We start from the raw sequence: 144,179 nt of genomic DNA on the forward strand, positions 1-144,179 counted from the left end.
AACTTGACGATATACGGAATCTCCAAAGCGAACATTAAATATTTTGGCACCGAATGGGATAAATGAAAAAAGGTAGTTCGAATTCGTGCAGTGATTTAAAATTGGGGTATATTTTTTAAAGCGTTGGATACATTGTAAAAACCGCAATTTTTATACGTGTGCATATTTAACATAGAAGGGTCTAAATACAACACATACAAACAATTTACAAAAGACCAAAACAGTAAAAAAGTATATTTTAACAAAACGCTTTTGACTAAGGGGACGACATTTGATATAATGGGGGGGGGGAGGAGGATTTTGAAAATTAAACCAGCCTTGATAATCACAAAAATAAATGGTTTGTTTTGTGTCAGTTGAAAATAAATTACCTGACTTGCAATGTATTGAAAATAAATAACTCAGCAGGTCTAATCGAAGTATGAGATGGCACCAGATTCTTCATAAATTCATCTTTTGCCCCCAAAAAAATCGGGAAACACTTCCCAAATATTCTAATAATAAAAGCAAAATTATTATTTAAATATACTTGAAATGTCTGAAAATTGGTTTCATTTAACTTGAGGAATATCGTCTCAGGAACACTTACCTCACTTTTATTTCAATTGAACTTGATATCAAAGAATACAAAACTGGCTCTTTTTTGTAGATAAAACTAGATAGCTGACATGGTTTGAATTAAAGTATAAGACCACCAATTTCCCGGTATCAAATCATTTGAAAAAAACCATCAATGTATCGCCCGATATGACCTTTTACATTGAAGGGTTAAACTTGCATTAAGGTGGTATGGGTGTCTTTCGCCATCTTGGATTGTAAAAAACAGAGAATCTAAGGTCCATATTTTCTATCAAATTAGCAAAATTTGATGCAAGAATGCAGATATTTCATGTGTTTTTACATTTAAAAGATCCAATTTATAAGAATATAACTTATAAATATAAATATATGTACAAGTGTAGATTATTTTTGGTTGTTTTTAAATATTTTGAAATTGTCATTTTAAGGGGAGGTAACTCTAAAACAGTGCATTTTCTGTTGGATTGTTAATGGAATTTTCCTACTTTGTATTTTAGCCGGAAAAAACGCACGGTGACCCTATCTTTTCTTTTGATATTATCAAAGCATTGTTTGAAAGCTATATTTTCCTAATTTATTTTACAATTCTATCATTTCGTTTAGTTTCTATTCACAAAATGGTGTTTTTTCCTGTATAATCCATACGAAATGTGTCATTTTGTCACGACCCGTAGCTTGAAAAAATGCACGGTGACCTATCATTTTTATAATATTTTTTAACATGTATCAATAGATACTACATTTTGGCAAAGTATGAACAAATTCTATCATTTTTATTTTAGACTCCCATACCACCTTAAGTGGTGTTCAGACACTATTTAAAACAGAAAATAAAGGAATATGGAGTAAACATGCACAGAACCTAATCGCACACAAAGTCAATGCATAGAAATATACAAATGTACGGAAGCGTATAAGCGCCACACATTTTTTTTTTCCTATGTTTGCGTTATAACGCAAACCTTTGCGTTATAACGCAAACATTTGCGTTACAACGCAAACCTTTGCGTTGTAACGCAAACCTTTGCGTTATAACGCAAACATTTTGCGTTATAACGCAAAGGTAATGTTTGCGTTATAACGCAAAGGTAATGTTTGCGTTATAACGCAAAGATTTGCGTTATAACGCAAATGTTTGCGTTGTAACGCAAATGTTTGCGTTATAACGCAAAATGTTTGCGTTATAACGCAAATGTTTGCGTTATTACGCAAAGGTTTGCGTTATAACGCAAACATAGGGGGAAAAAAAATGTGTGGCGCTAATACGCTTCCGTACAAATGATCAATGGTCAAAGTTTTTATTCATGTTCATCATCTTGATAGTTGCTGGAGGGTTTTCAACAATAAAAGAATCATTAATACCGTAAAACAAGGTCAACTCCTTAGTGTCGACTTAAGCAATACTGGTACTTAAAGTATAATACTGCACTGTCACTATTTTTAAATCTAGTCATAAATAAAACCACCAAAGTCTAAGCACAATACAAGACAAGAACAGACAGACAGATCCGGTTTTAATGATTATGAGAATTATGATTTTGCTTTATCCTACATATCGGTCTATTAATGTTGTCCCTAATATCTAAAAGTCTTAAATTACAACGAATCTATGTTTTTGCTTTGAGACCAGAATATTGTAAAAAAAATAATTAGCTAAATGAATTGAGTTTCAACATAAGAAAGAGTCCGGAAAACGCGCATAATGCACGATTTTGCGTTATTTTTCTTAGAGCTTCTGGAGGCATTGAGCGGCCCCAGACCCCTCGCCAAAAACATTTCGCCTCACTATTAAAAGAGGCTAGATACGACCCTAGAATCCAATCCAATATGATTTTATAATTGACATAGGATATTTAATTTTACTGCTAGTAATTATGTGTTTTTGGAGGATTATTGCTGCATAATATTATATATATTCAACCCGAGTATGATTTTATCCAAGCAGTGACATACTTATAGATTATTACATGTCATTTTCCATGTGGCCCTGGTATCAGCCCTAGACTCCCATATCAAGCCATTGTGTTCAACTTGTTTACAAATAGCCTTTGATTGTCAGGTTACCGGAAGTTAAACTCGGGGGCTTGGTATGGATTTCGAGGGCTGATATCGATATCGGCCCCGAGGGCTGATAACCAACATTGACTTCCGGCTATTATTGGCCATGCAAAAACGTACATATCAGTACAAAATATGTGATAAATATAAAATAATAGGAAGTTGAGTTTTTGATACTGACTATATCATGTGGAATATCTAGATGAGCCCGATAGGGCGAGTTAAGATATTCAACATGATATAGTCACGACAGTTTTAAAAACTCAACTACCTATTATTCTGTTTATCGGTAATTATGACGTCACGCAATGTTTTGCCTAATAATTTCAATGATACACAGTAGGACAACCGGAAGCGCCTGAGTAAGGATTTCGCCGCTCAGTGATACGGTTCACTAGACGACGTTGTCAACACGTAATGGCGGCCATTATTTGACGTTGGATTTGGCATTCCATGCTGAAAAGTTGCTTTAATGACATTCTTGGATGTTTAATCTTTATGCTAAACAACACAAAAGGTAAAGGTTTATTCCAGATATTTCAGTTAATTACTATCAAATAAGTCGGCTCCAAAGAAATGATTTAAACGGCAAAAATAAAATGTAAAATTATATCAAACATGAAAATTGAAATCCAATATATCATCATTTCCTTATAATGATACTGGTATTGAATCAACTATTTACTGGTGAATTACATTCGGATTTCGGTCTAAGGTATCCGCACTTGTCTCCGGAAATATTATACCCACACAAGTTGTCAACATCCGTTTTCAAACTGGTCAAGGTGTTCTTCACGATCTCCGATCATCTCCATGGAAAATATTCACGCAATCACTTCTTGCTCAGATAATAGAACATTATAAACCTCTAACTGCAAATACGGACCAAAATGAATAAAATTCGAAAGCACGTATGATCACGTTTCATGCCGATTGTTAGTTCTCTAAAAAGGGGGTGGGGGTAATTTCAAGGCCCCAAATTATAGTCTACTGAGGCTACACGAATTCTGCTGAACGTATCGGGTTCAACTCAAAAGTCCATGAACTAAATCAATGGAATGTATTTAAAGACACCTACTTTCACTGTTGGCTATTTTATACCTGGTATGAAATTTCATTTGGAAAAACATTTTTGTGTCCCTGATTTCATATACACCAAAATGTTATATTCATAAAAATTAAATCTTTCATAAACAAAAATTACAAACGGAAAGCGATCACAGTCACAGATTTCTCTTTCACATATACAAAAAAAATTAAAAAATTAGATAGCCATTCTCTAAATTTATATCTCATATTTAAAAGAAATTTACTCATTGAAATTAACCACTGAATCACCCACCCATTTGAGAGCTTACACATGCATAAAACATGTATCCCCCATGACCAGGAATGGCAGGATATGTTACAAATTTAATATGCCTGTACAATTTCTTGATATCCATCAAGGTATATAGTAATCCTATAGGCTATAGTCATATATATATATATATATACAAACTAATTAGAAATGATAATCCATTGACAATACATTGTAGTAATTACTTTAAAAAAATGTACCCCAATTTCATTAATATCATAATATTATCCAATTAATGGTGTTATGACAGTGGTGGTTCATGAATTTAAATTAAAACTAGGTTGTGAGTGCCCCCAAAATGTATAAAATTTCAGCTTGCATTGTACAATGGACATGTTAGATATTCATGTTCACTATTATAATACATTGTATGTTTTAAATTTGCCTGTAACTTTTATGTTTTGATCAGAATTGCTAGAGGCATAACAATTTCTAATACATAATAAATATATAAAATTGAGAATGGAAATGGATAATATGTCAAAGAACCAGCAACCCAAACAATGAGCAGACAACAGTCAATGGCCACCAATGGATCTTCATTGGAGCAAGAAAATATGTTTTTTTTCTTGGTAATTTATTTGGCAAATTTGTATTCATGTGTTGATTATAACAATGCAAAGTTTAGTTTTGCTTTGAATAATTTAGTATATATTCATCTTATTTAGTAATTGTATGTACATTTGCTTTATATACAGGATGGAGAAAGATGTTCACTATGAATCAAAAATTCAAAACAGAGGACTTTTATAATATATATATCAACAAAACCACTTGCAGTACATGCACATGTATGATTGATATACATACAGCAGGAAAACAGTAATCAAATAGAGAGTCAACAACGAGTAATGTCGAAAGCAAAATTATTTTGTTAATACAAAACAATATGACTAGAATATATTAAGGGTAAGTAACCAAATGTGTCTGTTCAGGGTAACAACAGTGGGTTATTTACAATGCACTATGACTTCAATCCCTCAAATATGAAACAAAAACATGATAGACATTATCATGATTATGTATTAACTATTTTGATAAGGAAATAGACTGAATATATCTTACATTTAACAGTCAGACAAGAAAATTGCCAATGGAATAAATTGGGAATGGAAGTTAAAATTTATAGTTTATATTTATTTATGAAATGCACATTTATACACAGACTTTTAGACCAAATGGTATACTTTTAACATGTTTAATAGTTTAAAGATTTTATACTATTATCTATGCTGTATAATTTCAATAATAGTTTCATTTGGATGTAAAATCAAATTTCAAGAATGAAGGGTACTGTAATTTAAAATTAATTTATAAAGATAAAAAAAACAATATAAGGGAATTAACTCTTACTTTATGTGCATCATATCCATGAGAATGAAGTGGTTTAATAAAATTGACCATTTTCTTCAGATAAGAGAATGACTTACAATGTAAGCAGACCATACTTTGGTCAAAGATGCAAATAACAATAAAATATAATATATTATAATTATCATTCATCATTACTTTTCAATTGAATCAACAAACTTAATTTAATAACATTTTTTTTTTTATTTTCAGTACACAACACATACTGGAGGATGAAAATTTTGATACGTGGAATCAGCAAAATTTATATGAAATTTGTTATGAGAGATATGTTCATGTACAGAATGGTAACCGAGGTGGTTCAAGTGTTTATTAGCAGACATTTTTGTTGAACTTGTGCAGGATTTGAATAAATGAAACTTAACTCAGTCTTCAGCTGACTATGGGCTCAATGTGTAGTAAAAAGAGGATTTTGTAATATGCAAAGACTCATCAACATTCAAATGTGCATAAGTGACAGTAAAATGTCACTATATTTAGTAAAAAAATCAGATTATTGTCTCAGTTGTTTTCATGAAAAAAAAATTTCGAAGGAATATCACTGTTGTATAATTTATAAGATTCCTCATTTTTGTCGAGCCTGCGATTTTGTTGCAGAAAGCTAGACAAAGGGACAGTGAGCTGGCTGATTAGGCGGCGATGTTAGATAATTACTTAAAAGCTCTATATTTTAGAAGGTTGAAAGACCTGGATGCTTCATTCTTGGTATATAGATGCCTCATGTTAAGAAGTTTCCGTCAGTCACATGTGCAATGTCATAGACCTTATTTTCATGGTTCAGTGACTTCTTGAAAAAAAGGTTAAGATTTTTTGTAATATTAAATTCTCTCTCATTATAAGTAATAGGATAACTATATTTGGTATGTCATTTCTTGCAAGGTCCTCATGCCCGTCGGGCAGTTTTCAATTGACCTCGACCTCATTTCATGGATCAGTGAACAAGGTTAAGTTTTGGTGGTCAAGTCCATATCTCAAATACTATAAGCAATAGGTCTAGGATATTTAGTGTATGGATGAACTGTAAGGTGTACATGTCCAACTGGCAGGTGTCATCTGACCTGACCTCATTTTCTTGGTTCAGTGGTTATAGTAAGTTTTTGTGTTTTGGTCTGTTTTTCTCTTATTCTGTATGCAACAGGTCTACTGTATATGGTGTATGGAATGATTGTAAGATGAACATGTCTAGCTGGCAGGTGTCATCTAACCTTGACCTCATTTTTATGGTTCAGTGGTCAAAGTTAAGTTTTTGAGTTTTGGTCTTTTTTCTAATACTATATGCAATTGGTCAACTATATTTGGTGTATGGAATTATTTTATGATCAGCCTTCAACATTTATTTTAGCAGAACCAATAACGTATAGAAAGCTACATATACAAAAGACCCCTAAATAACATGACACAAGACGACCTGAAAAGGAATATATTCTGTGTCTTTATGCAAAAGTGAAATATATTAAAAAATTAAATCATATGATGCAAATTAATAAACAGTCAATCTAGAAAAAAAACCCTATACATGTAGATCCCCAATGTTATGGTTTATGCGGTTTATTAAAAAAAGTTGGCAACAAACTTTTACATACTTCATTCAAATAATTTACAGAAAAAAAAATAACAAAAAAAAAATGAACAGGTACCTTTGATTGGATATAAAGGTAAAGTACCTAGAACAGACAAGCAATTGTTTGAAAGACTCATTGTTGAAGGCTGTACGGTGACTTATAGTTGTTAATGTTTGTGTCATTTTGGTCTTTTGTGGATAGTTGTCTCATTGGCAATCATACCACATCTTCTTTTTTTTTTATATAAAGCACAATACAAACACACCAGGATTCTCTTCGAATTCCCCCAAAAAAAGCAAATGGCCACCCCCTCCCCCTATGCAAAATATATTACTATATATATTTGTAGTACTAATATAGTAATTGTAAATAATCATTGATCTAAGAAACTGCAGATTTGAAATAAGTAAAGTCAAGTAGATATTGAACCTTAACAGCAAACCAGAAATTGAGAACCATAAGCCCCTAAAAATCACGCATGCCTTTGATAAAATTAAAAGAGCACCCCAACCCAACCCCCTTTTTGACAAAAAAAGGAAACACTGAAAACAAAACACATAACGATAATTGTATATACGAACGAAAGGAAAATTATGAAAGAAATCGATATGACCAAACAGATAAGTTGTTCATTTTAAAAAATCAGCGACCGGTAACCTGGTAAAATAATGCACGAAATGAATCTTGATCAACTACAAGTACGATGTCAACAAGTCAATCTCATGATGATGATGTAGGCCTCAAACTGTTAGTTTACCAAGTAAGGTCTGTTTTGGTATAACGTTGATATGGATTCAACATATTGCATGACTTTCTTGACATTAAGATAAACAAAATTGATACAAAGAAGAAAAGATTCCGACTTTTAATGACATTTTACGTTGACATTTTCGGCGCCGGAAATTGACAACGTTGATCTATGTATTGACACAACATCGGATGGGGTCGATTCCGGCATATTCTGTTAAAAAAATCAGTAGCACTTAAAATTTGTTGATGTCTTAAAATATATTCATTTTGTTTCAATGATATTTATTTGATAATTAATTTCGAGAGATGAATAGCTATCGTGTACTTCAGAATCAAGGTGAAAGGATGACCACGCCCCCATAGTGGGGACATACAAAATAAAGATGACCGTTCTCCATTTCTACTCGATAGAAGTGCCTAATTTTTTCATAACATCTGCATTATGTACCAAAGATTATAAAATGAAAGTATAAAAAAAATCGAGGCGGAGATTTTTTTAGAATCATCTAATAATTATAGCAGACCAATAGACGTAATAGAGAAATAGGCGAAAATGGCGTCTTCTTCAATTTCGAAAAAAATCGATAATTTTACAATTTATTGACACATATTGATATTTTTATAGGGGTTACATATATAAGGATTCAGCTATTCTTGATAGTTGAATGAATATTTACTTTAAAAACAGAATCTTTTCCAATTTCTAATTCTACCGGCCATGCAAGGGAAAACCTTCAAAAAAATTAGACCCCTACTTTAAAATGGGTACAATTTTTTGCCCTACTGTGGACACCCCTTTTCTTTACGGATTTCGATTTGAAAAACTAGCGAAATTACGATGTAAAAAATTTAAGGTAATTGAAGGATAGGCTTTTTTTTGTACCCCTTTTTAATATCGCTATTAAATTCTACAGTGCAGAAAATCGAAATCCGAAATTCGATGTTCAGATGTGAAAAAATAAGATTTTCTTTTATTTTTTTGTTCAAACATGTAAATAATAAGTAAACTCATATATTTTTCTCTTATAAATGAGCTTACAATCAACAGCATTTACCGCCGGTACTTTGCTGTAAACGAATAAAATGTTTTTACAAAAGCGCGCCATTTTTCAGCTGACGTCGGCCGACGCAAAATAGTCCAATTTTCGGCGTAGGACTACTGAGCGCCGCCGAATCACATTTTGGCCAAAAAGGCACATCCGGTTGTCCTACTGACAGCCAGTACGTTGATACTCGAAAATATTAGGCAGTAAGATCAAAGGGGAAATATTCGAATTACCGATAAATAGCTTACATAGTTATGATACTGTAGTTTTCTTACTTTTTGATCGTCTTATAAATGTGTATGTTTGCAATGTGTGCATCATTTCGTTTTGTTGAAAGCAAGACATTTATATTTAGTGGAGGAAGGAACACGCGAATACAGTTCTTGTCGTCCCTAGCATATTACGCTTGTGGCTACGTCAAATTATGATAACGGACAAACTTGCAAGACATTTTCATTTATCCGTATTTCTTTAAGATAACCCTGTAATCTTAATGATATTTGGTGTACCAACTTCAACTTTAAAAGTACTTTTTATTGGTATAGTAATCAAAGCCAAAATATAACATTCACGAAATCAAATCTCTGGGTTTTTTTTTTGCCGTAAAAGTTTTGTGAAGGCATGAAAGTTTAACTCGGACATTTCCGTAAGACATTGTAAATCTATTGTTTTGAATTGAATATGTAGCTCAATTTATTTTTCAATTCGAATTTTGGGAGCTTACACTTAGTAAAAAACGATCGTGCTTACAGTTTAATGAATTATCTGCCAAAATTTATTTTTGAACTGATATGTTTCAAGTTTCCAAATACAATTTCCGATGGGACATTTCCGTACATCATATTCTTTTGAAAATATGTATGCACATTTTACATGGAGACAGCCATGTTAACCAATACTGAAATATATCACGTCATAGAATGTTCATGCAAAACCTTTAAGAGTTGCTTGAATATTTCGCGAATTGTTCGTGTTTATGTTTCGTGTTTGTTACATGGGACAACGCTAAGTTAAACGTTTTTCGGATAATCTGTGTCTTCCTTAGCCTAAGTATATTATATTTTTATTCTTTCTCTATCATAATATGAAAATTTCTATAAAATATTTCCCGTCAAACATTAGCAATATCTCACGTTGCGTCATAACATGTACACTCTCAGAAAAATTACAGATCCGTATATCTAACATTCCGTCATCGTGTCTTTTCTTTATTATTTTATTATGACGTCAGGTGGTTCAAGAGGTCTGTGAGTGTGACGCCGAATATTTGTAATTTAACCGTTTCAGCGTAAACAGATCAACACCTTACTATGTAAAGTGTAATACAACAACTATACAAGGTAAAGGTAAGAAGGGGAAATGCTTCTTCTTACACTGCTGTAACACGGAAGTGTTTTTGTTTGCGAAAGTGCTGAAAGGTCATTGATAAAACACCTTGCAATGTGCATGAATATTTTTTGGAAGGTCAAGACTAAAATACATTATGACGTCTTGGAAGGCTGTTTTAAATTTTTGCTTTGATGCCTTTCTTCGATGTCAAAACTAGCTAACAGTAAGTTACTGAACATTACTTCTTATGTATTTATGATATTTTTTGGAAAAGCATTAAAGATCACCAAAGAACCAAACATTGTCTGAAATAACCCAAATTTAAAGCCCTGGGCCTTACGGCCGATGAGAAAATCGTTATCAGAACCAAACGGAACTCAACAACAGCACGATCGAAATATTGACAAATTCATTTCTTTTCCCCACACAAGAGTAAAGCGGCCCTGTGCCTTACATGTTGTTATTCAGGATTGTTTGATTGTTGTTTGTGTATTAAACTCCCAATGGAAAATGGTTCACACCTGTTCATGACCGGTTTTGACAAAACATAAGATGGTTGGTATGTTATTTCACTCACAGGTATTTGGGGGAATGGACCCCCTCATTTGGACCTCACTAAACTTGGGGCTCGTATGGATAGTAAAAAAGTTATTGTAATCGACTAGCAATCATTATGGATTGTTGAGACTTGATATATGTTTATACATTGCAGAAAATTGTAAATAAATAAAAAAAAACACCAAACAATTTTTTTTAGTGAGGTCCAAAAAAGGGGGTCCATGCCCCAAATACTTGTGATTTTACTGTATTATAGTCAATGTGGCTTTCGTTAAGATATTATTATGTCTATACCCACATTGCACCGAGTAACCAAATTGCACCTATTGAGCAAAAATAGCAGCAGACACACGACATCTTAGCCATCTTGTAAGATTTTCTAGAGACTAAACAATTTGTATTTTTATGATTTGATACTATGCACATCTTTCAACATAGGTAAACATATAGACGGACGGACCTACGGATGGACAAAATTTGAATGGGAAATTATTTTTGTGCTTTAATTCACTGAACATTTTTATGGCCGCGTAATCATAGGAATGTCTACAAACGCACATTCTACATTGTCATTGAATACTTCAATTCTGAAATTAAAAATTTATTGCTATTGCTGAGACAAAATTTATTAGGTGTGTCGTCAGCAATTGTCCATTTACATTTTACTGTATTATATATAAGTAATTAAGATATCCTCTTTTCGAATTTTAAACATTTTGTGCTCAATTTTCTTCTTTTTTTTTTTAAATAAATTTAAAATAAATAATGTTAAATACAAATTTTTTAATTTTATTTTTATTTTTCAGGCATAGTGTGTTAATATGAACGTCATCAGTTGAATAAATAAATTCAACATTGATTTTTAAATAAAAAAGTCTAGTTTCAGAACGTTTTTTTTGTATAATGAGGACAAAAAGACCACACACTTTGTTTTTCTTCTTTTCATGTGATTCTTCTCCTTGATATATTGATTGTTGGTTACTTAACGTCCAGTGACGAATATGTCATCCATGTTCAGGACGAGGTGGTCCATAAAGAAAATCTGCTTTTATTGCAAATTATCACAATGTTGTCGGTCCATTGCATAATTTTGGTTGTCAAAACCTTCGGACTACATTTTTTCGAGGACTCTGAAATAATGACTGATCTTACTTAGCAAACATCATTCTAAATGTGTCATTAATGATAAGTCTGACACCTTTCAAAATTCTTTCTTAGTTATTTCTGAAATGTGATCTGAAAATCCTACTAGAATGCTTCATTGCAAGATTCATTTTGAAAGATCAGGTGTTTTTTTTTATTATTATATAAAAATGTAAATCGTAATTTGTTCTAAAAATAAAACTACATTGTATATATGTGCATCTTGAAGGCAGAAGCGAACTTGGTTTTTTTTTACCAGTAAGGAAGGGTTTGTACTCATGTTTTACTCTATTTTGTAGACACGCAAAATGAAACAAGGCCTTTTAAAAACTTGTAAGTATACTTTTTCTTTCTTATTTTTGTTTATTTGTTTTGTGTTCTATAGATATTCATAATATTAGAGATTTTCATAGGTTTTTTTTGGTAAACATCTGATTTTCCCATATTATCAATGCATCTCTTTATGTGATTGAAAACATTTTTCAGTGTTGGCATACGCTGAAAAAATCAATTATGACTGACCAGTGAGACATTCATTGTTGCAGTACTATGATATCATGTTTACAATCAGTTTTGTTTATTTGTTAGCCTTAGTTCTCTTGAATCGTTGCTATGACGTCAGCATATTCCTAGTTTAAACAGATATGATTTGCAAAAAGATGCCATAACCCTACCCCAACCATATAATTATATCGAGATAACGAAATAATTATATCGAGATAACGATAAAGTTTAAGATATCGAGATAACGATAAAGATATCGAGATAACGAGGGTGGAGTTTGGCGCCTATAAAAATGTTTATTCCCGCCACATTCTGTATGTGCGTGGGCGTATCATATGACATTTGCGCCGATTTTGAAAATTTTCATTCTTTCATTTGCGCCGATTTATATTTTCTCCTAATTGGATTTACAGGTAAGTTACAGGTTATACTTTTACGTGTAAATTCCAGGTAATACAAAGAAAGCCACAACAAAAGATAAAATACGAACGTAAACCTACTTTTTACAAGCAACTAAACTTATATATATCCATGCTCTATCATTATAAAAATTCATCATTCATCACATGGAATTGAACTTTTTTCGATACTTTTCAGGGTTCAAAACAGTTATATCCATGTTATGATTGATAATTCATAATATTTGTACAACTGGCTAACTAACAAAGGTCTTTAATGATAATTAAAAGTTGTCTCATTGGCACTCATACCACATCTTCTTATAACTATTTACCTGTTATTTACCTGTGAAAAAATCGGCGCAAATGAAAAAAATAATCGGCGCAAATGAAAAAAATAATCGGCGCAAATGAAAGAAAAATTCGGCGCAAATGAAATGCAGATCGGCGCAAATGCAAAACGCCGATGTGCGTATCGTTCCTCAGGAGCCTGTAATTCAGTGGTTGTCGTTTATGTTCACGGTGTATATTCATAACGCTTCCTTTCCGATAAAATCGGCGTTTTTGCTTCCTTTCCGATACTTTAACGCTTCCTTTCGGAGTTTCGATGACGACATCGCACAGGATCACGATATTAAAATGAATAATGCTACCGTCAAGAGTTAAGTTAAATAAAAATATGTAGCTCACGGAATATTTGAATGTTTTGTCTTAATTTATACCAAGTTGATTTTATTAAGCAAATAATATAAACCAGTTCAAACAGTTCCACAATATCAGCGTCGTTGACGATGACAGATAAAAAATACATTTGTTTTCTCAGAAACTATTTAAAAAAACAAACAGCATATTGATTCGCAAGCTTTTCATTATATTTTAACTTATCAAATGGGTTTACCTTGTTCCGCTAACCTGAAACATTCGTATATATATCTCTTTTTCTTTAAAATCAAGGAAACACTTCCTTTCCGATAAATCAGTCCCAGCGTCAATTTTGGAAACGCTTACTTTCGGAGTCTAAGGAAAGGACTCCTTTCAGATTCACGTAAAAGTAATGCTATTTTCAAATAAAAATGTAGCCGTGCGCACAGGCTAAGAAATAATCACGACTTTAGCTTATTGTTTTACGATATAAAAAGTATAAGAAATAGAATTTATAACATTGAGACAACATTTTATTAATATTTAACATGATAAAATGTCACCGTAAATGATCATATTTTCAGTGAGGGCTGCACCTCCCATATCCTTTCTCATACATAAGCAACATTGTTAGGCACAACTTTGTATGTTGGCATTATTTAAAGAACAAGGGCAGATTATCAATGAAACCTATCACGTGGCATTTAATAGTTAGAGTCCGTGGCGGAGAGTAAAAGACTAGTCGACCCCCGGGGTCTGAATAATGTGTTCGACGTAAGTTGACATGTCTATTATTCGAACTGTTACCTTGTGAGATAGCACGTTGAAATTACGGTCAGTACAAAGCGGGGTTCATATTCATTTTTCATTATCATGTTTTCTTCCTGAATATGCATCTGACTTACTTTAGTTTTAACATATTTATTTATAGTGCATTGGGAAACAAGCTATTGCAACGTATATATAAAATCCCTCTACACTTTGCATTATACTTGCCACTGGACGTTAAATATCCCTCCATCTATCGTCATCTGGAGACTCGTCATTGAAGTTCTAATCGAAAAGTTAAAAAACGTTTTTAACAAATGACATGGGTAAACTTGCTTTGTTCTTACTGTGCTATAATCTGGATAATGCACAGCAAAGGTGTGCATTATAGCTACCTCAGATATACTGCACAGTTCAAATCTTATTTTACCTTTAGGAGCGGTTCCTGGATTTTGAAAGGGGCGTTATTCTATAGAATTAAAATAATATCGCCGAGTGTAGCGAGACTTAAAACAATATTGACGATTTTATGCTAAACACGATGTTTTGTCCAATCCAAGGGTGAACTACCTATTCGCCTCTACCCCCGAATTCGCCATCGGCCTTGAAATTACGACAAAGTTGAACTTTGTACAAAGTAGTTTCAAAATAGGAAAACAGAAAAATTTCTTATTGCGTTTATTTTTTACCTAAGCTGGGACAATTACAATAGGTAATTACAACAACTTTTGGTATGCCCTGTTTTTAAACTGAATAAAACAATATAATTTTTTTTACAGGAACCATATTTTCGACAGTTTTTTGTGGAAACGAAAGACACAAAGACAGGCTAAAAAATCGGATATTTCAAAGCCTCAAGAAGTGACTCGTGTATCATAAATGTGATAAGAGAAAAATTCTTCCCACAACTAGACTTGTGTGGTTCTCTTTGAAAATTATTTTCGGTACCCAAGCATATTATAAACAAGAATTAGATGGATGCTATTATTTAAAAATAGAAAAGAACGAAAAGGGGAATTTAGACAAAAACAAACCCTCTCCTATTAAATAATTTGTTCAGTTAGAACACAAATTTTAGAAATGGTGATTGTGGTATAAAGAGAAGACAGCTTTCTTATGGACACTTTGTATACAGAATAACAATTAATTTCTATAATTTCTAAATTTCTGCAGATCATATAACAATGTGAAAGTATTAAAATATTGAAAAACCGTGTATTTAAGTGCCAGTCTTTTTCAGAATCAGGCAATGTAGGTAAAAATCAAAACATGATTAGAAAAAAAACACCGAGCTAATCATACTATTTAATACTAACCATCGTCCTGAGTTAAAAATAATTGGTCTTTCGTTTGTGTGTGTCTGGTAATATCAAATAACTTGGTTGGAAAATTGGTTAGAATGATAGCAAATTATAGCAAATTACAGAGTTATCTCCCCTTATTTGTTAATTTCTAGTGCATTTCAACCAAATTGTATCTTCTATTACCAGAACAGAAAACGGAAATAAATGTTATTTTTGTCCACTACATTTTATCAACTGAAAACAATGTCAAATTGGGTGTTTTTTTTTGTCATGTTTTCACCACTGCCTGATTCTTAGGCAGACTGGCACTTAATACGCAAACACTAGAACCTATAGTATCTTCCCTTGGTGACTTCTGCATAAAGGATAGTAGAATAATCGTTTAGCTCTTTGTATATTTTTTTCTCCTGAACAACAGGTATATATAAAAAAAGAAGATGTGGTATGATCGCCAATGAGACAACTCTCCACAAGAGACCAAATTGACAGTCACACAGACATTAACAACTATAGGTCACCGTACGGCCTTCAACAATGATAAAAGCCAATACCGCATAGTCAGATATAAAAGTCCTCGATAAAAAATTCAAACGAGAAAACAAACGGCATTATTTGAATAAAAAAAGGAACGAAAAATTACAGGCTCCTGACTTGGGACAGGCACATACATAAATAATTTGGCGGGGTTAAACATGTTAGCGGGATTTATAAAGTAATTTATAAACTTATCAGTGTCATTTGAGAGATCAACTGTACAATGTATCAGACATTTTAAAAGAAAACATATCTGAATTTATATACAATTATCAAATGTATTCTCACACTGTAGTCTTTCGGAATTTCCATGCTTTTTTTATGAGGACAATAAATGGTTACTACAACTTGTAGATTGTATTCATCATTCTTGTATACAATATACGAAATGGCTGTTCTTTTGGCTAGCCGGGAAGACAACAAAAATGCAACAACAACGCTTAAATTGTTGTTTTTCATCTTGAAAAGTTTGATGCCTTTATATCAAGATTAATTTAATAGTTTCATTTGGTCCAGGCGCTTCAGAGAAGTGTAGAAAGTTAATGGACAACGGACACCACTACGTATTATTTCCCGACAAGCACTATTTTAAATCGGTATTTTAAACTTAATATGAGAACTTTCCGACTACACGAAGAGAGAAAGAAACAGAAGAGAAAAATAAACTTGTTTTTGTTTTTTATAGAAATTCTCATAGATTTAATACACGAATTTCAGTCAGACTAGAGGCAAGTAGAATTTCTGAGACGTATTTCAGAATAATGTTACTTTATATTTTTAGTTCCCTACCAACGAAGGGGGCTTAAGGTTTGCACTCTGCCTGTCCGTCCGGCAAATCAGCTTTCCACACAATTTAGTCATGCTTGAAGATATTGGTTTAATATTCGGATTATTTGTAGGTGTAGGACTACAAATTAATGCACCAATTCAATTAAGAACGCGTGTGAAAGTAGTACTACCCTGTAAAATATAGCACTTTTGATGACTTTTTTATCAATCTATCATACACAGATGCAGAAACTGGGTCGGCCTATTCCAGGGCTTCTAGAGAAAACTAATAAGGGGTGTCACGGGCTTTCACTAAAGGTCATGTAGAGAAGAAACAGGCGCTTCTTTTGCGCAAGGTATCGATGGCCATAGCTATGTTCAAAAATCTGAAACTATAGATCTCAAAATTTGAAAAAAAAATGTCAAAAAAACAGGGGGTTGGCCTATTTCAGGGCTTCTACAGAAAAATAATGAGGGGTGTCACGGGGTATGACTATATACTAGGTCTTCAAGAGGAGAAACAGGCGCTTCTTTTGCGCAAGGTAACGCAGGACGCTTTGTTCAAAAATCTGAAAGTAGAGCTCAAATTTGAAAAAAAAATATATATACTTCACGTATTTTCGTGTTTTGACGTTTTATTTATCGTTTTCTCGTGTTTGCCTCAATATGCGTGCTTCGTGTTTCCCCTCATTTATTTTCCGTGTTTCGTGTCGGTGCTCTTTATTTATTCTCGTGCATGTACCGCATTTGATAAAAAGACTGTGTGTTATAATACCTTCTGAAACTGGTGTAATCTAATAGAAGGTGATGTATATTGTTACCATTCTACTTTTGCAATATGTATGGTATAAATGAAGTCCATCAAATCACTATGAATAATATTTGTTTTTAAATAAGATGCAAGTATAGCCGGCGCTAAGAGCTAGAAGACCGCAAGGTCTTCATGTCCATTTATAATGGCTGCATAATCTCCAATTACGGTTCTGGTACTTTTTCCCTGATATTTACGATTTTATTTCTCGTGCTTCGTTTTACCCGATTTTTACTTTTCGTGCAACGTTTTTGCGATTTTTATTTCACGTGTTTCTGTGTTCAGTACCGCCAATCTTAAAATGTTTATTTTAAAATATTTTTACAACATAATGCTGAAAAATCAATGCTGATCAATGCTAGTGTGAGATCTATCGTTTTGACTTTTAATAATACGCCCCGGGACATCAAAATGTTTAGACATATTTGCATTTATCCACAGTCTGACCGTTGGTATAAACATTTTTAATTTATCTGAAAGGATGCGTTTCGTAGTAACTTTAATCTTAAAGGAAGCGTTTCCAATCTCTGAAAGGAGGCGTTTTGGTCGATGTTCAGAAAAAACTCAGTTATTGCATGCATTGAAAGGTTAGGAATCTTACAATATATACAAAATGAAAACTCCGAATTTATTTTATAATATAATCAATTGTATATTGTGTTAAACGGTCAATTGTTCTTGCATTCATGACTTTTATTCTTGATAAACTTGTTGTACTCGTCGACGCTGTTGTTGTGTAAACCCGTATGCTTTCTGTAATCGATTGTAGACATTAGCAAATCTTATTTTGGATACTTGTTTATGTACTTTGTTCCGTCACCTATCAATTCTTTCAAGAATATTAGTATTTCATTGATAAATTAGAGTAAAAGGACACTACTATTCAATCGATGTAATCATTTCCTGTGTACAGTATCGGAAAGGGTGCGTTTTCTGACTCGGAAAGGAAGCAAAAACGCCGATTTTATCGGAAAGGAAGCGTTATGTATATACACCGTGTATGTTACAGTCAACTTTCTGTATACCATATTTTTGTTGTTCACTGTATTGTACATACATCAGGCCGTAAGTTTTCTAATTTGAATTTTTTACATTTTTCATTTCGTAGCCTTTGTTGGCGTTGATAGCTGACTATATGGTAGGGGTTTTGCTCATTATTGAAGGAAGTTTACTTCTATTTCATTTGTGTCTGTTGGAAAATCACTAGTTGTCTCATTGGCAATCATACTGCCATATCTTCTTATCCAATTCAATGTTTTGATTTAATAAAAAATAAAATCATATTATTACACATGCTTCTTATATGATATAGAATCAGATATTTTTTTTATATTTGAGAGTACCAGATATTTCTTACCAAAGATAAATTACACCACAATGTAATGTGCCATTATGCAGGGTTCACACATTGCCGATTATTGCTCCCGTTTAAGATCAGACAGCGATACGACACGAAAAGTGAAAAAGTCGAATTACTATCCTCAATTATCTGGAATGTCTTATTATTGTCTGAACGCAGTCGTTTAATCTTAGTTCACACTGCCGATCAGATCAACTCGATCAATCCAGATCAAGACAAATCACGTGATCGGGAGACTGGTCTGACTCAATCGACAAGAATGTTCGGGATAGTCTACCTTTCTCGTCATCAAAAATTCGTCGAGAAGCGGTTGAATTGATCGGGAAAGGATCGTGTAGAGATCGTGTTTGGTCGGAATACAAAAAAATTACCAATCAGTACTCGATCATTACGACCTTTGCTCGACTTAGATGTCCGATCATTTCCAGATTAGCTCGACCAATACCCGATCGCTTCCAGATCACTTCGACTTGTATATTTATATTATCCCAGACCAACTCGACCAATACCCGATACCTTAGCGACCACATTCGACCACTCTTCGATCTCTACTCGACCATACACGAGAACACATGACTGCTACACGATTCTCTAAAAGTGTGTGCAGATCTGATTAACTCTCATAACTCTGCTTCCGCAAAAATATTCTGGCAACATTATTCTTTACTACAAAAATTCCTGAATGTTCCTTTGTGTCTTTACTTTTGCAAGGATAGGTACGTTTTAAAAGAGAGACTAAAGACACCAAAGGAACAATCAAACTCAGAGATCGAAAACAAACCGACACAGACATAGCGAAAACGGTAACCGACGAGAAGACAAATAGCAGTCTACATAACATAGAAAAATAAAAACTTAAGCAACACGTAACCCAACAATACCTGGGATGATCTCAGGTATTCCGGAAGGGAAGAAAATCCTGCAATTTTGGCACTGGCGGATTTTTCAAATATTAAAGTAATTGTGCAATAATATTCAATGTTAGACTACTGATAACAAAGTTATCATGTTTCAACGTTGCCTTGGTTTATAAGCACATCAAGATTATACTTTACCTGTTTTATGAACTATTTTCTGTTTTGTCTGTCCGTATTTTCTGTTTGTTCAGAAATGTGTGTAGCAAAAATATGGTAAAATTGCCAATGAACATATCTTCACAGAACACCAATGACACATAGATTATCAATAACAACTGTAGGTCACCTTACAGTCAATTTTTGTTCTTTTCGAAATTTTTAACGTCATTTCAAAGAGAAAAGAGACAAAAGACAAATAATTTTTTATTTGGAGCGAATTTCTTTCTAACAGTAACGATACAAACTGTTCAGCAAGCACAAGTTTTGATCATTTGTTTCTAACATACTTTTGCAAGTTTGCATAAACTTTGTTAAACTCTACACTCGTTGTAAATGCGTCTACAGTTTGTCGTTCGTCGTTTGTTAGTTCAAACGATGCATTTCTTTCTAACTTTTAAATCAATTATCTAAACGTTTTCTTGCTTGTCATAACTCAAAACATCTTCTAAAATTACTCAAAATTTCAATCCCCTCTAACCAAACAGTGCATCTGTTTCTACTTCTGTTGCGTTTAACAAACTATAACAAACGGCACACAACGTTTACCAAACTTTGGTTGGAAAGAAATGCTTGTAAACTGTAAAAGTGTTTTAGAATAGGTATCAGTCCAGGGAATGACATTCTACTTTGGGTCAAATTTTTGGGAAATATGTGACATCTTTGACCTCTTTTTGCAATATTTTTTGGCAAATTCATACAGGTTTTTGCCATACAGCAAAAAGAAAATAAATACCTTTAACCATTCAACTACTGGATATCAAATCTATGAAAAATACTGATTACATACTTATGCACATATATATGACAATCAGTACGCTTTTATATGTAAGCAAGCAAGGAAATGGGGATGGTAAAAGTTTATGTATATTGCTATATCAGATGATTACTAATCCAGTGACAAGTCTCATTTTGTGGTGCCATTTCCAACACGAATGTGTCCCCAGTACACAGGTGCCCCATCCGCACTCTCATTTTCTATGATCAAAGGACCTTGAACATGGGGGTAAATCTCTAATTTGGCATTAAAATTAGAAAGATCATATCATAGGGAACATGTGCACTAAGTTTCAAGTTGATTTGACTTCAACTTCATCAAAAACTAACTCGACCAAAAACTTTAACCTGAAGCGGGACGGACGAACGAACAGACAGACCAGAAAACGTAATGCCAATAGATGGGGCATAAAAATGAGCAATAACACTTCCATTACTTATCAGTTTCCACTATGAGGAAGTTTTTATAACCATTGGGTTCCTTTTTATTGAGTTAGTGCAAGTATCTCAAACTGCACACACAGTGGTCGTCGTGTCAGTCATGCACTGCCTCACCTAGATTTCTCGGCGCCTTTTGAAGTCTACACCTTCTTTTTCGTCTTCTATGCAGTCTACAAGCTCCGTCACAGCTATTAACCTGTCTCTCTGAGCTCTTACCACATTGACCACAAATCCAACTGCTTTATTTCTATGTAGATATTTTAAATGTATGATTTTACTCGGACCTTCTACTGAATATATCACCAAATAAACGGAAAATATGTCCATGGGACACCAATAGTGCCACTGCTAGCATATGTAACAGTATAAAGGGTCATGTTAGGATGTTCGTGTGTACGGACGGACAAGGGTAACACTCCAAAGCGGCAGGGAATAAAAAATTCGGACGTTTTAATACTAAAAATGCGCATATCCGACCAATTCTCGATTATCCCTACGACCCATATACGATCAGGACAATCAGGTTTGGTCGAGATAAGGCTGAGATCGTGAATACTAGTAGTTGATTTGGTCTAGCTAGTCGAGTAAAGATCGTGAATTGATCGGAATTATCGAAAACATATTCATTTTGTTGTCTGGATTGAGTCGTGAATGTCCATGGTCGAGTTAAAGTCGTGTACAGTCAGATGGCGGTCGGGTAGAAGTCGTAATCAGGACCGATCAAAAGGTTGGTTGAGATCGGTCGTGAAAATTTGGACAATCGGGATCATCGAGTTGATCTGATCGGCAATGTGAACCTATAGCTTTAAGTTCGTAATGCGGGGTTCACACATTGCCGATTATTGCTCCCGTTTGAGATCAGACAGCAATACGACACGAAAAGTGAAAAAGTCGGATTAGTATCCTCAGTTATCTGGAATGTCCTATCATTGTCTGAACGCATTCGTTTTAGTTCGTAACAGATTCCTACGGATCGGGAAGGGTCCGAATAGTTCAGCAAAGCATCCCGACAGTTAGGTGCGTCCCGTAACATTCGGGGCAACTCAGCCGATTTTGTCTAGTCGGATTACAATCGTGGCTATGTCGTGACAGATTCTGCTGTATCGGATCGAATTCCGAACAATGTCTTGTGTATTCTGGACAGTGTCCTGTGGAACGGGAATGATCCGGAGTAATTTTTCATAGCTGTTTTTCTGCCGATTGAGCCCAGATTGCATCCTGATCTTGTCGATTGCGAACCGTTTTTTGCCGAAACCGAAAACAAGTCCCGTTATTAATACGAAATTAGTCAATGATACCCACGTTAGAGTCCCCAGTGTATATAAAGTGCGAATCCAGCTACTTCATTTTTACTGTTATATGCGGGTATGTCTATTGTAGAATAAAGGATCATGGGAAAACTGTATTTGTTTACGTTTTGAAAATATCAAGTTAAAGGATTTTAAGTTAAGTTTTAACATATTTTCATTGTGATATGTCTTTATAATATACAAACATAGCATTAAAGTTCAAATAAGTGTTATAAAAGCATCATAATATAGCATATCGATTATTGAAAGCGATCCATTTTAACTATAGATGCGATGAATTATCACTGTTAGTGCAGTCATTATTAATGTAGAATTTTCAAAGATGCGAGGAATTTTTATTGTAGAATTATGTGATAAATGCACTTACAACAAATGAAAAAAAACTTAGTTGATGACTTTAGGATTTATGATACATGTATTTACAAATTGAAATACAAACTCCTCATTCATTCCTCATCAAATATATACGTTTTCAAACTTGTAACAAAAGCGATTCTCAAAATGTCATATTGTATTCTTCAGATTACGTTTCTCCTTGATTTTAACTTATATAGGGAATCACTGGAGCGTGACAGCAGCGGGCCCTTTTAGGCAGTCAGTGGGCCCCTACTTAAGAAAAGTTCTAGATCCGCGAATGGACACTACCGCAGAGGTAAAACCATGCACATTTGGGTTATTGTACACGAAATGCATGCTTCAATTCATGTTTGTTGATTTTAGACCGACCCTTTGGAACTCTATGTGGGCTATTTCAGCAACTAGGCAAAAAATCCCCGAATTAGATACACGGTTAGATTCAGCATGTCAACGAATTCCAAATATCTATATTAAAGGACTTTTGTCTATAAATTTGGACCCCACAAAATTGAAAAAGGGACCAAAAATATAAAAAAAAAAATGCATGCATTGAAGGCATGACTGTAACAATAGGATGAATATACAAAAATATCTTATTCTGGGGTCTCATGGGGGTGGGGGTGGGGTGGGGGTGGGGGGGGGGGGGGGGGTGGGGGGTTCTGATCCCGGATCCCGCTTACTGTTTTGGCAGATTCCCGTATTCCGCTTTTTGTTTTGTCAGATTCCCGTATCCCGCTTATACTATACAGTTCTAATTTTTTGTTATTATCCGTGTCCCGCTAGACTTCATTTCCCGTTTTTCACTACACAATCATTTGACTATCACCTGTCACGATTGCAAAAAATCGGCAACCCGGCGTGACGCTTATACCCAAATGTGACCCACTATTTTACTCTATTTTGACTCATATTAAGCAAATTATAAATATATTAAAAAAGTAGCGTAGATTTTTTTTATCCCGTCTCGTTTCGTTTTTGAACCATCTATAGATGTCTTATGTGACAATATGACAACTCTCCATCAGAGTCACAATTTATAAAAGTAGACCATTATAATACGTCAAAATACGGTCTTCAACATGGAGTCTTGGCTCACACAGACAGCAAGTTATAAAGGGTTCCAGTGTAAAACCTTTTAAACGGGAAAACAAAGGTGCAATCTATATCAAGATGTACGAAATAAGTGGTGAAGTGTCATGGAAATGGATAAAAAAAAATAAGGATAAAGATCCCTATACGCTTTATAAGAAACTAAATGGAATACATTTGAAATAAATGTTATTTCTATTGAATTTATTAGAGTGTTTTAAAACCAGACTTTCCTCCGCAAGTTAAATTTTATCAAATCTTTCTCTTACTTTATCTATTGTTTGAGCAAGTCGGCTAAATTAAGGCTTTACAGCTAATTTCCTAATGCATGTAAAGCAAAACTGTGGATGGCTTGCTTGCTTTGTTTGTATAATTGTTTATACAAACTTTGTAAATAAGATTGACATTTTTAAACAATATGAATAGGCATAGTTTAACCTATATTTTTAATATTTGAATTAAATTGGGTGTTATCATAATGATTATCCAATAAAAAAAAGCAAGCAAATCAACTAAAGTCTTGCTCCACATGCTTAAAGAAATGAGCAGTAATAGATAAAAAAAATAATTATACAGTTAAAATGCACCGCATATACAATACTAATGATTCGCTCCACAGTGAAAATGAAAGAATAATATCATTATTCGACAGTAAACATGACTAGCATTACGAAATCATCATAGTGGAATTTAGTTAAATATGAAGAAACTGAATGACAAAACATATTCTACGTTATACAACTTTAATAATTGTATTAAAATGAATATTTTTTACTGCAACAACATCTCACCTGTTTGTTATAAAGCACCTGCACGATCTGTTCGTGAAATGCCATAAATATTCACATATATTGGTATATATTTCACAGCTGGATGGCTTTAGGCGCGATAAAACCCCGCTCGCATCTCTAACTTTGTTTTTATTAGTATTATGTATTTCTGAACATATACATTTTTTCTAATTTTCTTCATTTTCTTCAAAAATTAAAAAAAGTTCGTCTGTTTATTTATCATTCTACATTAGACATTTATGGCATATACAGTAAAAATGATATTTTAGGGCAAATTAGGATCCGCACTTTACATACACTGGTCCCGACAATTACAGAATACAATACGACTGAGACCAGACAAAGCCGTTTGCAATGCGATAGAGCGGACCATGATAGGATTACGTCCGACATTACCTGATCATCTCGAGTATGTCGACAGTTTTCGAATGGATAACATGCGTCAGCGTCGGTTCACTGTCTGGTCACTGTCTGATCTCTGTCGGATCACATTCGGTAGAATCGGGACTCAGTCGTGACAGACTTGGTATAATTTTACCAGGCGAAAGATACAAATTGGACTAGAAACGGATTGAGAACGGGATTATCGGGATAAATTCGCTTGGAAACGGTTTAATATCGACGGTTTCTGAACAATATCTGGTTGTTGTCGTGATAAACTTATTTGTTTGACAAATTTTAATTAAAGTTTGAATTTCCGTCCACGATTCACAGGATCTTGATCTGACTTTTGACAAATTTTAAATCGGGAATGGTCCTGTCAAAGACGGCAGTAAAATCGTGAATGTGTGACCCCAGCTTAACAAAATTTAACTTTTCTTGCATTTTCAAATACGACTTGACAGAGTCCTTCTATTTTGTCAGAAAATATATATTTGTTGTTATTAATAAATTATATGTCACTCTTTTGTATTATTCTGGATGGCGATAAACATTTAATATTACTATTCTGATTTTAGTTGTGTTTGGTGTGCTGATGTGTGTTATCTGTCATGCTCAGGAAAATAACAGTTCTACATCAAACTTTCCATCTGAACATAACAACAACACATCCGACGGAGGAAATACTACAACACACGGAGGAACTGATCCACCACACGCAGGAAATACCACATCACACGGAGGAAATAATACATCACACGGAGGAAATAATACATCACACGGAGGAAATAATACATCAGACGGCCAACCTCCGTCACAAGGTCCTCCAGGAAAGTGTCCACCAAATAACCCAAAATGTCAAGCGAATCCTTCAGAAAGATGCGCAGGTCAAGATCCAAGATGTAACAATCTCCCATCCGAGTATCCGTCAGATTATTATGAAAGTCTGAAAAGATCGTTTCCTCGCAGAGATTTTACTTGTCCAGAACCATGCAGGAAAACTTGTTTGAAGCGTGCCCATTGTTTGACCAAAGATTATCGGTATAAGTTTGCCTTTCCATTTATAAACAAATTGCAGTCCAATTTCGAGCAAACTGGAATGCTGATTTATAATAACGGGGGTATGTTGACTAGATATATCGATACCAAATTCATTAGCTCATATTTAGATAACATTTTAGCGATTTTGTTTATTTTAAGAATAGCACTACTTTCAGAAAAGTATATCATCGCGATCTACATTTTCCACTCTAAGTAGAGCGGTGGTAGGCCATGAAACCCTTTTCTATTATCCTCGGAGTTAAGTTTTTTTATGATTTTAATTTTTTTTCACTGTGGCGTCAGACATTCTCTCTTCATATGTTTTACAGAAAAATCTAAAATAGAAGACCTATATCGACGAGAAGTTAGCGATATTTAAAACAGTTGTGTAAAATATCGAAGCGACTTTTATTAACATCCCTACAATTTTCAAAAATACCTAGATACAAAAATAGATGAGGCATGATTGCCAATGTCAGAGACAATTATTCCAAATGAAACGAATTTAAGCCAATAGAAGTCACTGTACGGCCGTCACCAATGAACCAAATAGTAGTGTCATCTTACCGAAGCTCAACACCTTTTAAATTTGGACAATAGTTAATAGTCACGTGTAAAAGCACAGCATAAAAACTAGCCATGAAAATCAGTTGGAAATGGCTGTACCCAATAGACCGACACGAAGCGCAAAACAAAAAATCACGAAGTGCCGATCTTACTAAGAATGAATGAATGAATCTTTATTACAGAAGCAGAGTCTCTGCGTTTCTGAAAGCTTGTTCAAAGCTTTGCTTATGTTTGGACATGTTTTTCAAACTTCAAAGCATATTTAGCTTATTTTTAAACATGTAACTACTAGTGATTTTGAAAAAGCTTGTCCAACGCTTAGCTTGTTTGGACATGTTGCTCAAAACCCAGAAAGCTTATACTTATTCATGTTATTAATATTAATTTTGGAAGTTTTGTCAATATAAAGCTAAAGACATGTGGTATATTTGCCATTGCGACAACTATTCAACGGAGTTCAACTCATGTAGAATTAAGTAATTAATGATAAACAAAACTCATACTGTACAGCAAACTATAAAAAAACGAAATTAGACATGTAGGGCAATTCAAACGAGAAAACTAAAGGCCTGATTGATGCATAAAACGATAAACCGTAACAAAATATTTATACAGCAACAAACGATAACCACTGTATTATAGGATCTTTGGACATCGTATAAATATACATAATTTGGCATAGCACCACCTTCCCATAAACCTGGGACAGAGTTAAAACAGTACAATACAAGAACAAAAATTAAACAATCAACGGAAAAACAAATATGACAAACGATAACCACTCCAGAGTTCTAGAAAAGTGATGGTCCTAAGGTTTTGACATAAAAAAAACAACCCAAAGGACTGACTGGTAGTTTGCAATAGGATTATACTAATAGTGAGAATCAGTAGATTTTTTTAGGACCACCAATGGAAAATTCAAGAACTCTTGCACGCATGACACTAAATTCGTCTAAACATCTGAAATACATACAATTTGAAACAGAAAACCACGCTTATAAATCTATAATTGTGTTAATAAGAAACATAGATTCTAAAGTTACTTATTTTCTTTAGAAGATACCTTATTTTATCATTCATATAAAAAAAACAGTCATGGAAAAGAAACCAGTATTTATTTTCTCATTTTGCTTTTCTTTTTATTAGAATTTCGAAGTGACGGCAGAACAGAAACAAAAGCTAACAGATAAAATAAAAACACTGTAATTTCAAGGCGATTCATAGCCAAGTTTGCGAAACCCTTTCTGATAACAAAAAAGACTATCTGTAATAATAGATAAGAATGGATCTATTAAAAAAAATGGAAAGACGAATTTATTTCACTTCTAAAAGACAAAACAATTAATGAATCATCAAACCCTATATCAACAGAACATGTGAAACTAATTGGCCTTTAGAGATGAGCACAGAAACAGATTATTTTTTAATTTTTTTTTTACGTCATTGATGGTTAATAAATCATGTTCAATCTGTTGCATTCATATTTTGTCACAAACATATTTAATTTGTTTACATGTCAAAAAGGAAATCACAAAAATACTGAACTCCGAGGTACTTTCAATCAGAAAGTTCCTGATTACATGGCAAAATCAAATGATAAAACACATAAAAAACGAATGGACAACAACTGTCATATTCCTGAGTGATTTTGTACAGGCATTTTCAAATTTAGAAAATGGTGGATTGAACCTGGTTTTATTGCGCAGATTGTAATATAAGTTTGTTACAGTACTATAAAGGCTATTTCTCTTAATTACAGTACTGAACAAACTAGACGATCATTTAACATGTGAAGATGCCACGAAGTTCATTCGTTACTTCTTAAATATACCAAATAAAGAACAAGATCGTTTGTTTGGTATAACGAATGCTACAAGTGACTCACCAGCAATAGAGGATATCAAACCATTTATTCCATTTTTGCGTTTATTTAAGGTAAGTATAAAACTTGTATCCCCAACATGGCATTGTGCGACATCGCATGACGCGATAATTCATCGCCTACTGTACTCCCAATGAGTCCTCCAGGCATATATATTTCAACTTTCTATGTAGAAGAACCATATTTTCTTTTGTTATACAGTTACCTTATGTGACTTTCACATAGTGCCGATTATGTCTCCCGTTTGAAAGTCGAAAAGTCGGTTACTATCCTTTATGGTCTTGAATTACCATCATTGCCCAAATGCTGAATTATACGTTCGTAATCAAACGGATCATAGAGGTCTGCCGAGCACATTCGACTGTTAGGTGCGTCCTGTAACAATCTGGAAACTCAGTCGATTTTGTCTAGTCTGATAACAATCGTGTATGGCGTGACAGATTCTGCTGTATCTGATCAAAATCGTATCGATGATCTGTGTTTTCTGGAAGGTGCCATGGGGCACGTGCATATATTTGAAAAAAATGCCGTTTTTTTTACGATTGAGTTTAGATTGCATTCCGAATGCGTCTTTGTCGAAACCGTTCCAGAAAAGTTCCATTACTACTAATATGAAATTCGGCAATAATACTCACGTCTGCAGAGTCCCGACAAAATCATATTACGGTACGACTGAGTTCAGACAAAGACATTTTCAGTGCGATACAATAGAATATGATAGGACTGCGCTCGATCATAATTTGTTCATTCAGAATATGGCGACATTTTTCTAACGGCTATCTCCCATTAGCGTCGGATCTCTGTCTGGTCACTATCTGATGTCTGTCGGATCGCATTCGGCAGAATTCCGACGTTGTCGGAACAGATTCGGTCGTTTTCCAATGAAAAGATACAACTCGGATTAAAATCGGATTGAGAATGGGATAATTGGTACCAGTTTTCGACAGATTTTTATCATCATTGACTTGTTTAAAAATTGATTAATATAAAGCAAAACATGACGTTATTTTTCTGCATTTATTAACATTTGGGAAATTTGAGTTATTTGTAAAAATTAAATGTTCAAATTTATATAATATTTACATAACACATGAATTACAAATATTTTAACAAATAAATTGCTCGTGTTTATCTTTTAAAACGAAAAAGTTATGTACTTTATCGAAAGGAAAAATACGTCCACAAATTCGTATTTTGAGGATATTTATATATCTAGAACTTGAACCTCAATTTTCTCAAAAAGTAGCACAGGACGGTATATTTTTTATTCCAATTTTGATTAAATCAGGTAAAATAAAGCCTAATTGCAAATTTTTATCAAAATTTCAATATGGGATCAACATTGTATCGTATGCCTTTAATCGGTTCACTTAATACTTATTGTATTTTCGCACTAAATTGATAACTGGCCACACACCATCGCCTGTGTAAACGTTTGAATCCCACGGTGGGTATGGTTGTCCTGCGAGAGAACGTACTGTGCTGGTGATTCGGTCCTGACGGGTGCTGGTGATCAATGAAAAAATGTAAACAAAGACGAAAATGATGATTTTTGAGGTTTTCACTCATAAAAAATGGAAGAAAACAGTTGAGATTTTCAATTTTGTTTCTTATGGGTTCATATATAAACCATTGAAAAGTTGACGCTCTAAACTGTTTCAGTAAGCGTAACACAAAAATGCTCATTTTCAGAAAATCTCGAACTGAAAAAATAAAACAAAAATGCTCATAGAGTCCGCTTTCTATACCGCAATCCACACGACAAAAGTATTTAGTAAAAAAACATTGCAATTTATTAAAATTTAGCATTTTCTCAATTTACTCATGTCCTGATACTGTGCTGGTGGGTCCTGTCATTGTTCTGGTGGGTCCTGATACGGTGCTGGTGATTTTGGATAAGAGGTTGGTCATATTTGAAACAAATGTTACAAAATCAATAAAATTGGGCAGATAAGTGTTGTCAATAGGATCTATGACTCCTATTTTAGCTCTTGTGCATCCATTTGGCTGTTTAATATGTGTTTTCAAATGATCGTAACTTGTATAACATAATTACATAAAAGGGCAACATCTTTCGTCCAATATCAGAGAACAATATATAGTATCTAAAATAAGAATAGTTTTATTAAGATATTAAATGCCCCTTACATTGATGCTTCAACAATGATCAAAGCCCATGCCGCATAGACATGTTTGTCAGCGCTCCGCATACCCCGTCCCACTTCCACCTAACCAAGCCTCCTCATTTCCTCCTTCATTGCCGGTTACAGTGGTGTACCAACACAAAAATGTATCACATTAAATAATAACACAAAGACACACATTATTGAACGACGAATGCTCGCAGGTACTGAAAGCTAGTTCAAAGCCGCATTTTCAACTAATAGATAAACCATGTTCTCATATACAAAAATCTCAATCGTGTCGATTAAAAAAGTCTCAAAACTTAAGTTCACATTTTAATGTTTGATGAACCAGAACTTTAAAAGTGTGCAGTGAATCTTGTGCTCACAACAGTTATTGCCATAATTATGTTTACATAAGACTTATAAAGGAATTAAGAAGGTACCAAGAAATGTTTTACAGTTCAATTTAATGATCATGAATGGAAAGTGAATGGTCACTGTGAGGGTCAAAATCTTAAATTGCTTATAAATGTTGCTGGACCCAGTTTCGTTATCTGATCTGAATGTTCTGAAATGTGCAAGGTAGATAGACATTTTGATTTTTTTTACTCGGAAAGTTTTGCCCTAATTGCTTGAACTTTTGGTATTAAAGCCGATTTCAAAGGGAATATCTTTGGTTATATTGCTTGATAAACAGAAAAGTCTTTGTTAGGTATTGTAAACTACCCTACTTTAAGAGTATACACTAGTCCGACAAATGACACATCTTTCTGTCTGTACGACCAGGCTACTTCGAAAGGAGGGTACGGTTTAGCTAACAAGCAAGCTAACCAAAGATATTATGTTTGCCTACATACTTAATGGAATCGACTGTAACTAAAAACTCGAATACATTTTAACAGACAGTGGTCATGTTTGTTGATGAATATTGTTTTTCCTAGATTCACTCTTGAAAAATCATTTGGTAACATTTGGTCAAGTAATTTCAGAAAAGATCTTTTTGTAATTGCGGACGCCAAGACAATACATGAACATCACACGACCCCTCGACAAAGGTGAGCTTATATATGATCTGATAACGTTTCAGGTTGATAACCATTTGAAATTAAGCTAGTTTGTGTGTGTGTGTAGATTTGTATTGTTTTAAACTGTTATGACCTTTTAAAGTTAAATGTAGGTGTTAAATCTGAGAATTTCTTTTTTAAACTTATATACTTGTTTTAAACTCAATTGGTAGTATGAAGCTATTGATTGATTGATTGTTGGTTGCTTAACGTCCAGTGGCAAATATTTCATGCATATTCAGGACAAGAACAAGTTCACAATAAATACAATAGGTAGGTCTTGTCATACAAGAGGCCAATGGTCGTGGAATTTTGGACTGCCACTGGAAAATGAGGATGTTTTCAGTCAGTGTAATTGAAGTCTGGAGCTGGCATGTCATTTAACTGCTAGTAGTCTGTTGTTATTTATGTATTATTGTCATTTTGTTTATTTTCTTTGGTTACATCTTCTGGCATCAGACTCGTACTTCTCTTGAACTGAATTTTAATGTACGTATTGTTATGCGTTTACTTTTCTACATTGGTTAGATGTATGGGGGGAGGGTTGAGATCTCACAAACATGTTTAACCCCGCCGCATTTTTGCGCCTGTCCCAAGTCAGGAGCCTCTGGCCTTTGTTAGTCTTGTATTATTTTAATTTTAGTTTCTTGTGTACAATTTGGAAATTAGTATGGCGTTCATTATCACTGGACTAGTATATATTTGTTTAGGGGCCAGCTGAAGGACGTCTCCGGGTGCGGGAATTTCTCGCTACATTGAAGACTTGTTGGTGACCTTCTGCTGTTGTTTTTTATTTGGTCGGGTTGTTGTCTCTTTGACACATTCCCTATTTCCATTCTCAATTTTATGTATTGGATAGGAACAGAAAGTTTGCCTTGCAGCAGGCCACCTACGGACCCCTCAAAGAGTTTTATTTTAGTTTAAACATATTTATTTATAGTGGATTGGGAAACAAGTTTTGCAACTTATATTAATCCCTTTCCACTTTGAGAGTGCGAGTACTGCCTTGTAGCGGCATTAGCCTACTCTTTTTTCGAAATCTACAAGGGTGTCTTTAACGTGCAAGAGATATGGCCCTCTCTCTTAACACAGGTCAGCCATTTATCGTCCACTTCCGACGGACTATCATCGTTTCTTTAAGACCATACTCGCAAATGGTGTCAAGGGAGAGCCGAAAATCGAGTTCCTGAAATTTTCATCCCGCACGGGAATCGAACCAGGAACCTTTGTGTTAGTAGTCCGATGCACTACCACTACACCACGGCTCTCTCAAAGAGTTGGTGCAAGGGTTCTTAACGTGCAAAGAGTGTGGCTGAGACATCGGATTTAACGTCCCCATTCTGACCGGACGCGACTGCGAACTTGATAGATCCCGCACAGCCAAACGGACGCCCCACTTCGGCAAGAGTTTTACTGCCGGTCGGGAGAAGACTAAGTGACTATATTTCTATTTCCCAGTAACCCTTGGGGAATTTTGAAATGCACAATTAACAAAGCAAACGTTAGTTTCAAATACTTTTAAATAGACTTTTAAGGATAATGTACCCTTGCGTTGATCCCATGCTGAACATAACAAAAATGTCTGTACAAAGGTCTGTGAATTTTCTACAAAAATAGTGATTTTATTTTCACCAAATTTTCTTTTTCTACTAGTTACACTAGTAATTTTTGGGGCCCTTTATAGCTTGTTGTTCGGTGTGAGCCAAGGCTCCATGTTGAAGGCCGTACTTTAACCTATAATGGTTTACTTTTTAAATTGTTATTTGGATGGAGAGTTGTCTCATTGGCACTCACACCACATCTTCCTATATCTATATAAATAATATTGCTTTGCAAGAAGTTTCCCCTTGACATATACAAAATTATGTCTCTATTATTCATTGTCTGCAGCTGTTTTTGATACTTTTGCAGTTTGCACATTTCGTAATTGACATGCCACAGAAGGGGTCATAAACCATACCCGAAAAGATAAAATATTGATCTAAGTACTTTATTTGCATCTCTGAACCCCCACCCCGGTTTGTTTTTAGGAGGGTGTCTAAAAATGGTCGATTACAGACAGCCGAGTACGCATTTTACTTTCCAGGCGTGTTTACGTTGATTGTTACTGTCCTGAAAACTGCCCTTTCATAAAATAGTGATTTTTTTAGTGTTCTATCGAACTTTTGAAGAAAAAAACTGATAGCCATTCAGACAAAAAAGTTATGTTGAAAATATCTTACAGATACAGCAACTTGATTCTTAACAGCTATAAGATACATTTTTCTTTTAAAATACAAACTTTTTCATCTTATGGGAAACTATTCCAAGCTTAAAACTTTCACTGTAACCTCGCTCTTACTTATCCCCATCCCCCAAATAAAACCCAAACAAACAAACCCGCAATACTATTTTCATTCTTATAGTCAGCACTCAATTGTTCACAAAAAATGTGTGTTAAGCTGCTAAAGACATATGATTCAAACGATCAGAAAGTCCTTTTTTCTATATTTTTGCTCTCCATTTTTATGCAAAACCTTTTACATTTTTATTTAATGGGTTATTGTTGACGGTATTACGATGACGTATGGTTATTAACACATACTTCCTTTGGTGTCTTATGGAAATTTGTTCATTGACAACAAACATACCACATCATCTACTTTATATAAGTATTGTATAAATTACAACGTATTTTGGTGATCTTGCAAAATGATCGTAATCCCGAAAATCGTCAACACATTTTCTTATCTTAAAAGGGGGCAAGAAGGGTTCCATTAACAGGCCAATAAATAAGATTAGAGTTAATTTAAAAAAAAAATAAAAAAGATAGGGGTATTTTTTCTTGCATAATAACAGTACACGGATTCACAACAATGTCAATTTCAAGAAACCAGGCAACAGTTAATTAGTAAATAACAGTACATCATCAATGATCTTGAATATATGCCACTTTTAACTAAAACATAAAGGCACAGAACCAGGACATAGGAGCACAGAACCAGGACCGTTTTTCTTATCACCAGCACCGCGTCAGGACAATTCCGTTTAACGAATTTGCACGACTTTTGCAATATAATATTGTTGTAATATACTTTGCATGGTACTTATGACGCATCAGAGAAAAATTAAGCAACAAAACAGTCGTTTTATTGCCGTTCTGATACAATGTAAACAAACCCACCAGCACAGAATCAGGACCCACCAGCACCCGTCAGGACCAAATCACCAGCACAGTACGTTCTCTCGCAGAACAACCATACCCACCGTGAATCCGCTGCATTTGTTTGCGCATGTCGTAAGTCAGTCTGAGGAACATGATCAGTGGATGTCGTCTGCTGTTAGTGTTCACAAGTGATTCTCGTTTCTCGTATTTTGTTCTTAGAATAAACAGTCTTGACCAAACGGCTTTTTATTATTATTGACAGGATGATGATATACTTCAGATACGCCGGATACTAAGGATGAAGGAAGATTAAAACATTTAATACAAAAATTTAGGAAAAAATAATGAAACAAAATGTAGACTAGCCGTTTCTCAACGGTGAGGACATTAGACTTTTCAAGGATTTGTAGTATAACTATACAAACCCTTGGTCTTTTCAAAGTGGAAGTTGGTCAAGTCAAGTTTTCTTACTTTTAAAATACCTTTTATCTTTTTTCTTTTCTTTTTTAAATAACTGTTGTCATCTTGTTTGGCTCAAAATTTAAAACGAATCCTTAAAATAAAAAAAAAGTACTAAGCATTTTCATATCTGTTTGGACATTGTCAGGACATTGTCAGGACATTGTCAAGACATTTCTCATTTCATATCGAAGTTGATCAGGTCAAGTTTTCAGAAAACTCTCAAAAATATTTCTTAATTATTTTTTCATATGTATTAGATTATTGTTGTCATCTTGCTTATTTCCAAATATTAAGTAAATCCTTTCAAGAATGAACAAAATTAGCATTTGAATATCCGTCAGGACATTAATGTAACCCTATGAGAAGTAAAATTTCAAAAATACCAATATGCAAGGAAAATTCAAAACAGAACGATCTTTATAAAATGGCAAAAAAAAATCACAAGCTTAAAGCCATCTGATGAAAGTAAACTATAAACTGACATATTCCTGACTTTGTACAAGCATTTCTTTATGTAGAAAATGATGGATATAACCTTGTTTTATAGCTAACTTAACCTCTCACTTATACTGGCGTACTACATTATAATCCTGGTACCTTTGATAACTAATTATATGACAGTTGTATTGAATGTCATATTATTGATAACAATGTGTGAAAAAAAACCCAGACATAATACTAGGTAAAATCGTTAAAATTGTTGGTTTAATTATGAGTCAATATTGTAAATGTGAGATAATCTTAATTCCATAAAAAAGCAAAACAAAATTTCAAGAAGGAAGAAATACTTGACTACCGATAGTACACACGTTTGCATCTAATATATATATATATATCTTTTAAACCTTGTGTTTACAGAATACAACATTACAGAATATGATGAAAACCTTATCCGAATCGTCGAAGATACAAATGTGTAGCCAACTGATGTATTTAGACTGTCGTGTACAGCTAGCTTTCTTACAGGAAAATGAAATGTCATTCTGCCAACAAAATTCAAAGGTATAATTCATTATAACTTTTTTAGATGATTGGAAAATCAAGCTTAGTGGACCTATTAAAACTTCATATAATACATGTAATAACAAAACCAAATATTTTTAAACTACATTATATCAAAGTTTTTAGAAATTTTCTTTTCAATCTATGGACATGTAAATTTCTTGTAATTAAAATTATAGGATTAGTAATAAGGACTGTTAAATATGGTCATTTTATTGTCGGTTTGTCAAATTGAAAAGACATACAATTTTGATCCTGGTAGCTATGATGAGTTTATTTGAAACCACTGGTTCGATGACACTATTGGTGGAGATTTATTTCCCCGAGGGTATCACCAGCCCATTAGTCAGCACTTCTGTGTTGACTTGAGTTATCATTGATATGTTCATAATTGTAAATTAACCGTTAACAAGTCAAAACTTTAAATTTTTGAAAAACTAAGGCTTTTCTACCTCAGGACTAGATTACCATAGCTATATTTGGCAAATTTTTTAGGAAGTTTTGGTCCTCAATGGTCTTCAACTTTGTGATCTGTTTGGCCTTTTAAACATTTAAGACGCATGTCTGACGTAAATATAAAATTTTGATCCTGGTAACTATGATGAGTTTATTTAAGTAAAGATTAGTGTGCAAGAGCAGTTTATCCAAGCTTTGGATCGAGAACCTTTTAAGTCAAACAGAAGGTCCATTACATTTGCCTTATTATACTGCTGTTCGAATGTTTAGTCAAATTTGGGTCAAATATTGTTTCATTAAAATAATACATGGAGGAAAGAAAGATAGTTCACCAGACTGATCAAAGGCGTTGCTTATCAGCATGTTCGAATAATAATTCAGATCAGTATTATTAAGGTTTATGTACCCTTCTGTAGCCATATTTGTACGAATTTTTTAAACCTCAATTGTATCAAAACTACAGATAGAATGAATAATAAAGATAGGCCATTTAGTACATATTCCAAGGGAAAACTTGATGCAAAGCATTAATTTTAACTGTTTCATTGTATTGGATAGAAAAAGAGAACTTTGTTGCAAATAAATCAAGATTTTTATAGAAAATCCACAGCCTTTAATACAGAGATTTTTGTTATAAAATTTGAAACATAAGTTACTCACTTGATTTTCTATGATGGGCTAGTGTTTATTTTTTACAAAAAGTTCTAAACAACCTGTAAATTCCATAACGCCTCGTGTTGATTCACTAAAGTCGAGCGCATCCTAAAAGGTGTACTTGATTTTGGCCATATTTTTATTTGTTTTAACCAATAATTACATTTATAAAGTTGTTTTAAGGAAATCAATGCTAGCACTGCATGCAATAATCCTATTTCTACTAGTCATCAAATTGCCAAATATGAGTGTACAAGGATAAAGGCTGTGGATTTTCTATAAAAATCTTGATTTATTTGCCACAAAGTCATCTTTTTCTATTATATGCAATGAAACAGTTAAAAATAATGCTTTGCATCAAGTTTCCCCTTGTTATATGTACAAAATGGCCTATCTCAATTATACATTATATCTGTAGTTTTGATACAATTGAAGTTTGAAAAGTTCGTACACAAATGGGTACAGAAGGGTACATAAACCTTAAACAGATCCAATACTGAAATAATCTCACCAAAGATACATGTATCAAGCTTGTCAATACGCTTTGCCAGACGCACATTTCGTCTTTTATATCAGTGGGACTCGAAACAGTTACAAGGTCAAATCAAAATACAAAGATGAAGAATATTTGAAACCAAAATTTACAGAAAAATTGCACCCAATCTACGCTCATCTTTGGTGGGGGAAGAAAAACTTATGTGCTTAGAATAATCCATCTTTTAATATAGTAAATTTACGAAGCTATATAGAGAATATAAAATTATCTGGACATTACACTTTTAATTCTAAAAATATAGCTAACAATAATATACCTCGTTGATATTTCAAGTTGCAGTTTTACTTATCTAATACTGAATGGATATTCAAAGATTGATATGAGTGACAACTCTCCATTCTAGTCACAATGCACTTTTTACTTTAATATGAACAGCGGAATTAATTTTCTCGCTAATTTTTCAGAATTTTCAACCTTCGTTAGATTTAGTACGAAACTTTTTGATTGATCGTGATGGCGACTTTAATACCTGGAGTAATGTTGTTTGGGAGAACAATGTAATGAACTACATGTATGTCATGCAGGCAGACACGGAATTCCTGAAGCTTTTCCCTGAAGACCTTATGTTTCAAATGTAAGTTTAAAACGGGTTGTTCGCATGTTATGTTTTGGAATTTTTGTCAGATTTTCGGAATCCTCTGGTTTTATCAATTTTAATACCTTTTATAAATTTTGTCCAATGACTCACATTTTTCTTTTATAAATCTTTTACATGTATTAATTATAAGCCATCTGTAAATGTCTTACAAAAATTTGGTATTTTTTAATGGTTTTGAGAACTTAAACTTGTCAATGTTAAAGCTATGAAAAGTCGAGAGAGAACATTTTCCCGCCAAAATTTCAAAGGCAAAAAATCTCGACAAGAAGCACATTGACCTATATTTATAATAAACTTACAACGCAATTGCAAAAAAAGAATAACAGACGGTTTAAAACAGAGTACAAAACAACAGACGGACTAACAAGAACGGTCACCTCTTAAAAAACCTAGGGTGATCTCATCTGATTCGAATTGGGAAGCAGATCCTGTTCCACATGTGCCAAACACTGTGTTTATCTTCCTTGTTTGGTTGTGTGTTTGATTCCCCATCCGAATTACATGAGACCACCTCAGGTTTTTTGGAGAGGTTGTGTAAGTCAGTCTGTACAGTAGTTTTGTATTGTGTTTTTAACTGTCTGTTTGTCTTTTTTTTTAAATTGCGTTGTCAGTTTATTTTCGATTTTTGTCAATGAAGATGCAACATTTAAATTAATCGAGAATGCCCTTCTTTTAAAGTATATCTATGATAGCATGTGTTTCGGATGGGGAATCTTACAAACAACCAAACAAGGGAAAAAAAATAAGAAAACTGTGGTTTGCACATGTGGAGCAGGATCTGTTTCCCCATTCGAATCACATGAGAACACTCAAGGTTTTTGGAGAAGTTCGTGTTAGTCAGTCTGTACAGTAATTTTTTTATTCTGTTAGCCTAGTCAATCTAGCTCTAAAATCACTCAACCTCTAACTAATTGCAACACAAGCTTTTTTTAGTGAAAATTATAATATAGACTTGTACTAACAACATACTAAAACTATACATTGATATGATTTGCGGAAAAGGTTATTTTGTGTGAAATATGTGTTTTTTAGAGAAAAAAATGCTGAAAACTGGAAAAGAAGAAAATTTATTATTTGTTGTTGCAATTTTAGACCTAAAGCATGTAGAAGACAGGAAACTTTATCTTAATATACTCTAAAGTAGTCCATTAGCTATTATTATTCATATTGAAGTAAATTTGAGGTGAAATGAGTGATTTGTTAGTGAAAAAAGGTCGAAAACTGGAAACTCAGAAAATCGCCGTTATTTATGGTTAATATTTTGGAAATTGATCTATATAGAAAAAGAACATACTATTTTATGATTATTTTTTGAAATCCTTTAGCTGTTTAGTTATAAGTATTAATATTTGGGTAATTTAGTTGAATATATGTTTTGAGACAGAAAACCCAATAACTGGAATTGAAAAAAAATCTTGGTTATTGGTGGTTAAAACTTTTGAATTGGGATATAAATAGTAAATACTTTCTGATGTTTATTTTAAGAAGTCCTATAGAAATAAGTATTAAAAAATGTAATTCTTGTGTAAAATATGATGTGTACAGAAAAATTGTGAAAATGGAAATAAAAAGCTCGGTTATTCATGGTTATTCATGGTCAAAACTTTTAACATAGGATCTTTACAGGCAGACTTTATTATCTTATGATTATATGTATATGTATTCCTCTTGTTATCGATATCAATAATGACCAATTTGTTGTGTGAAATGTTTTGTTTTACAAACTAATTACAAAATAAGAATGAGTCCATAGTACATGGATGCCCCGGCGCACTATCATTTTTTATGTCCAGTGGACCGTGAAATTGGGGTCAAAACTGTAATTTGGCAAAATTAAAAGGATCATATCACTGGGAGTATGTGCACTAAGTTTCAGGTTGATTGGACTTCAACTTCATCAAAAACTACCTTGACCAAAAACTTTAATAGAAGCAGGGCAGACAAATGAATGAATGAACGGACGCTCAGACTGAAAGACATAGTACCCCTAAGTGAGGAAAATTTTTTAAATCTTGGTCACTTCTAGCTTGATTTTTAAAAACGTAAAGTTGAGAATGGAAACAGGAAATGTTGTTAGAGAATACAAGAGCTTAAATTTAAATAGCAATTGTACCAAAGTTTTTAAATTCTAGATGTTGAAAATGAGATAAGCCGACTGTTGATTGAATTGATGGGATCACTTCCTGGAGTGTTAATAGTAACAGCGCATTGGCGGATCCATTCCTTTTTTTGGCCGATCAATGCATTTAAATGGGGACATATAGTTGGAACCCCCCTTTTTGACCTGGGTTGGAAACCCCCTTTTTTTAAATTGCTGGATCCGCCCCTGCAGCGCCTTTTGTGTGTACCCTGTAAACCTGTATGGTGTGGTCTGAAACATTAATCAAAGGATAATGACATAGAACTCACATGGATTGTCTGCTGTATGAAATATTATGGCCAAAGATGTATATGTACATAAAAAAAAAAGCATTACCAAGTTCCTTCTTTAAGATATCTCATTGAATTAATTTAATAAAAGGAAATCAGCTTTAGCATAAGAACTGTAAAAATATGGGCGACTTATGGCCAAAGATATTCCTGTCTAATCTGAATTTTTTGTTAGTTGTTTAAGGTTGCTTTCTAATTGACTTTAAAAACCTCAAATCTCTCCTTATTCATAGTTATACTATATTATTCATTCGAACGAAACTAAAAAAATATTTAAATAACATACACCTTATGCCTAAAGAATATAAATGTTTAGGTTCTAAGGTCCACTAAACTTTATCAGTGATCTCTTGGTAGTATGTTTGAAACCATGATTTATTGTGAAACCTCCCCATTCTAAAAACATAAGATGTTGTATGATTGGCAATGACAAAAATTTCACAAGTGATAACAATGATGAGGGTGTGAATGTTAACGACTAAAATAGCTCATCGCTAAAATATAAAGACAATTAATGGAAAAATAAATATGAAAGACAGCAAACAATATATACCACCATGGTTTCAAGGGCCACTTACTTGTAATAATCATATTCATAGTGTGCAGGGTTAAGCATGTTCGAGCATGAACTCAGCCCTCCCATAATAAGGAACAGAAATGAAATAGCAAACAACCTAAGTGCAAATTGTAATACTCAGTTTGAAAGGGCTCAACTCAAAAAGGTCAGCACAGAGTATATACTAAACCAATTAACAAAATGACACTGACTTTCAATAGCTAGTTCAAAGCTAGTTGATGAATCAATACTCTTGGCACCGACTAAAGTATAAATCTGAACACATCCTGGCGATGAGAAACCAGTGAAAAGTGGGTTCAGTGTTATTATTATATATTATATTAATGTTTTGGGAGGCGACTTTCCTCGTATGGAACGTGCATCCTTGTGGGTTTAGTGTTACAGTCAAAGCTTTATATATATGGTGTGTAAGTATTGAGATCGTTGCTAATTACATGAGTAGTTTATTATTTGCTTCAAGAGCCTGGTATTTTCATTCTAACAAACCAGTGGCGGATCCAGAACTTTTCATAAGGGGGGGGGGGGGGGCTCTGACTGACCTAAGGGGGCCCTGCTCCAGTCATGCTTCAGTGATTCTCTATATAATCAACCAAATTTTTCCAACGTAAGGAGGGGTGCCTGGGTCCGCCTATGCGATACAATCATTTAACACTCATCATTCTTTTTTTTTCTTCTGAAAAACATTGTTCGACTATAAATCTTAACATGTTTGTTCAAGAAGAAAAAAAAATGTTTTCTTAACATGTTAAAGTTGTGGTAAAAAAACAATTAAAAATATTTGAATTTCAAAAAATTAGTCTTGCAAAAAAAATCAATTTTTAATGGCCAAACACATGTGTTTGAGAACACCTCCCCCAACTAAAATTAACTTAAACAAAGTGATAGATTTCTTTCAAAAACCTAGTAAGATTATGACTATGTTGGTTAATCTAACTCAGAATAGTCTTCTGTTATAGGTTACATACCATCACTATTGTGGAGAATTAGATCTTCGAATTGTAAAATATCAGAACACAATCTCGGTCTATATCTTTATTTAATTATACAAACTTTGAGACAGGAAAGTGATTCACTTGTAATATTATTCTATTGAATTGACATAATTATGCATTGTATTGTATTACTTAAACCGTTTTAAAAAATAAAGATCATTTTTTTGATAATTTTTTTTTTTTCAATTTTGGCAAATAAGGGGAAGTAACTCATATTACCATACTTTTACTACAAAATGTTTTCGTGAATTAAACCACTTTCCGCAAAATATATTTTTGTATAGTTTTAGTATGTTGTTCATAGATAGTAACAGACTTGTTTTTCAGAGAAAAACCTTGTGTTGCAATTAGTTGCAGGTTGTTCACTAAATTGACTAGACTATGTTGTTAACTGTCTATTTGTCTTTTTTTTTAAATTGCGTTGTCAGTTAATTTTTGACTGTCCCTTTCAATCTTTCTGCTCTCCTTTTCCATAGTCTACTGCTAAACAGAAGGGCATTCTTGATTAATTTAAATGTTTATCGATATTGTATTCCATATTCTCTCCTTTAAAATTCGTGCACACTAGAGAGGTTCGAGTTAAATAAATTTTTCAACCAAACATGGACAGAAAATTAGGTTTCTCATAAGTCTACCGAACTAAACAAGAAATAACACGAAGGGGGCATGAAATGATTACCCTTCCGGAGCACCTGATTTCACTCCCGGTTTTTAGTGGAGTTCGTGTTGTTTCTTATTCATTATTTGTAACTATTGATGTAAATGTCTATTGGTTTTGTGAGTCTTTGTTTACTCTTTGGTTGTGATTGTTATTGTCTTGGTTTTGTGAGTCTTTGTTTACTCTTTAGTTTTGTGAGTCTTTGTTTACTCCTTGGTTTTGTGAGTCTTGTTTACTCCTTGGTTTTGTTAGTCTTTGTTTACTCCTTGGTTTTGTGAGTCTTTGTTTACTCCTTGGATTTGTGAGTCTTTGTTTACTCTTTGGTTTTTATTGTTATTGTCTATAGAACAAACTTGCTCAAATTATTATGGCATATTGTTATTCTAAATTATTTCCCAAAATTGATCGCCCTGAAGATCATAAAAAACATTTTATTAAAATTAAGTATGTCAATAAAGGCTTTGATTTTGTAAATATTGCCGGTATATTTAACGACCATTCTGTTAAAGAACAAATTCCTGGATATTTTGACAATACTGAGCTACCTCTTATTTGTTATATTTATAAGAAATATACCCGGAAATTTGTGTTTAATTATAGTCAATTGTGTAAAGATGTTAATATCAGTGAAAATACACCTACTTCATGTAATTGCAGTAATTCCGAATATATTTATGGACCCATTTCCCATGTTATAACAGGAGATCTTAACATCGTTCAAGACCGAGAGTTAAAATCATTTCTCAGTAAAGGACCTAAATATCGTCCCCCGTCAATTATTAATTGGAATGAGTGTCGTAATATCATCCACGACTCACTTCATACTTACTGTATGAAATGGATAAAACGGGAAAAAGCTGACAAACAATCTTTGGACTCTTTTTTTAATTCAGTAATGAAGATAGTTGATATACGTATTCAACATTTTAAAGAACATTTTACTATTAACAATAACCACAATAAACCTATTTCTCGTATCAAACATAAACTAAAAGAACTAGCCAAGGAATTTGTTTTTGTCCCGGCCGATAAAGCTGCTAATAATATTATTATTGTTTGACGTAAATTTTACATCGAGGTTCTGAAAAAGGAAATCACCAATTCACCAACATTCCAACTGACTCCATTTTCAGAAAACGAAATCTGTAACAAACATAAACTTTTAGCCACCGCTTTACAAGCAGAGCCAAATACAATGAAAGTTCCAACTATGTATTGGCTTCCGAAGCTACACAAAACCCCTTACAAATATAGATTTATTTCGTCTTCAAGCCATTGTTCAACTACTAAATTGTCTATTATTCTTACCAGCACACTTGGTACAATTAAAAACCTTATAATAAATTGTTCAAACAAGGCCTTCGAAAATAGTGGAATAAATTACTTTTGGAGTGTCAAGAACTCGTTGGAAGTACTTGATAAATTGCATGCTTATATTGGTGATTTTGAATCTGTTCAAAGTTTTGATTTTTCTACCCTGTATACCACATTGCCTGACATTCTCATTAAGAAAAAATTCACACACCTAATTAAATGGGCATTCAAAAAATCAGAATGTGAATATATATGTTCAAACTCTTTTAGGTCATTTTTTAGTAGCAATAAACAAAAAAACTATGTTAATTGGACATGCTTTGATACTATATATGCCCTTGAATTTTTACTAGATAACATTTTTGTTCGCTTTGGGGATTCCGTATATCGTCAGATTATCGGAATTCCAATGGGGACTAACTGTGCACCACTTATTGCGGACCTCTTTTTGTATTGTTACGAGTTACAATTTATGACAAAAATAAGCAAAGACCCATCAAAACAACATCTGATAAACAAATTTAATAATACTTTTAGATATTTGGATGATATTTTGGCTCTCAATAATGACGACTTCAGTATGTATATTAATGAAATTTATCCTGGTGAACTCACTTTAAATAAAGCTAATACTAACAATGACCACTGCCCTTTCCTCGATCTTGATATCTATATCACTAACGGAAAGCTGAATACTAAAATTTATGATAAAAGGGATGATTTTTCATTTCCTATCGTTAATTATCCGTTTTTAGATGGTGACGTTCCCTTGTCACCGTCTTACGGTGTTTTTATATCTCAACTTGTACGATTCGCTCGTGTATGTAACAATGTTTTAGATTTTAACGAGAGAAATTTATGTATTACTGAAAAATTATTACACCAGGGTTTTCGATATCACAAACTAGTCAAAACATTTACTAAATTTTATCATCGGTATAAAGACATCATTCGAAAATATAGCTCAACATGCAGACTTTTTATACGTTCAGGTATTTCACATCCAATTTTTTATGGAAATATTCTTTATAAAGCACAAAGGTGTCAGTATTCACCTCATAAACTTACAAAACCTTTGAATAGACTTATTAAGAAGGGATATAATTACGATACTGTTGTCAAGTCATTAAAGATTGCATATTTTGGAGTTAATATTGAGTCACTGATAAGGTCTTTGCGTCGGAACTAAACACATTTATTCTAAAAACAGTTGTTGGCATGACACGGGTTATGTTCTTCTCATATATGTTATGATGGTATGATACTAAACCCCTTACGGGAAGGATTGTGCCTGATGTTCATATGATGAAATCATAATCTTTCAGTCAGTTTAATTGAAGTCTGGAGCTGGCATGTCAGTTAACTGCTAGTAGTCTGTTGTTATTTATGTATTATTGTCATTTTGTTTATTTTCTTTGGTTACATCTTCTGACATCAGACTCGGACTTCTCTTGAACTGAATTTTAATGTGCGTATTGTTATGCTTTTACTTTTCTACACTGGTTAGAGGTATAGGGGGAGGGTTGAGATCTCACAAACATGTTTAACCCCGCCGCATTTTTGCGCCTGTCCCAAGTCAGGAGCCTCTGGCCTTTGTTAGTCTTGTATTATTTAAATTTTAGTTTCTTGTGTACAATTTGGAAATTAGTATGGCGTTCATTATCACTGAACTAGTATATATTTGTTTAGGGGCCAGCTGAAGGACGCCTCCGGGTGCGGGAATTTCTCGCTACATTGAAGACCTGTTGGTGACCTTCTGCTGTTGTGTTTTTTTATTTTGGTCGGGTTGTTGTTTCTTTGACACATTCCCCATTTCCATTCTCAATTTTATTGCTGAAAGTATAGGCATTAATACAATTTTATTGTACAAAGAAAATGAAACGAAAAATTTCACTCTATTTTTTTTTATTATATTATAACACACAGTTTAAACCTACCAAATTAGTGTTCGATTTGCTAGTAGTTAGTTAGGTTTGTACTTGATGATTTTTATAAAATGATTTCAACGTTTCAGCTGATTGCATTTGCTTTCTTTACAAATGTGCATGCGTTTTAAAATAATGCATTTAGCTATATTTCTGACAATAAAAGAGAACATGATTTTTATGGTTTTTTCATTTGCAAAATTTAATCAGCATCTGCGAAATAGCCCCTTACTGTACCTTGACCTTATCAATGTACAATTAAACAATAGATACTTAAACCTATCAAGGGTTTGAGGTCCTCTTAATATTAAAATTGTCTTTTGTGTTGAATGATCATTTCAGCTAGCGTGTGGAACAAACCAGTATACTATTATGGCGTTTTTGAGTTAAAGAAATGGATATGCAGTAGTCTTGTGATAAAAAAAAAAATCCGTCACTTGAACTGTTCTGAAAAAGACACATAGACTCTAGGCTCTATCATTTGAATTCCTCTTTGTAGGTTGAAAAACTCATCAGATGGCTGTAAAGAAATTGAAAGTAAACACTTACGACAGGTAGTTCGTGAAAAACTTAGCAACGTATTAAAAAAAAGTCAGGACCCTCAAGAGAAATCTGCAGCCATTCGATTATTACAGTCTTGTGGGGGAAAGCTTAAAAATTTGGAAAAATATGCTACTGATGCTCAGGTAAATAAAATAAAGTAAAATATGTTGCATAATGATATTACCAAAGATTGTTCAGATATTTTTATTTCTATTAAAATTCAGTTGTGTTTATTTTGTTTAAAACAGATATGGTAATACGTTTTTATTGCGGTAACGTGACTAAGTGATTCAGATTCTTTTCTAATATCAATTAAGCAGTGTTTCAATATTTCCTTCGTGGTAAATTGAAAAGGGATTAGTCCATATATTGTAAATATTACGGTGAAATTTGGAGATATAACTGTGTTGTAATTTAAGGTTTGACGTACATAGTAGATTTAACTGACGCAATTTAAGTTTACATAAAGCCTCATATGAAATAAAGGGTTTGCATTTAAGTGAATATTTTAGCTTTCAAATGCCATGAATTAAACGGATGCTAAACTGCCTCAAAATATTTGGCATCTTAACTATACAACGTCATATGTATACTTCCGATGTCAAAATACTGGACAAATTTATACTATTCGTGCGCTTCTGTTGATTTAAGTATTGATAAATGTAAGATTTTGGGACATAAATGAAAAATCTAGAAATTCAAAATGATAGTTTTTCTTGAATAACATACTGCTAGAAAGATGAATCTAATGCATCATCATATTTGCCAATAGCCACTCTTATAGTTATCGTTTCAAATGATGATCGTTAGAACTTATCATTTGTGTGTATTTTTAAGTTCAGTAGTGTTCAACTATCTATTTATTCCAGTAATTTTAGTAGTGTTCATCTCTAATTTTCGTTGTAGTTAATTCAATAGGGTTCAGCTATGACTTTTTTGGCAGTAAATTTAGTTGTGTTCAGCTCTAATTTTTAATGCAATAAGTTTAGAAGTGTTCAGTTCTTTTTTTCTTGCAGTAAGTTCAGAAATGTTCAGCTATGACTTTTATTGCAGTAAATCTAGTATTGTTCAGCTCTTTTTTTATTGCAGTAAATTCAGTAGTTTTCAGCTCTATTTTTATTGCAGTAAGTTCAGAAATGTTCAGCTATAACTTTTATTGCAGTAAAATTTAGTATTGTTCAGCTGTAATTTTTATTGCAGTAAATTCAGTAGTGATCAGCTCTCATTTTTATTGCAATAATTTTAGAAGTGTTCAGCTCTATTTTTCTTGCTGTAAGTTTAGAAGTGTTCAGCTCTATATTTATTGCAATAAGTTCAGAAGTGTTCAGCTCTATGTTTATTGCAGTAAGTTTAAAAGTGTTCAGCTCTATTTTTATTGCAGTAAGTTGAGAAGTGTTCAGCTCTATCTTTATTGCAATAAGTTCAGAAATGTTCACCTGTATCTTTACCGTGGAAAATGAACAATGCTGAGATATATTTCCATCCTGAAAAATCAGTCGTGTTTATATATGTATAGTCCGATAATTCATGGGGTTTTATATATTTTCATTGTTGTGAAAGATAGTAGTGTTCAACTATTTGCATTGCGATTAAGTGTCTTATTCTGAGAACAAATCGCAATTTTGACAAGTGTTTTAGTAGAAGTGTTACTATATTTGTATCATGTGAATGTAAGTGAAAATGATCCCTCTAACTGCTTATACCAGATAAAGGACCTATTTGAAGTATCTTACTTTAAGTGTTTGAAAATAGTCCGAAATAAAATCATGTTTCTAGTTAAATTTAAGATAGTTTTGATTTAAATAATTCTTTTTATCTAGTTCTAACGTTAAATGTCGTTATCAGTAGTCCAGGACTAGACAATAACTCGTGACACAATCCAATATAGATTTTTCACAATGTAGCTGTTCGACACATTATGTATGTATGTGCCTGTCCAAAATCAGGAGCCTGTATTTCAGTGATTGTCGTTTGTTTATTTGTTACAATTTTTTTATTTCGTTCATTTTTTTAATGTAATTAAGGCCGATTGTTGTCTTGTTGGAATAGTTACACATTGTCATTTCGGGGACTTTTATAGCTGACTATGCGGTATGGACTTTCCTCATTGTTGAAGGCCATACGGTGGCATCTAGTTCTTAATTTCTGTGTAATTTTGGTCTCATGTGGACAATTGTCTCAATGGCATTCATACCACATATTCTTTTTTAGATTCAGTTTATTGGTATAGCCTCACAGACATATTGTTTTGTTGGCTATATATGAATACACCCTCTATGTCTGTGTGCGCTGTCTTTGCAATATCTCTCAACCAGCTGCACGGATAATGATGAAATTGACACAGTTATCTTAAAAAATCATAGCACGTACCTAAAAGAAATGGAATCGTGGTCCAACATTTTTAAAGGGTGATGATCAAATTAAGAAAAGTGAAATTATTTTTTAATGTTCAATGTTCAGATTCAGAAGTATGTTTAATGGTACTCTTTTTTTTGTAATCTTTGTATGATACATTTATTACTAGTTCAAATATGTTCAATAATGCGATTCTGTTAACTTTCTAATGTATTATATACTTTTTTAGAAACTTGTATTTATAGATATATCTGTGTTTAAAAAAACAGTAGTATACCGGTGTTTAACTGCCCTACATCAATTAAGCAAGAACAAATCCGGGTAACAAGTAAAAATGAAGAAAACATATTTTTTAGTGGAAAACGAGCAACAGAAGTTTTCACTAACCTGCAACAAATACAAACTCAAACATAAATAGAAACGGACTATTTGAAAACTACTGCCATTAACCTGGCTTAGAACGATACATTTACGAAAAAAATTGGTTCATTGGGGGGGGGGGGGGGGGTTTCCCTTTGGCTTATTGAAATACCCTCGTTATTCGGTACTTTTATTTATTTTTGAATTACTTCTTTTGAACCTAGTTTTAATGCTATCAAAACATCCCTCTTATATTGCAATGTTAAAGTGCCTCTAAAATGACACCATTACTTTACATAACTAGATAACATAATAACACATTGTAAAATGTAAACCACAGAATAATAGCGGACACCTGAGTGACCTCCCATTAATTTACGACGGTATACTCAGACACCTCAAACGAAGTTTTATTTGCGCAAAACGCCCAACTTATCAACGCTACAAACGTTACTTATACGTTTTGGGACGTTTACATTGTAAACAATAAAATAAATTTAAACACATAATATTTAATAGAACTGTGGTTGATCCTAGATTTTAGATAGTTTCGACAGCACCACTGCTAAAGTGTCCCCTAGAGATAAAGCAAAGATGAGAAGAATCTTGAAGACCGAGAAAGCTGATCCATCCTTGATGACAAAAGACGAAATTGTAAGGTAAGCTATCTGATCCATCTTGATGTATAAAAAAAAATGCTTTACAAACGAGTTATTTGGTACTTTTTAAAAAAAATCTTTCTGAGATATTTTTCTTTAAAGCTACACAATTCTGTCAAATGATTTTTTGAAGGACTGTAAATTGATACTGTATTTCTTCTCTCTCGCAAACAGATAAAGAAATATTGACATATTTGCAGTGTCAAAAGAAGTGTTATGAAGGACACACATTTTTTCTCTCTCATTAAAGTAGAAAATCAACATGATTAAATATAGGTAATGATATTTTGTTTTAAGCCAATGTTCCCGTTACCTTTCAGCTTTGCAAACGTTTGCCCCTTTCATTACGTTGCCTGAGGATAATCAACACACGTTTGATTAATAAAAAATCTCTATAACAGGTATTCTTCGCTAATCATGAACGACAAACAGATGATGAATGGTCTTAATACAACTGCATTAGAAGAAGCCATTTGTGTTCTTGGTGATAAGATCAATGATATCAATCAGGTAAAATATATATGTCTTCAATTATAATGCTATTGAATTCAAAAGATAATTGCATATCATTCCAAAAAGGACAAGGTACGATAATGCCGATTTTCGGCCCCCCTATTTTCTCATTTATCATATTTCGTTTTGGAAAGCTATTTATCAAGTTGAAATATTCCCTTATGTTTGAAGTTTGTTTGGCTGAATTTAAAAACCATTGATTTCAGAAAATGGGCGAGGTTATTGTTGTTGAAGGGCACCAAAAACGCCCAAAAAGAGAAAATCACGATTTTTGGTCATTTTTTTTTTAAATTGAATAGGGTGCGCCTATGTGACCCGCAGAAAATTACATCGATTTAGACAGCAAAAAAAATCGAATTAAAAAAATCCTGGGTCACGTTGGCACAGGCACTTAAAAACTAAAAAGTTGTATAAAACACATGAAAAGTGGATAATAGATTGTTTTATAATATTTGAAAGTTTTCCCCCCTCACCTCAACCAGTACCTAAAATTAGTGGTTTTGCCGTTTATCCTAGCAGACTTCAAGCATTAGAGAATATTTTAACATAAGAAACTTTCAAAAACAAAATTTGAAAAATGAGAAAATATAGGGATTAAAAAACGGCTTTATCGTACGGTACCTTGTCCTTTTTACCGTCCCTCTCATCAAGTCCCACCAAAACTAACAGTAGAAAACAGGACAGTGATTATAAATAATTATAACATTTTATGGCATTTGTAATAATTTGAGATGAACAGACACTCTTAGAAATACCTATAGTCTGAGATTAAGATAGATAATAAATTTAATGGTGAAATATTCATAATGAACAGAGCACTTATATCTTTACTGGTGAAACAATCACAATGAACAGAGTGTTCTTTCTTTTTTCAATCAATCTACTAGACCTGCTTTCCCATACATGACCCAAACACTTGAAAGGTAGCAGTAATGTTCTTTCTTATATAAGCATTGATAAGAAACGCCAACACTGTACATGTACACAGAATAATCCACGACAGTCGTCTAAATTATCAGCACATTGTAAAACAAAATATAATTATCGAATTTTCACCTGATTTTCTTTCTTTTTCTCATTTGCATAAATGAAAATATACAGTTATTTGATATCATGTTAGGAAGTAATAATTTTGTTGTTTTTTTGTCTTAATAATTGAATAATTTTCTGACATTTGACTGAAAAAAAATTATGCTTTTTCATTTACTTAGGCAAGAAAACTAAAGTCAGTTTTAACAAGACTGAACAAGTATAACGATCTGACAGTTTACACAAAAGATAAAATCATATGCTTGAAAAATCTTCTTGGTACTTTGTCTCCGAGACAAATTGCAAGTTTACCGAATGGACCCCTTGGTGAGGCTATAAATGATGGAGCTCTGATTGATGTCACGTTTTCCTGCCAAGTGGTAAGTAACTTAATATGGTGACTTTCATAACGATATATTAATTTTAACCGGATTTTCGACAAAAATTTCAGTTATTCATTTTGGGATTTACGGCGGGCGGGCCGCAGACAAATTGTCTTGTTCTCGAGTTATGATTTTTGAGAGATTGAAAAATTATGTTTTCAGTCATATTCGTGTATTTACTCATGAACCGTTAAAACCAAGCTTTTCAAATTTAAATATGTTTGTAACTGATGACAAAATTTAGTTCAAGTTCAATAATGTTGATTTTCACTTTTCCTATTAAGGAGTTGTGAGTGTTGAAAGATTGAAAAAATGTTTCCAGTCATGTCGTTCTATTTAGTAACTCATTCAACTATTCAAATCTTAATATGTTGCCAACTATAAAGTTGTAGCGAGTGAGCAATTTTTAAATGCAGCAACGTAGGTTAGTCCCGACATTGATCTTTTGGTTCCTACTTTAGTTCTGGTGCAAAGACCCCAAAAATAAACCATATAAAATCTGTGTCATGTTTACATGTAAATGTAATGACATATGAAACTGGTTATGCATAAAATTATAGAGCCAACTAATATTACACAAAATCTGTTTATTTCTTGTAATAAAATGTATTAACTCGTTTTGATTAAAATGATAAACATTGTATATAAGATCTGATTTTTTTTTAATACGTATCAATTGAATTACAACAGGCAAGATCAGTGCTGAAACAATACTTAACCTATGTTACCAAACCAAACGTGAGTATTATTGTTATGATGTTCATATTCAATAGGACCTTTACTCATCTTGGAATTTATAAAAATAAATCTGTAAATATTTAAATAATATTGCTTACCAAATAGCACTAAGTTCATCAAGAGGATTGGTTCGATATTTTGTATACTTTATTTGAATGTTTCATTACATTATGAAGAAAAATGAGATAAAGTCGAATATCTTAATAGCAATATGCATTTGAAATGAAAAAAAAAATCAACGTTTTATCATTTTATCATGTTGTCAACTACGGACGAACCAGTTTAAATGCATAGGGATGTGGATATTCCTATATTATAATAATTTGCGGGTGGCTACATTTTCTTAAAATGATTACTAAAATGACCATAATCATACGTTTTTTTGATTGAGTTATCTATTATGTATATCATATTATAATTATATAGGTAGTTGGGGTCCATTTTGCTCATGTGTTTAAATCTGGAACCCTGATATTAAGATACACATTCATGGAATACTTATTGGCTATCAAATTTATTATTTAATCTCAATGACTAATATATTAAAAAAAAGAAATATATCCTTTGATAGGAATACCTTTTCCTTGTTTATGTGTTCATATTAATAATATTTCATGATTTATTCCATACACTGTTAAACTTTATTTCTATTTCAATCCAAGGGTGATATGAGTTCTGCGGAATTGCTAGCATTACCACCAAGCATCAAAGTATGCCTCCGTGCACGTGATATAGCAAAAATTCCAGCTATTCAGCTGACACTGGATGTTATTAATAAATTTACGTCGGAGTTTCAATCAAGAAACTTACAGGCCCCAGAATCTATGATAAGAAGGCTCATAGGAAAGGTATCTAATATTTAAAATTGTTTTATCAACTTTTCTTTGGTAAAGTGAAATTATTTGAAAATTCAAGAAATAAGAGACCTATAAATAACAATTTAACATATTTTCAAAACATTTTCGTTAGTATCAAAGTCAGTGCTGTACACGTTTGTTTGAAGACGTATGAATCTTTGTAAAATGTGTTTTGAAAAAAGCAAAAACTGTATTTCTCACAATGATTTTAGATAATTGACATTTTTTATTTTAAAAAATCAAGTATTCGCGGGAATATTGATAAGTTATAATCAACATCAAAACCAAATGAAGTATTTCTGCAGATAATTTCTTTTTGCCGTTCTCATGTTAGGTGTAACATTGGATAAATATTATCAGACCGTTAATTTGTACTGCTAAGGAAATATATAATTACGTGTATTTGGGTCCACAGAACATTTGATATTTTTCTTGAGTATGACCTAGAACAGTTTAACTGTTCATTGTCAACAATATTGTCAAATCTTAACCTTTTTTGGTTTAATTTTAGGTGAAAGGAGACAGTAATATCATAGCTGCACTTGCAAAAACACCACTTGGTAAATTTATACCATCAGCTGTGTTGCGTAAAAGTGTAGACATGGGACAGGAAATAGCTGATCAGTTAAATTCTGGAGAACCATTGACATTTCATGTAGGCTGTAAAAAAGTGAGTTTGGATTTTTAGAAAACACTAATTTGAAAAATAATTACCAGAGAGTCGACACTCTTCCAGTGAACTGTTTTTCAGTATCAACAGCCAGGAAATTTAGGTACTGGGATGAAAAAGTTTTATTGAAATTGCTAAAAGATATGAAAATCATATCTAATTATAACATTGATTTAAAATAGGTATGTAATCGTACATTTCTTGCCTCAAATACTGAATAGGAGTTTTTCAGTTACTAAACGCTTTTCAACTTCTTCTTTAGTTAGCCCTTTTTGTTTTTTTAATCAAATGGCATTTATAAGTTTTTTGTGATAAAACGTGTGTCTTGTATGAATTGTAATCCTGATTTCTATGATAACTTAATTTCAAAAGTTTGAAAATCTGTTTTTGCACCGCTTTAAAAAGATTCCATATTAATCAATTAACACTCCATGCTAAAGAAATTAAAAATTAGTGTACCAGCATTTAATAACAGACATGCCATTAGAATATAAGCTTGTTGTTAAATTGTTTAAAATGAATATTCATATATAGTATGAATCATTTTAGATTTGAAAATAATTCAATGTTTTTTAAAATTAAAACTACTATAAACATTGTCGTATTTCATATTTAATTCAAAGTCAAAGATATATAATTGTTTGATCTTATAGTTTATGTCAGTTGTTTCCCAATAGTGTGGTGTGGATGAACTTTTGAATTTGCCATATAATTAGAATTTTCGGTTTCAATTTCCATTTGAGTTGGTATATTATTATTTATTTTTTTTATTACCACTTTTAACTGTATTACATCTAATTAGGATTGAATGGTCGTCTGTTTTTTTAACTTAATTTCAATGTACATGTAAGTATGCTCAACGTTGTAGGCAAATTATCTGTATGGGGAGTTAACAAATACAATAGGACCACCGACTGCAGACAATCTAAACTGGACAACTGGGGTATACAGAGCATTACAGGAATCTAATATCCTCAGTGGAATGCCTTTACGTCATCTGAAAAACATATCTGATTCACAGATTTTTGAAGTAGCAGATGCCTTTCTTGCATCCAAATGCATTACTGGAAACCAGGTAAAATATTGTTAATATTTATTAACAAAGTTATGTTTGTCTTTTAACTTGATTGCTTTTATTACTGTATTCCATTCTATGTCTAGCTTAAAACGAAGAAAAATGTTTATTATGCCAGATCATGATGACATTTTTGAAATAATGTGTATTTTTGTAAAAAAAATCTCAAAAATATGTAAATCATATGCAACAGATGCTGGGTGGCTTCTATATATGCTGTCCCAAGGTTGGTGATCTAATCATTTAACTTATTACTGGTATGAAATTTCAATAAATAAATTTCAAGGTCAAGGAGTTTCATAAAATGTAGCACATGCACTTTACCTAACATGATGTTTTCTTTATTTCAGAAAAAAATCATTCTGCAGAAGTTTTTGTCTGTTCAACAAGTGAATGCGACTACAGTGACATCAGAAGATATACAAAATATGGACCCACAAATATTGTTTAATCAAAAGTATAATCATAAACAAATAATCTTTTTGATGGATCAAATTCTCTAAACATAGTTTTTATATAAAAAGCCCAAGAAATATATAAGTAATACATAATTACTTTTGGAAGGATGACCAATGTTAGAAAATAAAATCGTAAAAAGCAGACAGTTAGTGAACCAAACCTCACCATGAATAATGACATGTATTTTGTTACGTTTTCAGTCGATATTCTTGAAGTTGTTACAGAAATTGAAGATGAACATTGTGGACAGTCACACATCAAATCACAAACTTAAGGCTTTTCTATGAAGCTCTCTTTTTATTATACATCGCCATGTATTCTGTATCTTATCTACACAATGTTACCTTCAAAGCTTTCTAAATAATAGGATTTGAAAAATCAAATACTTCTATAGCCTTAAAAATTAGCCCTCTTGTATCAAAGACCACTTTTTTTTTGAGAGTGCTAGAATTTATGACTTGTAAATTTTTTGTAAACCATTTATTTGCTTTCAGGCTACAAATATGCAAATTTTGGTGACCTTCTTCTGCTGTCTATTCTATGGTCGGGTTGTTGTATCTTTGACACATTCCCCATTTCCATTCTCAATTAAACATGCCATTTCAAATTTTCTTTACAATATGCTGCTACTATGCATTTTAACAATAATGGATATTTCTTTTGAAAACATGTGCAAAAACGCACAATGTTGTATGCCAATAAATGTTGTCGACTTTTCGATGTACATAAAATTTGATCATATTTAGTTGAAATAAAAATGAAATGCAATGTTGGATTTCTGGTCTGTCAATAGACCACTTTCGAGTTCATCCGTCACCGGAAAAAACTCGTCAATTATACGCGCCTTTATCATCGTCATTTGTGCGTTTAGGGGCGTCGTCACTTCCTTCCAATGTTGAGCGAGTGGTTGGAAAACTATAATTCTATATTGTACGAATTATTCGGCAAATTGAATTCTCAAAATTGACAATCAACACTGCTGTCATTAGGGAAATGTCAGTAAGTACCTACAAAGCAACCATTATTTCTAGTTTATCCTGCACAAAGACGATCACTAAGACGCTTGATGAACGTAAAAAGTGCAGGGATACAGGCGAGCCCCTCTATCTGGTAAATGACGTCATAAAGGCGTGTCTAATTGACGAGTTTTTGCCGGTGACGGATGAACTCGAAAGTGGTCTATTGATACATGAATTCCTGTTATATCAATTGACACAACATGTTCATGAAAAACAAACTTCTGCTTATTATCTGCTCGTGTTCTATTATTGAGTTTTAAGCAGCTAGTACACCACAAAAATTAAAATGTTCTAATTTGAATCTTAGTGATGTTAGAGAAAAATAGAAAAACATAAGATATTGATAAGAGTCTTGAATTATTCATTTACAATTATATATACAAATGCTCTACATTCTGATTTTATGATTTTTGATGTTCTAAAATTTAAGTATAATCTTTGCTTCTTGTTTAAAGGTGTTTTTTTAGCTTGTAAATATTTCAAAATTGCAGAAAAATATATATTTCTTATTAACAAAACAACCTCAGCTTTTACGGATTTGGCTATACTTTTTGGACCTTTTGGATTATAGCTCTTCATCTTTTATATAAGCTTTGGATTTCAAATATTTTGGCCACGAGCATCACCGAAGAGACATGTATTGTCGAAATGCGCATCTGGTGCAAGAAAATTGGTACTGTTAATTTTATTATAAAGCATTACGGCAAGGATTCGCAGGCAAGTGCCTCTATTACATGTTTTTTTTTTTATTTCTTCTTCTTGAAATTAGATTACAAGACTTAGTGTTTTACGCTTTCAATATTTATATAAATTTTACAACAATAAGATCAATTTATGAAAAAATTTTGTGCAGAGAGAGTGTATGTTTACAAATTGATACCCTGAAAGAAACCCTCCTTTGTCAAATTTTAGTCGAAGTATTTCAACTGTTTCAGTACTGCTTTGTAAGGGCGCCCTTTAGAGGAAGCATTCAACATCTTAACCCATCTAATAAGCTATCTTCTTGGTGATTATCGAGTGCATCACCTTTAAATTGATAGCCAGTTACGATAAAGTTACTTTTTTTGTTTTTACAGAGAAGAAGAATTGGCAAAGTACGGAGTAAATCATATTGATGACATTTGCAGCGTAATTGCTCGAATAGACGTTTCACAAGTTCCAATGGGAAAGATTTTGCAGAAAGCTCATTTCTGTACTACATGCATGGTATGCAATTGTAAAAGGCTTAATTCTAAATACTTTCCGAATCTGACATTGTATTAAAGATTTGATCTTAGTTCTTTTTCTGGGTTTAAAATTGAGTACCTTTAACCAAGGCAATTTTTCCGCACTATCATTTTCAATGTTCAGTGGACCATGAAAATGGGGGAAATTTTCTAATTTGGCATTGAAATTAGAAAGATCACATCATAGGAAACATATATTCTTAGTTTCAAGTTGATTGAACTTCAACTTCATCTAAAACTACCTCGACCAAAAACTTTAACCTGAAGCGGGACGAACAGACCAACTGACCAGAAAATATAATGCACATAAATGGGACATAAAAAGCATATCTATAAAAAAAAAACCAGAAATATAACCGGTGTACCCAGAAAGATACGCATATTATAAACTGAACGGATGTTCTGTTTATTTATAATGGATACAACTTTACAATTCATTTACAATATCAATTTATGAATTGGTTTGTGAAGTAATGCATATGAATGTGTATATTTATTACGGGTGTTTCCTCTCTAAAAAAAAAATTATGAACAAAGTGTTCATTATGGTTAGATTACGTTTCTCCTTGAAGGTTATTTAGACGCCATTATGTTTTAGGAGATAGTTGTTCAAATACCTCTAACAGATGGCCTTGAATATGTCCCATTTAACATTACCACAGTAATACTAGATTTATAAAAAAATACAAAAAACAAACTTTAATCCTGGTATCTTGGATTCGTTTATTGGTCGATGCAACTGCTAAGTCTTAATTCCCCGAGGGTATCACCAGCTCAGTAGTGAGCACTTATCTGTGTTGACTTGAATTATCATTGATATGGTCATATTTATAAATTAACTGTTTGTAGTACTACGGCTTTTCTTCCTCGAAATAGATTACCTTAACTGTATTTTGCAAAGCGTTTGGGAATTTTGGTCCTCAATGTTCTTGGATTCAAGCTAATGAGTCTTTTGTAGACGAAACTCGCGTCTGGTTAAATACAAAATTTAATCCTGGTATCTATGATGTCAGAGTTTTTTTAATATATTTAATATGACATCAACGTATGAATTCTGTTGCCAATTTTATTATGCAATGAGCAACATGTCGGCTGTACCTGCTAAGTCAGGATCTACACTATTATGTTAACCTGATATCGCTGACCTGATCGTTGTAGTTTTCGATGTGCTCTCTTTAGTGTTCTGACGATTGTTGTTAGTCTTTCCCTTCTGCGTCTCAATCTTCACAAAAAAATGTAATAAACAAAAACACAAAAAGACCAGATAAATTCAAAAAGGGGAAGGACCTAAAAACATAATCAAATGGTTGATTGTGGAAATCAACGACTCTTAACTTGATACAGACATTTCTTTAGAGTAAATGGCAAAACACATGAATACATCGGACAATAAGCATCTACTGTGAGTTAGAATTAAAGATAAGCTGTTAGTTTGTTAAAATATAAAGTTGAAAACTTCAGAAATTGTTTTGAAAAAAATTAAAGAGGCCAAATGAAATACAAAGTATAAGAGCATTGAGGACCTAAATTTTCGAAAAGTTTTGCAAAATACTGCTAGGTAATATATTCATTAGTTTAAAATATGCATTACATAAAATATATATCTAACAATAGTACATGACACCAAGTTTGAAACACAAAATTGAACGGGTATATATGGTGGGTTATTATTTTTCGATAGCTGGATTTTTTATGGTACATTAAGGGCATACGATACAGTTACAGGGGAGGTAATGACGTTGCTAACGTAAAATGATATTTTTGCGACGTCAAACAGTGACATATCGGGAAAAGATGCATTTTTTCGACTGCTTTTTATCATTCAAACTGATTTAATTTGAAAACTAGTTCATGGACCCCTTTTTTTCAAAACAGCAATTTGTTTCATTTTGCAGGGAGATCATGTGATCCATATTTTATAAAACTGTAAATAGAGGATTTTTTCTAATTTTGATAAACATACAGCAAAAAATAACGTTTTTTCCTCTATCCGTGAACATTTGATAATTATGAGTTATTTCTGAATAAAAAAGGCATAATATTTTATGATACTTTTAAAATAGAGAAATTACCGATCATTTAACAAAAAATAATTTGTGTTTATCTTTTATAACAAAAAAGGTATGTCTTTCTTTCGAAAAAGAAATTACGTCCACGAATCTGAGTTTTGAGCAAATATACAAAATTTCGACCTCATTTTACTCAAAAAGTAGCACATGAAGGTATATTTTTTTATTACATATTTGATTTAATCAGGTAAAAATAGCCTATATGCAAATTTTCACGAACTTGTAAATACAGGATCAAAACTGTATCGTATGCCCTTAACTGATAAGCCTGTTAGTAAGTGTAATGTAAAGAGTTGATGTTATTCATAATGTTAATGAAGTGATTTTGTCATTTTAGGATGCTCCATCTTTATCTATGGACAACGTCACGGATTGTGGGGCTCTTATTTGTGCTCTACCTTTAACCAAATTTGATCGACTTGACGATGATTCGTTGACCCAGAATGGTGAGGCACTTGCCGTTAAGTGCCAATGGGGACTACAGAAAAGGAAAAAGATTATTAACTTAGCTTTACAAAGGGGACTTATGTAAGTTGATAGTGTTCGAAGGTTTTTACACAATATTGTGAATAAAACAGATTAATGATTTAGATGTTAAACGATAAATACAAATAAACAGGTGTTCAAATTCTGAACCAAGTACAATTTATTCACCTGTCCAATCATAAAAACAAAAACAAATAACTTCCTGGATATTTGATAAATATCATTGAACCATTTTCAAAATGCTAATATGGTCAAAACCTATGGTTGAAACGTTATTTAATTTATAAGAACAAGCAAGCAAATACATTGTCTTCTTTTAAACATTAATGATACAAACTGTTTTTCTTGTGTTGTTAAGGCACTACATATAGTACTTAAGATAATATTGAAATTTACTTTTTTTCCAGAAATTCTCCAAATGCCATGACAGATGTTGACATTATGACCCTTAAAACGCTGATAGCTGATTTTACTCCTGACGATTTGGATGAGATACCAGTGGTATAGTTTAAACATTGAAACGTTTATAAACAATAGATAATACGTATTCTGATACAATGGTTACACACAACACAAACACGTTTTGATCAATCTACATTTGGTAGACAATTTGATTGTATTTACTGTACTGGATTGGAATCAAAGACACGTCAGAATACAATCAGTTGAAGAGCTGTAAGGTCAAAAATGACATAATATCTAATAGGATAGACACGTAATAAGTTATAGACAGAATTGCAAAAGTTTTCTGTTAAAAGTAAAATAACAAAATGCCTAACTCAAAGGAAATTCCAAAACGGAAAGTCCTTTATCCAACACACTGAACAAATAGAAAACAAAGATTTTTTTTGACTTGTCATGCATTATCTTAAATTAGAAAAATTGTTAATTAAACCAACATTTTACATGTGATATATAAGCTTTCTATAAATTATGTAATTTAGCATTATTCTTTGATGAAATTGATTTGGCAACAGTTGTTTAGTTCTATTTAAATCTCTGATTAATTAAGAAGAGTCCAGGCAATAAGCAGAAAACTGAGAGACTTCACACTCCGAAAAAAAGAGACCGAGGACTTCACCTGCTTTACATGAATTGCCAGCTGTTTCTATCCACGCTCAGGCAAAATATCACAATCGTTTTGAATAATAGTTCACATGACTATTATGTCATCGTCGGGTCTGAGACTGAGGAAATCTGTCGCTAGTGATGGATAGGCTGATGACAGTGGATCGTTCAATGGCGCCTCTGATATATGTTTTTAAAAAGTTCAATTAATACTTGGCCTTCAGATATTCAGCTTTTGGCGTTCGTGAAGACCATCAATCAAGAAAAGTGCTTCAAACACAAAACAATTAACAGAGTTATTTTGATGTTTCTGTGCAATGGGATACAAACCTGATTTGTTTTAGACTGTCCCTCAGAGCTAAATATTTGATTTTTTTTTTTAAACTGCCCAAGACATACCTGTCAACTTTTCAAAATGCCCATTGGGGTTTTACGTGCAAGATAGCTCTTATAGTCATACAAAACCTTTAAGGGGGCCTTCAAATATATTTTTTGGCTTTTTTTTTTTTATACTTTTACAAGCCTATAGCATTGTAAAATTAATAGTTTTGTTTAAAGTTGTGGATATAAATAACTGCTCTTTCAAAATTTCCATTTGAGAGCCTCTATGGTAGAAATCCCCTGCAAAAAGTGACAGTTGGCAGGTAAGCCAAGGAAAACATGTCACCCTATCTGTTCACAGTATATACTGGCTCTGTGCCATCGAGGCTGTCATTTAGTTAGTAAGTCAAGTATAATACTGACACAACGTGTTTGTCAATAATGTATGATTGTGACCTTAAAACTATGCAGTGTCTATTTCAGCCGTTTTTCTTTATAATTTTGATGTTAACTGTTGGACATTAGACCAGCAGAAAATTGATTCCCTGATTATATTGGGTTTTACAAGATTAGATTTTTAAGTTTCCAGCTGATTTTTTTTCTAAATTTATTTAAATACTTAAAAAAACGTCTACACAGACGATATGCAAACTAATACTTTTTATTATAGCAAGCTTTTGCATTAGCCGAAAGTGCTGTTGTCCAAGCCTTTAAAGATAGAGACAGTGTACAAGAGGCTAGACGATTGAAAGGGTTTAAAAGTGACTTTTCAGATAAAGAAAGAATCACTCAACAAGAAGGAACTCTCCATGTATTCAAAAAGATTATTCAAATCAAATTATCTGGTGTAAGCAGTCGTAAGAAAAGAGACACATCAGCTTGTAAGTATATATAAAAGATATATTGGATAGCAATTTGGTTTTGATATTTTGATTTTTTAATCTTAACACAATAATTACAGATTGTATCACTATTAAGTCGTTAACATTTGGAAACAAATTCTATTCTAAGGAATACAATTTACAATGCGTTTTAAATGTTTATATTTCAAATGTTTCATAGTTTGTTTCCAGAACATCTTTGCTGAACTTGACTCAGATCGAAATTTAAAAAAAAATAATAAACGTGTCATTTGAAGAAAGGTTTTTCTAGAATGTTTTATGACATAAAATATGATATTTTGAGTAGATCAAATTATTTTTTCTCGGCTGAAATGTTGGATAATATAGTTTTGGCAAATATTTACTATAAGACTTCTCAAAATGACCGTAATGGTTGTCAAGAAACATATCTTGTTAAGAATTAAAATATTGAAACTATTCAAAATAAGTAAACAATCAAAGTGATGTATAATGATATATTTTCAAAACTTCTTCAGTCCAGGTACAGAATAAGAAATGTTTCAAACTTTGTAAAAGATAACTGAAACTCTAACGCGGGGTGTTACAACACAATTTAAGATGTTGATGTTCTATTTATCATTGGTACTAGATCAAAGTAATCTCAAACCTGTATAATTTATTTCACATAGTAAAAAAAAATAATTTTACTACAAGAGAGAAATGGAAGAAACCAATCCGATATCCAAATCCACAGTTCGGTGAAAGTGATTAAAAATAATATTGATTTTCTAGTTAAAAAAAACATACGTTTCAAAATTATGTGTTTGTGTTGAAGATGATATTCATGAACAATTGACAAAAAAAATTGTTTATGAAGCAAATATAACCTTTTGTAACAGTGACTATCAAAATGAAACTTGACAATATGTGTTCATCTTGAATTTTCCAGATACTTTGACCTGTGATGATTTAAAGTCGCTTGGTTCAGTAGGATTGCCTGCAGTATCAGAGGCTAATCTAATGGCTGTCAATGACAGTGAATTTCAGGACTGTTTGTTAACTTTAGGACAGGTCACACACTGGTTACCTGATCAGAAAGAAACATTAGCTCAAAAAATGATATCTGTAAGTTTTATTTATTGAACAATTTGTATGCCCCATTTATGGGTATTATGTTTTCTGGTCCGTGCGTCCGTCCGTTCGTTCGTTCGTTTGTACGCTCGTCCGTCCGTCTGTCCCGCTTCAGGTTAAAGTTTTTGGTCGAGGTAGTTTTTGATGAAGTTGGAAGTCCGATCAACTTGAAACTTAGTACACATGTTCCCTATGATATGATCTTTTTAATTTTAATGCCAAATAAGAGATTTTCCTCCATTTTTACGGTCTACTGAAAATAGAAAATGCTAGTGAGGAGGGGGCATCTGTGTACTTGGGACACATTCTTGTTATATATATATATCAAATACTAAAAGTACAAAAGGAGTGATGTGGAGATTTCCTTTCAATATTTTTTTTTTCTACATGTTCTTTCTTGAGTATCAAAAACGATCTTTTAAGATGAACATAGGAAGCTGTATAAATGATGTCTTTCTTTTTCTTTTTACCAGCCTGAAAATAATGAACATTTTCCGATTTATTTATGGATGAAAATCAAGAGTTTGAAATTGAAAGTTTTATTCGGATGATCATTAGTTAACAAACAGAATAAGCTAAAAAATGTTGATATGTCATGGAGCTCATTTTCGGGGTATTTGATTTTTAAAATAGGGCGGGAAAAGTCTGACTCATATTAAATTAATATTGGTATTATTTGGGTCTCAAATCAAATGAAAAAAAAATCAAGAATCTGCTTAAATTTTGTGAGCTATTTTAAAAGTATTATATAAAAAGATAAATGGGTGTTATGGGGCAAAACATTTTACCTTCTATCTTATGGTAAAAAACCTAGGATTACGAATACCTAACACAAAAAACTAACCTAAGTTCATCCTTAACTTATTTTATAGATATATGGCACACCAGGCAACTGGACTTCTGAGACAATTGGAACAGCAGGAAGTATGATACAGGGATTAAGTGTGTCAGATATAAATACACTTAATATGGATATTAACAGTGTTAGCTCTCTAGGTCAGCTGGAAGGATGGACAGATGAACAAGTAAATATAGATTTTACATTAATGATCAATTAAAAGATGTTTGTTCCTATATTTTGTTTAATATGGTCAAGTTAAGGCTGATATAAAATTGTTCAATTAGTTAAGAAAAACGAAAAGAGTTGGGTTGGGGTTAGGGATTTACATATTGTATTCGAAAGACATTTAAAAGAAGAAACTTTCAAATACAAAACCTTTCGACTCTTCTTTAACTGTAGAACTAGTATTTTGTATTTTATTTGTTTTATCTAGGACTAAGTAATTCTATGTGACGTTTTATTCAGAGATGTCTTAGTACTTAGTTGTTGCAGATGCTTGGAGAATATAAATTCCCACAGTAGAATCTGACCATTAGTCTTCGCTAGATATGTTTACTAAATTCTCGGTTTATAGATAAAACATACTGTTAAGGAGGCTTGAGGGTATAAAAATTTCAGAAAAAAATTAAACATTTGTTTTCCATTACGAATTTTATTTATTACCTTTTGTAGTTGTTACTTTATCATATGGTACAAAAACATTAAAAACAATTAATTCGTGTTGGCCCCAGATGACTTTTAAAATGTAAACATCATTGAAAAAGTTCCAAATTATCCCCCTTTGATGGAAAAATGCCATTTTTTGGCTTTAAAATTGAAATATCTCTTTTAACTCATCGGTGACCTATATTTTTTAATATAATTTCGATATATGCTGTACTTAAACTAAATTATTGTAAAATTTGAGCGATTTCTGTAATAAATTTCTTTTTTTATTTCGCGATATTACCTTTATTTCTCCTTTAAGTTCAACAGAAAAAAAACACTTTTATGCTTCTTTCGAAGACAGATTGTGAACGCAAATGAACGGTGACCCCATTTTTTTATTTTATTTTTCTATTAACTATAAGATAAAGTTTATTTATAGAAAAATATAGAGAAATCCTATATAAATGATTTAGGCCTGCGAACCCCCTTAAGAAACTTTATATGGTTAAAACATCCTCGGGCAAGGTTGAACTTAGATCGTTTGAAAATTATTTGTAGATCTTTTTTTTTAATATAACTCTGCACGTGATTTTGATTTTTAAAAATTCTTGGCGTTCCTGATGATGGTAAATCAAGAATTTAAAGCGTTTAGGACACACAAGGTATACACCATTACTTGAAGGTTACAATAAACCATTAGATTTTAAGGTGCAGCCATCATGTTTATGAAGATAATATGGTATTTGGAAGGAAGGAAAAAAGAAGTAAAGCAGTCAACATTGTTTTATAATCTTAAACACATTAACAAAAAAACAGACAACTCGACTTGAAAAAAACAAAAAAGACATAAAGACACGGAATTTTGAGCAAAAACGAAAGACAAAAATTAACCACATCGCCATAACTGATTTTCTATAGGAATTTCTCTCGGAGTTCTTTTTTTTTATGCCCCACCTACAATAGTAGATGAGCATTATGTTTTCTGGTCTGTGCGTCCATTCATCCGGATTCAGGTTAAAGTTTTTGGTCAAGTTAGTTTTCGATGAAGTTGAAGTGAAATCAACTTCAAACTAAGTGCACATAAACTTCACGGTCCACTGAACATGGAATATGATAGTGCAAGTGAGGCATCCGTGTAATATGGACACATGTTTGTTGTTAATTTACTTTTAACATTGATATCAAAAATAATTTTAGAAAAGATCTGCTTATACAGTGTTTATGACAAACGTAAAGAACGGATTGCCAGCAAGTAATTTATCCAGTACAGAATTGACAGCATTAGGAAACTTTATTTGTGGAATGCTTTCAACTGAAATAGACACAATATCACCAGTTGTATATATGTAAGACTGTTTTATTATTGTTGAATACATTAAGCCTATAACAAAATGTTGAAGAATAAGATCATTTCATAAGAAAAAAAATACAACTTCGTAGTTTTAACAGTTTGAATTTGATTGGATGGTTTATTTGAATAGAGTATGACATAAAGTTGGTATGGTATATGCAAACAGCATAATTTGGAGTCTCTAACTATTAAAAGATATCAGATTGCATATCAATTAAAAATGGAAAATCTACATTATTCTCACATTGTTTCGTTTCCACTTTATACTGAATATTCAATAACATAAACAGTACCAATGTTTCTACACCAGATGCGCCTTTCGACAATAAATGCCGCTTCAGTGATGTTCGAGGCCGAAATATTTGAAAAATCAAAGCTTATTAAAAAGACAGAGCTGTAACCCAAAAGCCTTAATAAGTATGCCAAAGCCGGGCAAGGCATTAATTTTTTTTTTATCAAAAATCATTATAAAGGACAATATATTATTTTCAACTTAACATCTTTACCGTTGTACACTCATTCCTTCTACAGTAAAGCATCTTCAATTACGTTTATTTCAATTTTGTAGTAATAACAAAACCAGTTTTATTCCCCTTCTGAAGGTCGAGAACACAATTAAACGGAGCTTTGTCTACAAAATTGAGAATTGTAGATACAAACTTCATATTTAAAGTCATAATCAAACTTACTTTCGGAAGAGCCAAACAGATTTTCATGGCCTACTGTATGCTCAAACAACGAATATATCTAAAGACTTATATTTTGGCAGGGATTCTGCAGAGGCTGTGGGTGGTTTGACACATTGCAGTGCTACTCAACTGCAATCTTTTGCTGGATTAGCTAAGCATGCAGATGCATTTGGGGATGACATTTCACAGTGGGACGAGTCGACAGTTTCAACAGTCGGCATTTTGATAGGTTAGTTACTCTTTTAGTTATGATGAGGAACTCAATACAAAAAAAAATCAATTTTAGAATCTATGGTAATTGGCATATCATGCAGAACTTTTTTCTATAAATTCATTTTTTTTTTAATTATAACAATTTTTCTTTGCATCATTTATTTGCTTTTCAAATGAATGATTCATACGTAGCATGAATGATCTTTTTCCACTATAGTAATGCTATTCTACATATGTTTGCTAATAAAAAAAAGTTGAAACCAATGCATGAAATAAAGAATAAAAATGGGGAATGTGTCAAAGAGACAACAACCCCACCATAGAAAAGACAACAGCAGAAGATCACCAACAGGTCTTCAATGTAGTGAGAAATTCCCGCACCCGGAGGCGTCCTTCAGCATGCATATTTACTTAACTGAGGTGCTTTTAAATGTTTTGGCCCATATTAACAATGTTATAAATATGCTTAATTATAAGCATCGTATCTTTGATGACTTTTTACATCTGCCGGGTCGATGCCACTGTTATCACCATCTCAGTTGTTAGTACTTTTGTCTTGACAAGATATGCCATTGATAGGTTCATTTTATGTTAAATTCATTTTATTAGAGACAATTAGGTTGTTCTACCTCCTAGTATATATTGCATTTAATCTTATTTGACACATTTTGGAGGGATTGTTTTGCTTTAAATGCTCTCCAACTTCGTATTTGCGTTTGTTTTACACCTGTTTTGATTCGATGTGTGGCTGGTGAATTTAATGTAAATGAAACATGCTGTCTGTTTACAAATTATTATCCTTTGATAAGTTTGTAATTTAATGAACATAATAGAGAGTGAACGATAAGAATTAAACATTAGCCAGCGTAATGTCCACACACAAAACATGACAATTTAAAATTTATTAAATAAAAGGGAAACATTAAGAAAGTTTTGTAATCTACAAATGTTTTTTCTTATTATAGGTGCACTTAGTGTGAGCGAAGTATCTGCCTTAAGCCCTGGACAGATTGACAGCATTGATCCGAATATGATCAGTTATTTCCCAGTTGAAGCCATGAAGGTAATATGATCAGTTATTTCCCAGTTGAAGCCATGAAGGTAATATGATCAGTTATTTACCAGTTGAAGCCATGAAGGTAATATGATCAGTTATTTCCCAGTTGAAGCCATGAAGGTAATATGATCAGTTATTTCCCAGTTGAAGCCATGAAGGTAATATGATCAGTTACTTCCCAGTTGAAGCCATAAAGGTAATATGATCAGTTATTTCCCAGTTGAAGCCATGAAGGTAATATGATCAGTTATTTCCCAGTTGAAGCCATGAAGGTAATATGATCAGTTGAAGCCATGAAGGTAATCATATTCTATGGATTGTTTGGAATGAGAAGAATGTAGATAATAATATTTCTGTCTTGAAAAGAAAAGGTAGAAATCAAAGTGAATATTTTTTGGCTTTGTATCGATATGATGCGCCCAGGAATTATATTTCACATTTTATTCTTATTCTGCGATGTTTACACCTCTATGGTAGGGGGCACTTGCATACATTAGTATAGCAAATTTTTCAATCCCAATTGATCTATTTCTGAGTCAATGTCCACAACAAAGTTTTTTAATGCATGTACAACAGAATAAACATGAATTGACTTGTGACACCAAAAATGGTCTTCATTTACAAGTAGAGCTGTAGGTGTACACACATCTAATGCCGTTCCGTAAATGGAAACTTTAATAAAAACATAATAAAAAAAGTATTATCTTTTCTTTCAAAATATAGGATAATGAGTTAAAATCTGCAATTGTCTATATGATAATTTTGAGACAAAAGTAATGAACATCATTTTTTTTTAGTCTTTTACAAGTGAACAGCTACATAATTTCAGTCCTGCTCAAGCGGAAGCAACAACTTCAGATCAACGTTCCCAGCTGTCACATGATCAATTTATTAGTTTGCAAACAGCAGCAGGAACCAGTTTCTCTGATGGACCTAGTAAGTTTGGTTAAATATTCTTTGTTGTTTAATGCTAAATTTGTTAAGATCGAATTGTCAAAAAAAATTAACATACACACTACAATAAACCGGTTTTCAAAATAACTCGGATCAATGCAACACAAGGATTTTTTTTTTTATCGAAAACATATAAATACATATATACTAGCCTTTTGAATAGTCGTCTGGCGCGAAAAGGACGAGAACTCAATTTTAGAATTTAATATTTTTGGAGACAGTCAATTTCCGGAATTCCATGCTTCATCATCACGATTTTTTCTTTGGCCGTTGACGACATAAGTATTGCTGTATTCTTTGACAATAAGGTATATTTAACAAGGCAAAATTATCAATGTATTATCGTGGTATCAATATATGTTAGAAATGTTAGAAATTTTGGCAAAAATAATTTGTAATTTTGGCAAGGACAGTTCATCCCGTCCTCTGAAAACATGATTTTGTAAAATATCACTTATCGGCATCTCCGGGCGGCAAACCAGATTAATTTCCTGATGATCTTTACTACAGTATTCTGATTGTTATCAATTGCTACAAATTATCATTTTTTTTTAAATAAATGTTTGTTTACATTATCACCAAATGTGAGTAACATTCTAGGTCGAGTTGTCGTTCGTAGTGATATAGTTTGTTCCAAACCATTGTTTGTTTCTGGTACATGACACTATTCAGTACATATTTGTTAAATTGAATAGATATTACTGTTTTGAATTCATTTTTTTAAAGAGACTAATTTATGTTCTATAATTCAATTTTTGCATCGTTGCTTATCATTTATAACCCTTGTTGAAAGACTTAATCAGTTAATATAAGTTGTTTGGAAATATATTGTTGAATTGAACCGACCGTGCAAGGACTGTATAGCCAGTCAAGGTCGTTAAAAACTTCCATTTGTTGTTGAATTGAAAGCAGTCAGTGGCGCTATTATGCATAAGGGCTAACATGAAAAGATGGATATAGGTTAAAAAAATTAAATCAAATAGATTGGGGGTGGGGTGTCAACATTGCTGCAAGTTTTATAAATCCAAAATCGATTTACATATATTCATATAGGTAAATCAATTTTTCCAAAATTAAGTTAAAAAGGGGGTATGGGGATCTGGGAAAAAACTTTATGAAATAAGTTTTTTATCCTACATTGAACTTTTTATGTCGTCCCTAAGCTAAAACTGTATATGGTTATTGACAACATCCAATTATTGAGATGAGTTTGGCCTGACGTTCAGTCCGACCATGGGATGCTCTGCCGGCTGCGTTCTTCTTGGAGTCATTCAATGCTATATTTCTCTACCTTTGGTCTACATAATAAAAATTGTACTAATTGAAAAAAAAAATATATTGTTTTCATTTATTTTATTTAGATTTCGCTATTACATTTGGCATTCTTCGTATTTTTATTTTATCAGTTGTCAAATTAGACTTATCGTTGATCTGTATCCCCTGCATAATGGATCCTTTTCTACCTCAGACATAGATCACCTTAGCTGGATTTGGCAAAACTTTAAGGACTTTTGGTCCTCAATGCTCTTCAACTTTGTTCTTTACTTGGCCTTTTTAACTTTTTTGGATTCGAGCGTCACTGATGAGTATTATTGTAGACGAAAAGCGTCTGGCGTATATACAAAATTAAGTCCTGGTATTTATGATGAATTTATTTACATACATGGCAGACCACACTCCTTTATTTCTTTAATGGCTTTAAGTTTGGTGGACACAGGGAATTGATTCCCAGTTCCCTCCCCAAACTCCTAATTCCCTCCATATTCTGTTCCCCCACACTCCCATTTTTCATCAACAAGAATTATCTCTGTTTTAACAACACTTTTCTGGCGATTAAAATCACCCTGCACAATGGCTCGCACCCATTAGCAACCCATCATTCGACATCATTATACTATACTACCTGATTTGTCTCCTATATGCAAAAATTACGAGTCAGGTTTTTTTGCTTTAATGTGAATGGCCATTTATTTCACACATCTCGTTTTTTAACTCCCATGCGTATTTGTTATTATCAACTATATGGCATCAACGCACAGAATACAAACTATCTTTTCACAAAACCACAAAGATTGCATAACAAATACATACCGTCAGGGTTTCTATAAAAGTTTACTTTGCGAGCACAAAGTGATGAATTAATTATAAAATAATTTGGTTAAGCAAAATAAATATCAAAAAGATGTTTTGAAAATAGACTATAGTTGACGATCTACTCCTTGTGTAACAAGATTTATCTCTCCTGAGATTTAAACACATTGAGATTAAGTTTGAATTGTTTCCCTTTGATAACAGCCAGTTCCAAATCAAGATTATTTGTTTGATGATTTTTAATTGATTAACAATACTTTAATAAAGGAAAAGGATAATACTTTCAATTTCGGGGTCTCACAAAGACTTTTTCACCTTCTTTTCTAATTTTACGTCCCCGAGGGTATCACCAGCCCAGTAGTCAGCACTTCGGTGTTGACATGAATATCAATTATATGGTCATTTTTATAAATTTTCTGTTTACAAAACTTTGAATTATTCGAAAAACTAAGGATTTTCTTACCCCAGGAGTAGATTACCTTAGCCGTATTTGGCACAACGTTTTGGAATTTTGGGTCCTAAATGCTCTTCAACTTTGTATTTGTTAGGCTTTTTAACTATTTTGATCTGAGCGTCACTGATGAGTCTTATTTAGACGAAACGCGCGTCTGGCGTATAAAATTATAATCCTGGTACTTTTGATAACTAATTACATTAAAAACCCAAATTTAGATGAAAAGGCTATACATGTATATATTAACGGGAGTAAACTAGAGTTTAGAATTAAGAACGTAGTTTCAGGGATAGAACTTAAGACTTTGGCAATGGTAGCCCACATCTTAAATTTTGTAGCCCACATTTATAGTCCTATAAAAAAAATCAGAGATTTAAGTAGCCAACACCAAATTGTAGGGGCCATTGGCCTGTGGGCCCCTGCTAATTTCATACCCTGAGTTTTTTGCATCGCCTGCAATTAAGAAAACATGCACATGAAAATTATTTATTTTCTTTAACCCTTAGCATTACGACCAAAAAAGTTTCTCTGTTGTAGGTGAATTTATATTATGCTATTGGAGCTCTCGGTACATTTCCCAAATTCAAAAACAAATCGTATGATTATTTATTGTTTGCAACTTTTCAATGCAAGATAACGAAACTTTCAACTATTATGGAAGTTCTCCTGATTAAATCTGTATTCTGCTTTTTACATTTGTAGGTGGAGGTTGTAGTCTAAACTCAGTGGTATGGATGCTAACATTGACGCTTGCATTTGGTGTAATTTTGGAAACCATTTAAATTTAATTTGAAGAGTTAACCACAATTAACAACGTTAAAGGAATGTGGTGTCGAATATTGTTATGACAATTAAGAAGTACGAAAGTGCTTCATATTATATAAATGGAAATAAACACTACAGAAATCCAATGTTTTATAAGAATAAAGTACGAAACTGCAACATGTATTTGTGATGAAATTTCTCATTAATATACACAAGAAAGGCAAATATGAAGAGGCATGAGAAGGGTCGAAAAAAAAATTCCACAAGCCGACGACAGACTTACAACATCATATCTAAATATAAGAAGATTTAGTATGATTGCCAATAAGACAACTTTCTACAAAAGTCCAAATGACACAGAAATAAACAACTATAGGTCACCGTACACCAATGAGTAAAACCAATACATCATATTCATCTATAAAAGGCCCAGAATTGACAAATGTAAAACAATTTAAAGAGAAAAACTAATCGCCTGGTTTATGTACAAAAACAAATTGAAAGATTGTTTGGATTACAGTTTGGGACTGACGGGCTGAGAAACATGGGTACCTTTCTTGTTTAACCAATTAGTGTTTTCAATCAAGATTGCAGAAACTTCATACATAGTTTGCATCATATGGATGTTTTTCATATGCTATTTTCTGGAATTCTATCAGTAATTTCAGGTTCTTTCCAATAACGTCTGAAATTTTGCATCAATATTTGCTGTAGTCTAATTTTTGAGAAATTTAGATAGAGAAATAATTATCTGTCATGCATAGCTCTGAATCGTTGCAGGCTTTGTCAATACTTACTAATCTTTTGGTTTATAAGCTCTAATTCCTAAGTAAGTTTTGAATTTTCAAGTTAGATATTAAATATATTGCAATTTTTTATGTCAAAATGCTGACATGCTACAGTAAAATTGGTACTGTTCATGTTATTACAACACAATGTTAACTGCTGTACCCCTATTTTTGACATTTTCGGCTATTATGTCTGTTTTTGTTTTGTTCACACAAAGAGGTGAGGTTTATCTAGCAAAATTAGCCAATTTTTATCTACCATTTCCAACATAAGAAAATGACTAAACCAAGTCAAGAATATGACAGTTGTTATTCATTGTTTTGATGTGTTTGGCTTTTACCATTTTACTACAGACTTTGCGTTTTGAATTTTCCTCAGAGTTGGGTATTTTTGATATTTTATTATTTATTAAAGAAGACAGTACCAGTTTTGTGTAATCCATACTTTCTACAGTTTTTACCCTAAATCTCAGATATTTCAACAATAGATTGCAAGCGATTAAAATCATTCACATGCAGTCATTGAGTTGATTAAAGTAATATTGCCCGTCAAGTTGAAAAAAATACAAACTCAAGTCAATTTCATTTACACTTTACAGATATAAATTGATTTATGAATCTTCAGATTTTCAGATTTAAGAATTTTCATCATATTCTTTAGAAATTTGTGTATCTATTTTCACCCCAGAAAACGTGCAAACATATTGAGACTTTGCACTTTTAATCAAGGAGTTGTTTAAAGATCGTTTCCCATTTAAGATTTACATATAGACAGTCCTCCATTTTATAAGAAATATTCTGTGCAATCTCGAAGTCTGATGTATTTTTGCTAACAAATATACTGAATTCGAAAGAAACTAATTAAATTAAATTTCTATAAGATTTTTACACAGCGTGTCTAAGTACACATTATGTAATATGCATGTTTATGATTAGTATATCTATTTCCGGACACAATTGATTTTCACAAATGAGTAATCCAATGATGAAAACCTGACCATAAATGTAAATTGTAAATAATAATTGGTTACATGATTCATGGTTTGATACATGTACAGTTGTAAGCGTAAAAAATTTAAGAAACCTGCTTTTGTATCGTTCCGGTTCATTTGGGCTGGGTTAAATAAAGGTTTTTACATCCTCGTTTAGTTTATTAAAGATAAGCGAAAAAAACATATAAAAAAGAAATTAAAAATAATCACGACGGTACCGGTATATAACAGAATATAGAATGAAGTATTTTTATTTGCCAATTAAGGACCCCATGAGGGCATATACGAGTAGACGATATCATTATTAACAGTAAAATGCACAATGCAATCAAGTATATATGTATTTCAATGGTAAACATTACTTACTACATAGACATTCCAGTCCCAGAATTTCTGAAATCTTGACTTATGGTTGAAAAATTAGATTTTAGATGACATTCTGACCTCAGATGCAACGCATGAAATATGGTTTTATCATACGATCTTGAACAAATTGAAATGGTTAAAAAAAAAACTGGGATTTTTATTTCATATATACTTATTGTTGTGGTTGGAGTATATAAAGGTTTAAGAATTGCTATTACAAATTAAATCTATATTGACGAAAGATATAACTAGTTTGAAGATTAAAGAAATGCTATAATTTTTTAACTTTGAATAAGTTTAGAATAAAAAGTGTCTTCTTGATTTAATTAATTCTCTTTATATATGAAAATCTGCTTTTTCTATCTTTTGAAAAAATACCTGAATCTAGGATCACTATGTGTATCTGTTATTCCATATATACTTTGGGAAATTAATTCATCAACCCTCCTCCACAAACAAAATACGATATTTTCATCTTTGAATAAATTTTAATCTTCAAAATTGGCAAAAAGTTTAACATCGAGATTGTCATTGGGATTAGAACATGAACAGTATTAAATGTAAATGGTGGCCATGGGCTTTCCGTAAAAATATAATCTATGGCTATATGAAAAAACTTTGGCACTCCCTTTCAAAAGAAAATTAAAGTTTTCTCAGACTCTTTCATTATCCACATAATATACTTATATGTAGAAAATTAATTGTGTGTGTTTTGCTTACAAATTGTCAATATATGGGAATAATTTTATACGACTATCATACAAATGATTGTTTAATCTATCATTAAAACCACATTTAATCAACCATTTTGCACATAAGGAAATGCCTGAATTAAGTCATAGTCCAGTCAAACTAAGATTTAACCTCAAACTAATTGCAACAGAAAATGTTTTAGTTCTAATCTATAGCAGTATGCCCTTTATATAAACAGAAAAAAGTCCCAAAAAATCTAACTTGAGGAAAACTCAAAATCAGCACTTTTGATTTCCTATGGAAATTAACATTGGAAGGGGAGATAACTTACAAAAATGAGTCTTAGTTGGTCAGTTATTGGTTGTATTTCTTGAAATTTATGTAAAGTATGATACTTTGATGGGATTATATGTTTGTATTTGACTGAAATATGTAATCTTCTGCTCATGAAATGTACAAAACCAAAGTGGTATGGGTAGTTTTATTTTTTTCGTGCATTTTTCATTAAAGAATTTGCAAATTTGAAGCTTTGTAACCATTTTGAAAAAATAATGTGAAAATTTGGTAATGTTTATATCTGTATATTATATCATTTCAGCAACTTACTTATCTAAAGAAACATTTAACCACAAAAAAAAGAATACATGCTTAATTATTTTTATTAAATTTGAGATTCTTTACCTTGAAATGTTGAAAAATTCAATAAATGGTCAACTAATGAATTACAAAATCTAGATTATAGCTTGATAAAATATATGAAAACACCTTAAGGATGTATTTTTCTGACGTTTCAGTCTCGTTCAGTCTCGTTGAAGTCTCGTTCTGCAATTATGTCTAAAACATGTGATACAAGTGGAAAATATGTATGAATTTAAAAAATGTTATAATCAAACTCAACTCTGTGAAAAAATTGGGTATTTCCAGTGAGTAATTTTTGAGTAATCAATTTTTCAAATTTTATTACCAATCAAGTCAGTCTTTTTAGACAAAATTTCGAGAAAATGGGTGAGGGATACAAAAAATTATTTTACCAGAAACATGTACATCCCACATCCCTTTTTTCTTTTTAAATTTCTTAGATATGTATGTTTTCAATCATTTATAACAAAGAAGTTGAAAAAATATGCAATTTGTACTTAAAACGGAGAAAAATCAGAAATTTACAAAATTGACAACATGGTAAATTTGGCACAAAAAAGCATCAAAATATGATAAAACTTTCTTATATTAACACCTACCTATAGTTTTTATAATTGAAATTTATTCAGATTGATCCCCTTTATCTTTATTGAAAGTATGACAAAAAGTTTAATTGTGGAAATGTGATTTTTTTCATGATTTTAGCCCAAAAATAGGTAAAAACTGATGAAAAATGGGAAAATGATCAAAAATTGGGTACTTTCAAAGGGCCGTAGCAAAAAAAGAAGTGCACCACCATATGATTTTTTCTTCACCAATTATTTTTTTACAGTCATATGAACCCAAAAAACAGGTTTAGAAAAAAAGTTTAATTCTAGAATTTTTTGGCTCCTCAGAGGTGTACATCCTTAAGAGTTGTTTATTATACTGTAAAGACCGCTAAAATATCAAGAATCGATACATTCTCATGAATAGAAGCGGTAAAGTTATAATTTTGTATCAATTTTAATTGACTTTTCTGCCTTTTTTTGCAAGAGTTATCTCCCTTTTCAATACAAATTTCCATAGGAATTTTAAATGGTGATTTTTTTAGTCTTCCTCAAGTAAGATATTATGGGACTTTTTTTTGTGTAGATTTGGGGTATAATGCTAAAGATTAAAACTTATAAATCTTCTGTTGCAATTACTTTGAGGTTAGGGTCAAATTTATGCTAAATTGACTGGACTATCAGTAATATGACAGAAGTCTTCAATTCATTTGATGTGCTTGAGCTTTTGATTTTGTCAATTGTTAAGAGTCTCCGTTTAGATTTTACTTTGAGTTCGATTTAATTGTTAATTTACTTTTTATGTTATATTTCCAAAATTCTAATAATTGAATCAGACCGAATACGTCGTTTTTAATTCTTGAATGTTGTCCAATTTGTTGCTATTTTTTTTCTTTTAATTTTTCCATTTCTAAAAATAAGACTACGTTGAAATCATTAGGACAAATGTGTAGAAGAATGAAATTGAATGCTTTAAATAAGTTTCCATTCCTGAGACATATAAATGAAAAAAAATATTTATGAAAAAGTTTTGTATTTTATTTATATCATTCAATTCTCTTTTCAATTTATTCTTTCTCCAGATATATGTGTCTCTCGTTCCGAATTTTCATTCTTTTTATTTCCATTTTTGCTACTGGTAGTTTTTCTTTTTTTTTCATTTTTCTTGTGTAGTTTGTATTTTTGTAACTAGGGAATATTTTTATTTTCAAATGTGATGTACTTAAAATAATCCGCCAGTTGTCTTTCTTTCGATGGATGTACACATTATTGTTTGATTCGGATTAGAATAGGAATTTAAAAATAAAGAAAAAAAAACGATGTACCATAACAAAATCGTGATAATTTAAAATAAAAGTACTGTCTTTCGACAATTGGCTGATAATATCACAACGAGAATAATCTACTTGTTGACAATTGTTAAACAGAGAAGAAAATTCTGAAAATCTATTTAAATCAACCAGACTCATAATTGTTATCTAAGGTACCAGGATTATGATTTAGTACGCCAGACGCGCGTTTAAATCGTCTACATAAGACTCATCAGTGATGCTCATATCAAAATATTTATAAAGCCAAACAAGTACCATTTTTTTTTAATAGAATATAGACTAATAGAATAAATAATGGTATGAATTAAGTGGAAACGAAATAACAAATATATATGATCCGATCCATTTCAAATCATGAGAACGACTTAGGTAATTTTTTTTAAATTATGGAGGGTATATTAATTCAAGCAAATAAACTTATCCTAAAAGTTTTACCAAATACAGCTAAGGTTATGCTTTTCCTGACGTAGAAAAACCTCCGTATTTCAAAAATTCGTAAAAAAAGTAACAGTTATTTCATAATTATGAATAAGAATAAGAATATTTTATTTCCAATTAAAGGGCCCTATAAAGAGCTTTCATGACATTACATACAAGTACATATGATTAGACATAAATTAGAGACATATAATATATCAATGATAACCCATGTCAACACAAAAAGGGGCGACTACTGGGCTGGCGATACCATCGGGGAATTAATACTCCACCAGCGGTGCCATCCAACCAGTGTTAATAAATAAACTCATCATAGATACCAGGATTGAAATTTTATATGTAGGCCAGACGCGCGTTTCGTCTTCAAAAGACTCATCAGTGAGAAAACGGTACAAACCTTATCAGGTTAACGTTAATGCATTTTGTTCTTAATAAAAAAGAAGTAAATTAAAAGCAGCAAATCAAAAGTAGTGTCATTAAGTGTCCAGTTGGGAATCTGATTAGCGAGTGACTTGATCAGGTTTTCTCCGACTGTGGCAACATTTTTCGTCTATATATGAGATAAATTCAAACAAAGAGATATTTTCTCATATAAGACATGTACACTTAGATAATTAAAGCAACAGTAGTGTATATATGTTCAAACCTCGTCATTTGACGAGGAAGAAAATAATCAAGGCAGCAAAAACAAACTGAAGGAATAACATGAAGTCTAAATGGAAAGAGACCGAATGCGTCTCCTTCCATATGGTAGTCATTTGGGTCTAATCGTGATGCAGGAATTTACCGATTTTTTGTAAGTCTGAAACGCGTACGTGAAAAAAAGGAAAATCACAAAAATACCGAACTCCGAGTAAAACTCAAGACGGAAAGACCCAAATCCAATGGCAAAATCACAAGCTCAAACAAAATCTTATATTTAAACGCTTAAAGTAAGATTATTAATAGGGAAAACGGAAAACGAGGGCGAGTATGAAATTACAAGATCATTATCATTACAATGATAAGCAGAAAACGGGAATCTGACAAAAGAATAAGCGGAATCCTAAATCATAACTCCACCACCCCTAAAGAAGACTCCCTTCTACGTATGCATCAACCATCATGCCATGAAGTCGATGCTAGGTTGTTATATTGACGTATCCGGAACACCTGAGATCACCCCTATTTTTTTGGTGGGGTTTGTGTTTTTTTGTAGTTTTCTATCTATGTTGTGTCATGTGTTCTATTGTTTTTCTGTTAGTCTTTTTCATTTTTTGCCATTGAGTCAGTTTATTTTGGATTTATGAGTTTGAATCTTTCGTCTCTCTTTTAGGTAGTTTCATATATGTGAAAGAAAGTTATAATTATCAAATGTTCATTTGTTTTTTTTTATATTAAAAGTCGTCAATGTTTAATAGAGTAAATAAACAATATTCATTGAAGTACAGTACTTTTTTAAACGCCAATATAAAGCGCCTACGCAAATATTGCATTATAAATAGTTTTTAAGATGCTGCATTTATACATTTCATCACGAGAGGAACGTACACATTAATATTGTGAAGTAGAATTAAATATATCTTATTTAATACTTCATCAAGAGTAGCAATGCACAATAGCAGCTTGTTTTAGTTTTTCTTTTTTATAAATAAAATCGTACTGTGAAACCCTGTTTTAAGAGACCACTTCAAATGAGAGCAAAAAGGTGATATATATATATAGAAAATATGGGTGTGGAATAGATTTTATTTATTCCATTGTGCATATTTTCAATTTAAGGTAGTTGCCAGTTTACTTTTAGTGACGTCAATTCATATATCAAATTCAAAACATTTCATACTAAAACCAAAACCGTTTTGACAGTTGTTTTCCATTCATTTGATTTTTGATGTGTTGGAGCTTTTGAATTTGTCACTTCACACGGGACTTTCCGTTTTTAAATTTTCTTGGTTTTTTTTTTTGTTATTTTTCTTTTCTCAACTGATTTTTATATTTTGTTTCTTATGTTTTATAATTACACCTCTGTTTAAGCTAAGGGAGGGTTGGCGCGCACACATAACAAACCCCGCCACACTCCTAAATTAGGAGATCGTTATGTTTTTTTCTAGGTGTGATAGATTTGTCATTTCGGTACATTTATAGCTTGCTTTGCAATATTGGTTGTCCTTTTTGTTGAAGACTTCTTATTTAAGTGGTCTCTGTAGAAGAGTTGTCTCGTTGTCAAATAAATCACATCTTCTATGTCATCATGTGAAATTTGAACAAATTAGTTAGATAAGTTTATTTTGGGTAGTGAACATGTATTATTACAGTTATTAAATAAAAAATGCAACATTTACTGATCCCGAATTCAAACTTTCGTCCTCATTTTACTGTTCATCTGAGTAGATAATATTTTTCTTAAAAAAAATATGTAAAAATCGAATTAGAACTTAATTGGCTTTAATTAAGGAGACAATTTTTCCATAAGCTGACACCTATTTAACATTGAGGTTATGTCCATGTTTGATGTTAATTTTGACATTGCGGTTATATGCATATTTGTTATTATTTCTATTCTAAATTGGGCTTCTATTTCCGGTAACAGTGGGTTTTTAGCAATGAGTAATTCGACTATAATTTTTTTTACCATACATATATATCTGTCACATGACTCACGACCTATTTCCGTTGTAAAACGTACTTATTTTATAAACATGTACTATTTCAATCGTATTCTATTTATGTTTAGCTTTCAAATTCACTACTGTTTCGTGTACTTTGTTCAAAACAATCGCTTATTTAAAAATTTGAATTAAAACACAATCTCTCAGTAAGACACCGTTAACACGTACAAATTAATTACTATATGCATTACGCATTCGTGAAAATTTAAATATATACATTTTTTTGTAAGTAAAGAAATACATTTAATAAAAAAATCAAAGATTGACATTTTTTTTAAATAAATTTTGATTAGAGAGTTGTATCATTGGCACTCATATCACATCTTCTTATTTATATCAACTAAAATGGTTTGCCTTAAATTTGTTTTAAAGACATTAAATTGCTGTTTATGTAAAAATAAATCTCGTGTTTAAATTGAAATGGTTGAAAAGAAATTCGAGATATGTTTTTTATTACTTTTTTCTGTTATACGAGTACATGTTGTATTTGAACCTGTGAAGTTAGAGAATTTTTATTGCGCAGAAAATTCACACTAACGAAAAAAATCTTTTGTTGTTTAATGCATTCTGATTCGCTTAATAATAATAATCTGATGGTAAAGAAATGCAATATATCTGGACTTTTGATAAGCTTTTTATTAAATAATTTCTTCTTTATTTTTATTATCCTTGTTATAAAATGGAAACCTTTGATCTTTTTCCATCTTTTGAAGAAGTACTTTTAGTATCACTATGTTTCTCTTTAATTACATATATACCATGGGAAAGAAATCTCCGTTCTTATACAGCAGATGATATTTTCATCTTTTAAATTAACAAATGTTTGATAAAAAAAACTTCGTTGAAATTTAGACATCAACCAATATATATGTTAAAGCTGAACTCAACTTTTTTTTCCAAATATGAGAGGGAAAAGATGTGTCCTTTAATGCAATAAATTTGTCTCTTCTTATATAGATTTACTTTTATAAAAATGTAGATAAATATATGCAGAAAAAAACCAACATTTCATTATTTATTTTCATAATCGTATGTGAATTAACTAATCATAGATATCAGGATTAAATTTTGTATTTACGCCAGACGCGCGTTTCTTCTACAAAAACCTCATGAGTGACGCTCGAATCCAAAAAAGCTCAAAAGGCAAAATTAAGTAAAAATTTGAAAATCATTAAGGACCAAAATTCCTAAAAGTTTTGTCAAATACAGCTAAGGTAATCTATTCCGGAGGTAGAGAAGCCTAGGTATTTGAAATATTCAAAAGTTTTGTAAACAGTTAATTTTTAAATATGACCATATAAATGATAATTCATGTCAGCACAGAAGAAGTGATAACAACTAGGCTGGTCATACCCTCAGGGAATTAAAACCCTACAGGCAGTGGCATTGTTCCAGTGGTTGTAAATAAACTCATCAGTGAACAATCTCTCTGGGGAAAAAACCGCTGACTGAACAAATAACAAGTTGTTCAATTACATTCTATAAAGTTGTTAATTTTAATACAAGGTCGAATTTTAGCCTAATTCAAAATAGTTCGTTCATCAAATGTATAATGCTATTTCTGTTTAAAATGTGCTAAAGACATTTCTATGATGATTTAATGTTTTACATTTTGTTTTAGTATCAGCATTGCTTTCTTTTTATTTTCTTATTAACGTTTTCTAGAAAATTGAGAAAGGAAATAGGGAATGCGTCAAGGAGTCAACATCCCGACCAAAGACGTAAAAAACAAGCAGCATATTTGATAGGCGCTTGTGCACGCTTTAGAATTTTCTGTAAATTTGATTAGGACTATAGTGACCGCTCTACAATTCTCTATAGATCTGATAGAGACATATTATCGCTCTAGAATTCTATGTAAATTTGATAGGGACTATAGTGACCGCTCTTAAATTCTCTAAAGATTTGATAAGCACTAGTGACTGCTCTAGAATTTTCTATAGATCTGATAGAGACACGTTACCGCTCTAGAATTCTCTTTAAATTTGAAAGGGACTTGTGACCTCTCTTGAATTCTCGGCAATTTTTATATTGACTTATGAACGATATAGAATTCTCTGTAGATTTGATAGGGACATGTTACCGCTCTAGAATTCTCTGTAGATTTCATAGGGACTTGTGAGTGCTGTTATTATTCGTGTAGATTTGACAGGGACTTGGGAAAACAAAAATCATTTTAGATCAACTATTATACTGACAAAACAGAAATCAAAATGATATATTAACCGTTAAAATCTTTTATTTTCATTTTGTATGGCTGGAATTCGGTATATTCATAAGTGTATAACTATGCTACAGTAACATTTATCAAAATTGTTCAATGCTACATTAAGACATATCAGAATGTACACATTTGACATGAGATATAGATCAACAAATATGATTGGTGGATATGCGTATAGAAATTGTCATAAACGATATTTTCAAACAAATAATATATTTCGGGTATATGAGACAATGTTTTTTTCAAACGACAATGGTCCGTCTGGCGTACTAAATTATAATCCTGGTACCTTTGATAACTATTTATACTTGGAGTTAAATTATCACAATAAATGTTCGGGAAAATATTTCTATGTTACAACTATCTATCTTTAATGATGGAAAATAAATCAAAATTAATAACGTTTAGTAAATAATTTTCGCTTTTTCCTTGATGTGCTCTTCTCTTTTGACTTTTTATTCAAAAAAAAATACTAGCTGACCATTAGCTGTAATTTAGACCTTTTCTACGAATTGATATGCATGATTGAAGATCTGATACTTAGAGAGATGGGTAATAAAATCCTGTCAAATCTACACAGAATTCTAGTGCCGTCGTAAGTTCCTTTCAAATCAGCAGAGAATTCTAGAGCTGTCACAGGTCTCTATCCGATCTAAAAAGAATTCTAGTGCGGTAAAAAGTCCGTATCAAACCTACAGAGAATTCTAGAGCGGTAACAAGTCCCTAACAAATCTATAGAGAATTTTAGAGCGGTCACAAGTCTGTATCAAATATATAGAGAATTTTAGAGCGGTAACAAGTCTCTATCAAATCTATAGAGAATTTTAGAGCGGTCTCTTTCAAATCTAAAAGTGTGATCTTCAATAAGTGAAGAAAGCGAAGAAAAAGGGTGACAACAATTATTGTGAATGGGGAAATATTACACTGAAACATTTGTTGGTCTACATTGTCTGTTGTAACACGTTTTAACAATGATGTTAAATATAATACAGTGTTAAAAATTGATACATGAGAGACTGTGGATTATTGTATACTTTTTCAACACAACGCTTACTTGACCAAAGATTTACTTTCTTATAATTAAGGGTTCGTACTTCAAGAAACAGACACTTCAATTAAAATAATGATTGTGAAATTCAATACTATAAACCAAATTCAGCTCTCAGTTTAGTTAGAAAATATATCTTTTAGACTGTCTTCTTTTGTTAAAAATTTAATAATCTGTAGATTGTAACGCTTGTCACGCTTATATTTCTGTTTGACACAATTACATATATTTATTTTATTGTAAAACGTAGCTTATTATTAAAATTATAAAACGTGTTGTTTTCAATTTTTTACTCCACTGGGTCGATACCTCTGCTGGTGGACTATCAGTCCCCGAGGGTATCTTCAGCTCAGTAGTCAGTACTTCGGTACTGACATGATTTAACAAACCATTCTAAAATTGTCCGTTTATAAATTTTGAAGTTATTAGGAAACTAAGGTTTCAGCTCCCTCAGGCAGAGCTGACATATAGCTCTTCAACGGTTTCGGCACTTATACATCCTCGGATTTTAAATAGTTGGCTTTGGGCGTTCCTGATGAAGGTAAATCCAGAAAAGCACTTCGGACGCATGATATTATTAAACGTGTTGTTTTCAATTTTGTATTGTCTGTTTAAATCTATATGTATACAATATACTTGGATGGAGAGTTGTCTCATTGGCACTCACACCACATCTTCCTATATCTAATAACACGGCACAATAGCATATTATTTGTCCACTACACTAGTAAGAAAACAATATGATATATTCTAGTTTGTGCAATTTACCTCTTAATCAAAGTATATCTAACAATAATTGAGCCGATAAATGTGTCTCAAGTGACATATAAATTGAAATTTTCCTCTTTTATTCTATATATGATTTACTTTATTATTTATGGTTGTATTTAACTTCGTTTATTGGCAAATTCTGTCAATTTTGTCTGAATATATTATCTTTATAAAATAAAAGAAAAATGACACATATGGTAAAAGAATTGAATATTGAGAAAATTAACATAAAAGTTAAAGGGAGGGTTGATCGCTCAATAATATGTTGAACCCCGCCACATTCTTTATGTCCCTGTCCATAGTCAGGAGCCTGTAGTTCAGTAGTTGTCGTGTTTGATTTTTTTGTAAATTGTTTTGTTATTAATTGGACCCTAAGTTTTCTAAATTGGATTTTCCTCTATTAGTCTTTGTTAAATTTGCACTTTTCAAAAAAAATTGCAGAATTTATCTTTGTTTCAAATAAAATATAAAATCATGACTTTCTAAGACTGTTCTTGACGTTTTTACAATAAATCAGTTGGGTGTGGACTGGTTGATACATTAGTCTACTAGGAGAATATGATTTCTTCGTTAGTTGTATTTGTCTTTAATCGAGTTTTCGATAACTGCGAGTATTTTCGTTTAGTTTTTTGTGTCTATTGCGTTTATGGAGTCTTTTTCTGTGCTTCGTACCAATAAATTGAGCTAACAATTTGCGACTGATTTTTGTGGTTTGTTCTTGAGTTGTTCCGACCACTGTTTCTTGGTGGTATAGGGCTGGTTGTACGCCACATATATGTTTAAACCAGTCACATTCTTTATGTGATCGTGCCAAGTCAGGAGCCTGTTTTTCAATGAATGGCTGTCGTCGGTTTTCGTCTTTCATAAATGTGGCATTTGTTTTTATCAAATGTTCTTATCAAGGTCATTGACAAATGGATAGTTGTTACATTGGCAATCACATCATATCTCCTTATTATATCTATAAAATAATAATAATAAAAAAAAAAGTAACAACAACAATAAAATAACTGAGTTGAACACACACATATCTATTTATACAATAAAAAGATGAAAATAAGTCAGAATTTGAACGACTTAAATGATAATGTGTCTCATGAGATCACACCAGTGTTTGTTTAGGATCGTGATGCTCAATCTAATCAAAATATAGATCTCTGAATTCGTTATGTAGTATAACGAAATCAGAGATCTACACAGCTACTTTTGCATAGGTACTATTTCTGTACTAAAAATCTGTAGTACTGGAAATTTACTTTTAATATTCAGTACTATTTTGTTACTTTAAAATTATTGTAATATGTAGGTACCTGTATTTTACATTACTTGAATTGTACTTGAAATTTAGGTACTACAGAGTTTTGGTTATTACCGTTATATTTTCAGTATTTTGGAAGTTAGTCTATTTCAAATCTCTTAATATTATGATTTTTAAACATGGAATATTGTATTATTTCTGTACCAAAATATTTAGTACAAATCAAGTACTGTAAAATACAAGTACTAAATATTACAATAATTATAAATTAAAGAAATAGTACTAAATATTAAAAGTAAATTTCCAGTACTACAGATTTTTAGTACAGAAATATAGTACCTTTGCAAAAGTAGCTGTGTATATTCTAATTAGATTGCGTGGTGCTCAGTCTATATTTTTTATGTTGTGTTTCGAAGACTGTTTGCACTATTTAGGTGTTTTTTTAATTTTACCATGGCGTCGTCAGTTTGATATCAACTTATGAGATTTGATATTCCTTTGGTATATTCGGCGTCCCTTTTTCTGTAAATATAGAGGTACATGTAAGATAAATCATAAGTTCCTAATATTTTTATATGATGGATGGTGAGTACAGCGGGGAAGGGGCTATCCGATTTTTAAGTTATGAGAGGAAGAATATTTCTATTTCGCCATTTTACTTTGAGCTGTGATGTTGGTTGTCTATTAGTTTTGCCGTGGCCGATTACTTCATGAATAGCTTTGTTTTAAGTTCTCACAATGCTATACTTTTTATAACTACAATATTCTTGGCCAAAGATCTAGCAGTTTTACATAGATACGTATGCTGCACAGAGTGATTGAATTCGGAGGTTTTCTCAAGTTTTGATATCTAACATATCTTTTAATGAATATTCAGTATCATTTCATGTTACATATATTTCAAATATAGGCAGATGGCCTTAAATTATGTGTTTCATTTAACCACTGTTTTACTGTTATACACTATTAATAATATAAAACAGTTTGCAGACAATGTTTTACTTTTGACAAGCATTTGATAATTTTGTGTCTGCAAAAAATAATTAAATAATTTATGGGTTAATACTTATTTTATTGTGTTGTATGAAAATTGAAAATTGAATTATAATGACATGTTTTACCTGTCTAATGGAAAATCAATAATGAAATTTATGCGGATATGACTCATGTTCATTCCGGTTGGATATTTTCTCTTTATTTTATTTGTTTAATTGCATTGAACATTCATAAAAAGATGTCATACATGTATTATGTTGCACTTATCATTTATATTAGAAACACATTGTAGAGATGCATTAGTTGTTTTGTCCGCAAGTGATCAGCTTATACTTTATCTTTTCTGTTTTTTTTTTAATATACCTTAAAGTTTAACAATGTTATGAGATTAAGAAAATTTCGCCGTATCAGCCCTTATTCCTGTTAAGTACCCAACAATGTTTTGGGGTGTTTTAATAGGTGGTAAGAATTATACTATATACATGGGTTAATCGAATTTATCGTTACCAACACCCCATCCTTCTTTTTTACGTCAGAATGTGTACTTCCGAAATAACTTATCGTACTTAAAGTAGCAACACTACATTTGCCATGCACATGTGGAGCAGGATCTGTTTACCTTCAGAAGCACCTGATTTCAACCCCGGTTTCAATCTTATTAAAAACTGATCTCTCATTGCTCCCGTTTTCTGATATGTCGCGTGCTCCCACGAGACATATCAGAAAACGAGAGCGATGAGAGTTCGGTTTTTAATTAGATTGCCTCGGTTTTAGTTTGAGTTCGAGTTGCTCAGTATTTAGCTTGGTATTTTATACTGTTGTTTGTCTTTTGCTTGTTTTTTTATTATTTTTATTATGACGTTATCAGTTTAGTTTCGGTGGGGTTTTTTTTGTGGTTTTTCGTGGTTTTTTTAATTTCCAATTTCCCGATATAAGTTCTGAAACTCACATTACATGTAACGATTTACATGTACGATGGAAATAGGAAGTTAATATAGAAATTATTCAATCATGACCTTACGATCTGAAAACTAAACGACGTGACCTTATATTAACTTTTACTATAATAATATAGTAAAAGTATGCAAATTTCTTATTAACAAAGACTTCTTTACAAAATTATACATCAATCATTTCACCGTTATAAAACAGCATAAATCATATATTCATATATTACACAAAATTAAGATAAAAAAGAATATGTTGTAAATGCATTACACGAAAAATCAATAAAAACCAATCATTTATATGACAAATAAATACCGTGCACCAATATTTGCATATTTATTCTTTTCATAAATCAAATTATATTTTTTGACTTGTGTATCAATTGTACAGCAATAATTTGTATATTACAAGTAGCTACTATTATGACAGTCAATTCTAAATATTTCCAAATTTAATTTAAAACTTCCAAAAACATGTACTAAAAAGAATTTTACATATATATTTATCCATATTTATGGATTAATAGAGGGACACTTGAATAGATTTTTCATTTTTACAGATCAAATTAATGTCACAGCGTTAAAATATCACTGACTAAATACATCATGTAATAAAATCAAAATACCACAATTTCATATCCATAAAATCTTTTTATAACAAAATCGTTGTCAATATACGTTTTGAATTTTCATTAACTACGCGTTTGTTCATTAAAAAGTAAAAAGTTTTATTGAAGTTAAAGAAACCATATATTACTACGCCCTGATAAATCATAAATGAATACAAATTGAAATTTTAAGATGTTTCTGTCAAATTAAAATGTATAAAGAGTTACAATTTGTCATTTGAATGAGCAATCTCATTATCGTTTACGTTTACAATAGAAAATGTTCCCATTGGTGATATGTCGACCCGACTTGACCCTGCTCTATCTGTCACTACTTTAGTGTGGCATTGTATTCCAATAAAGGGAAGTAAATTAAATTTCCGTAGACAAAGAGATGATGGTTTTGATAATTCACTTTCCAGTTCATTGTAGTTGCAAAGTTCATGTCAGGGGAATTTGAGGACAAGATTACTCTCAGGCTTGTTCTTCTTAGATGTTTTATATGTATATTGGAAAGTATAATGTTATACAAGTGGTAGGGCTTAATGATGAGTTCACACGTAATTCGAATTCGATTCGCATTAACTAATTCGAATAAGTTTAATTCGCATTCGAAAAGTTTTACGTTTTAACGTCAATTCTAATTCGAATTGCAATGCGCGTCAAATTCGTTTTACTGTCCGAACGGCGTTAACTTTTAATTCGTATTAATGCTTCGTTCACATGTACCTTTAATTCGATTTGAATTCGAATCGAATGCGAATCGAATTCACTAATCGCGTACACACACGTGCACTCTTCTTTTTTTTTAATTCGAATTGGCTAATTCGAATTATCCAATTCGTATAAGAAATACGCTTTTGTTTATACGAATCGTCGTTCGGACAGTAAAGCGAATTTGACGCGCATTGCATTCCGAATAAGAACTGACGCTAGGACGTAAAACGTTTCAATGCGAATTAAACTAATTCGAATTAGTGAATGAGTATCGAATTCGAATGACGTGTAAACTCAGCATTACAAAATTGTATTTCTAATTCAAATTAAAAAAGAAGAGTGTGTGAATGCGATTAGCGAATTCAATTCACATTCTATTCGAATTTAATTCGAATCAAATGTACGTGTGAACGAGGCATTTAATTGTTTAATAAAATATTGAATCTCAATCTTTAAAAAATGTACCAATTTTTAATGGTCTACTTCTGATTCATATTTTATCTGACATATTATTTTTTCGTTTTTTCTTTATGTTACATTAGATACATTTTTTTTAAGTTGTTTAAAAAAATAACCGTTATAATTATCATACTAATTACTAAGAAAAGGATCATTTAATTTCAAAAAGGGGTTATTATGATTTATTCTGATTCCAAATTTGATGAGGGAAAAAACATAACTTGTGGTTAAGCAGAAGACAAAAAAATATTCTAAATTAAAATTTTCCCATTATCTCATGATGTCAAATTGCGAGAAATAAAACAGAATTTGATAGCGTCGAAAAAATACCAAAAAAATGTTTGCGCTTTCCGCGAACATTTTGAACTCAGACAAAAAAAATCATAACACCCATGAAGTTAAATTGATTCTTCCTACATTAGATTTTTTGAAACACGTGTATTTGCCATTGTAGTACTTGAAAACTCGGCTGTAGCAGTGAGTTTATAATAGAATGATGAATATTAAAAAAAAAAATGAAGTGGTGCACATCTGATTGACAAACGACATCCAGTCAGTTTGACAATTAAAATACTTTTTACAGACTCTTTGATACGGTCCACACAATGTCTGACCTGGTTTGACCAGGTAAAGTAATTATAAACCATTGTCCATCTATAAATGTCGTATTCTATTCATCAATTACCCCTTAGTGACATGCAAAGAAAAAATAACCTCTGTCATTGATAATAAGAGGGTTAATTTGTTCTATTCAATTGTCAGTTAGTTTTTTGTGGGAAAAATAAACAATTTGACGAAAATCGGATTCTGAAATAAAAAGATCAAATGCGCTAAGAAACTGGTTTAAAAAAAAGTCAAAATCACAAAAATATTGAAATTAGAGGAAAATCAATTCGGAAAGTCCATAATCACATGGCAAAATCAAATAACAAAAGCATCAAAAGCGAATGGACAAGAACTGGCATATTCCTGACTTGGTACAGGCATTTTCAAATGTAGAAAATGGTGGAATAAACCTGGTTTTATAGCGCTAACCCTCTCACTTTGATGACAATCTCATCAAATTCCGTTATATTTACATTGGTGCGTTAACTAAACAGACACAATAAATAAAATAGTCAAACTATGGATACATCAGTCATCTTCGTATAACTATTAACCCCTTCTATATTCTGTATGTGCACATTTCAAACCAGGGCCTGTACATCAAACGAAGCCATTGTTTTTTGTAATCATAGCTTATTATATTGTATTGTAACGGTTTTGCTCAAGGCTGAAGGTCATATGGTGATCTATAAATGTTTGCATCCTCTATCTTTGATCACCTGGTGGGTATTTGTTCCATTGTCAATCATACATGCATCTCTTTTTATTGCAACAAAAATGCAAGGAACTATTTCATTACCCGAAATTAAGGGTGCAGGTTCTGGAAAACAAACACAGAAAAGAATAAAACCAGGTTCTGATTAAAAATCGATTTATAAGAACTGAGGACTTATTGTTATTTTACCGTTATATATTTAACGTTTGAAATTAACTATGAAAAGTCGAACTTCATAACTCCAAAAAAGAAATGAATACAAAAACTTCAAAAATGGATACATTTCTCTCCAGGTGTATTCTGCATTCTATGTATTATTATTTAATTCTTTGAACCAATGTGTTTTCAGTGGGTTCATAGAATAATTGTTGTCCTGTTTGTCTTGTATTGGTGAAAATCATACACCAATTAAATCGTTCTGTTCCCTAATGTTTCTAAGCAGGACCTGTATACTCCTAAGGATCATCTATTTTTTTTTTGTATTAATTGCTTGGCGTGGGGTTTTGTGAACTGTTGTTTGTTCGGTTACATTGTGTGGGTTTTTTTTGTGAGTGTGTTCTTCCTATTTTTTTGGAGGGGTGATGGGGGTCGATTTTTTTTTTGGATTGTCCAGTGGCATCGACGTTCCTTTTGTCCGAAAGTTGTATAATACTGACAGTATACCTATAATCTTGTATAAAAATTCAAACAGAAAAAAAAAACTGTTTACTGCGTGATGGTGAAAATGATTATGATGATGATAATGATGAAGATAATGATAGTCTTATTAACTATATCATATAGTCCTGGGAATATCCAAAGCAGATTTATCCCGTATTTTCATCGTAACATGTCCATACAAAGAGTATGTTCTTGTACCGAGTGTGTCTGTACACTGCAATGAATAGGACCTTACAAAAGTGCATTGTCCAGACTGGGAAAGTGATTTAAACAGATACAGTTGCCATACGGAATATCAATCATCGGATAAACAAGACAAAACTAATGGAAAAGAAATAACGTTACACGTGTGAAGATTGGACAGTTACTTGGTCATTTCTCACCTTAAACCTCTGGGTCAAGTGTCTCAATGACCACATTTAAATCTGTTTACCTTCAACATCTGTGAGATGTTTTAATTCTATATAAATAAGCACCCATACCGTTAACCTTTTAAGATAAAAGCAACTCAATTGTGGAAGATAAAATTGCTTTGAAGAATTGAATGCTCCTTTTTGTTTTGTAAAAGCGTTGACCGAAGTACACTTTGTATGAAAAGCGCTTTTACTAGGATCATAAAAACAGAATTTTTATCAAAATGTTTTAACACGAGATTGCAACTTTGGGAGCAAGAACTGCTCACCCTTCTGGTTATCCTTAGTTTATTCATAACACGATGGTGCCACTCGGGGAGCAAGAACTGTTTACCATTTTGATTAACCAAAGTTCATCCAAATCACGATGTTTCCACTTGTGGAGCAAGAACTTCTTACCCTCCGGTAGTACTTGAGTATATCCAAGGTCTTGGGGTTGGGTTGTGCTGATCTATTTTAATCTTCTGTGTATTATTTTGAGTAATATTTCTTGTCTTTCTTACGTTCTTCTTTTATGCCATGCTGCTAAATATTAATCTTTTGATGTATGACCGTCTTTTTGGTATATTAGACCATGTAAGATTAACAGTCCAATTGTGACTGCCTTAGTATCAAACAAGAAGCCTGTTATCTTTGGCGATTGTTTTTTTTTTTGCATGGTAAACAATTTATCACTGTGAAATTTCATCAAGGGCTTTATTGAAATTATTCATATAATGGATTCATTATTAATATAACAAATATGCGAGTACTTTCTTCAACAATTAGAAAAGACTTTAGACAACTACTCGGTCTTAATCACAGGCTTGTTCATAAAGAATGTGGCGGGGTTCAATATAACTGTAAGGCGATCTTGGAATACTAGCTGTTATTTAAAGCTAGATCAAAGACTAATTATAACTAACAAAATAAACCAACAATCAGTTTTGATTATCTCACTATTTCATATTCGAAACCAAAATAACGTTACAACATCAGAAAGCTGTCTTACAAATACTTTTTAAATAATCTTGCTTGTGTTATAACTGATCTTAGAAGAAGACACTTTATAAAATTGCTGTTTCCACGTAAAATGAAAAGGTGGTAACTTTTTTAATCTGTTTGTATTATAATCATTAGCGTGTAGAGTGGTTAAAACACAATTCACATTGGTATTTGTCGTTCAAAAAATTTGAAAAGCAAATCTACATGAAAGAATGTTAACTTCTTCTTTGATTTTGGTACTTGTTATTATTGTCTGACAGGTAACAAAATGGTCTTTTGTGATAATTGACAAATAAAATGGCTTTTATCGACTCGTTGATTTGAGTTTATACAAAGGATGACCCGCTCTAACCTACATCACCCGTTATTTACTACCCGACACCCATTAAACACAGCGTTTAATTTGGTAGTAAGTATCTGGTGGACATACGGTCTTTGCTAAATACCAATGTGAAAATAAAAATAAATTACTATGTGTCCAATTCGTGGGAAAATATGGTCAAGTTGTATTAGAAAACTGTCCTTTATTTTCCTTTTCTTTTTCGATATTTTTTTGAAAAACTTGAAAATATTCAGAAGGTACTAGTGACCTAAGATAAACTTACTCTAAAAGTTTACCATTTAAATACTGTAATTATATCATTGAATATTCTTTTTATTGGTATTAATGTTGATTTTTTTTTACAGTAAATTAAATGCAAACTACGTATTATTGCTATATATACATATGCACTTTCATAGATCAACAATCTGTCGATTCCTGTGTCTTGGCATTGTACAAGGTTATGTTTTCTCTTACTATTTATGATGTTTTTACAATAAATCCATTGTATGTTGAATGTGTACTGATGGACAATCTAATTAAAATATTGATCTCTGATTACGTTCATGTGTAGTATATACGTAATCAGAGATCAATATTTTAAAAGCTCAATGTTGAAAGACGAACAGTGACCTAGAGATATTAATTTCAGTGTCATTTGGTCCTGTGTGGAAAGTTGTCTCATTGACAATCATACCACGTCTTCTTTTTTTTTTAAATCAACCACCAAGGAACAATCATTCTAGTAGCTACTGATGTAATATCAGCCAACGAGGTTCAATCATTCTAGTAGCTGCTGCAATACTACCATCAACCAAGGTACAATCATTGTAGCAGCTACTGGTTTACTATCAGCCAACGAGGAACAATCGTTCTGGTAGATACTGCTCTACTTTCAGCCAACGAGGTACAATAATTCTAGTAGCTACAGGTGTACTATCAGCCAACGAAGTACAATCATTCTAGTAGCCACTGGTGTTATTTCAGCCAACGAGGTACACTCATTCTGGTAGCTACTGGTGTACTTTCCGACAACGAGGTACAAGCATTCTAGTAGCCAACGAGGTGCAATCATTCTATAAGCTACTACTTTCAGACAACGAGGTACAAGCATTTTAGTAGCTACTAGTGTACTATCAGCAAACGAGATACAATCATTCTAGTAGCTACTGGTGTGCTATCAGTCAACGAGGTACAATCATTCTAATAGCTACTGCTCTACTATCAGCCAACGAGGTACAATAATTTTAGTAGCTACTTGTGTACTTTCAGCCAAGGAAGTAGAATCATTCTAGAAGCTACTGGTGTACTATCAACCAACGAGGTACACTCATTCTAGTAGCTACTGGTGTACTTTTAGCCAACGCAGTACAATCAATCTAGTAGCTACTGCTCTGCTGTCAGCCAACGAAGTACAATCATTCTAATAGCTTCTTATGTACTTTCAACCGACAAGGTACAATAATTCTAGTAGCTACTGGTGTACTTTCAGCCATCGAGGTACAATCTTTCTAGTAGATACTGGTGTACTATTAGCAACTAGATACACTCATTCTAGTAGCTACTGGTGTACTATCAGCCAACAAGGTACAATCGTTCTAGAAGCTAATGGTGTATTATCAGCCAACGAGGTACACTCATTCTAGTAGCTACTGGTGTACTTTTAGCCAACGCAGTACAATCAATCTAGTAGCTACTGCTCTGCTGTCAGCCAACGAGGCACAATCATTCTAGTAGCCAACGAGGTACAATCATTCTAGTAGCCAACGAGGCACAATCATTCTAGTAGCCAACGAGGCACAATCATTCTAGTAGCTAATGGTGTACTATCAGCCAACGAGGCACAATCATTCTAGTAGCTAATGGTGTACTATCAGCCAAGGAGGTACAAGTATTCTAGAAACCAACGAGGCACAATCATTCTAGTAGCTAATGGTGTACTATCAGCCAAGGAGGTACAATAATTCTAGTAGCCAACGAGGCACAATCATTCTAGTAGCTAATGGTGTACTATCAGCCAACGAGGTACAGTCATTCTAGTAGCTAATGGTGTACTATCAGCCAAGGAGGTACAATCATTCTAGTAGCTAATGGTGTACTATCAGCCAAGGAGGTATATTCATTCTAGTAGCTAATGGTGTACTATCAGCCAACTAGGTACAATCATTCTAGTAGCTAATGGTGTACTATCAGCCAACGAGATACAATTATTCTAGTAGCCAACGAGGTACACTCATTCTTGTAGCTACTGGTGTACTATTAGCTACCGATTGAGTATCAGCCATCGAGGTATAATCAGTATAGTAGCTATACTGAATGATTATCATCCATCAGAGTACAATCGGCATAGTAGATACTTATTGGCTACCAGCCACAGGCACTCGTCTCAGAATTGTTTTCCTATATACCTTAATACGTTACATTAATGTATGAAGGGGGAGGGATCTGACACAAGTGCCTGAACTACCAGTTACCAAAGACAGATAACTGCTATAGTAGACGACTTTGTCCTTATTCAAATAAAATAATGCATTTGATTATGTTCTACAAACAATTATATGTATAGCTTTTAAAATGTCTTTATTAAACACAGGTAAATACGGAAGCCGATAAGGGCCATTAAAAAAAAATATTTTATGTCGTTATTACGACATCGCTATGTCGTAATTTCGACATAACATGTCGTTATAACGACATCGCTATGTCGTAATTTCGACATATCATGTCGTAATTACGACATCACTATGTCGTTTTAACGACATAGCTATGTCGTAATAACGACATCGCCATATTTAAAAGAATATGTATTATGATTGGCAAGAGACTAAATGACAAAGAAATTAACTAATAAAAAAATTATACGTCATCATAATGTCCCCGATAATTATAAAAGCCCCCGCATGGTCAGCTAAAAAAAGAGGGAAGAAAGCTACCAGAAGGAGAGTCCCCTAAATGCTGTGTTGCAGACAGTGTTATTCAATTATTAGCTCCCTTGGTAAAACTCCAAATTTCATATTTAATGCATTTTATTGTTAAATAATTTACATGAAGCTTAATAAGTAAATATTTGGTAATTGCATAGCTTTTGCTATTTGAATTCATTGGTTAAAGATATTTATTTATATTGTAAAGTTTAATTATTGCATCGTCGCAAAATCTTTGGATACCTTCTTTGAATACCTTCAGTGAGAAATTTATATATCATATAAAAAACAATGAATCTTAACTAATTAACGTATATCAACTGGCTGCACAGACAGATTAGGAAGATAATACTATGTGAAAATGCGAGTCTAACTTGCCAGCTAAACATCCCATCTCCCTAAAAATAAGCGCATACTACATGGCTTCTTGCATAGCAATAAGGGTGAATTAAAGTATCAATTGCTCTAATGCTACTTTCAAACGTTGGGCACGATATTCCTACATCACGTTACACTTACAATGCGACGTCGAAGAGGTTCTTTGACTTCGATTAATTTTTGCAAGTTTTATTCGGTTTTTTATATTGTTGGTTGATTCTGGTTCTGTTCGTTTTGTGGTGTCATTTTATCAAAAAATTACCTCGAGTTGTGGAAATCGATATAATAATGTTTACCCTTTAAGCTATTTCAATTTAAAATACAGTACTGTCGCAAATAATGTAGGAAGGACAGATGGGACGGAAGTACATGTATACGGTTTTCATATTTTTTTTATCATATGATGTTTAACTTTCAAGTCGCATATATATCATCTGTCATTGTAAAATTTCTATATCTTAATTCATCCCCAATACAAATATATCTGACACTCTGCAAGTAAATCGAACATTTTTACCCTTGGTTAAATTTGAATAGAATTGTATTTTCCGTGACACATAAGTTGTCGAAATACACCCCTTCAATTACTTGAACCTTGGCTTGAGCATTATTTCCCAAGTCATCTTCATATATATATATTTTGAAATATAGTAAACTACTCCTGGGTCGTCCGCGAAAACGGCAAACAAAAATATAATCCCGTTTTTTTTTTAATTCGATGAAACGGTTTTCGTTGCTGTTTGGGATTCGTCTTTCAATTACCTCCATTTCATGCACACGTTTATATTGACAAAAAGTTCCGGCATTGCTAGTACAGGAATTACTTTCATCACGAAATAGCAGGACAAATCGCGAAGTAAAAAATTCCGTGAACTGGTATTAAGTGTTTTGATATTGGTGATTACACTTAACTGAAGTGAAATCTTTAAATAATCTATTTCGGAGTACTTCCGTAACATAAATTTCAATTTATTTTACAAAATTGGATTTTCCCCCCATTTTCCAAATTCTTTTAAATAAATCGTTAAAAGCTATACAATTAATAAAAATTGCAAAATTTAACCTGTGTCGGACCTATTCCCCCGGGCGGAGTCTTTAGCAAAATGCACCATTTTTTTTCGGCAGCAATCATTAACATCTTTCTCCAAATTTCATAACACGATTTGTTTTAATTATCATAAACATTTAATTGAAACTTTAGCACATTTAACGTCGGAAATTAGCGTCTTTAGGATTTTAGACGTTTTCAGACATTTGGAAAAATTGGCTACCGTTTTGTAATGTATGGAAGCATTTTATTCCTTTAAGACCCAAATATGTAGTTAATAACGAAAGAATCTTGGCATTTTTTACTCTTCGTATATCTAACTTTGGTTTTGATCAATTATAAAAAAATACGCCTTGACTGCTTTGAAAAATGAAATATCAACTTGGACAAAATGGCTACCGTTTGAAAAACGACTGTGTATAGAAGATTTTATTGAATCAGCAATATTTTAACTCACATGAGGCAAATATTTGTACTTTCGTTAGATATTATTATTGTCTTACTATTTTTATTCATTTTCGGCTATAATATGCAGTCGAGTCAAATGAAATTTGGTAAAATAACGGCTTTAACGCCACAAAGAACCGACACATGTCGTTGTTCCTGTCAAGAATCAAGAAGATCAGAGAATAAAAAATAGGATCACTATACATAAGAGTTAAAACAGTTTTTCATAAATGTAACGTTGGATGGAGACATCCGTTTTTTCACATAGCTTTCTTTTTTTAATCCTCAAATATACTAGATATAACTTAGGAGATGTCCAAGAGCTGTAAAAGCATGATTCAAAACATATATTGAATTTGTTTTAATATTGGTTCGTGTTTTCTAACATTTTTATTTTGTTTTGCGGATGAAATTTCGAAGATTCTGTTTTAAATCCTAGGGTTGTAGGAACATCGCGCGTGCCCAACGTTGAAAGTAAAAATAGAGCTATCAATACTTCAATACACCCTTATACCAAGAAGCCATGTAGTTTGCGCTTATTTAAAGGGAGATGGAAAGCTTGGCTTGACATGGTTGTACAATTTCAGTCCTCTAATAATTCCACATTTCATTCTTGCAACATGTGTGACAGCATAGCTATTCTACGACCAGTAACTTGATAAACTTAACGACTTTGTCTATCTGTATAGCTCTAGTACTATGGGACATGTTAATCAAAATCGGTATCTATAACATATTTAAGTTTCTCACTGAAGGTATCCAAAGAAGGTAACCAAAGATTTTGCGACGATGCAAATATTAAACTTTACAATATAAATAAATATCTTTAACCAATGAATTCAAAAAGCAAAAGCTATGCAATTAACAAATATATATACTTATTAAGCTTCATGTAAATAATTTAACAATAGAATACATTGAATATGAAATTTGGAGTTTTACCAAGGGAGCTAATAATTGAATAATAACACTGTCTGCCACACAGCATTTAGGGGACTCTCCTTCTGGTAGCTTTCTTCCCTCTTTTTTAGCTGACCATGCGGGGGCTTTTATAATTATCGGGGACATTATGATGACGTATATTTGTTAATTTCTTTGTCATTTAGTCTCTTGCCAATCATAATACATATTCTTTTAAATATAGCGATGTCGTTAAAACGACATAGTGATGTCGTAATTACAACATGATATGTCGAAATTACGACATAGCGATGTCGTTATAACGACATGTTATGTCGAAATTACGACATAGCGATGTCGTAATAACGACATGTTATGTCGAAATTACGACATAGCGATGTCGTAATAACGACATGTTATGTCGAAATTACGACATGCTATGTCGTAATAACGACATAAAATATTTTTTTTGAATGGCCCTTATCGGCTTCCGTAGGTAAATTATTCGAAAAAATAACATTCAGAAAGTTTAATTGAACCTCGATATTTTGCTCACAATTTGTAACGAAATGGAGGCTGGGAACAGTAATTTCAAATAACTTTAAAAACTATTTATATTAAAAGCATACAACTTACTTGTTTCTGTTGTTTTATTGATCGACATGTTTTACTCAGTTTGACAAATTGACAAGTAAAGGCGTGTTTCATTGATTTGTTGATGTTTTCCTAACAATAAAACAACAATAGTTAACCATTATTTACTTCTTAAATCTTAAACACTGCATTTAATTTTCTCAATTAGAAACGATAAAAACACTCGCGTGTAGAACTTAACAAAAAAATAAAAATCATTAACTTGGTATGTGAAACGAACAATACCGTGGGAAAATAACGTCAGCTACAATGCTAACTAGCATAGTACTACCAAATTAAATAGTAAAACAAATGCTTGGATATGGTTATCAATACTTGAAGTATTTGGCAAGCATTTTCCGTCAGACATTAGTTTTTGAAAGTTTAGAAATTTATTGGTAACCAAGCGGTAAGGTGGATGACTTGATCTATTTCATTTTGAAGTCATTTTCCTCCATCAGATGTAGATGTTATAAGTACAATTAATTGCAAGATGTCTCTGCGATTAATTTTCGTTTAGTTTTTGAAAATTTAGAACTTTCTAGGTAATCTTTGGATATGGTAGACTTCATACATTTCATTTAAAATATTTGTTGGTGTTGCAAAAAAATAATGTTTTGTGGTATTCACTGGTCAGTGTATTATACGACTTTTGTTCATACTGCAACCTATGTGTAGGTATTTCAATCATCTTTGGTTTGGTTTATACTCGTTTAGCGAATCACATTTACTGTTGACGGCTCTCATGTAGAAACATGTATATGAATGTTCCAGCGTATGAAATTTAAGTTACAAAATGTATGTAAATTAAAAGCATGTCCAGTAAACCTCTATCCGTTGTCTGGTCAACTCATCAAAAAATAAAACCTCGAAAACTCGAAAATGAATGTTCTCTAATATTTGCGTTATTTTCACATTTCTTAATCGGTGTAAATTTCTCCTCACTAGTGAAAAATCTGTTCCCGTCAAATGATTGGTTTAACACACTTGTTGCAGTTATGGAATCTATATTTTTGTCGTTCTGAATATGCATGAAATATCTGCCTTCGGACATTAACCAAATACCACTCAATTTCATATTTCTTATGTAAAACCACTTTTGCTAACACTCTATTTTAAATTTCTTTTGTAAAACCACCAAGTTGTAAAAAAAAACAATAAAAATAAATTAAACATAATTCAATTTTTTTTTAAAATTGTAATTCATCATTTTTTGAGCTTCCGAAAATTATGATTTTGACTATCTGGAAACTGGATCTGTCTTTCACTTTGAAAGCCGTGGAACATTGTTTCATATCACTTAAATCTAATTTAAAAACGCCAAAAGTATCTCATTATTATACATGGATGAAAGACAATGCAGTTAATTAAATAGATGAATTTTAATAAATCGCAGCTGATCATATTTGCTACAAGCCAAACAGTGGGACATTTATGCAAATTAAACGATTGATACGACACCTATCATCAAAAGTTGTAATACCTTCCAGAGATATTATAGATATTATCTCGTCATAAGGTGTTGACTTACCTCATATGAATAAAAATGATTATTTAAATTAAACATTCGCGCGGTATCGAGCACGTGGTATAGAGACATCTGTCAGTATGGTGGTGTTAAAACAGAAGTCAGACTTCTTTGGATTTGTTCACACTATCCAATGCCTAATACCAAATGCAAATTTTATAAATGATTCTGTGTGTAGTCCAAAATGCGCCATGCCAGCCCACGGGTCATTTCTTAAACAAACTTGGTCTGATTCATCATAAGGGTGATGCTATAAGATGAAACAAACAGAATTGACTAACTATCTTCCTTAACTACAATTTAGAAAAAAATATATATTCTTTTTGTTTCAAGTATCGATAAATGCGGAACTTTGAAATAAGATTTCGTTATACGCATATTCAGTTTGTTCCATATTTATCAAAATAAGTTCAAAAACATCGCTGATATATTATTGGCTTGCACGACAATAATTTAAACTCATTTGAATCTGTCTCCATTTAATCTTCGATAATATCCCTTACATGAAGAAGGATTGTGCATGTACTGGACGTGTTCAGCTATCAAAATGAAAAAAATGTCAACATTATGTCATGTTGGTCTCTTGTGGAGAGTTGTCTCGTTGGCAATCATATCACATGTTCTTTTTTTTTATATTGAATGTGAAACAAGTGTGAACCATTTCGTTGACCGATTCGATCTACATAACATCATTCTTATATCTAAAACACGACGATTAACATATTCCTGACCTTTAAAAAGGAAAGAAACAGACATAAAAAAAATGCACGTGCTCGCTATCTATTTATATTTATATCGAGTGATATTACAAGTCTTCGGAGGTCTTCGTGATGTTTAATTAGATGGCGTATATAGACTAAAATCAATCGAAATGCTCATACATATTATCGAATAAAGGCATTGTTAAAATCATTTATTTATGACTTATTTGTAATTCATATATACGTTAATAAATCAAATATGAGAATTTGCGTCAAATAGGTTGATATGATTTTGAACATATGCATTTTTGACATATGCACCAACACAAAAAAAAATATTACCCCGAGTCATTGAAGGAGAAAATAAAAGAGATAATAACATATTTGAAAAACTTATGCATCAGACCAACTAAGGATGATACAGTTGTGATTTACTTTAAGAATAATAAAATCTTTAATATAAAAAAGAAGATGTGGTATGATTGCCAATGAGACAACTATCCACAAAAGACCAAAATGACACAAACATTAACAACTAAAGGTCATCGTACGGCCTTCAACAATGAGCAAATCCCATACCGCATAGTCAGCTATAAAAGGCCCCGATAAGACAATGTAAAACAATTCAAACGAGAAAACTAACGGCCTCATTTATGTAAAAAAAATGAATTAAGTCCATTTAATATATCGAAGGACAGTAGAAGTATAAATGTTCTCTCGAGACACTGAGTTCAAAGAGCCGAAAAGGATTGTTTCAATACTAAGGATATTAGGATATTTTTCTACCTTAAGGAAACGTTGTTTGTTCTCTAATAAAAATAGGACAAACATAAATAAAAGTGAATATTGTCCTAAATCCCAAATCACAGAACGATGGGCGATAGTTATCTAAGGTTATTAGAACTTCATTTAGAAGCTGGCAAAGCCAATAGATTTTCTTATATTAACATAGAATAGTGAACGGGATGTTTCTTGATTTTTTTATTCAACTTTTTCTTAGGAAACAACCAATTTACTTCAAAACGGAATATGTTGTTTGTTAACCTGAAAATTTTCTGATCCCTAATTTGATGAGAGAGAGAAAATATTAGGTCCAAGCAGAATGACAAAAAAATATGTTCTGAATCCAGATTTTTTCCCATAACTTAAAATATCAAATTTGGAAAACAAAATTATTTGATCGATATCGTTGAAAACCCAAATAAAATTGTTCGTGCTTAACCCGAATAATTCAGTCGTTATATTCCGCTGATCTACGAAGGCTCGTGTGGGAGAAAATCGGACACGGAAAGGGCTTGAATTATTCGAGTTAGTTCGTGCTCGGACAAAAAAAAACATACCCCCTGCAAGTTAAATGGTTATTCCTTTATGTAAAACAGTAACATCTTGTTTTGAGTAAAGCAATCAAAGTTATTCCACATATTTAGAGAACATGATAAAAGTCGTCTTATAAGACTTGCTAATGCAAAGGCCATTCAACCATAATAATTAATTCATAGAGTTAATTGAATATTTCATTTGCCTTTATTTCAAAGATGAACTTGAAATTCCTGTAAGTGATTATTTCGCACCATGTTTTATAGACATGATTTTCATTAAAAGTTTTATTGTGAAATGTTTCAATATATTTTGTGAACAATACAATATGTTATTATATATTCCGTTGTAAAGGCATGTCCATTAACACAGCTTTCTTTATATCTCTGGCCAAACCTGCATTGAACAACCCATAAACCATGTCTGGAAATAATTCATTGTATATTCAGTAGTTATATTAAAAATACTCAATTTTAAATTGGAAATACTAATAAAATCGTTATCGAAAATTATCCCATGTCCTTCTTTTCAACTGGACATGAGTAAAATTTACAATGTCTATGTAAATGAACTGGACCTTTATGTATGAGAAAAATAATTATTTTCGTGACTATAAACTTAATTTTATAACTATTTGTGCTTAATATATACTGTGTGTATTGTTAACGAAACATTAAAGCGGCCATTTACAGATCTTGACTTTCCCCCGTTGACCTGTCTTATAAAGGAAGGGTTCTTGTGGTACAAGTGTCTGGTTTCTAAGCAGACAAGTTTATTTTATTGTTTCCCAATTTATTTACGCATCTTTCAACTTAAAGATTTTTAAGCGACATTCTTCGAATTGTGTTTCAGAAGTTAATTACAGAAACCATAACAATAAAAAAGATACACCAAATAAAACAACAATTTCAACTATTGTTATAATAAAAATATTAATAAATTGTCCATATATATATATATACGTAATGGCTGCTTCCTTGAACTTACTTACAAAAGATAGAGAAAACATTGATATCTTAGTTTATGAAGGGTACTTAAGTTGTTCCATGTACAATATTCAAAGTGTAGGAAAATATCAAATTTATTTGGCGTGTTTAAGAAATAGGTAGAAAAGCGAGACTCGCCGAGCTTTTCTCCTGTCTGATAGCGTTTAAATGTGTTTTTTTTTAAATTATTTTTCTACTCTGTTCGCTTATGGTTTTACCTCTGCAATTCAACTTTGAGCATACATATAGTTTTGATTTCCTTCAAAATGGCTGTTGAATGAAATGGACATAGCTATTGTTTATATCAACTTACGTTGCTGAAGTTGATCTTAATAATCAAAGATAGTCCTATCTCTAAAAATATTCTCGAGAAATAGATTCGTAACATGCATGAATGTTTTGATCACAAAGGAAAAACCATAGTTTCATTAAAATCCCTTCTTTAATACTCTAAAACTGGTTTGCGTTCTTGTGTGTTAATCGACTTATAACAATATTTTATTCACTGTTGCATGTATTAGTAATTAACCTCCATTACCCATATTATCATTTATTTTTTAGACCTAGTGGTTGTTTGATTTGTAATATTCGGACAGGTCTGTTTGAAAAATTATTTAATTCATATCTGTATAGAAGGATGAGAAAGGCGGCAGAATAGTAATGTTTAATAGCGAAGAGATTTTGACTTTTTTGTTTGACAAACTCCACAATTGCTTTGGTCATGTTATTTTGAACAATGCAGCGTATACATTTGTTTATACTATATACGCATCAATAAATGTTGTATGAAATTATTATTTCAATGTTGTTTAGCATCTCAGATTTTTTTTCAGAGGAAGTGGGCTTACAAGAAAACGTTTGGAGAAATGCTTGTATGAAATCTATGCATGTCTCATATATGAAGCTCCGGAAGGGGTCATGGCTGCTTCACTCCTAAATCTACTGGTGTGTTTTGAGTCTGTTGCATCGGACGTGAGAAGTTTCTATACTGAAACCAACCAATATTTCAAGGAGTAGGCTGTAAATTTAACTTATTTGAAAACTTATAAAACCAACCCCAGTATAGAACAAAAACATCTCATTAACGAGGCAAAAAAATAAACTGAATGAAAATCAAGTACAATTTGGGGAAAAACGCGTATTTTCTGCAACGTCAGTCACTTCAATTCTATTTTCAGTTTTGTATCAGTAAAGTTAAACACCAAATTTCCATCGTCCAGCACTAAGTGTGTACTTTGACACAATCGATTTAAATTATAAAATAGCCAGTGTATTATCAATGACAGTTTCCAGAACGCCACATGAAATTACCACTAACCATATACCACAACTGTCAGCAGAAATGATGCGTAGCGTCCATAGACCTATCCCTGCTGATACAGTTAATGTCTGTAGCGTGTTAATGGGCCGTCTAATTAGGGCCGTAATGACCGAGTCGTAAAGGTGTCAGTACGCATGACCAAGGGTAATTAAAATGTAAAATGATTGGTTAGTCGTAACGAGGCTATAAATCAAAGGTTTAATTAGGGTAGGTAAGTCTGGAAATGTCATTACAATTATTGATACATGTGGTGAAAACGTTAAATCTAGACCACACATTGTATCTTCCTCTCTTGGGCATTTCAGTAAAGAGGTTGTTTTCTTTCATATTGTACACAAATTTCAGACATTGACGACCAAATGTTACAATCTAATCGCATGCAATATCTTAGTTAGTTATTGTGAATATTTCTGGTTTTTTTTTCATCGTTTTAGTTTCGATCACTAAAGAGACACCATTTACCGAGTGCAGTAACATTTTATTAAGAATAAGAATATGTACTGTTCCCATTAATGGTATTTGATCGGCAGTTTGCCATATTTACACACAAAAAAATATGCTATGATTTGATTCATTTGAGAGATCTGAAAAGTTGTGACAAATTTTACTAGAGTTATCTTTCTTGGTACATCTCGGTTGTGCATAATAAATGATCAATAACTGTAGTTGTCCATGTGTTGTATGGTAATTACCACACGTCGTGGACGGTTTTGTTCTCTAATTGTCACACATTGAGACTCGCAAGAAGACGATAATTTAGAGATTGTAATTAAAGATAACGGGTCAAACTACATTACACATTTATACCAAATTTGACTGCCATATGTCATTAAACGTTTAAGAATGAACAATATCCAAACTTAATGTTCGTATTTAGCAGGTGGACGGATGTATGACAGTAATGCCACAATTTTATCTTATTTAAATAATGAATGTCGTGGATGATTATCTCCCGGGGATAGTGTATTAAGAAGTCTATGATCAGTTTAGTACCGTCAGCTTGCAGACGAAAAAAATGAAACAGTTTAAATTAACAATGCCCTTTATCATTCAGTAAAGGAGATCAAAAGTGTTGCAGACTATCTATCATTACCTATCTGAAATTAAGAAAATAAAAAAGAGAAATGGTCTTTTGCAACAGTACTAAACAAGAATGTGTCCATAGTACACGGATGCCCCATTCGCACTATTATTTTACATGTTCAGTGGACCATGAAATTGGGGTCAATACTTTAATTTGGCATTAGAATTAGAAAGATCATATCATAGGGAACATGTGTACTAAGTTTCAAGTTGCTTTGACTGTAACTTCATCAAAAACTACCTTGACCAAAATCTTTAACCTGAAGCGGGACGAACGGACGCACAATCGAACGAAACGACGGACGGGTACGACGCACAGACTAGAAAACATAAAGCCCCTCTACTATCGTAGGTGGGGCATACAAAGATGTATTCATATATTGTATGGAAGGAAAATATTTCCAGGGAAATCTGTTTTATTGATGTTTGATACATTAAATTAGATGACATTTTCCATTGGTGTAAGTGCACTTTTTGTACTTGTGATATCCATATTTATTACTTTTTTTTAGAATATTTTAAAAATGTTTGTGTGACCTATATTTTATTTTAATCAAAACACATGACATATTACATCAACGTTATTTTGATAGACACCTACATGTCCTGACATGTTTTATTATATATAGTCTAAAAATAGAAAGGGTAAACACACGTTTTATATTTAAAACATATTTCGAGGTTTCAAAAATAAACAATCTGAATGTATGTTTTAACGACACTTTTAAGCACCGCATTTAAGTTATTTCGTGGCGGCCAGTTTTTGTTGATGGAGGAAGAAGGAGTGTCCGAAGAAAACCATCGACCTTCGATAGGAAAACGGCTGACAATACTAGCCAATTAAGATTGGAGCCAAGTGCACTTGCACGAGCGGGGTTCGAATTCACAACCTCAGTGTTGACTGGCTAGCGATTATAGATCATTACAGTAGAAACTACTTTTTTTTTTAGACCACTCGACCACCGATGCCCCAAATGTAGAAGAAAAAAGTCACATCAAAAGACAAATTCTGATGAACATGTTATAAGTTATAACCCAGAATAATTTACATGAAAATGCAATATGTGACGAACAAAGCATAATTTATGCAAAAACAACATATGCTTTGGTTATTACCGGGCATTAGACTCCATGTCAGCTTTTGTTTTTTAACTTGCACCCACAGGCACTTGTCTCAGAATTTTTTTTCCTATATACCTTATTATAACACAAGGTACTTAACTTGCATTTTAGAAAAATGTTAGGTGGTGACGAAGTTCCGTTATATGCCGCTTTATAGGCTGTCAACCCCTCTAAAGCTTGTTATATCGTAAATCTAAATTTATTTATCTATACAATGGTGTATAACATGCCTACATTTGTTGTCCGAATCATCCGTAGCAATCCTACCAAAGCATGTCAATCGTAATAATTTTGCAATCGGCTGAAGAATTGGCAATAAACGCGTCATGCTCCTTGTATATCTCGGTTTCCGATTGGTCAATTCTATGGGAAAGTCTAAATTTTACTCGGAGTTATCTGATCTTGTTTCATTTCATACGTAAAGTCAAGAGAGAGTCTGAAAGGCATTGACGTCATGGGAAAATTTGTAACTTATTAGACATACCACAAACAACACTTGTTAGATTTTTTTCACGGTATATCATACAATTTTACTAACTGTATGATAAGTTCTATTCATACGAAAACTAACAGGTTTTTTTAAAACGATGTTTATAATAAATCATTTACTGCGGCCGTTTATTGCCAATTCTTCAGCCGATTGCAAAATTATTACGATTGACATGCTTTGGTAGGATTGCTACGGATGATTCGGACAACAAATGTAGGCATGTTATACACCATTGTATAGATAAATCAATTTAGATTTACGATATAACAAGCTTTAGAGGGGTTGACAGCCTATAAAGCGGCATATAACGGAACTTCGTCACCACCTAACATTTTTCTAAAATGCAAGTTACGTACCTTGTGTTATAATAAGGTATATAGGAATTTTTTTTTCTGAGACAAGTGCCTGTGCTTGCACCTTCTGGCATTGGACTTATGTAGCGTTGTAAACAAGATGTCCATCCATGTCTATCAAAAGTTATACTATGTTTTTTTTTTAAAAGTAACTTTATTATCTCCTCACATATCAAATATAATATCAAAACAAAGATATAATCATTATTAAAAAATTGTATTATTAAAAATATGTTTAAGAAAGTACAAATCTTGCGTCAACTCTATTTTTAGAAAAGTTATTTATAAAAAATGGTAATGTAATATACTGATAAAAATATATAGATGTGAAATGTCTATATTAAGATGTTCTCAAAAACTCTCAAATTAATCTAGGTTAAATTTATGATAAATTATTCAAAGTCTATACTATATGAGACAAATTTACAAAATTGAAGACACAATCAAAGCGCTTTATTTCGTAACAGGGATTCACGTGGATTAGTTGTTAAGGACCTTATACTTTATATGCCCCAGCTTCCACCATCGTTAAAAACTGTCCGCCAAGGCTTGATATAGTTATAAATAGATGAAAATGCCGTTAATCCCAACAAGACGGTTTGATAAGTTTAAAAGGTTGAAATGGTTTCTTTTTTCAAGAAGTAAATGTAAATCAGGTTAAGGTTTCGAACTGCTTCGGAACAAGTTGTTTGAATGCACAAATAGAAAGTTTATCAGACATAAAAGAAACTTAAACTAGCTTAGAGTCAACGATGAGACAACTTTTAAAAAAAATATACTAGTATGCTAAATCAGGGTTGGTCATGGACGCTGATTCGATGTTCGCAGTGAACTGAACATAGTGCGAGAGGGGCAGGGTGTCTAAAAGAAACATATATTATCAGAGCATTAATTGTCAATAACAAAGTTTTAAGAGAAAATTCTTTTAGGAGGAACAACTATATATACATACTTGAGCTGTTTTCTGTGGTGGTCGGTGAATGCCATTTCGCATTTTCGACCATCATAATAGGGCGAAAACGCGAAATATTTTTCTTTCTGCTTTCGCGTTTTCGGCTTCGCTTTACACCGCTTTCGACTTTGCGAATTTGTGTGTTCATCCTATAGAATACGTAAGGCGAAAACGCGAAATGGCCTTAACCGGTCATCATATGTTTTGCTCCTTGGTTGGGTTGTTGTCTCTTTAATAAGAATCCCTTGACACGTTGCCAATTTCTATTCACAATTTTATAGATGTAATTTAAATTTTGTTATAAATCCTTCATGTTTTTATACCTGCTATTTTGAAACCTATTTTGAATGGTGAGTTCTCAATTTGAATGATAACATATATTCTAGTTGTAAAATGATGATATTAAACTAAGGGCGAGCCTTAAAATGTCTTTGTCTTTTGGTCTCTTGTGGAGAGTTGTCTAGTTGGCAATCATATACCACATCTTTTTTATAAGGGCGAGTGTTAGTGTAACATGGGTCATATTGAAACATCGCCTTTAAACATGGACTGTAGAATTAGTCTTAATGTAACATGGGTCAGACATTTGAACGTAGACTTCAGAATTTCTAAATCTCCATGAAAAACCCCAATGTCATGTCACATTTTACCTGCTATTTGTGTCAGGTTGACTGACAGAATATATTGTAATTACATTTATCAAACACATAAATCTCTAAAATGGTTGAAGTTTTATTTCTTGTGTAATGGAGTGTCATCACACAATTTGAATTAAAATAAAAATTGATATCGAACATTAAATTTTATGACATTCTGCGGGGGTTTCCTCTTTTCAATAGTAGATTGAATAAGATGGATAGATCGATTGATAGGAAGGTAAAAATAAATGGAATCACATCCACAAAACTTCCCGACTATCTTTACCTACATCTAAAGTATAAAAAGTAGTTTGTTGTTCGAAATCATAGACGTTTTAGTATAGATTGTGTGTGAATAATATAATCGGAGTTCTCGGGAATGAGCATTGCGTTGGGTTCGGTGCACATCTGTCTGAATCACTCGCGGTCATGTTTAAAACAATTGACATGCACGTGAATGATGTTTTATTATCTGTAATTTCAGACCTTCTAGCAGTTGGAAGACTAGAAATATGCACACTTTTAGTGTTTTTGATTTATTCTTAACATTGTTTAATGTCAAGCCTGAAGCTTAACTGATGCATGAAATTTTAAACGCGCGTGCGTTATATCGGTTGCACGTGCATTGTCAATTTTCCAGCCGTCGAACGTTCAAGTTGCACGATATCAAAAATGCTAATACTATAATTAATCATTGAAACGAATAATATAAAAGGCTAGAAAGGAATTGATATTTTTTTGTAAAACAATTTCCTGCACATATTTATCTTCAAGTTTTCGAATATTGTAAAATTTGCGTAGTGTGTGTACCCTTTCAATACTGATACGGTTCAAGTATAATTTACAACAGCAGGTGCGACCCCTCCTAATGCAAATGATTTACACGGAAGTAAATTATATCTTCTTCTTTCGTGATATAAATAAAATCCTTTGAAACAGTATCTTCATTGTGCTCATCATGTCTATGTATTAGTTGTTAATCTATCATTATGATAAGAGAAAGGTTACTGCCTTATATTTATTATCTAAATTAAATTTCCAATCAGTAGATGAGCTGAACTCTTACCCCTTACTTATAACCATCAGCTTGAAGACAAAAATCTATCAAAATAAGAAGAAAAGCATGGCTGGTAATAAAAACAACATACGTGTCAAATTACTGACTTAGTATAGGTAGTTTGGATAATTTTCTGATGCAGAAAATGATGTATTAAATCTGGGTTTATAACTAGATAAACCTCTTACTTGTATGACAGTCGCATACACTGCTCTTAAATAGCGATAATAATTTTGTTGTCAATGTCAATGAATTATTAATTGATTGATTTTTAGGGGCAAATGTTGTATGCATGTTGCAGTTCAAGTCGAATCGAGAAACCAATAGGTAGATCCTGTTATAAAGAACGTTAGGGAAATTTGGAGCTCACTGGAAATTTGAAGGTATTTTGGATAGAAACAGAAATTTTCCATGGAACTTGTCACCTTCGCACCAACAAAGAGTTGTTGCAAAGGTTCTTAACTTTAAAGAGAGGTTTGCACTCTTTTTGCACGAGGCATCTGATTTAAAGTCTCCATTATGATCGGACTTGTACATGCATCCCTTACAGCCAAACAGACGGCGCTCTTTGAAAAGGCGGTTTCTGCTCTCGGAAGAAGACCAACTGACCATATTTCTATTTCCCAATCAAAATATACAACAATTAAACACAGGCCCAAGGCCAGGATATTCTTACTAGCTTACAAAAAAAAAATATCATTAAAGCTATGTAAATACAGAAGTCTCAAAGTTATTCAACGATATTGATAATAGAATACGAAAAACAAGTGTTTCCATAGGCAGATTTAGGGGGAGGGATTCACTGATGCATGACTGAAGCAGGCCTCCTCTTAGGCAGTCATTGGACCCCCTTATGAAAATCTCTGGATCTACCACTGGTTTTGGCAAATCAAAATAGAGATTAGAAATGATAAATATTTTGTCTATAAATTTGCAAGTATGGCATGGATATGTTTTTCATCAGTATAATGCAAGAAGTTTTCAATAACTTTATATGCCAAGGGTCGTTATTAATTTCCGATACACTTTCACGTAATCAGATAGCATTTTCGATAAATAATTTAAAGATAATAGAGAAATCTATTTCTACAACATATGTTAATACTAATTATGGACCTATATAGTAATCAATTATACAGTTATTGTCTTGACAATAGACAACACAAACATCAACAATCACCCTTTGTTTTGTTTGTTACCAAGTTTTCTCCAGCAACAGTGAAACTTCTGATTCCGAAAGGTCAGATTAATAATAGTTTTATAGTTTTCTGGCACGATTATTTCTATACGGATACCGATATAACTTGATAGTGCACGATTCTTATTCTATAAATATAAATAAATTTATACTTTGGTTCTGTTATATTGTATTTGACAACTAAGGCATCTATGTTTTTGGTAACTATAAATACTGCTCTGTGCTCAAATTTGGTTTCTGAAGACTAAGCATCCTGGTTAAAAACTTTTTAAAATTCTTTTTCTAGCGTTTTGAAGTTTGCATACTATATAATCAGAAGCACGTGCCAGAACTTTTATATTGTGATTTCTATCGACAACAGGACGAAAGAGATCTAAAACTTAGCATAACGCCCCCTCCCCGTTTTATCCATTTTACTACATAGCAGGAAAAAGAGACAAATGTACAGTTTTCATTGTGCAGGGCTTACTTTTGAAAATGTCAAATGATGAGCTGTAAGAACTAGTGACAACCTTTGTTGAAATTGTCCTTTATATTGTCAATTCTGTAATGAACCCTGTAATTAGAGATCCATTTTTTGAGTTGCCTCTCTTATCGGATATGTCAACTACAATCCCCTTCCCTTTTATGAATGTGACCTACCGAATAAGACTATTTACCGGATTTGTTATCACATAAGCAACACGTCGGGTGCCACATGTGGAGCAGGATCAGCTTACCCTCCCGGAGCACTTGAGATCAACCCTAGTTTTTGTTAGGGTTCGTGTTGATTATTCTTTAGTTTTCTATGTTGTGTCATGTGTACTACTGTGTCTGGTTTTTTTTCCCTTTTAAGTCATGGCGTTGTCAGTTTATTTTCGATTTATGAGTTTGACTGTCCCTCTGGTATCTTTCGTGCCTCTTTTATGTTGAACATCAATTCATGTTTATTGACAATATGGAGCTAAATGAAATACCTTTATCTGTGCGTAAATATGTATAATCTTAAGGTTTATAAATCTTTCAATTCCATCTATATTTTGATAAGGTATAAAAAAAAAAAAAACCGTTTTCATGTCAATAGTTATTTTTTATTTAAATGAGGGAGAAAAAAATCTTATAATGAATTATTCTGCTCGAAACAAGCAATCCTGCAATTTCTTCCAGAAAATTGTTCTCGACTAGCATTTTCTATGTAGATTCTTGTGAAGAATATATAAGTCGTTAACTGTTAACCATGCAACCTTTAGACTCTGAATAACAGTTTTGTTTTTCTTACGCTTTCCTTTCAGATTTGATGACTCATATTTGCAACTAAAATGAATTAAGTTAAAATTTGACCCTGTCTAATCAACGTTTATTAATAACACGACTTTAAGACATTGATCTGCCGAGCTAAAGTAGAGTCTCGACTGTTTAGCTAAAAGGTGTATACATTCGTGTTTACATAATGTTCAACATCTTTTAAAAGTTCATTTGAATCATATAAAAGTCCTTTTTTACAATCTTGTTGCATCATTTTAAAATAATTGATGAATCATTCATTACATGTGATGACAGGCTTCCCGAGGTTAAAACTACGTGTACTTAACAGATTTGATAAGACACAAGACATTACTAATATCTTCCTTTTTACTATACAACTAGAAATGATGAAACTATGATGGAGTGTTTTCTTCCTTAATTAAAACAAGTCCCTACATGTTGTAAGAAAAAAAGTAGGAATCGGCGTATATCTTAGCGGATGAAACAAGCTAACCCCGGTAACAGCCTTGATCTAACCATGGTATACCTTGATCTGTATCTCCTTTACCTGTGTCATTCTTATCCGTCTAAGATACAAGGTAGTTTGAGAAGATTCTGTCAAGTAAGCGATGACACCGATTATTTTCCCGACCCAGGTGTACAGGTATATAATAAGCGTTTTGTCACCTTGTCAATTTATCTATATCAAATACAAACTAAGTTTAGCCCAATACATCAGTGATTTGACAATAGTTACAAACCTTATATTTATCTTCTCATTTAAGGTATATATATCTAGCCAGGTGTGCTTCGATTGCTCCTGTTCAACTTTTTTATTCATTTTTTGGGGCAAATGCGCTTCAGACTACAATTAAAATAGTTCACGCGCAGGTCTTTTTGCGATTTATTATATACTTAGACAGTTGTTACATAATGTTGTCATATAACAAAAGAAGAAGGCTATATTTTATTGTAAACGTTTGTTTATTATGTTCTTATGTAACCACATTTCTAACCCTGTTTTTATTTATCTATAGTAAATTTGAAAAGAACTATGAAACCGGGCCATATGTACCTCAAGAAAATAACTTTGAAACAAGGACAAGATTAACTTAACTAAGGGTAAGTTACCATATTTTGGAAATCGAAAGAGGCAGATACAAAATTATTAAAAGAGAAGATGATTTATGTCAACATTTTTGTCTAAATAATATAGATGATTCTGACGGTATTACTGCAACCAACATACCACCACTGTCAATTAAATTTGTGCGGAGCTCAACCAGTGTAGCTCTAGAAAAACACAATATCGCTCATTGTTGTTTCTATACACATACCTGGTAAATATCGCTCATTGTTTCTTTTCACATACCACCAAGCTATCGCTCAATGATTTATACACATACCAGGTAGATATCGCTCACTGTTTCTATTCACATACCACCAAGATATCGTTCAATGATTTATACACATACCTGGTAGATATCGCCCATTGTTTCTTTTCACATACCACCAATATATCGCTCAATGATTTATACACATACCTGATAGATATCGATCATTGTTTCTTTTCACATACCACCAAGATATCGTTCAATGATTTATACACATACCAGGTAGATATCGCTCATTGTTTCTATTCATATACCACCAAGATATCGCTCAATGATTTATACACATACCTGGTAAATATCGCCCATTGTTTCTTTTCACATACCACCAAGCTATCGCTCAATGATTTATACACATACCTGGTAAATATCGCCCATTGTTTCTTTTCACATACCACCAAGCTATCGCTCAATGATTTATACACATACCAGGTAGATATCGCTCACTGTTTCTATTCACATACCACCAAGATATCGTTCAATGATTTATACACATACCTGGTAGATATCGCCCATTGTTTCTTTTCACATACCACCAATAAATCGCTCAATGATTTATACACATACCTGATAGATATCGATCATTGTTTCTTTTCACATACCACCAAGATATCGTTCAATGATTTATACACATACCAGGTAGATATCGCTCATTGTTTCTATTCATATACCACCAAAATATCGCTAAAAGATTTATACAAATACCAGGTAGACATCGCTCATTGTTACTATACAAATGCCAGGTAGATATCGCTCACTGTTTCTATTCACATTACGCAAATATATCGCACAAATTTAAATACACACACCACGCATATAGCGCACATTATGTTATAGACATATCATGAAAAAAATGTTCACTGTTTCTATACACATACCCCGCTTAAAGATACCAGATATATATATTGCTCATTATTTCTTTACATTTATCAGGGAGATATCGCTCGCGGTTTCTATACATGATATACCAGGTAGATATCGCTCATTGTTTCAATACACATACCTGGAAGATATCGCATATTGTTTCTAGTCACATACCACCAAGATATCGCTCATTGTTTTTTACATTTATCAGGATGATATCGCTAACGTTTTCTATACATATACCAGGTAGATATCGGTCATTGTTTCAATACATATACCAGATTGATTACGCTCATTTTTTTATACACATATCAGGTATATATATCGCTCACTGTTTTATACATATAACAGGTGGATATCGCTCACTGTTTTTATACATATACCAGGTGGATATCGCTCACTGTTTTTATACACATACCAGGTAGATATCTCTCATTGTTTCTATAAACATATCAGGTAGATATCGCTCGTTGTTTCTATACACATACCAGGTAGGTACAACCAAAGATAACGTCAACTGTTAAATAAATATACAATGAAACAATCGCCATATGTTACTGTCTATAAATTAAAACTTAATGAGCAGAATGGCTTGTAAATTTTCTATGCATACAGTTACTAAATGTTCTTTGCATTTTCTGCTAAATGTTCAATGCATACATTTACTAAATGATCTATGCATTTACTGCTAAATTTTCTATGCATACAGTTACTAAATGTTCTATGCATTTACTGCTAAATGTTTTATGCATTTACTGCTTAATGTTCCATGCACTTACCGCTAAATGTTCTATGCATGTACTGCTAAATATTCTATGCATACAGTTACTAAATGTTCTATGCATTTACTGCTTAATGTTCTATGCATTTACTGCTAAAGTCCTATGCATACAGTTACTAAATGCTCTATGCATTTATTACTAAATATTCTATGCAGTTACTGCTAAATGTTCTATGCAAACAGTTATTAAATGTTCTATGCATTTATTCTACATGCGCAGTACTAAATGTTATATGTATGCAGAACTAAATGTTCCATGTGCGAACTTTTAATTGTTCTATGCATGTACTGCTATATGTTATATGTGCGCAGTACTTAATGTGCTATGTACGCACTATATATATTAAACGAATATGAATATGTTAGACTCTCCAAATTATACATGAGTTAACAAATTATTTTTTCAGAAATCGGACGCTGCGAATGTTTTATGACTAACTACCTGTAAATCATTTTGTATATTATATGGTAAATTAAATTTTAAAAGAAGCGTTTATAATGACAGCGTGAACGAGCTTTCTCGTTTGTAAACAAAATTTCACAGATATTTGACACATATTTTATATCACGTAGGTAAAATGTTCAACCATATATATAGATAATTATAGGTAGTCACGCATGTATACATGAAAAAATTGATGAAATTCCAACAAGCTGCATACATGTGGTGGTTTGTTTCCATTTAGATCATCTTCAGACGGTCATGCACAGAAAAAATTGTTATCTACTGTTGAATATAATAAATGAATTAAGATTGGCAAAACTGTACATGCAAGCCATAATAATCCATTCTAAGAACTATGTATCGGGTCATTGATGTGTACTAAGTAAACATTAGGCAGCAACCATTTGATTTTCTGGGGGGGGGGGGGGGATCCCAGAAAATCACTTGAATGGTTGCTGCCTTATATTGATCTGATTCTCGGTATACAGAAACTTCATTTCTCCAAATGTGTAGATGTGCAATTTCTCCTTATTCTTAATCTTTTCGTGGTTTTTTTTATTTCCCGTGAGAAAAAGATATATTATCACTTTGGACAGTTTAACCATCGGGGGTACATGGAAATTATTGATAATTATCAGTATTACATGATGTTAACGACAGGTAAAAATGCCAGGTGTGGTCACTCACCGGACAATATCCTACGATACTTTGACAGATGACATTAAAGAGAAAGTTACATGTTTTCAAGTTATTTCCTATAAATGTTTTGGTCACTGAAACGATTAAAACGTACAAGGTTCAAGTCATATCCGAATGTTTTGGTCACTGAAACAATTTAAACGTTCTAGACTATCCAGCGGAAAACGGCACGTGTCTTATCAAAGTCTGAAAGTAAATTCTAGATAACGACCAGACTTGGTAGACACGAAAACCAAAAACATCCGATAAAACAAAATAACAAACTGGGCATCACTATTATTTTTTTATCATGTCGACACTCAAGTACAAACATGGACTTATTAAACGATCTAGACTTCTCGTAGTCCCTTGCTAGTTTATGTATTATTGCCATTTTGCTTAGTTTCTTTTGTTTCCTATTCTGACATCAGACTCGGACTTCTGTTAGATTGAGTTTTACTGTTCGTATTTGCTGTTTATTTGTTTAATATACATTGGCTGTAGGTTGAGATCTCACTAAATGTTTAACCTCGCCGTATTTTTTTGCGCTTGTCACAAGTCAGGAGCCTCTATGCTGTGTTAGTCTTGTCTGTTTTATTTTAAATTTTAGTTCAGTTGTATGTTTTGGAGTTTGGTCAGTGTGACGTCCATTTTCATTGAACTAGTACACGTTTTGTTTAGGAGCCAACTCAAACCGCCTCCAGGTGCGGGATGTTCTCGCTGTGTTGAGAACCCATTGAGGGTTTGGGCTGTTGTCAGCTCTTTAGTCGTATAACCCATTCTGTTATATAATTCAGAGGTATGGGGAGGTTATAATGTTTCTTGTAATAAATTACAGTCTTCCTTATTTAATCTTGAAAGTATTTTTAAAAATCTTAAGTGTGAGAATCTCCATCTTAAATTTTCTAAGTTTATACTTGGTGTACACAAAAGGAGTGTCAATTTTGCTGTATTATCAGAACTGGGGTGTTTCCCCTTACATTATGATATTGTAAAGTCAATTGTAAAATATACTGGTATAGATTTGAAAATCTTACAACTGAATTCAGTCTATTGAAAGATGCTTATATATATATATATATACTTTATTTCTCATAAAACTACAATTATAAATGCAGCCAAGAGCTTCACAAATCTAACATAACTTCTTGGTACTCATTTGCTAAGAAAGTATTAGAAGTTTTTGAAATTAAACAAGAAGTAAAACATTTCGGACAATATAAATTTTTGAACATATCTAGCAAATTAATTCACACTAAATATATTAGCAATTGGTATGCTAGCCAAAATAAAGCTTCTGATGGAAAACTGTTTAATTATGTGAAATTTAAGCAGAATTTTGGTTATGAAAATTATCTTTCTTTAATTAAGGACTTTGATTTAAGAAGATCTATATGCAAATTACGTATTTCTGCTCATAAGCTTCAAATTGAAGTTGGACGTTTTTCAAATATTCCACGAAATGAAAGAATTTGCAAAAAATGCTCCTCTGGCTGTGTTGAAGATGAAATCCATTTTTTAACTAACTGTGAAAATTTTAAATCAGATAGAGATGCTCTCTTTGACTTTGTTTGCCAAAGAATTCCAAATTTTTCTATACTGGATAATCAGCATAAATTTATTTATTTATTAAACTGTGAAGACAATCAGATCCTTAATGCTGTTGGTAAATTTATTAAAGTGAATATGAGTTAGTAATTGTATTGTTACTGTATGTAAAATAATGTTTGTATCTATGTATCTATCAAATTAATATTCTTTTTCCTTATTCATGTATGCTCTGTATGCCCCTTGTGGGCCCTTAATTGGAAATAAAATATGTTCTGTTCTGTTCTGTTCTTATATTGTTGTCTCTTTGACACATAACCCATTTCCATTCTCAATTGTACTTTGGAGTTACATAAGATTTTAAAATCAATAAAAAAAATTAAAAACCTTATCTAAATGTCTCTACCGAATAATATTATCATAATATATTTAGTTTATTTAAAACAGTTGTTATAATTTCATATTCACAGAAAAGTAACAGGAAGACTTTCCACGAAAAACTTTAAAAATTCCGGAAAAATATATGGCGATATGCATTGTAAGATTTTTAAATTATCTGTAACAATTGATGATTGTGCATGAACTGTCCTTTTAAAATCAATACAATGCACTTGTCTTAGTCAATTTATAGATATAAATAACATTCTTTCCTATATGTCATAGTTTCTTTTTCCTGTTTTCGTGTATAATAAGGAAAACTTATATTGTATCCCATTTTTATATTATATGTACAATACAATAGTATATATTAAACGTGTATGGTCAGTATTAGATTTTACAGAGGAGACTTTCCCTGCGACTGATTTGCAGACTATGACTATCGTAAACAAATCTTTTTATATATATATTATGACCATGTCAGTTTCGAAAGGGTGGGGGGGGGGGGGGGGGTCAAGAAAAGTCTTTCGGTATTGACATGAAAATACGGATTTTATATTATATTTTATATTATTATATTTTCCGTTACAAAATTTCGAAAATGATATTGAAAATAATAAGTCTTTATGTGTAAATCTAGCGCTTGCAATTAAAATTCATTGCTATAAAAGTAAAATCTCCAGCGCTGGACTTATTTCGATTATCTATACAGCATTAGACTTAACACCGCCTGACTTTAGATCTACAACACTGCACTATACATCCTCGGCGCTTAACTTTAATCTCCAGCACTTGATATTAACATCAGCAACTCTTAACATGTATATTGACCAACAGTATACCGTAAAATATCATCAGCACTTGATATTAACATCAGCAACTCTTAACATGTATATTGACCAACAGTATACCGTAAAATATGATCATCAGCACTTGATATTAACATCAGCAACTCTTAACATGTATATTGACCAACAGTATACCGTAAAATATCATCAGCACTTGATATTAACATCAGCAACTCTTAACATGTATATTGACCAACAGTATACCGTAAAATATCATCAGCTCTTGATATTAACATCAGCAACTCTTAACATGTATATTAACCAACAGTATACCGTAAAATATCATCAGCACTTGATATTAACATCAGCAACTCTTAACATGTATATTGACCAACAGTATACCGTAAAATATCATCAGCACTTGATATTAACATCAGCAACTCCTAATGTATATGGACCAACAGTATACCGTAAAATCTCAACGGCACTTGATATTAACATCAGCAACTCTTAACATGTATATTGACCAACAGTATACCGTAAAATATCATCAGCACTTGATATTAACATCAGCAACTCCTAATGTATATGGACCAACAGTATACCGCAAAATCTCAACAGCACTTGATATTAACATCAGCAACTCCTAATATGTATATGGACCAACAGTATACCGTAAAATATCATGTTTTCTTTATGACAATAAACTGTCAGTAGCAGACCCTTTCAATGGACTGACCGAGAGCCCAAAATACCATATATATATCTGAATATAGTCAAAGAACCATTCGACGAACTGACAAGGCCGTAGCGCATGTTATTTTAAAGTGAGGCATTTCGCCGAGCAGAGCGAGGCGAAAAATTTTTGGGCCCTTTTTTTTAGCGGGGTTCAGATGCATGAAACGGAAGAAGCTTATTTCAGCATTACTATCTTAAATAAAAAACCAAAAAATATATAGCAGACTGAATGCGGTTTTTTTATTAGCTAGCCTAGTAAGTAACAAAACAAGTTTCAACTCTGTTGGTCAACCAAAACTTTCCGATTCTCCCATGACCTGTACTATCAAAAAGCTTCAACACACGTTCTGATGTATATATATATATTTATGTCCAACAGCAAGTTATAAGCTTCTAAAAGACGAGAACATATTATAAGTTTAAGTCTTTGGTCTGACCTACCGTTCGGGGTTCGAACCCACGGCCTACCGCAATATAATCAATGGAACACGCTAGCATACAACCAGACAATGCTAATAATAATAATAAAACAAAGAAACACAAAAAAAATATTTTCAAACAATACCAAAAATATATTTCATGCTTTTATTAAGATAAATAAAAATCATGAATTGCCTTATACATTAAAGACTTCCATATAAAAGGCGCTTCATGATTTTGTTTAAATTAATTATAAATAATCATTATTTTTTGGTCAATGAAATTTTTTATCGATTTGCATTTGCGGCATGTTTGTTGTTCAGTGTGTAAACATTGGTAGATTCAAAAATAAACCAAGAAAGTTATAAGCCAGCATACTTATCGGGGGTGTTTATACTCATGAGTTTCCCTTTTCATCTTTTTTTCTCTTTAAAGAACCCGTCTTCAACCAGTTTTGTAACGACATAAATAAGATTTGTTTCAATTTGTGTATTTTGATTTGTAATCGGGACACTTATTTTTGTTACCGTCACCGCTATGCATGTAAAATAATTATATTCAGAATCGCTGCTGCAGATTGGAAACACTGTATGTAGTGTGCCGGTAAATAGTTTGAAACTTGAAACTCGCATATTGATAATGTAAAATACATGAAATTAAAAAAAATTGCCACTTCTAAAGTTTGATCGTCGTTTCAAAAGTGAGGCATTTGCCTCATTTGCCTCCATTACGCTACGGCCCTGACTGAACTTGAGTCCAACAATTTCTGCATTTAGTATCTTTAGAGTGTAAACCACAAAAGAACCTGCCGTTGGACTTAATGTGAGCCAAACAATTTATACATGTAGGACCTTTAAAGTTTGAAAAATCAAAATATTTGAAGTGCAGGTATTGCCCATTTATTCAGTCCAAAACAATACTTCTTTAAACGTTTTTAAAAGAGTGGGCAAAATCCACTATTCCCCACAACAAAAAGAAATATAAAAATACATTCGCTTTTCATAGTTAAATTGTCATTGGAAGATTATACGTTTTCTACGAAACTATTAACTAAATATAAAGTGCATGAACGTCGGTCTGAACACATGTCAATTTACCACGACGGAAGTGCAAAAAAATCCCAACATTAAAATGCACCCATTGCCCTATAACAACATGCCATATATACTTGAACAACAACAAGTGGTGTTCCCTTTAGAAGGCGTCAGTATAACAAGAGGCTCACAAACATGCTCTCAAAGGACATAGTAAACTAAAAGCAGACATAATTTTGAGCAACATCTGTAAACGAATATTATTTTATTAGTTCAATAAAAAAAAAATCGTTAGCATGTAATACTTTTTGTTTTGTTGTACTAAATAAATAAGACTTGTTTGAATAAAAAATCAGTACGTCTGCACCACAAAACATCTTTTGCCTCTAAAATTGTTAGTTTTGAAATAACGCTTCGAGTGTTTTAAAAGAGTATATCGTTTATTTAAACAATTATTTTCTTCCGTTATTTTTGACAGTTTACAAGAGAGAAAAAAAATAGTCGTGTAATGTGCAATGACCCTTTACATATATATAATACATGTACTTATAAATTACTTTCACATGTCGTTTTATTGTATGCGGTTTTTACGACATTATATATGCAGTGGTTGGACTGTTATATGTCGTGGTCACAACTTTGTGTTTTGTTGATAACGGTGTTGATCAGGGTTACATAACCCTGATTAGTGATGATGATTGATAACGGAGGTGGTGGTTTAAACTTCATAATTTTTTTAAAACGTTTACAGATCTGCTCAATTGTCTATTTTTATATTTTTATTTTAAATAACACACATGTAAAGGATTATGTTGAGATTTACACATGCAACTACCCCTACACAAAAAAGTTACTCTTAGGTCTAATCATTTTTGATACGGTAACTCTGTGGAGCAGGGACCAGGGATATTTACACGGAGGTATATCATCACTGATACGGTAACTCTGTGGTTCAGGTGCTTTGAAAGTTACTCTTGGGTCTCATTTTTGATACGGTAACTCCATGGAGCAGGGGCCGGGGATATTTACACGTAGGTATATCCTCGTTTATACGGTAACTCTGTGAGGCAGGGGAAATTGACACTTCGGTATCATCACTGATACGGTAACACTGTGGTTCAGGTGCGTTGAAAGATACTTTCAGGTCTAATCATTTTTGATACGGTAACTCTGTAGGGCAGGGGCCGGGGAAATTAACACATCGGTATCATCACTGATACGGTAACTCTGTGGTTCAGGTGCGTTGAAAGATACTATCGGGTCTAATAATTTTTGATACGGTAACTCTGTGGGGCAGAGGACGAGGGAATAAACACTTCGGTATCATCACTGATACGGTAACTCTGTGGTTCAGGTGCTTTGAAAGTTTCTCTCAGATCTAATCATTTTTGATACGGTAACTCTATGGAGCAGGGGCCGGGGATATTTACACGTAGGTATATCCTCGTTTATACGGTAACTCTGTGGGACAGGGGCAGTGGAAATTAACACTTCGGTATCATCACTGATACGGTAACTCTGTGGTTCAGTTGTTTTGAAAGATACTATCGGGTCTAACAATTTTTGATTCGGTAACTCTTTGGGGCAGGGGCCGAGGGAATTAACACTTCGGTATCATCACTGATACGGTAACTCTGTGGTTCAGGTGCTTTGAAAGTTTCTCTCAGATCTAATCATTTTTGATACGGTAACTCTATGGAGCAGGGGCCGGGGATATTTACACGTAGGTATATCCTCGATGATACGGTAACTCTGTGGGGGCAGGGGCAGTGGAAATTAACACTTCGGTATCATCACCGATACGGTAACTCTGCGGTTCAGGTGCGTTGAAAGATACTATCGGGTCTAATAATTTTTGATACGGTAACTCTGTGTGGCAGGGGTCGAGGGAATTAACACTTCGGTATCATCACTGATACGGTTACTCTGTGGTTCAGGTGTTTTGAAAATAACTCTCAGGTCTAATCATTTTTGATATGGTAACTCTGTGGAGCAGGTGCTTTGGGAGTTTCTTATAGGTCTTATCATTGATACGGTAACTTTGTAAAGCAGGTACTGGGGAAATTAACACTTACGTATCATCATTGATATCGACAAATTACTAGTTTGCTATCGATGTTTATATTTATAACTAAGAATACTATATATATTATATATATATACAACTCGTCTAAACATCAACCCAACAATGTTAGATCTGTAAATTTGCTTTCGCAAATTTTTGGTTCTTCCCTCGCCGGGATTCGAACCCATGCTACTGTGATATCGTGACACCAAATCGCCTGCACTGCAGCCGTCCCGCTAGACCACACGACCACCTGGGCTCTCAAAAAAAGAGCTTTCGGTGGCCACATGTTACCTTTCCACGTCAGTTTTAATCTAGCGGCGTACTACAGTACATGATATATAAGGCATGAAGATGTTATTGTTACAGATCAGCTAAATTATCTATAGTAAAGGATCCTACAAATTAATGTAAGATACAGTCACAGAAAATAATTATATTCATAAGTACGTCTGAGTCAGTGACAACCCTACAACAGATGTATCCATCGGATCGTCATCAATGATGGTGATACATGGCTGTGTACATAATGTATATACAACTCGTCTAAACATCAACCCAACAATGTTAGATCTTTCGCAAATTTTTGGTTCTTCCCTCGCCGGGATTCGAACCCATGCTACTGTGATATCGTGACACCAAATCGCCTGCACTGCAGCCGTCCCGCTAGACCACACGACCACCTGGGCTCTCAAAAAAAGAGCTTTCGGTGGCCATATGTTACCTTTCCACGTCAGTTTTAATCTAGCGGCGTACTACAGTACATGATATATAAGGCATGAAGATGTTATATATATAACTCGTCTAAACATCAACCCAACAATGTTAGATCTGTAAATTTGCTTTCGCAAATTGTTGGGTTGATGTTTAGACGAGTTGTATATACATTATGTACACAGCCATGTATCACCATCATTGATGGCGATCCGATGGATACATCTGTTGTAGGGTTGTCACTGACTCAGACGTACTTATATATATATATATATATATTAGGTACACAGTGTGCTAGTGACGATATATACGATATATAGTTGGTCAGTTAATTCAATTTGTTGAATGAGAACGAAGCTCGAAACCCCATATGCAATTTTCTGAATCCATATATATCGTATTAGGTCACTAGCGCATTTATCTAACCGGCTATATTAACATGTTGCATTAAGACTAGTGGTTTTCTAAAATGATCAAGTCTTCAATGTAAAGAAAGAAAAAAGAGGGACGAAAGATACCAGAGGGGCAGTCAAACTCAACCTATACTTCGATTGGCCTACATAATAAAATGTCAACAATACTGTGCTTTTAATTTGTTTACTGCATTTATTTCAAATCGTTCATCATCAGCAGGTTTTTATATTTTTCCTGACCGCCGTGCAGTTTTTATAAAGGGACATAACACCAATACTAAGACGTGTATTAAAATAAACGACGCTCATTTATCCCAGGTCTCCACGCGGATGTCCACATTCTCTATGCGCTGAGCGTTAAACACTTTAGCTCATCAAATATAATTCGAATTCGACATAATCTTCTTTAATCTAAATTATAGACACCCATCTATGGCAACATATATGGTTCCAAATTTAGTTACGTATGTGCGCGACGCGAATATTTTCAAGCACCTGCATGCGTTGTCCACAACCAACAAATCCTACTGTGCACTGTAAATATATCTTCCTTGCAGAGAGAAATTTGAAAATCATCCATGGGTGTTGCTCATTGTTAATTAAAGCGCTAAGAAAATCTGAACGAAAAATAAACAAACAACAGTCCCCAACTCTTAAGTACATAAAACGTATGACTGATAAACACGAATCCAGCTAAAAACTAAAGGTAAACTCAAATTATAAGAAAGAGTAGGCAGATCCTGATTCAATATTGGCACCTGTCGTATGGATCATAGGAAATAAACATTTGGCAATAAGTCTAATTCGTTGGTGTCAAAATTGAGAGAAAGGATCACAGGCACTCGTCTCAGAATTTTTTCCCCTATATACCTTTATTAGGTATATAAGAAATTGTTTTCGGAGACAAGTGCCTGTGGAAATGATGACGGGGTTATGGCTACGACCATTAACACTTAACAACCTTACAAAAAGGTTCGGTGTTCGACCTAGTGTATATTATCAGATCTGCACACGTTCGACATAGGCAGGCTGTGATTTCATCATAATCACATTAAAGATTTTTTTCTTGACAAACTTTTTTTTTCGCCTTTTTGCGACAAGTCGAAAACCGTTTTTGTCTTTCAATATTATCATTACATATAGTGGCAGCTGAGGGTAAAACAAACATTTTTTTTTTCTCAGGGACAAACACAAATTATTTTTTTCTCCAAAACTCCAAAAACTGGAAACAAACTTCTTTTTTTCCAAAAAAAACATAGCCCCCCCCCCCCTCCCCGAAAATCAAATGGATGCTGCCTAACTCCATTCTTCACCACTTGGGAATTTCCAATATAGGTGGTCATATGTTACAGATATGCTTGATATCAATCAGTTTTAGAGGAACTATATATTTGCAAAGATAGCAATCATTTTCGATTTCATTCTCCTTTCTTCTCGTAAACTTATATAAACTGACAAACAGCTAATTGATTTCCGGAAGTAGCACTCTAAAGTAATAAAACACCACTTAGACGCCCTGTAGAGGTGGGATTGACGGAAATAGTTACTGAATGTAAACAGTTGCTGTTTAATTTCCTAGTAATTAAAAGATATCGCTCAATGTTTTTATAAAAATGGAACGTGTACATAAAATTGTAATTTGTTAAAAAAAAAAAAGCAGCAAACTTCACCTTTGTTATATAAGTAGTTCAAATATTTTACTTATAGTTTATAAATAGAATATTAGTGCTTTTGAGAAAGTCGAAAAATGCCCATATAACAACTCCCTGAGGTTATTTTACCTCATTCAGTCAAATCTATCACTCATGATTCCTTCGATGTTACCTTTATGCTACTGAAGGAAGACCCTGATTTCATTGTGCCGTAACTTCTCTGAAACCATACTAAGTTTGTGAAAAGCCGTATAAATGTATAGTTTTATACTTCCTAAATTTGTCTTTGAAACATATTTTTCAATAGAAAACGCATTTTTTGGGAAAATAAATGGTGATAATCTACGAATGAACGAATCATAATAATCGAAGAATGAACGAATCATAATAATCGAAGAATCTATGGATTATATGAATCTAAAAATCTACGAATCAGAATAATCTACGAATCTACGGATTATAGGAATCTAAAAATCTACGAATCAGAATAATCTATACGAATCATGATAATCTACCAATCTACCTGAATCATAGGAATCTACAAACCTACGAATATACGATTCGTATGAATCTACGAATCGTTATAATCTACAAATTTACGAATTATAGAATCTATAGATCCACAAAATTTCTAGAGGAATAAATTTTGCCGACTGATGCGTCGTGTAAGATGACGATTGCTAAATGTTGGTCTCTGCTCCAACTTTTGAAATAAATAATTGATTAGATTTTTACATGTTAAAGGGACAGTACAACTATTGACCAGTCTGATTTGCATGAAACCTGTCATGCAGTTGTCAAAAATGTTGATAAATAAAAAGGAGTAGCGATCATAAAGGTGTGAAGGGAGAATAACAATATGGGTATTTCTTGACATACAGAAGTTGTCGTGAAGAGGAGAAGTTCAACAGAAAACGAAGCTTTTAATCAGACATTTTCACACATCCATGTTGTTTTTTCAACCCGAATAATCAATACAAGATTACACAGTGACGGCCTTGTGGGAAAAGTAGAGCCGTAATTGCATTTGAAAATAAGGTTCGTTTCCGAGTGGAATCTAATTAATACGATATCTGATATGGATATGTGTTTATTTTATTAGCGTTTGATATCATTTATCATCCTGTACATCTGACATCCGGGCTATACAGGCACGCGATCCTATATCATTAATGTTGTCAAAACTATTTACTTATGTAGATCGTAAATCATAAAATTGTCGACCTTTTTAGTATTAATCATAATAAATTTATAACTTTTGTGTTGTTGATATTTATTTCGTTGTTGACTTCCCTACCGGATTGTCCTTTACTTTTGTTTTAGTTCTTCCTTGCTTTTTTCCCCCTTATAATTAAAAATGTTACATAATTTATAAACGTTTCCTTTAATATACATAACAGATCACTCATGTGATTTTGGACTACAAAACTTACAGTTAAATTGAACTTAATATTTGAATGGTACTGATGAATGAAATTTTAATATTTTATGATACTTTTGTGTCTTGTATGTCAATGTTACTAATATTATTAAGCAGGATGAGAAACATGAAATTTTGGGCAAAAAAAATAAACCATTTGTTCTTTACGCGGAAATTTATCTATTTCTATTCTAAAACATAAGTTTCAGAATGTATCAGTGAGATAACTGGAAGAGAGTTATTGCCACGGCAAAACAGGCCGCAATTTAGGGGCGCTCCAAAATGCAAGTTGAATTTGTCACTGACAGGTCGCTTCATGTTTAAAATGGCACTGAGAAATAACTTACAAAAAACATGAACTAACAAGTGGAAAATGCATTTTTATGTATTTCTAGAATTCATATTCCAATATATTATAATTATTAAGATATTTTTTTAAGACCCAGGATCTCAATCTGATCATTGAAGTATTACATTGACCATTTATACATTACCATAATTTGAGCGAATAAGGTACTTTCTTGTCTAATTTATTAAAGAAGTAGCGGCTTATTTGGTAGCGCAGAGGCGGATTTAGGGGGGGGGGGGGGGGGGGGGGGTCCGGGCCTCCCCTTTATGGGAAAAAATTTGGTTGCTTATATAGAAAATCACTGAAGCGTGACTGGAGCCCCCTCTTAGGTCAGTCAGTGGGCCCCCACTTATGAAAATTTCTGGATCCGCCACTGTAGCGAACTGTTTCAATACTGACCTAATACAAATACATTTAAATCTGTCACATGCTTGTTTCTAATTAATGTATATAATTGGCGAACTATTTGGCATTAAATTAATAGTTACTGGCCACAAGATAATCTGACAGAGATGATCGGTATGGTATAACTACGGAATGTGTCAAAGTTCACGTCGGTGATGATAGACTGGGATCATGTGATTCATTAACATCAGCTATGTCACGTGTCTGATATGTTACAGTCTGTCCAAATTCTAGCATCATCATTGAAGAATGTTTACAAAATAGTTTGGTAATTTATAATCGAACATCGACCGTCTGACTTGATCAAGGAGATGATTTCTTATCAGATGTGTGAGGATAATTATATAAAGATAATTTGTAATCTTCTTCACATATTTCTTACATTTTCTACATTTTCTCTATGCCGTTGAGACCAATATATATGGCAGTTTTTGACATGGAAATTGTCTGATTAGATCTGGATAGATACTTTCATAAATTTGACAAGAAAATGAATTCAAATGTTTGATAGATATAAGAAGATGTTGTATGAGTTCAAATGAGACAACACTCCATCCAGGTCTCGTTTTGTAATAGTAAACCATTATAGGCTATAAGTACGGCTTTCAGCAAATATGTTTGTGGTTTGCTATAAATATCTCTCCTTTTCATGGAAGAGAGAAAACCCACACACATGCACACACTTAATCGAAACTAAACGGAAAGCAACCGCAAAAAAATACGTTATAAAACTTTGAAAAAGTTAGCGAACTTAAAAACATAAATTCACACAGGAAATATGTGTAGAAAACGTCTTCATTCACCCCTTCAACTTCACAAAAATGAATGGATTATAGTGAAAATGTCATTTGGAAACTGAAAACGCAACTAAAATAAACTGTACACTTGTTGAGCTTACGAATTAGAAAAAGAAAGAAATGTGCATGGTATTTATATTTAAAGTCATATGAAACTTAACCTCAAATTAAAAAAAAGATGCATATGATTTTTTTTATAACAAAATGGATAGTTTTCATTATTATAAATTCTTTTTTCTGAAGAAAATTGTTAAAAATGTCCACAGTTAGAAGAAGTTTACTTTTTTAATTGGTTGCTTCCAGGAAGCAATTCGCCGACATATTTTACATGTACATACATGTTAAACTCATGCTCAATATCCATCATGCGCTTTTTTGTTGATTGTGTACTATAAGGTGACAATCGGTAAACTTCGGAGTCAAAACACGGCATTTATTGAGCTGCCATATTTGTTAAATCATAACAGACAGAGAGAAAAGAAATTGTCGATTATATATACAATATATTTGCGTAAAAAATGATAAAGTCGTGCACAGAAGACTAAGTTTAAGATATATACATGCATTGGTTAAAGAATAGGATAAACATTATTTTTCACCAGTCACTGGTTTCATATGACTTTAATTAAGAGGAACAGTAAAATAACCAATTAGTATTCGTTACATTTGACTCGGTCTACTCTGCAAAAATATATTTTTTATTATTACCATCTCATTCTAACCTGAAATCCGTGAATGATAACCGTATATGAAAACTGACCACCTGAATTCCGCTAGATGACAGTATATGAGAAGTGACCACACACCTATTAACATACATAACCACTGTAACCGAGCGAGCAGTAAATTAATGACAAGTTAAACAACCACTGGGGAGGGAGGCTTTATTATTTGTTTAAATATAAACATTTTGTTCGTCTTTTCTTCCTGACACTTGTCACCCATCAAAATGACACACAGGAATTTAGGAAAGAAAAGGATAGAGAAAGAGAAATTTATTTTATTTATTGACCAGATAATTTTACTTTTGTCAATGAGCCAAAATAACAAATGACACATCATCTTCTTACTGGGTAAATTATCTATTTATTTTATTTTAATGTTCAGGAAATATTTCAGTTGTCATTGTAATGAAATATGATACTGTTCGGGGACCTTTCTTCTTTATGTAAAAAAATAGAAGTATCAATTTTTATTTTTCTGTGGATATACTACACCTCTCACGTAAATAGGATTACAACAAACATTGCTTGATACACCAGGGGGTTTCATAATTGAGTATATAAATGTTCTTTACTTTCGTAGTCTACGTTTTTCAGTGTCTTCCATCGGTCAAAGCAAGGATTTGTATAGTTACTATACAAATCCTTGGTCAAAGTAAAATTTCAAGTTCATCAAATGATCGAGAAATTAAAAAGATACTTTTACTTAATTAAAACGGATCACACAAACAAAATCCTAACATTTGGACATTAATTTAAGAAGGCTGTTTAGTGATATATGAAGAGAAACATTGTTCACTGTATTTTTAGTATAAAAAACTTAGGGATATATATGAATTATAATACTTTTTTAATATATGATAGGTCGCTTAGCTGCAACATGCATTAAACGCATATTGCTGAAGCCAATATAAATAACATTCAGTATTATAGGGAGCAATTTCCCTGTCTTTGAAATGCAGTTAAACTTACTGGAAATCATAACCATAACAAGTGTGACCTACATAGTAAGCTGATTTACACCACAGAAGGTGTGAAGTAGAGACACGTGTGAAAGAGAGATACTTGAAGTTGATTGGGTTAATCTTATTATGATATAATAGAGATGACACTTTATCATAAGATATTACATAAAGCTTAACAATTCTTAAATACATTGTTACTGATTGTTAGCTGTTTAAACACGAACACGTCGCAGGAAACATATATATTTTTTCATTTCAAATTACTACTAGTATTCACATTTTCACTTTTCTTTCTCTTGTACTCGAAAAATTGTACTTGAACTGTTTCCGATACAAGGGTAAAAATCGTATAAATGCTCAACTGCTAAACCTATAACATAAATTGCAATTTAGTTTAAAGGATTTTTTTTAAAATAACAATTAATTCCTATTACAGTATACATAATCTAAGGCTCCGAATTTTTCGTATTTGAAAACAGATGCAAATGATGTGAAATCCTCTCCTGTTAGTACTTTCTCACAGGGCAGGCCCGTAGCCAGGAATTTCCAAAGGGGGGTTCGTTTGACTCACAAACTGGACTTTAACAGTCACAATTCGAACAGAACATTGACTTAAACAGTGCTTATTTGTTTTCAAGGGGGGTTCGTCCGAACCCCCCCCCCCCCCCCCCCCCTGGCTACGGGTATGTAGGGCTATGTGTTGGTTTTTATGAGCGGTCCGTTAATCAGTTGTGCATGGGGATTGGGAAAGATGTTAGAGGATTTATATTTGTTTTTATAAGAAAACGTATAGTATCTGCAATGTAATTCCATTTTAGAGGTTCATATAAATATGCAAAATAAAATTGTATTAGACATTGGACATCTGTAGAATCCTATGATGACGTCACAAGTATAATTCAATTGTCTTGCGACTCGTGGTGCTAATCCTATTGGTCAGTTATAATTCCGACCTCCAATGATGATACTGCCATTTTTTAATCCTGCTTTATCCTCTTGATACGCACGTGTCAAAAGTTCATAATCCTGCTATATCCCCTCTAGAGTTCTTAAACAGGTAGTATTGAATCATATCCAATCCAGTCACGTCTCAGTCCTTACAGCTGAACGGACGTGCTGGGTCAGCTCTTCTTTACCCGCTATCTTCGATGGGGGTTTATTGCTAGATGGTCAACGACATACTACTAAGATGACAGAAACCAATCCATGCCGTACAGAGAGACGTAGTAGTTGGCGTACCCGCGTTAACATGCCTCCAAAACCATTGTCTATTATGGGGAGTGTCATGCCGATTAACGTCCGAGGGCTGTATCCTAGGCTGTTGGGTGATACGACCTTCATTTTACTGCCTCACGGCTTTGGTCCTGATAACGCTTCCTGTCATCTTTAGAACTACGTCCACGATTCATCTACCAGTACTCCATCATCGAGGCTAGCGGGCTGCCAAGCTGACCAAACTGGCCCTGAAAGCAGTCGTTAGTGAAGAAAAAGACCAAAATAGTAAAAAACCAAAATCTACTCACCAAAACCAAGATGGCGGCCTCCATATTGCGACCTCCACTACTTGTTCCTGACCCATGGCATCAAATCATTTAAAGCTCACCAAACGCCTTCGGGCACCGAGCCGACCGTGCGAGGGCTGAAAGGCCAGTCAAGGTCGTTAAACACTTCCATATATACAGGTAGTATTGACATGGAATTGGCAAATTACTAAAGGTCTACATCCTAAGAATGAGAACCTGTCTTTTTCAAGAGTTGCTGGATTAGCGAATTTCAGATTCACGGGAAGGTGAGGGTGCAAAGAAGGAAACACAAATGAGGAAACAAATATAATTATGTTTCATTCTTTTTTATTTGTGCTTTCTTTAAGTAGAATCAGACAATGGTTCGTTTTGTTCCTTGAAAAGAATCAGACGACGAAACAAGCATATTTTTCATTTGTCATTTCATGGCCTTTCATAGCTGACTACGTATGCAGTATGGGTATGGGACTCTTATCTTAACCAGCTTAACCAGTCAAGTCGACATTATAGGAAGACGTCATCCCTTTTCTTGTTACCGGAGGTTTCATAATTTTAAGTTTTAACCTACGGAATTTGGAAAATATTAATTTGTAAGCTCATTGTTGAAGGCCGTACGATGACCTATAGTAGTTAATTTCTCAGTGTCATTTGGTCTCTTTTTGAGAGTTGTCTCATTGGCAATCGCACCATATCTTCCTATAACTTTTTTGCTTTTGTTTCTCGAGGGTGCCATCACAATGGTTTATATCCGCACCTCCTTCTAATTATCAGGCGTACAAGTATACGAAAAGATGATTTGATACCGTAAAAGATATAGACATTATACACGTCAGCATTTTTCCAGACGTTATACAAAATATTTTAATCTTGTAAATTGAAGAAATAAAATTTGATAGATCTTATGGATGATAGACATTCCGATTAAAACCGCATGATCTTGAGTTCGTAAATACATTTTATAAAATATCTTATAAATTTAAGAAATTTTAGTTGGCGACTTTTCAAGTTATTTATATAAAAAAAAAACTTGCTGTTGTAGATATTGTACTGAAACAAGAAGAGGATTTTTAAGACGTTCAGATCTAGATAGATTGCTTTTCCCCGAATTATTTTCTCTAAAAAATAATTAATTAAAAACATTAAAATTAGAAAATAAAAAAAATATTTTCGACATTTTTTTTAATCAGTCTGCCCTTTGCCCTGAGGGTTGACATATATATGTCAACTTACAAACATTTACTGTGTACGATCTTTATAATGTGAATTAAACAACGATTTTTAATGTACATTACTGTAAATTTAACATAGAGTTTTTGTTGAAGTGTCAGGGGCAGTGAAAGTTGACAACACACATTATGAAAGATAATTACGTGTATATGTAACTGTTAATATCCTTAATTACATGACATAAACTGTGTATACCAATCTAAAGGAAATGTACTTTAGGATATAAACATATGTCAAATAGTTAAATGCAGTCTTAAGTATGTGTCATATTGTTAAGCTAAAGCCACATAAAAATTCATAAGAAATTGTTTGACATAATATATATGTGTTAATATATTATACCCAGGTAAGAGTCACGAAACAGGGTGCATCAAAATATAAAATTAGAAAATATACAATGATGGCAAACCTCAAGTTACACAAGTCAGCAAAACATTCGTTAATATCCAAAGTCTGCAAAACATTCGTTAATATCCGAAGTCTGCAAAACATTCGTTAATATCCGAAGTCTGCAAAACATTCGTTAATATCCGAAGTCTGCAAAACATTCGTTAATATCCGAAGTCTGCAAAACATTCGTTAATATCCGAAGTCTGCAAAACTATACATATTTTTAAGATGGTTGAATTTCACAATAGAATGTACATAATAATGACCAACGAAAGTCTCAATAGCATGAAATTGACTGTGTCTAATTTAGGGGATCGAACGCAGCAATTTCGCTATCTTCGTGGCTTTCAAGGCATATAAGAAAGTAGAACATGTCTTGTTAAAAATCTGTCCTCTGTGGTCTCTTACTTTATTATATTATTATCAGGGGACTAAACGTGATCTTACAGGCTAACTTAGTAAAATATTATAAGTGTTCATTTTTCCACAATCAGAGACACACACGTGTATTTTACTATATATGTCTCTCCAACCATTGTCCCATAGGACGGCGTGTGTTTTAGAGCTGTATAAGTTTAAATGTATGTTCCGACTTTTATCACAAGTAAAGTGAAAAGGTCGCCCCTTCTTGTTTTTGTCTTAAGTTATAACCTAATGAATTAGGGAAATATTTCATTTGTTTTCACCATAGTTTTCATATTGTATACACAGTTTGAAAACAAAGTGCACTTTACATGCATGAAGCATTGTTATGTAATTTCCAAAAAAGGAGGAAACCTTTGTGTTCGCAGAATTGATGATTTGAAATTTATTTGAACTACTAACATCATACCATAGATTGTTTTGCACTTTAGTAACCCGAACAATTCAGTCGTTGAATCCCGCTGCTCTACGATGGATTCAGCACATTACCACTTGCAAGTAGGAGCGGTCGATTACGATGAAGGAGAGAATTATTCGGGTTCGCACTTTTTATAATATTTTTGACACTGTACAAAAGAAAACAAAAATGTCGAATCGTAAAAAAATGGGAATACGGGTTTCATAAGTAAAAGCTGTATCCGTGTATGTGTATTTTTTTCTTTCTTATTTGATGAAGCCATATTAAAAAGAATTTACTATTATTTCTAGAAATTCTTGCAGATATACCGGTTGATCATTACATGGAAGTATTTCATTATAACGTTGAGTCGAGATAACCAATTTCCCAGAATTCAACATCTCTACATGGCACAAATAAACAAATACCCGTAAAACGTGTCTTGAAGGATTTATTATTCGGTCTGTCAGACAAAATAACTCGATTTATATAATAGTTAAAGTAGATGACGATTTCCAACAGCGAGATCAAACCTCGTGACATAATTTGGCACGCTCGTCGTTTATTTAAACGCGACAAAACCCATGCTGTGAGAACCGATCCCAATAATATCCTGATATAACCATTTACTGTCGTTCAGTAAACCGTAAAATTGTATTATGGTGTTTTATACCAGATTAAGTGTCACTCTTCGCAACATTGTTATGTTCTCTCGGTGACAAAATGTCACTTACCGTGTCAAAACTAGGACCATGAAAAAAAGGTTTGATTTATATAAAAAAAATGAATTTATTGTACAACTATACAAAGGTTAAGTTTTCCTATTTCATAGTTATATATTAATATAGAAATATCATAGGACACCTAAAAGGCAGAGGGTCAATGTTTTAGGTAGAGGTCTAGTTCTTGAGATTCAATTTGTTGTGTTCGCAGCAACATTATTTTGGCTACCTTGGCAAGCCGAGAAAAAGAAAACCATCGGCTACACCTGAATTTCTTTATATTCACCCCAACTCCCCTTTACAGCATACACTTTGCGACTTGATTGGTTGTTTATAAGTAGAACAACGACCCTATTCTTTACACATGTAATTATTATAGATCATTATTTTATTGATAAGTTGTCAATACAAACGTACAAACAAACACATTATGATTGATGACAGAGAAAGATTTATGTCTCTCAGCTATACCCTTTAAGTTGCATATCTTTCAAGACGGTTATGGTTTTTCCATCCAACCTTATACCTTGAAAACCCTCATCATGCTTACTGAATCGTCTAAATAATATAAGAAAAAAGTATGCACGATTTAGAAAGGGACGGCATTGATAGACTTACCAATTGACAAAATAGGAGGCGATCGTCTTATATTCAGTATAGTACGACAGGATATTTTGATAAAGATACCTAAGCTACATTGCAAACTGACTTGTCTTTCCAAATGCAGAGTTAAAAGAAATATTCCGAACCGTTACCCGAATGAAAAAAAATCATAACAAGAAGTAATGCGGCATTGCCAAAAAAAAAAATTAACTGAAATTTTATTAGTTATTTACAAAAACGAAAAATAAATGTCCGTGCGAAAAAAGTTATACCTTTTTCAAATTGTTAATATTATTGTATTGGAAACTGGCTTTCAAGATTTTGTATCATTTTCGCTGAAACCGTTTATTAGATTTGAATGATAATTTTACGATTTATTAAAGTAACTCTACTTTTGAGACCATTTTACCATGCACAATATAATTTATGACTCAAAATAACTACAGAACTAAAGCAAAGGGGCATTGTACATGATTTTATTCTTCGGGTCAAATCCGCATAACTGAGCCAAATTACAGCGGCACAAACGCTCAACCGTGACTTTACTCAAATGCCAGGACGATCCTAGCACCAGAATACGCCTTTTCATCAAGCAATCTTTTTTTTAAAGCTTTATTTCATTTTTGTTTTCATCTCCTTCATATTGACCTACTTTCAGGTTTTAGTTACGACAATTGCCGTGCAAAAATATTATCAAGGAAAAAATATAATGGAGAAAATTTCCGCATTCCCAGTTTTTCACCTTATGTTATTTATATCCTTGTAATTTCGTCTTTTATGTGGATTGTTGTCTTGTTGGTAAATATACCATTATACCAAAACAAATAAATACGCGGAACATGGCTTTGCCGCGAACAATATAACGTGTATAATAACAATCATTTTAATTTGAACAATACAGTAAAACTAATTATATAACTGTCGCCGCCTATAAGATATTGCACCATTTTATGACTAATATTTATATGCATTTAACATGTAAATGTCGTTATTTTATTAGAATTAGAAGACAGATTTCTGTAATAAAATATCGATCTCAAGACTGATTCATCTCGCTGAAACTATAAAGTAATTAAACAGTCGGATCACCACAAACATTTCTGGGACATTTAATTTCTTTCGGAATAAGATACAATCCATATACATGTATATCATTATTTACAGGGTTCTGAAATTTTGTTTTACCCTGCCGCATTTTTGCGACTGTCCCAAGTCAGTAGCCTCTGGCCTTTGTTAGTATTGTCGGATTTTTATTTGTTGTTCATTTTGTATATTTTAAAGTTAAGTATCATTTTCTCGCTGTTTTTGAAGAGCCATTCATTGCCTTCTACTGTTTTCTGTTCTTTGGTCGGGTTGTCACGTGTCTCTCAGACACATTCCTCATTTCCATTCTCAATTTTATTCACGGTTTATTTATTCTGTAGTCGAAACAAAGTTTACAAAACATGTTATTGATCATCACTCGGTTCTATATTTTCCTACTCCCAAAATGTATCATAAAATTTGTCTGCATTCACAAAGTCTATTACTGTTTCACTTAAGGGGTTTGTATACGGGAATTTGAATATACATGTATTTTTTGTAAATACCTAGCGTTACAGGCCTTGTTTTTCACTGTTGGAATTGCTATCAAATTTACATACCTGACCTCTTTGATGGATTGAAAAGAATCTATTGGAATTATTATTATATGGTTCACAATCAAACTGACATATGCCAAAGTATATCTTTGGAAGGGAAAATAGCATGTTATTCTCAACAGTATCTGAATTTGAAAAGACAAACTATGGTCTGTTACGTAAGCTAAGATACAATAAATGAAGTGATCTGTTATCGGAGAGATTACAACAAACCCTTTCTCTCAGTACGGCACAGTTCTGTGATAAAGAATTCAATCTGACGAAATAATCAGTTTATAGGCGTTTTAATGGAGCTTCAATTTGTGAAGGAATGCAATAAATTAACTAAATTAAAAGCTGATAAATTTCAGTGATGGTTTGTAAAGGTCTTTGATTGACATGTAATTGGTCAGTTGTGGTCCTCGTCGTCTTTTGATTGAGATCCCAGGTGTTCTTCAATTTCCATACCTGTTACACCTGTAATCAAGTTAAGTGAGCTATTTGTCTATGTTAAACGCACACAGACGACAATGCTTCTCAGATCAACCTTTTAATCTTTCTGTCATTAATAGTCCAAATTTGTGTTAAGAACAGTTAAGTTTGCATTTAATATGTCGGACTCTCATCAAATTATCGTTCTTGTTCTCACACGTGAGACATATTTGGTTCCCAAGATTACAATTTGGTCTATAATGACAGTTTACTGGACATAAATGCGGTAAATGTTTGAAAACAGAAAATCGAATTCATGAAACGTCTTCCATGCAGTGTTCATAATAGACAAAAAAAAACTAAAATATCAGAAGCCAGTCTGATGTTACTCTCATGGTGCGACTCATTTATAAAGAGTGCTTAATATACAGTGTTTTGGAGGGGTTATATCTTTGCGATGGTTCTGAAAATTGCCATGAACTCAACATTTATGCTGCAATGTAAAATGACCAGAAGTCTTCAAATTTGTAGCAGTTACTAATATTCGTTTCTAATTCTTCATTCTTTATTCAGTTGTTATACCACCAAACCAAAGTACGTCACATCCGTTTGCATTTGAAAGTTCCGTATCATAGACATGTATATATATCTTGGGTGTTGCAAAGCACCATTATTTTTTAATTTGTGTTTTATAGAATATTTTAGAAACTTGGTTACTAAAGCTTGAAGATAGGGTGAACATTTCCAGTGATAGTTATTTTCTTATACCGGGTATGCATTACTTGTCTATACTGTATATGCAATGTGACGTTATATGAAATTTTGTCTATAGTACTAGACAGGATAAAACTTTACTCATGGAAAGTACTTCTTTATGTTGAAACAAAGATAAAGTGAGCATATTTTTTTGAAAGAGCAACTTTAACAAAGACTAACCTTTATTTTACGAAAACACAGCGACTAAACTTACTTGTTATTACGGTTGGTAAGAACATGTGGAGTGGGAAGCTAAGATATGAAGGCATGTATATATACTTTGGTGACAAATAAATGAAAAATAGAGACCTTGAACGATACGTTCATATTTTGTTATAAAGTTGTGTTTGAGAGAAAGGTAAACATGACATCATACAAACTTTTGTTATTTTCTCCTTTGATAGGAGATCTATTCAGTCAGTTGTAACAAATCTGAGGAGTTTGATGCTATCTTCGATCGTTTCTTTTCAACAGAGATAATTTATGGGGTATTGAAGAACAATTAGGGTTAGGGATCAAGTAACTAGAAAGACACCTGTGAAACATCTCGCCATTGTTCTTATTTATACGTTTATTTACAGAAATTGTGCAACTATGAGTCGGCTGTTTAACTTGTTTCAATTTCAGTTTTTGAAAGACACTTCAGTCATTTGGGGTAAAATAAAATGGTATTTACTCCTACATTTTTTATTTAGTTTTCAATAAAAAATATTTTTGATTTGTAAAGCCGATGCTGTAAAATAATTTTGGTATGAGCCTCGTTTTCAGTTGAGTTCTTGTAGCTTCGTAAAAAAATTGTTTTCAATGTAAAAGGGCACATTCACTTTCTTTATTCAGTTTTATCGGTAAACGCTTTATTACACTTGCTAGATTTACCTTAAAGCTTACTGAATTTACCCTCTTGAAAAACGCTCAATCTTTCTTGATTTACTTTTATCGGGAACTCTTATATATCTGTCTATACCATTGTAATTTGGTTTGTTGAGAAATAAAGATATGTATAACTTTTCTGGATTTACTCTCATCAGTAACGCCTTAACTTGTTGGATTTACTTTAGACAGGAACGCTTAAACTTGTCGGAATAACTTCAAATCCAAAATGCCCAAACTTGCTAAAATTTACTTTCATCAGGAACGCTTAAAATTGCTTGATTAAAAAAAGTTTTTGTTTGTTTTCATTTTTACTTTATGGAAAAGAAAACCTTTAATTTTCAAATAAACATTAGACAAATAGATAAAAATTAATTACTTTCAAAAATTTAGGCCAAGTTGACCCATGTTTTGTATAATTTAACCCACTGTATAAGATTTCTAAATCTCTTATCCCTCTGTCAGATGGTCAAAACGTAAATATTTGCGCCTTTTTAATGACATATTTACTAATAGATGCTGATAACTAAATCATCCTTCGTTTTGATAAACCTCATACCGAAAGTCATTAACCATATCGTGTAGGTTGTACAGAAATTACTGTTAGGAACCTTAATTTGATTAACTTGACCTTATCTGCCATATGGCTTTAGTAAATCATGTGTAAAATTATTAATAATGTTATTATCATTTTCATTCTGTTCTGTCATTGTCCTCCCAAGAAAATTTATTGTCAACATAGAGTACTAAAGCATAAAAAAGAATAAACCGCTAAACACCTGTGTTCATTAATGTTTAATAAACGTATAACGTAGAATTAAGTGACAAAGACGTCGATGAGGAGCAGATATAAAAACACAAGTATAAAATATGAGACGAGATACTATGGAGCAGATATAAAAACACAAGTATAATATATGAGACAAGATACTATGGAGCAGATATAAAAACACAAGTATAATATATGAGAAAAGACACTATGGAGCAGATATAAAAACACAAGTATAATATATGAGACAAGATACTATGGAGCAGATATAAAAACACAAGTATAATATATGAGACAAGACACTAGGGAACAGATATAAAAACACAAGTATAATATATGAGACAAGACACTATGGAGCAGATATAAAAACACAAGTATAATATATGAGACAAGACACTATGGAGCAGATATAAAAACACAAGTATAATATATGAGACAAGATAATATGAAGCAGATATAAAAACACAAGTATAAAATATTAGACAAGATACTATCATGGAGCAGATATAAAAACACAGGTATAAAATATGAGACAAGATACTATCATGGAGCAGATATAAAAACACAGTTATAAAATATGAGACAAGATACGATGGACCAATCCAATTATCAATTAAAATATAAATCGAATGAACCATTAATTTAAAAAAAAAGCTATAAATGTGTTTGTTAATTTTTACAACAACAAATGCATATTATTAAAAAAAAAATCTTGATGGCTTAACAAAGGTCTCTTGGCGAGGTCTATTATTGTGACAATGCAAACATACGCCTTTAACGACTTTTCATTCGATTTATATACATATCACGATGATTTATATACATATCACGATGATTTATATACATATCACGATGAGTTATATACATATCACGATTATTTGGTATACTTCAATGAGACGCCATTCAAACTATTAAAACACAACAACCGACTCTTGTGAACGTTTGCTTTTTGTTCATTGTTGAAGGCCGTATGGTGACATATAGTTGTTAATGTCTGTGTCATTTTGGTCTTTTGTGGATAGTTGTCTCAT

General features: G+C 32.5%; 1 protein-coding gene and 1 long non-coding RNA gene across 4 annotated transcripts; both read left to right on the forward strand.

The window, feature by feature from the left end:
* The first annotated feature begins 3,185 nt into the window (after positions 1-3,185).
* LOC134686821 (uncharacterized) lies at positions 3,186-5,899 on the forward strand. The gene is made up of 3 exons (XR_010101662.1): positions 3,186-3,572; positions 4,696-4,906; positions 5,561-5,899. It is a non-coding gene; the product is annotated as an uncharacterized LOC134686821 (long non-coding RNA).
* A 4,046-nt stretch (positions 5,900-9,945) lies between these two features.
* Positions 9,946-73,556, forward strand: LOC134686822 (uncharacterized). Of its 3 annotated transcripts, none has more exons than XM_063546624.1 (26): positions 9,946-10,072; positions 12,056-12,089; positions 25,643-26,185; positions 28,432-28,607; positions 36,210-36,353; positions 38,424-38,593; positions 47,013-47,199; positions 50,309-50,430; positions 50,832-50,940; positions 52,155-52,352; positions 53,046-53,093; positions 53,756-53,941; positions 54,462-54,620; positions 55,489-55,695; positions 56,046-56,152; positions 58,250-58,379; positions 60,806-60,996; positions 61,362-61,455; positions 63,014-63,224; positions 64,135-64,310; positions 65,189-65,341; positions 67,003-67,151; positions 67,926-68,074; positions 69,024-69,121; positions 69,913-70,051; positions 73,317-73,556. In XM_063546624.1, the coding sequence occupies exons 2-26, from the start codon at positions 12,065-12,067 to the stop codon at positions 73,394-73,396; spliced, it is 3,951 nt and encodes a 1,316-aa protein (XP_063402694.1). In that variant the 5' UTR covers positions 9,946-10,072; positions 12,056-12,064; the 3' UTR covers positions 73,397-73,556. The 3 variants fall into 3 exon arrangements, with proteins under 3 accessions (XP_063402694.1, XP_063402696.1, XP_063402697.1); XM_063546626.1 differs by having other exon boundaries at positions 9,946-10,066; XM_063546627.1 differs by lacking the exon at positions 9,946-10,072 and adding an exon at positions 10,168-10,278.
* Positions 73,557-144,179: the final 70,623 nt, after the last annotated feature.

The sequence above is a fragment of the Mytilus trossulus genome, chromosome 10 (assembly GCF_036588685.1).
Source record: "Mytilus trossulus isolate FHL-02 chromosome 10, PNRI_Mtr1.1.1.hap1, whole genome shotgun sequence".
In the NCBI taxonomy this organism is placed as follows: domain Eukaryota; kingdom Metazoa; phylum Mollusca; class Bivalvia; order Mytilida; family Mytilidae; genus Mytilus; species Mytilus trossulus.

Excerpts from the sequence above, each read along its gene's own strand:
- LOC134686822 (XM_063546624.1), top strand. The coding sequence starts at position 12,065 with ATGAAACAAGGCCTTTTAAAAACTT. Across the intron at positions 65,342-67,002 it reads AAGGATGGACAGATGAACAA|AAAAGATCTGCTTATACAGT; the intron begins GTAAATATAGAT and ends AAATAATTTTAG. Across the intron at positions 68,075-69,023 it reads AACAGTCGGCATTTTGATAG|GTGCACTTAGTGTGAGCGAA; the intron begins GTTAGTTACTCT and ends TTCTTATTATAG.